Here is a 126,773-nt window from a genome sequence, read left to right as displayed (position 1 = left end):
TGATGAGCCTCGCCCTGGGAAAACCACCTGCATGATCATGCTGTCTCCCCTGCCAGGTAAGTATGACTCACATGCACCGCACCACGCACCCGCACACACATACACAACACGGACACCGAACACAAACCCACGCGCCAAACGCCACCACTCCGCCTCACGCGCCCCACCATCTGCCGCCGCGCAGTCCCACGCAGCCCCCGCGCACACCCGTGGCCGGCACCGTCGTGGCGCGCTGGGCTCCCGTCATCCCGCGCGGCGTCTGATCTGCATGGACACGCCCCCGACCCGCCCCCGCCCCGCCCCTGCCGGCTCGCAGCGCCTCCGCCGGCAGCGCCCGCGCTCTGCATGGCCACGCCCCCGCCGACAGGCCCCGCCCCTTCCCGGCCCGGGGGCTCAGGGCCCGGCCCTCTCCAGCCGCTGCCCGGCCCCGGGCGGTGCCGCTGTCCCGCCGACCCCCGTGCTGCCCGGGGAGCGGTCCCGCGGTGCTGTGCCGTGGCTGCCCCTCTGTCACAGAACTCCTGGAAAGACGGGGTCAAAAACGAGTGAAAAAGATGGAGAGAATGGAAAGAAGCTGCTTCGTAACAAGTGCACCTGGTATTTACAGGTATTACGGATAAAAACTGTCTGCACTAACTCTCCGCTAACTAGCAATAACGATTAACGCACGGAGGAATTTTAGAAAAATAGAAGGAGCGCCAAACTAGTGCCCTAGAGTTGACCTGCCTCATTGTCATCTCATTATCATGGGAAAACCACCCCTGCCAGCTAGAAAACACCCCCAGCCCGACCAAGCCCCCTGCTCTCCAGGCATGCCTGGTGAATTGAACGAGAACTGTAGCCTTAAGATGAAGTAAGAACGGTATTAACCAGCAGTAAATTCAGGGGTAGGACCAGGAGGCGTAACTTTGTTAACTGTGGTAAATACCTGCCATGATTTTAACCCGGTGCGCGTGTCGGGAGGAGAAATCCCCCCGTGCACCCGGTGCTGCCATAAACCACTGTCGCCTTTCTCAACTCTCATTTCCTTTGGAGAGTTTTCTTGGTTACAATTTTTGGTAACGCCTCAGTCAGTGCCGCGGCGAGCTCCACTCCCGGCCGCCATCCCCGCGCCTGGCCGGGGGCTGCGCCTGCGGCTTCCGCCCCTCCGTCCCCGTCCATACGCTACACTGACCCGCGCAGGCCGTGGGCCGGCTGGCACGCGGCTGTCCCCGTCCCCCAGGCACCCGCCACGGAGGTGATGCTCCCCCGCGGGCCTCGCAGGCCCCGGCACCGCTGCCGGCCTCGGCTGCTCCGGTGCGGGGCCGGCGCATGTGGCACGGGGCGACGATGGCTTCCTGCCGCCCATGGGCCGCTCTGCCGTCACCGTGCCGATCACGGGGCCCCCGAGCGCGGCTCGCGAGGGCTGCTCCCCGCCCGATCCCAGGGCAGGCCTGGTGCGTCCCATCGGGCCCAGGGCCCCGCGTCCGTCCAGGCTGCCGCGGCCTTCCCGGCCCTGCTCCCCGTCCGGGCGGGCCTCGTCCCTGCTCCAGCCTTTCCCCGGGCGCTGGGACCCCCCGAGCCCGGGGTGACGCAGGCACCCAGCGCCTCCGCCTCTCCGCCCGCCCGCGTCACCGGGTCCCCCGTGTGCAGCACCCTGCCCGTGCCCCCCGGCCCCCCGGTTCCGCGGGGCTCCACCTCGCCCGGCCTCATCCCCGGGGGCTGCGGCGCGCCTGCCCCGCGCCACCTGCCCGGCTACGCGCTGCCCGCGCTCTCCGAGCTTCGCCGGCGGCTCCCTGCGCGCCCCGCGGGGCTCCCGGCGCTGCGGCCCGGTTACAGGGGCGACCCCCGAGCGCTGTCGCGACTATCGCCCGCGCGGCGGGCGCGGGAGGGCGGGGCGGGGCGGGGGAGGGCTCCGCCAGGGGGCTCCGCCCTGCGCGCGTCACCTGGGGCGGGGCATTGCGGACGGGGGCGTGGCTATGTAGAGCGCGGCGCTGCCGGCGGAGGCGCTGCGAGCCGGCAGGGGCGGGGCGGGGCGGTCGGGGGCGTGTCCATGCAGATCAGACGCCGCGCGGGATGACGGGAGCCCAACGCGCCACGACGGCGCCGGCCACGGGTGTGCGCGGGGGCTGCGTGGGTCTTCGTGGCGGCAGATGGTGGAGCGCGTGAGGCGGAGTGGTGGTGTTTGGCGCGTGGCGTTGTTGTTCGGTGTCCGTGTTGTGTGTGTGTGTGCGGGTGCGTGGTGCGGTGCGGGCGCGGGTGTGAGTCATACTTACCTGGCAGGGGAGACACCATGATCATGCAGGTGGTTTTCCCAGGGCGAGGCTCATCCCCTGCACTCCGGGTGTGCTGACCCCTGCGATTTCCCCAAATGCGGGAAACTCGACTGCATAATTTGTGGTAGTGGGGGACTGCGTTCGCGCTCTCCCCTGGCTCGGCGGTGCCAAAGACAGAGCTGATTGGTAGTGGTTGGGGCGGTGGGACCGGTGGCTGTGGTGGTTCACGGGTGTGTGGGGCGGGCGGGTGGGGAAGGGGCGGTTTCGCGTCCGCGGGTCCGGTCGGCCGCGGCCCCGCCGGCGGGCGGAGCGGGAAGGGGGCGGGCAGCGGAGCCCGCCCGGGCGATGCGCGGAGGAGCGTCTCTGGGCTTTTGTATCTCAGCTCCAGGAACGAAATTCCGAGTGAGTTCTCGGGCGAAGATGAAACAGGCGCCCCCCCCCCCCCCACCGCAGCAGCTCTTCAATGTCCCACCCCCGAGCGGGGGCTCCTGAACCGGCCCGGCCCAGGGATCCCCCCGCACCCCCGCGGGCCCGGCCCCTGCGACGCTCCGCTGCCCCCTCCCCGGTCATGCCCCGGCACGGAGACATCGGGGTGCAGCTCCCCGCACACTGCCGGTAGCCCCACCACCTCCCGCAGCACCGGGGCTGTGCGCAGGGCCCGGAGCCAGGCCAGAGACGGGCGGGACAACGTTTTACCACACGAGTTTATTTTAAATAAAACTTAACACAGATGCAGGCTTCGCAACCGGGGTGACGGACCAGACAAGCGATGCAACGGGGAGAGGATGGCCAGGGCAGGCGCTGCGTGCCGCTCTCGGCAAACCCACCCCAGCGCCCCGTGGGGCGGGAGACCCGGACCCGGACGTCCTCGGTGGCCATGGGCGAGAGGAGGGGGTCCCACAGCGGGGAGAGGGGCGCTGCCAGCCCCACAGTGGGGACAGGCTCCCGCTCCGGGCTACTCTGTCCCGGCCCATGGTGGCCAGGGCCGCCCCCCACCCCGCTGCCTGCATCTGCCCGAGCAGGCGGGCGGCCGTGGTGTCAGCCGGGCTGCGGTTTCTTTTTCGTCTTCCCGGGAACCTGAAGCAACACCTCCCTCCTCCCAGCTGCGTCCTCCCCGCAGGCTGCCGGGCGGGCACCGACCCCCGTGCAGTGGTCCCAGGGCCACCGGCTCCAGCCCCCGTCCCCGGGCGGCGGGGCTGGCAGGGCGCAGGCGGCGCGTGCCACTCCAAGGACTCACTCTTTCCCTCTCGCTCTCACACCGCAGGGCAGGCGGGGATACCGGGGCGGCTGCGGCACTCGCACCGGAGGGGACAACGGAAATAAATATGGGGTGGGGGTGGCGAGGGCCGAGCCCCGGGCACGGTGGCCAGAGCCCGTCCCCACCCCCCCAAGCCCCCGGCGTAGGCACAGCCGTGCTCCTCCGTGGATGGACATCTATTTATTATGGAGACAGTGGCTTCCCACCGGAGCTGCTGGACGCCGAGGCCGTGGGCTCGGCTGCCGGAGACCGTGATGGCGTGTGACAGTGCAGGGCGAGGCGCACAGGCTCAGACCTCGAATGTCTATGGTGGGGGAACGGCGCGGGGCGGCGCGGGGCGCGGGAGCGTGCCGGGGCTAGTACTCATCCTGGTCCTCTGGCTGCTGCTCCTCCAGCTCGTCATCCTCCGGCGGGGCGAAGCCCTCCTGGCAGGGGGGCACGGCCGGCCATCAGCACAGGGATCGTGTAGGGTGGGCGCTCCCGCTCCCGCCTCATCCCCACGGCCCCTCCCGGCACGGTGCAAGGGCCTTGGCAAAGCCCAAACCGCCCCCCCCAGGCACCCCAGGGAGCAAACGAGGCCGGGGGCAGCCGTGGGGAAGGGGGGGTCTCATCCCAGGGAAGCCCAGAGAGAGCAGGCGAGGGTCTGGGGGCACCGGCAGCAGGGTCCCGGCAGTGGTGCCCAGCCCTCACCTCCGTGGCGTAGAGGACGCTGACGATGCCGGTGATGATGGGGCTGTTCTCGTTCTCGTGCTCCTGGCAGATCAGCTCGATGTCCCGCAGTTTGCTGAAGTAGAAATCCCGCTCCTTCTCCAGCCCGTCCACCGTCAGCTTCAGGTCCATCAGCTGCGGGGGGGCCAGAGCCTTCAGCCCCAGGCCGGGAGGGAGCCGCTCCCCGGCACCCGGGGGGGGCTCGGCACCATCCCCTCCCTCCCGCGCCGGGGCGTCCCCCGGCTCTGCCGACAGCCGGGCGCTGGCCGGGGCCCTGCCTACCTGCTGGTTCAGCTCCAGGATCTGCGCATCGGCCTCGGTGCCCCCGTTGCGGGCCGCGGGGGAGTTTTTCCGGAGGATGCTGCTGGGGACGTTGCTGAGGCGGGCCGGGTTCGGCGTGTTCTTGGGGCCGGTGGGAGAGGTCCTCTGGGGGACTTGACAGCAGACGGGGACCAACGGGTTAATGCCGGCCCGGGGGGGCTGCCGGTGGGGACCCCCCCCTGCATCGTGCGGGGCGGCAGGGGCCAGGAGGCAGCAGCAGGCAGCAAGGGCAGGCAGAGCGCTTGGGGCTGAGCCGCGACTCCGGGCTGTCCTGCCCTCAGCCTCCCCCCCTGCCTCAGTTTCCCCTGGCAGATCTCGCCCCCAGCCCGCCTCGAGGGGTGCTCGCGGCCCGGCCGGGCTTTGCCGCAGGATGGGGGGGGTTCAGCCTTTGAGACGCTCCGGTGGGGCCGGCACAGGGAGCCCACCATGCCCACGGAGCATCACCGGCGGCCGGGAGCAGCCTGGCTGCACGGCGGCACTCGGGCACCGCGGCGGCAGGGCACAGGGTGGCTGGCAGCCATGGGGGGGGGCCTGGGGGGGCCAAACCGCCCCCGGACCCGTGGAGGCAGCCGAGCCCTGCCCCGCTCCCCGCGGGTCCCTCCGTCGCCCCCTCGGCCCTGGGTGTCCCTGCAGACCCGCTCGGCCCCCCCGGTCGCAGGCAGGCAGGCAGCAGAGCGGGGCGCAGGCAGGGGCGGTGGGGCGCGGGGGGACGCCTGGCCGCGGCCAGAGCGACGTGGGGCGCGGGAGGCCGGGCGGGGGGGCGGGGGGCAGACATTACCTGCAGTGCCAATGGGTTTCTTGGGTTTGTTGAAGATGTGATCACCTGGGTTTGGGGGGGGCGCGACGTCCTGGCCCTGCCGCGCCAGCAGCGGGTTGTACTCCTTCCCGTCGTAGTTGGCGTCGAAGAACTTCTTAAACCACTGGATGAACTCGAAGTTGTCCTGGAACTTGCCCTTCACCAGCCTCTCCACCGCGATGATCTGGGGGGGACACACAGAGGGGCTGGCGGGGCTGCCCTCCCGGCACGGCCCCCGTCCCGCCGCGGCCTCCGTCCCGCCGCGGCCCCCCCGCCCATGGACCTACTTTGTCCACTCCCATCTTCTTGAAGGCGGCCTGCAGCACCTTGAAGTTGTGGATGTACTCGTGCTCCAGCTTGGCCTGGAACTTCACCTTCCGCAGGTGGACGCAGCCGGGGAACAGCATGTCCATGAACTGGCAGTAGGCAGCCCCTGCGCCGGGCCCACACCGCGGCGTCAGGGGGGGCCGGCGGCACCCCGCCGCCCTCCCTGTCCCCCCGCCCCAGGCTGGGGACCCGCGCCCCACCTGAGCAGAGCTGCTCGATCTTGGTGTAGTTGAGCTGGAGGGAGTCGTTGACCCAGGCGAGCATGTCGTGGCGGCTCAGGTTCTCGCTGGTCACCGACGTCGAGTACACATTGACGGCCATGCCCCAGCTGCCGAGAGACGGGCGTCACGCCGGCGCCGCCACCCCGGTGTGCCCCCCGCCCCGGTGCTGCGCCCCCCCCAGCCCAGCCCCGCTCCATGCTGGGGGCAGCAGGACTCAGGGTGCCCGTCCCACCCGGACTCCGGCACCGGGGGACGCCGGGGCCAGGCTGCCACGGTGCAGCCCACGAGACCCCCCTCGGCTGCGCCCCCCGGTATGGGGGGTGGCATGAGGGTCCCTGGCAGCCCCGTGGTGTCCCACCCGGCCAGGCAGACCCCAGCCCCGAGCAGGGGCACCCCGGTGGGGGCCACAGGGTCACGGGGTGCTGCTGGGAGCGGGGCCCACTGCAGGAGACGGATGTGGCGCAGGATGCGGCTCACGGGCAGGGGGTCCCGGGGGGATGCCGGCACTGCCCCTGCGCCGGGCCGCAGCTCCTTCCCTGCGTGTGGCCACGGGGCTCCCGGGGGCTGCCGCCGGCCCATAAGCAGCTTGTGGCCCCCCCTTCCAGCCCTCGCTGGCTGCCTAATCTGCCGGGGCCGGGATCGGGGTCCATTAGAGCAGGGCTTAGAGGGGCAACATCTGCCGGCCGGCACGGCCGCAAACCCGCGCCCAGATGGTGGAGGGCTCTGCCCTGGCACTGCGGGAGCGGAGACCCCGCAGCCGCGGCACGGCGAAGCGCCAGGGAACCGTGCCACAGAGCTGGGGGGGGGGCACTGAGACACCGTCCCGCCGGCTCCCACCGAACGCTTTGGAGAAGGGACCATCCCCGCTGCAAGAGTGGGGTCTCTGTCCTGTTGCCCCCTCCCCGAGAGCAGGGGGCCCCATCCCACCCCGCTGCCCCAGCGCCTCCCCCCGTGCCCCCCCGCAGAGCGGCAGCGTTAATCCGCTTCCCCTCTCCCCGGGGCTCAGGCCCAGCTGCCAGCCGGGGGCTCGGGGGGGCCCCCAGCATCGCGTGGGGCTGGCGAGGGGGGGCATTGCCTGCACCCTGGGCCTGGGGGGGGAACCGTGCAGGACCCCCTGTCCCCCAGCAGATGGGGGCCCTGGGTGCAACGGTGGGGTGGCCGTGGGGTGCTGCACCCCGGGGTGCTGCCACCTCCCAGGGTGCCCACTTGCGAGGTGGCCACAGCCCCCCCAACTCGCAGCCTCGGTGCTGCCGTGACTCAGCACCGGCGATGCTGGCCCCGGTGCAGCCACGCGCCCCGTCCGGTTGAACCGCCCCCGGCAGCCGAGCCAGCCTGTCCCCCGGCTGGAGCCGGGACCCCCAGCACCCCGTCCCATCCCACCCTGCACAGTGCCATGTCGTCGGCACGCAGCGGGGGTGTCGGTATTTTTAGCCGCCGGAGCAGCTGGAAACGAGGCCCCTGCGGCCACCGCCAGCCCCCGAGCCCCCAGCAGCCCCTGGCATGGCGTGGTGGGCACCGTCCCACTCTCCGGCGGCCGGCGAGGACCGAAGCCACCCATCGTGCCGGCCGCAGCACCTGTCCAAACAGCCTAATGCCGCCCGGCGCTGGCTGGGGTGCGGGCAGGGGTCCCCTCCCTCCAGCAGCGCCGAGCTGAGTCATGCGCGGCGCAGAGCCAGAGCCACGCGCACTGCGGTGCAGCCGCCGCGGTGCAGCCGGGAAAGCAGCGGCACTTGCCCGCTGCCGGGGTGGGCAGGGGGCCGGCAGGCACGGGGGGCTGCTGCGGGGTGGGGGGCTGCCTGCCCGCCCCGGCGAGGAGCCGGCGGCCAGCTGACCCCCCCATCGCTGCCCTTGCCCGAAATAGCCGGGAGCAGCTGCCAGCACCCTGCGCACACGGCAGAGCCGGAGCGGGGCTGGGCTGGGTGCCGGAGCCTTCCTGGCAGGATCCAGCCGCCACACCGAGCCACGGGGGCCAGGTCTCACCCCGCTCAAGTCGAGGGGGATGCACGGCACCCAGACCCGGCACGCGGCTCTCCTGCCTCTCCCGGCACACCGCCCATGGGGAGCACGCCATGGGGAGCACGCCGTGGGATGGGGTGCAAGATGCAGTATGGGGCACGCGCTGCAGTATGGGGCACGCACTGCTGGCACCGGGGTGGGGGCACAGACCCACAAGCGAGCCCCCCCAGCCCCTACCACAGCCCCGCACGTGGGTGCGGGATGCTCTGCACCGTCGGGTCTGCAGGGACCCTTCCCGCACCGCAGCCGGGGGGGCTGGGTGGGCAGCCCCCCGCCAGGGACGCTCCCCGGCAGGCGAGGCAGTGCAGAGCGCACCCCCTGAGTGGGGCTGGCCCGAGGACGCCCTCCCCGCGCGGCTCCGGGCGCGGTGCCGCCCCCAACGCTGTCCCAGCGCCGTCACCAGCGGGGTGCAGCCCCGGCAGAAACCTCGGCTGCTCCCGGGCGAGGGCTGGGCCCGGCACCTTCCTCATCACCTCGCCCCACGCGGCTCCCCACGGGCAGGCGACACACCCGCGCCCCCACCCCTCGCCACCCGGGATTTCCACACGCTTCCCGGCAAGCTGCCAGGCGTTGGTGCCTCGCACCTGTGTGCGGCCCCGGCTTCCCCTTTGCCAAAGCAAGCCGAGGCCCGTGCCGGCAGCCGCAGGGATGGGTTTCACAGCGGGATGAATTCAGGTGTCACCGTGCCAGCCACTCCCTGGCGTGCCGCCGCCAGCCGCACCCTGACTCCTGCGCATGCCACCGCATAGGCAAGCCCGGCGGGGAGCACCCTGACCCCGCTCCGGCACGCGGCACTGCCAAGTACCGGCAGGCCCTGGCCCCAAGCAGCTGGTGGTGAGGCGGGGCAGCCGGAGATGCTGGCACTGCAAGGGGACGCTCACCGGGGCGTGCGGTGCCACCCAGCTCATTTCCACCCTCTGAAATGCCACGCCGGGCTTCAAAGCCCTCCTCCGCAGCGCCGAGCACGCCCCGGCATAATGACAGGGAAGCCCCGCTGCCCGCCCCAGCCCCGACGCCGGGTGACGGACGCACCCCAGGCAGAGAGCCTCCGGCCCAGCCGGTTGACACGCTGCCTCTGCCCCAGCTCTTGCAAAAAAAGAAGAAAAAAAAAAAAGAATTTAGCCCCAATTCCCAGCAAGCCCTGGGGAGAGGAGCTGTTCCGGCGCAGGGCTCGGCACATGGCTGCCTCGGCGCTGGGCAAGTGCCGTCCCGGCTCTGCAGGCACTGGGTCCCCAGGGAGCAGCGGCTGGCTTGGCAGCGCGGCTCCCGCCGGCTGCCCTTGATGCTGGCCGTGCTTCCGCCGTGCAGGCAGGCTGCAGGCAGCGGCAGTGCGGGGGCATGCGGGGTCCGGGGCGCAGCCCCCGCCATGCACGGCAGCCCCCCCGCCGCCTGCGCAGGGTGCCTGGGGCTGCGCCCGGCCAGCCGCGCTGACGGGGCAGGAGGGACGCTTACCGCTGCATTTTAATTGTCCGGCCGCCGAGCTGCTAATCAAGGCCCAACGGCGAACAAAACACTCGGGCGCGTGTCTCTGCCCCGTCCTGCCGGCACTGCCGGGGCGCGGAGAGGTCGTCCAGCCCGGCTCCTCGCGCCGATGGCAGGCACCTGCGTCCCACGCCGCAGCCCTCGCCAGGCTGGGGCCGGCGCGCTCTGGCCAAACAAAGCGGGAGGAGAATGAGGCCGGCGGCTGTGCCGGACGTGTTTGCTCAGCACCGGGGCGGCGGTGCCAGTGCCGGCTGCCAAGGCCAGGCACCGACTGTGCGCCACTGCGGCTGCCCGGGAGCTGGACAGGCAGTGCTGCCCGCCGAGGCCGCGGGTCGGTGCCGGCCCCTTGCTGCCTGCACCGGCCCGGCAGCACCGCCACGCCGGGGCGAGCTGGGCTGCTGCGACTCGCGGCTTCTATTTTGGGAGCCGTACCGGTGGCTTCTCAAGTGACAAATAGGCGAGGGGGGTGGCAGACAACCCAGCGTGGGCTGAGCGCGGCGCGGAGCCGCTGCGGTGCTGGCCGGCTGATCTGGCAGCTGGCAGGCAGCTCCTGGCAGCGGGCAGGGTCGCCCAGGTGCTGGCAGGGGTGGCCACTCGCCCCCGTCCCCCCGGCCACTGCAGACGTCTCCCCCATCGCTGACCCTGAGGAGAGTCCCCGTGCCGTGCCATGCCACGGCGGAGCCCATGTGTGGCAGATGGTTTTGCCCGGGCGCAGGCAGCACCCAGCTCCTCACTGGGTCCGTCCCCCGGCACCTTTCCCGTTTTCCTGGCTCTTTAGCAGGCAGCAGCGCCTGTCCCAGCCCGCGGTGAGAGAACCCGGCCGCTCGCACGCTGGAGCTCGTGGCACGTGATGGTGGCACTCGATGTAGCCGTGGCACCCGGTGCCGGGCCGATGGGGACACGGGTGAGCACGGGCAGGGTGCCTCGGCCTCACGGGTGCCCCGCCTGCCTCGCTCTCGCTAACCTAAATAACTTGAAATAGCAGCGGCAGGAGCATGTGCAGAGTGCGGTGCCGCCGGCAGCGCCTCCCACCGCGCCTGCTCCCCCCTCGCCGGCATCCTTATCCTGCACAGCATCCCTGAAATATTAATGCCGAGTGCCTTTTGATGATTCAAATTGGGTGGTTGTCAGCGCCGGTGCGGGGAGAGCCGCTCATCGGCACCCCCCGGCACGGGTAGGGGCAGGGGATGTCCTGTTGTCCACCCGTGCCGGCAGGCCCGTGCCGCGGCAGTGTCCCCCGGCCAGGCAGCCCCTCGAGGGGAGGCCCAACATGCTCCGGCCACGCCAGCGCACCCGCGCTGCTCACCGGGGAGAGCTGTCCCTCGCCCCGTCCCCACGCGCGTGACGGGAAGGAGCCACCGTGGCGGCACCCGACGTCCCCGGGGAGCCCCAGCCCGGCGTCCCTCGGCTCCCAGTCACACCGTGGGACCGGAGGTCTCAGGGTGGCACCGGGGTCTGCGCACCCCACACCGCGGCTTTGGGGACCTGCTCTTCCCCATGGGGTGAGAAGGTCGTCGGCCGGAGACGGGGCTGGGTGTCCCCCGGGGACGGCGGAGGGGAGCACCGGGAAGGGCACCGTTCCCCCCATCCCGACACGCACCGGAGCGGGCACCGTTCGCTGCTTGCGCTGCCGTCCCGCCCGTGAAGGGCTCCCTGCGCCCCGCCGGGCCCCGCCGTGGCACCGTGCCGCCGCCGTCGCTGCCACGAGGACGAGGGAGGAGAGCGTGTCGCGCTTCGGCAGGTCACGGCCGCGGCCGCCCCGCCGTCCTGGGCCGCTCCGGCCAAGCCGGTGCCACCCAACCTCTGCCCGCCCGTCCCGGGAGCATCGCCCCGCACCGGCACCCCGCTGCCCGCGGGACGGGACCGGCAGCACCGGCCCTGCCTGACCATCGCCAAGCCCGCAGCCGGCGGCCACCGGGGCCCGGCGGAGCCGCTGGGCCCGGGGGTCTCCCCGGCTGACGCCCAGGCGCTGGTGATGCCCGGTAACGGGCGCTGACACCCGGTGATGCCCGGTAACCGGCGCGGATGCCCGGTAACCGGCGCTGACGCCCGGTGATGCCCCGTAACGGGCCCCGACGGCCGGTAACCGGCGTTGCGCGGTGCCGGGCAGCCCCACCGGGGCCGGGACTACAGCTCCCGGCGTGCCGTGCCGTGCCGTGCCGTGCCGTGCCGTGCCGTGCCGTGCCGGGGCCCTGCGGGAGACGCAGCCGGGGCGCAGGGGCGGCCGCCGCTGAGTCAGGCCGGACCCCGCCGCCACCGGCACGGGCCTGCGGCCCCGGTGCCGTTCCCCCCCCGCGGGCGCTCCATCCCCGCGCCCCCCCACCTGTCACGGCCGCTCCGTCCCCGGGGGCCGCGGGCGGACACCCCCCCCCCCGCCCGGCCGCGGCCGCTCCATCAGCCGAGGCCCCGGCGGCCCCCCCCGGCCCGGTCCCGGGGGGCGGCGCCGGCCGGTGCCGGGATGCGGGCGATGGCGGCGGCGCGGGGCCGTCCGGTCCCTCCCCGCCCCTCCCCGCGGTGCCGGCCCGCACTCACCGCGCTCGGGCCGCGGCCGCTGCGGCCGCCGCTCCGCTCCCTCCGCACCGCGCCGGGCTCGCCGGGACCGGGCCGGGACCGCACGGGCCGCCCGCGCATGCGCCGCCGCCGCCGCCGCCGCCGCCGCCGCCGCCTCCCCTCCCCGCGGGCGGGACCGGCCCCTGCTCCGCCCCGCCCTCCGCCGCCATGGCAACCGGGCGGGGGACACGCCCCCTCCCGGCGCCCTGGCAACGCCGGCCGCGGCCCCGCCTCCCCCACAGCGCCCCCTGGGGGCGGGCGGCGGCGGCCTCCGCACCGCCGGGAGCCCGGGACCCCCCCGGGACCCCCCCGGGACCGCCCCCCGGAGCCCCCGAGCCCGAGAGTCCCCTGCGACGTTCGGGACCCTCCCTGTAGCCCGGGGGCCCGCTGAGCCCCCCGGACCCCCGTGACACCCCTAAGAGACCCCCGCGGCTCCCAGGACCCCCCCGGGACCCCCCGGGACCCCTGAGATGATGGGACCGGTGCAGCGTCCCCCCCTCCCCGGACCCTGCGCGTCCCCCTCTTCCCCACACCCCTCGCACCCCCCCTGCGCCCCATCCCTGTCCTACAGCCCCCCAAAATCCCACCGCCGCCCCATCCCCGCCTTGCAGCCCCCCTGCACCCATGGGTGCGTTCCTGCAACCGAGCGGCACACGCGGCCACACGCGTGTGCCCTCGCCCTCCCGCTGCGGAGGTGCGTGACCGGCATGGCCGCCTGCGGCGGTGCTGCCGGGGTGCCCTGGGCCGGCTCCGTGTCCCCATGCGTCCCCACGTCCCCGCGGCATGGCCGTGGACGCTCCCAGCATCCTCCTGGGTCCCGCTCGCCCCCGGTGCCGCAGCCGTGGGGACACGGCCCGGTGGCCGCAGGCCGGATCCGGTGCCGCCGTGGCGGCCCGCGTGCCAGCGGCTCAGCCCCGGGGCATCCCACAGGGATTGGGGCTGAGCCGACACGTCTGTGCCCGCACACGTGTGCCCTCGCACACGCGTGTCCGCGCACCTGCCCCCCAGCACCCAGCCGCGCTCGGGGGGGGGTGTGAGCCCCCCGCCCTGGGAGCCCTGCCCCGGCCGGGGACACCCTCCCGAGGGGCAGCGCGGTGGGGGGCTGACGGCCGGCCGGACCCCCCCCCAGCCCGGACCCCCCGCCATCCCCCCCCAAGCAGGCGTCGAGGCCGAGCGCTGTGAGAACGGTCTTTAATGAGCAAACAGAAACGTACCGCGGGTTCCTAAAACGGCCAATATGCAACTACCCGGGGGCGGGCAGGGCCCCCGCGCCGGGCTGCGCCCCCCCGGCCCCCCCACACCTACAGGGACCACCTAGGGGACAAGTGCACAAGGAACAACTCATCACATCTGACACGACCCCGGGGGACGGCGGGGGGGGAGCGAGGGGCGCCCGCCGCGTAGCACCAGTGCGTGGCTGGGGGGCGGGGGGACGGGGACCCCGCTCTGCCGGGGCCACGCGCACCCGGACCCGCACCCCACCGGCTCCCGCCGCGGGCGCAGGAGCATCGCCGTCAGCCCTCGCGGCGGGGCAGGGGCGAGGGGTGCTCCCGGCGGGGCGTGAAAGAGGCGGCCGCCGTCGCGCGGGCGCATGCACGGGTGCAGACACCTGCGAGGGGTTCGCGGCTGCACGCGCGTGTGCGGCGAACGTCTCGCTGGGACCACGCGCGGCGCAACGTGTGCCTGCCGGCACCGTGCATGGAGGGGTGTGCGCCGGCGTGCACGCGCGTGCCGTGGGCACCTCGCTGAGACCACGCGGGGTGCGACGCATGCGTGTGCGCACACGCGGGGCGGTGAGGAGCCTGCCGGCACTTCGCACGGAGAGATGCACGCCTGCGTGCCGGCGGGCGGCTGCCGTCGCCGCGCTCGTGTGTGCGACACCGCTCGCCGCCGGGGCGTGGGAAGGGCTGACGCGTCCCGTGTGGGGCCGGGGCGGGAGAGGAGGGGGGGCGGGAGGGGGAGCAGGGGTGGGGGGCAGCCCGGGGGTGGGAAGGGCGGAGGGGGTGGGGGTCCCTGCTTCTCCCCTAACGCTAGTGACACAAACCACTTCGGAGTATTTCCACGTGATGCACAAACAAGTCAAAAATTCACTGATCCAAACCCAACGTGCAAACAGAAAAGGGGGGGGCAGGCCCACCCGCTGCCCCCGTCCCCTCCCGCCGGCCAGGCCGCGGCCCCCCGGCCCCCGCGCACGGCTGCCGGCTGACGCCGCCGGCACGGCCCCGCGGGCGAGCCGGGGGCCAGGCAGGGCCCCCCCGCTGCGAGGGGAGCCCCGCCGGAGCCGGGGTCCCGGGGGGGACGGCGTGGGGCCGGCGCCTGGTCCTCAGTTGGGGGACAGGTCCCCGGCTCTACCAAATGCCGCTCGACCGGCCTCCGGGGGGAGCGAGAATCCGGGCCGAAGCTCGCTTTGGAACGTGGTCATCGATCTGAGAACCTGCCGGACAGAGGGACGGACAGGCGTCAGGGCCACCGGCGCTGGGGCGAGAGCCCGACGGCCACCCCGGCACCCCCAGCCCTCCGCCGGCACCCTGGGGACAGCGGGTGCTCCGTGTCCCCCCGGCTCCCCCACAGTCCCGTTGCCACTGCGGCTGTGCCACACGCGCGCCGGAGCGCCGGTGCCTCGTGCAGCACCGGCTGCGCTGGGACTGACGCTCGCAACCCCCCAGGCCCCAGCGTCCCACGCCGGGGGTCAGAGTGGCCGTGGCCCCGCCGGGAGCACCGAGCGGGGTGCCGGCAGGGAGCATCGCCCGAGGCTGCCAACCCCGGCACGGCCAGCACTGAGCCACGGCGCGCACAGGCAGCACGGAGCATCGTGGCTGAGGGAGCAGGATGCGACCGGCCCCACTCCCGCCCGAGCACACCACGCGCCTCCGTCCTGTCTGGCACAGGGCAGCGCCGTGGCAGCTGCGGGAAGCGACGGCGCGTGCCCACCGAAGCCGTGGGGATGCTCCCCATCCCTCCGGTCCCACTCCCGGGGACAAAGGCTCTCGCCGGGGCCAAACACAACGCATGCGCCGGTTCAGTCCTGCCCGCCCCGGCCCCACGGCCGCCCCCTGCCCGGCACGGACCCCCACCAGGCGCAGCCACGCGACGGACGGTGCATGGAGGGACGGGCGAGGGCCGGCGGGGCTGTGGGGCTGGGGAAGGGGTCGGCTCCCTAATCTGCTGCGGGAGCACCGGGGCAGTGCGGCCGCCTGCCCGGGAGAAGGGGGGGGCACCCTGGGGTGGTGAGCGCCCGGCCGGTGCCGGAGAGCTGCCGGGTACGGGGCTGCCGGCGAGCCCCAGGCGGGGCTGCATGCGGGGCGGGGGCTGCCGGGACCCTCGCTGCGGCCCCGCTCTTACCGGACAGGCTGAAGCTGGACTCGTGGAGGTCCCTCATGCCCCCGTGTCGCGTGGCGGGCCGGGTGGGCGTATCGGCCAGGGGTGTCCCCGTCTCTTTTTTCCCGGCATGCACAACCACGGCCACGTCCCCCAGGTACGGGGTGCGATCCACACCCCGCAGCTTTAAACTCTGCCGAAGGGAAAGAAAAGCAGAGAGAGCATCAGCCCGGGCGGCACCGCGCCGCGGCGGGCGGGGGGCTGCGGCCGGGGCCTGGGGGGAGCGCGGGGGTGCCCTGCGGTGCGAGCGGGGTTAGGGGTGCCACTGCCTTACAGCGGGATGTGGATCAGCAGGGTGCGGGGGGGAAGGAAGGGGGCCAGGGCATGCTGCGGCTGGGGAGGGGGCTGCGGTGTGGGGAGGGGGACAGCCGGGGAGGAGAGGCACCGAGCGGGATGCTGGCCCGGCTGCGGGGCTCCCGGTGCAGGAGGTGCCGGGGCAGAGCGAGGCGGGTGACCCCGGCGGCGCAGCCCCTCGCCCCCGTCCCCTGGGTGATGCCAAGCGACCCCCCCGCAGCGAGGCGCAGGCGAGCGCTCAGAGCAGCCAGAGCAGGCAGGCGATGCCCCGTGCAGACGCAGCGGCAGGACCCTGTCCCGCAGCCCCCCGGCCGCACACGGCTCCAGCCGGGCATCCCGGCGCTGGGCAGCGGCTCCCAGCTCCCCGGGACGGTGCCGGGGCCCCCCGTCCGGCCCCTTCCCTCGCAGCATCGGCACCATGTCGAGCCCCCCAGCGCATCCCCCACGGCCGGGCAGGGGCTGGCGAAAGGCGCGGAGGGCACGGAGGGGTCCCCGGTGCCAGGGTCTGCCAGAGCTCCTGGGTGCCGTGCCGGGACAGCCCTGGGGACCCGCGAGGGCAGAGGGGGACGGCGGGGTGGTGGCCGTGCCCCTCGCCACAGCGGGTCAGCAATGGGGTGCCGGGCCAGCGCCGCAGGACGGTGGCACCGGGGGGGGGGCAGAGAGGAGGAGAGGGGCTTCTGCAGCCCCACATGGGCGAGAGCTGCCCTGCGGCCCAGGGGGGCACATGCCCCGGGGTCCCCTCCTGTCCCAGCCACGCGTCCCGGCCCCGGCGCACGTGGGGTCACCGTCAGCTGTGAGGCCGCCTCGGGGGGCTGCAGAGGGGGGACCCGGCCAAGGGCAGGGAGCCCGGGACGGCGGGACGCAGGGGGCCCCGACGCTTGGCACGCGCTCGCACACGTGTCAGGACGACTGCCAGCCACAGCAGTGCGACCGTCCCCAAACCCTCCGCACCGCCGGCAACCGGGTAAGGGCCCAGGGAAGGGCAGGAGCTGGGGGGGTCCTCCATCGTGTGCCCACCCGCAGGGACCCCACCACCGGCGCTTGCCCCCGGCCAGGCGCTGCTGCTGCCATCCTCCCCCGTCCCCGGCACGAGGCACGCTGCGCTCCCGCCGCGCGATGCTCCAGGGTGGTACCGACCGCGGCACGGTGTGGCACCGGGGCAGCATGGCACTAGGCGGCACAGATCTGTCCTCCCAGCACCGGCAGCTTTGACCCACACTGCTGGCACCACCGCGGCCACTGTCTCCCTTGCCCCCTCCAGCAGCCGGGAGCCAGACACGGCGCAGCCCTGGCCCACACCGCGGCACAGCACCGGCGCGGCGCCCGCCACCCCCGTACCTTCTCCCGCTGCACCAGCTTCTTGTAGACGGAGTCTGGGAAGGAGCGGAGTGGGCAGAACTTGCCGGTGCCCTCGGCGCACATGAAGACACCGTTCTCGTAGACCACGCGCCCGCGGCTGATGGTGACCAGGGGCACCCCGTGGCACCGCATGTTCTCGTACAGGTTGATGTCCCCCCCCTGCACCTGGGTGCTGGCCGAGATGGTCCTGGGTGGGGGGACGGGGCGGTGAGCGGGCACCCAGCGGCACGGGAAGCCCCCTCCCTTGCCCCCCTCCGGCTGCACCTACTTGGTGGCTTCGGGGTCCCAGACCACGACGTCGGCATCAGCCCCGGGGATGATCCGTCCCTTGCGGGGGTACAGGTTGTGGATCTTGGCGGCGTTGGAGCTGGTCACGGCCACGAAGCGGTTCTCATCCATCTTGCCCCCGACCTGCCGCCGGAGCCGGGGGTCGAGGATGTGCCGGGCTGCATCCCGCCCCAGCCCCACAGCGCTGCCCAGCTGCCTGCACCCCGTCCCTCGCGCCCTGTGCTGCCCCCCCAAACCCCCCCAACACCGCGGGGGTGCTGCTGGGGCTGTGCCCCTTGCTGGCACCCACCGGGTTGCACCGGGAAGCACCTCGCCCGCCCCCATGCCGAAGGGCAAACCCCCTCACGGGACGTCCCGTGGGACCCGGGGAAAGCGCCCTCCCGCCCCAAAGCTGGGGCCAGCTCTCCCGGGGGTGCCTGTGGGCAGGGGAGGGGTGCGGGACCCCGTACCACGCCTCGCTCCCAGATGATGTTCATGCGGTCCTGCACGCCGCTGACGCCGTGGGGGATCTTGGTGAAGTCCTCCTTGCCCATGGCTTTCTGCTTGGTGCTGAAGGGCCGGTGGTCGGAGGCCACGATGTTCAGCGTGTCGCTGCGGGAGGACGGGGCAGCGCTGCTGATGGCACGGCCGGGGCGGCTCGGCCACAGGGACGGGTGCCTGGGGACCTCAGCGCCCATGCAGTGGGGTGCCCAGGGAGCTCAGCACCCAGGGAGCAGGGTGCCTGGGGAGCGGGGCATCCACGCAGCGGGGTGCCCGAGGAGCTCAGTGCCTCGAGAGCGGGGTGCCCGGGGAGCAGAGTGCCCAGGGAATGGGGCATCCATGCAGTGGGGAGCTCGGGGAGCTCGGCGCTTGGGGAGCTCGGTGCCTGGGGAGTGGGACACCCACACAGTGGGGTACCCGGGGAGCTCAGCGCCCGGGGAGCTCAGCGCCAAGAGGGACAGTGTGTCCAGGGAACGGAGCACCCATGCAGTGAGGTGCCCAGGGAGCTCGGCACCTAGGGAGCAGGGGTGCCCAGGGAGTGGGGCACCTGTGCAGTGGGGTGCCTGGGGAGTGGGGCACCCAGCATCCCAGGTGCTCAGCGAGTGCTCGGAAAGCGCAGCACCCACAGAGCGAGGCCCCGAGGGAGCACAGTGTCTGGGAAGTGAGGCGCCCAGAGAGCCCGGTGCTCAAGAAGTGAGGTGCAGGGGACTTGGGGTGCCTGGGGGCTAGCCCAAGGAGGGGGGTGCCCAAAGGATGGGGTGTCTGGAGAGCACAGCACCAGGGGAGCAGGGTGCCTGGGGAGCAGGGTGCCAGGAACGCCTGGTGCTGGGGTGACAGGGCGGCCGGATGGCGTGGCACCCGGGAGCAGGACGCCTGGGCATGCCGGACACCAGGGATGCCGAGAGAGAACCGGCAAGCGTGGCAGCTGGGAAGGGGGTGCCCGGCCCGCAGGGAGGGGTGCCCAGGGCGCGGGGTGCCTGGGGTGCCTCACTTGGCGAGCAGGCTCATGAGGTAGGCAGAGGTGTTGGTGTCCAGGCGCAGCGGCGGCACGGTGACGTAGGCGGCGGCGTGGAACCAGTCCTGGTGGTAGTAGTGCAGCCCGGTGAGTGTGGCATGCGCCGTGGTCGTCTCCGCGTACACCACCTTCCCTGCCGGGGCAGAGGCACACGCGTGGGGCTGGGGGCAGCGGGGTGGGTGTGCAAGGGAGGGGTGTGCACGGGCAAGTGTGCAAGGGGCATGCGTGTGCCTCCGTCTGGGCATGAGCCCCGTGTCCACACGTGTGCCCCTGTGTGCATGTGTGCTCACGCCTGTGTCCCGTGTCTGTGCGAACAGAGATGCGGGTGCCCGGTGGCTGTGGGCCCACCTGTGTCACGCATGTCCGAGGGCACGTCCCCACATGCACACACGTGCTCCTGTGCCCGTGTGTCTGTTCCTGCCTGCATCCCTGTCCACGCAAGAGCCCACGTGTCTCTGCACGTCCACAGCCCCGTGCCTCCCATGCCGTGCACGTCCACGCCTCTGCACGTGACACGGCCCTGCACGCACCCGTGTCCGTGTCCCTTCAAGCCCATGACCTTCCCCGGCGCCCACATTCACCCTGCGTATGGCCCGTGTCTGCGGGTGTGTCCGTGTCCACGCGTGTGCCCCTGTCCACGCGTGTTGTGTCGGTGCGTGCCCCGTCCCTCTCCGTCCCCCATGTCTGCGGCCCCGCACGGGCTCACGCCTGCGTGTACACACCCCTCCGCGTGTGCCCCGGCGCCTCTGCCCATGTCCCTGCGTGTCCCCGTGTCCCTTCGTGCCCCCGTGTCCCTGCGTGTGCCCACGCGTGTAGGAGCCTCCCGTGCAGAGACAGTCCGCACCGCAGGGGGCGGAGCTACGGAGTAAGGGGGCGGAGCTACGGAGTAAGGGGGCGGAGCCGGGGTACCAAGAGCAGGGGCGGCGCTAGAGGCAGGGGCGGAGCTAAGGGCTATTCTACTGTAGGGGGCGGAGCTACAAGGCAGGAGAGCCAGGGGCTCCCGCTGCAGAGGGCGTGGCCAGCGGACAGGGGCGTGGCCAGCGGAAGGGTGGGCGGGGCCAGCGGAAGGGTGGGCGGGGCCAGCGGAAGGGTGGGCGGGGCCAGAGGGCTCCCACCACATGGCCACGATCCTGGGGTGGGGGGAGATGGAGGCTTTGCCCCAGTGGGGCCAGACCCCCCCCCTGCCCCACACCGAGTCCGGGCCCCACGGGGGTCCACGTCCCAGCCCGGGGCGGGGGGCCACGTCCTGCCCCGGGTCGGGGGGCCCACCCGAGCCCCCTACCTTGCATCTTGGCAGCGGCGACGACGTCCCCTGCGGACATGCTGGAGACGTTCACCAGATAGACGGGGCAGTGGGTCTGCGGAGAGGGGGTCAGTGTCACCGTCCCCGCAGCGCCCCGGCTCCACAGGGGGGTCCCCGCGCCCCTACCGGGGCGCGGGGACCCCCCCGTGGAACCGGGGCGCCCAGCCCCAGATGCAGCAAGGGGGGATGCCCAGCGCGGTCCGGCACGGCCATGTGCCGCACGCCCAGCTTGCTCGGGGGGACCCTGGCACGGACCCTCAGCCGCTCGGCTCAGGACCACTCACCCTGTTGGCAATGGTGATGACGCGGTGCGTGGCCTCGGCTTCCAGCTGCGGAGAGAGCGGGCAGTGAGACGCGTGGCATGGCACGGCAAAACGCCCCGGCCGGGGCACAGTGCGGGGTGAGGCCCGGTGGCACCCATGGGTGGGTGGGTGGTGCAAGGATGGGCGTGCAGATGGGTGCATGGATGGCACAGATTGGTGCACAGGTGGGTGCCCCGGAGCATCCCGGCCGCATCCCGGGCCACCGCCTGTGCGGTGACGCGGGGACGCCAGCAGTCACCTACCTCTTCAGGCCGGCTGATCTCAATGCCCTCTGGCCCCGTGATGCCCAGGTCCAGCGCTTCTTTCGCTCCCTGGGGAATGGGAGGGGGTCTGTCAGGGTGGGGGTGACACAGGGAAGGGGGGGGCTCTGCCTGCCCCGATGCATGTGCATGATGCCCATCGCTGCCGGGCACCCCCCGTCCCCAGCGCTCACCTCGGCCACCAGCTCGCCGTTCTCGGCGTGGACCCGGGCGATGGCCCCGATGTCGCGGCAGGCCCGGAAGACCTGGTAGAGCTCGCTGTCCCGCAGCATGTACAGGTCCTTGTAGGTCATGAACATCTGGAAGGAGTTCACCCCCTTCTCCCGCACCAGCGTCTCCATCTCCGCCTTCACCTGTGCCAGGACAGGGGGTCAGCGCGGTGTGGGGGGACACGGCAGCTCCGGGGTGTGCAGGCAGCCAGGGGACCCGCTCCTCCCCTCCCGCGTCGGGGCAGGCGTGGGGCAAGGTGTCCCCTACCATGGGGCAGGGACTGACACTCCCCCCCAGAGCTGTGAGATACAGGATTTGTGCGTGCTCCCCAGGGTGATCTGGGGAGCGACAGATGCTGGGGGGGAGCAGGGGGGATTTTGCTCGCCGTGCCGTGATCTGGCCCCGGGCTGGCCGGATCCCTGGTGTGCCGGTGCTGGGATGTACCCCAGGGGGTACCCGCTCCATCCCCATCCATCCCCTGCTCTGCCTGGGGAGGGTCTGGCCGGGGCACGGGGTACACAGGGGCCGGGGTCTCCCTGCAGCGCGGCCGGGAGCAGTCCGGCTCCAGCCCGGCCTGATCCTGCTCTGGCAGCTTTGGCGGGGATTGCAGGGGCTGAGCGTGCCGTGGGGTGGGGTCCGGGCGCCGAGCGGGGCCAGACCCCATGGGGGTTGTGCCGCAGGAGGGGGTCCCCCCAGGCTGTGACCACCGTGCCCGGGTGCCGCGGTCCCCTCCGTGGAGCGGCAGCACCTTCCCCGTCCCGGCAAGGGGCTCAGCCCCGCGGGGACCCCCTGCCCCACTGAGCCCGGATCAAGGCAGCTCAAAAGGCAGCCTGGGGGCTCAGCCCAGCCCACCCCAGCAAGCAGCTAATGGGATCAGCGGGGCCGGGAATTAGCCCTGGCCACAGCAGCTGCTCCCGGGCACTCGCTGTGCCGGGGGCCGGAGCCACGCTGTGCCGGTGTGGCCGGACTCACCTTGGGCGCCCACCAAGTGATGCCCATGTGCAGGGCGTAGTCGCAGCAGACCTTGGGGTCGGCCAGGCTGCGGCACTTCTCGTAGGCGTCCAGCAGCGAGGTCTCCTTGTCGGGCAGGACGTGGCCGATGATCATCGTCGTCCCTCCCACCAGGGCTGCCTGCGGGTGACAGGGACAGCGGCGGTGGGGGACAGGACTTGCCCCACCGGGGAACGGCCCCCCGGGGCCCGTGGTGCTGCGGCACTAATCCTGCTACAAGCAGGGCTGATCCCCAGGCAGCTGGGCTGGGACAGCCACATGCGGGGCACGGCGTTGCCCACAGGCAGGTGGGGGCCCTGGGCTGCGCCCTGCTGCAGGCAGGGATCCCCCTGCATCACCCTGGGGTGCAACCACCCTCCGCAGCACCCTGGCCCTGCCCGCGGCTGCCTGGTTGCAGCAGCACATCTGGGCACACAACACATCTGGAGGGCCCCATCCTGCCACCTGCCGGGGCACTGACGGTCCCCCCCCAGCACCAACCGCTGGATTTGGGGTGCCGGGGGGATGCCCTGCCTGGGTTGCCCGCAGGCCTGGGCACTGCAGCCCCCTGAGCCCCCCCCAGGCGCACCCCCGGCACGGAGCCCGATCCAGGACGGGGCTGCCCAGCCCAGCCCTGGCAGCACAGGGGCCGCGGGGAGAGCCCCCCCGCTGCGGCAGGCGTGGGCAGCAGGGCGGGTGCCGTCGCACCCGGCGGCGTCCCCGGCTCACCCGACCCGGGTAATCCCCAAAGCTCCTTTACCAATTGGCCCTCGCTGGCTGGCGCGGGCCGGTGGCGCCGGCACGGTGCTACGAGGCAGCCTGCCGGGATGGGGACGGGGAGCAGGCGTGGCACGGGGTGCCCGCAGTCGCCGCACCAGCCCCCTGCCCTCCGGCACATCGCCGTGCCCCTCCGGGTCCCTCACTGTGCCACGGCACGGGGTCTGCCCCGTCCCCCCCAGCCCCTTGGCTGCAGCCATGGCAGAGCTGAGCCCCCCGCCGAGGGATGCTGGGCACCCCAGGGCCAGGCACAGCCAGCGCCGGCCCAGCACAATGGCTGCTCTGTGTGGGGCGCTGGAGACGTCCGGCCCCGGCACTGCCCAGGACAAGCCTGCGCCGGGGCCCCTCGACACCCCCAGGCAGCGGCACCCGGTGCACGGCACCGCCGGCCCACGGCAGAGCCCTGCAGCACAGGGAGGGCCCCGAGCCGGGCTGGCACCGTGCAGCGTCCCCATGGCAGCCCCGCTGCCATAGGTGCCTTCCGCCGCTTGCCATGCCCTGGTCCGGAGCCAGGCGAGCATCCCCACCCCGGCAGCGTCTGCGGGGCACCGAGGGGTCCCGGCGCGGGAGAGAGCGCCTTTGCTGCGGGCAGGGGGGCTGCACTCCGTGGGGACCGTGCCTGCCGGTGTGCCCACCCCTCTGCTCGCCCTCCCGGGGCTGGCAGTGACCGTGGCCGGGCAGGGGAGCCAGGCTCCCGGGGCGGTGGGCTCATCCCCTGGAAAGCGGCATCCTTCACTCATTGCCCCGTGCCCGCAGCACCGGCTTGCGGGGGGCACAGCCAGCGGCACGTGGGGAGCTGTGGGAGCAGAGGGGCCCCATGCCAGCGCAGGGTGCTGCGGCCCCAGCGAGGGAGGGGGATGCTCACAGCAAGGGGACCTGATGGATGGGGACGTGGGCACCGGCGGTGCCATGCCAGTCTGCCGGGGAGCCGATGCAGCTGGCTGCCCGCAGCGCCGGGGCGGTCCCCGCCGGTGGGGCCCGGCCACCGAACGCTCTCGCCTGCCTGGCATCCCCCTCGGCCACGGACGCTCCACGCCGACCCCCTGCAGCACCCGACAGCACCCCGGGGACCAGGGAGCCCTCCCCGCGCTGGGAGCAAACCCACCCGCCGGGTGCTCGGGCAGAGCGTGCAGGCAGCACGCCCGGGGGGTGCGGGGGGGGCCACGGCCGGGCAGTACCTTGGTGCCGTGGTAGAAGTCATCCACGCAGGTGGCATTCATGAAGGTCTGGTGGAAGTGGGTGCTGGTGTCGATGCCGCCGGGGATGACGAGCTTGCCGGTGGCGTCGATGACCTTGGCCCCGCCGGGGATCATCAGCTCGCGGCCCACTTGCTGGATGATGCCGTTCTCAATGTAGACGTCCGCCTCCAGCGTGCAGTCGTCGTTCACCACCTTCCCCCCCTTGATGAGGATCCGCATGGTGGCCGCGTTGGCAAGCATGGCGCTGCAAGGGCAGGCGTCAGCCCCGGGGTGGCTGCCGGGTGCCCCCGTCCCGCGCAGCCCGCCGGGGCCGGGGGGGGCTCACCCCCATTGCCCGCCCCTGGGGGTCCCGGGCTGGCACGGTGCTGCAGCCGCGGGGGCTAGTCCCCCTTCTCGGCACGGGGATCCGGTGCGGGCAGGCAGGGCTCCGGGCAGCCCGGCGGCTGCGCATCCGCCATGCCCGTCCCCGCCCTGGGCCATGTCAACACTGGATTATCCCGGGAAATCCGCGGAGAGGGGGGGCCCCGGGTGCCGAGTCAGGGGCTGCCGCCCTGCCGAGCCCTCCTGCTCTGGCGAGGTGAGCCTGCACCCCGGCCAGCGCTCCCAGCACCCGGGGTTGGCCACGGAGCGGGGCTGCCGGACCCCCACCCCTTCCAGCCCCACGTGCTGTCCCCCCTCGCGGGCAGGGACCTCGGGGTGAGGGGGCCAAGCCCCGGCTGCTGGTGCCGCACGTGCCGAGGGGGCATTTCTCCCTGGGGCTGGTGCCGCACGTGCCGAGGGGGCATTTCTCCCTGGGGCGTGAGCACCCACGCTTGGGGCAGGCTGTCCGCCCTGCCCCGGCGGCACAGTAGGGTGGCCAGGGCCGGCGTGGAGAGCGCCGGGGCTGGCACCGCTTGCCAGGGCCTCTGCCCCACAGCCCGCACCGTGCCAGCTCTGCCGGAGCCCCCCGCGCTGCCCCAGCGCCGCCTTCGCCCCCCCCGGCAGCGAGGGGCATCCCCAGACGTGATCTGTAATTCATCTGGTAGATGAAGGTCAAACGCTATCGACCCGCCTGAGCAGGGACGGCACGCGACGGCTGCGCGGGCACCCCGGAACACGTCCTGCCCTGGGGGCACGAGGTGGGCTGGGGTCCGGCTGCCGTGGGGCAAGCAGCACCCACCCCAGTGCCCCCAGGCCCCTGGACAGGGATGGGGCACGCTGTCCCTGCTGCGACGCTGGGGCCGGCACCGGGCTATGGGGCAGAGGACGCTGCTGGCGGGGGGGCACGGACCCTCGTGGCAAGGGGCTGGCCCAGTGCCCCCACCGCCCTGCCGCTACTCCGTGTGGGTGCTGGGGCCGGGGCACCGCTCCAAAGAGACCGTCCTGAGCGTGTGCCAGCGATTCCCAGCCGCCCAGCGAAACGCCGGCTCGGCAGCAAATGGCTTCCCCGGGCGCTGGACCTGGCGGAGAGCCGCGGTGGCCGGTGGGGCTCAGCGGGGCCCTGCCAGCAGCTGAGCATTCCCGGCGCTGCGGGCAGGAGCAGCTGCCCGGGGAGGGCGAGCGGCTGTGCCCACCGCAGGGCCACAACCGCGCTGGGGCTGGGGGGCACCGGGAGCCCTTCCCGGGATGGCTCCTGCCCCCAGGCTCCGCCATGGCAGTGCCAGCCCTACTGTGGGCAAGCCCGCTGCCAGTCCGTGCCTCGTCCTGCTGCTCTCACCCCGGCACGGGACCGCAGCGAGCACCTGCCGGGGTCCCGCCGGCAGCCCCCCTGCCACGGGGAACGCTCCTGGGAAAGGCGGCTCCCTCCCTGCCAGGAATGCCGCCGCCGTGCACAGCTGCGCCGGCTGCCGAGGGGCGGCAGAGGAAAACGGGTCCCAGAGGGGCCAAGGTGGGACAGCAGCGACCTTGCTGCAGGCAGCAGCTCTTCATGCAGCATGCCGGGCCACCGCGGCACACCGGGCACCGGCACCCCAGCCCGGCTGGTGCCGGGGTAGCCGCTACCTGTTCCTGCCCCACCCCGGCCCCAGGCTCTGCCTCAGGCACCCCAGGAAGCTGCTGCCCCATGCAAGGGCTGTGCTGGGGGGCACCCAGACCCCCGGCGGCACTGCCGGCCCCAGAGGGACAAGGGGGACGAGGGGGACAGCCCCAGCCGGAGACCCGCAGAGCCCCCGCGCCAGCAGCAGCCGGGACGGGGCGAGATGTCGGGGCAGAGACCGACCTTGGTGGGGTGAGGGACCACGGAAGACGCGGTGGTGCCCGCTGCCCCCCCAAACCCTCCCCGGCCCCCAGGGCAGGGGTGGGCCAGGCAGGACGGTGCTCGCACAGTGCAGGAATGGGGGTGTGGGAGGAAAGTGGTGCATGGCACCCCGAGATGAAAGCGGGTTGCTGTGACAGACAGATCTGGAGCGCGGCGGCGCGCGGGGAGGCAGCCTGTGCCGGCTCCCAGCGGTGCCGCAGCACCCCACAGCCGTACGGCACGGGCAGGGCCCTCCGGCACAGGTGGGATGGGGGGAGAGGGCATCCGCTGTGCCCCCACGGTGCCAGATGGGGACGGGACCTGACCCACCCCAGGGTCTGGCACAGCCCGGCTTGCCCTGGGGCTGTGCGGGCAGGACCGCGCTGCCGGACACGGCCCAGCTGCCGGCTGGATCCGGGAGGTCCGGCGCGGGTGGGCTCGCGGGCCCCAGCCCCACGGGGGAGGTGGGGGAGAGGGTGGCTGCCATGGGTGTGCTGGAAGCGGGGGAGTGTGGCAGAGCGTGGCAGAGCGTGGCGGGCTGGCAAGGCACCGGCTGTGGAGACGGAGCATCTCCTGAGGACACAGGCGAGGGCGAGCGTGGCGTGGGCTGGACACGATGGACAGACAAGGGCTGGCAGCTCCACACGCTGCCTGTGGCCTTGGCCACCACGGAGCCACCCACGCCACTGCCACCGCGCTCCTCCCCACTCCACTGTGCCGGGCCCCCTTCCTGCCCCCTCCTCGGGGACCTGGCCGGCCACCCGCTGCACCCAGCCCTGGGAGAGCCCTGCCGCCCCGGCACCGCACCCCCAGGACCAGGCTTCGCCGCCCCCCGCCTCCTGTGCCGCCAGCTCCAGCTGTCACACCGGTCCCCGTGCCCAGCCCAGGCTGCCCACCGCGGAACGCTTGGCACGCCAGTCCCCCCCAGCTCACACCCGGTCCCCCCCAGCTCATGCCGAGCATTCCCAGGGACTCTGTCCCTCTGTCCCCCAGCCCGTGCTGTGGTGCCAGCGCGGCACAGCCCTCCCCAGGAGCGCTAAGGCTCTTGCCCGTGCCCCGGCGAGCCGCTGCGGCACGGTGGCACAGCCGGAATCGGGCGGCGGCGGCTGCTCGATGAGGCGGCAGGCAGGAGGGTTCTGCAAGACAACAGGTTCCCCGGGCAGGGCAGAAACACGGCGTCAGCACTGGGGGGGCCACGAGCATCCTCGGGGAACCGCCGCAACCGGCACCCCCACACCGCAGGCCCCTGCCTCGGCTGGACACTGCCGGCAGCCTGGCCGAGCCCCGGGAGGCGGGGGGCCGCGGCGGCGCTTCCCGGCATACAAAGCAGCGCGGCCATCTCGGGGGGCTCGCAGCCCCCCCAGCGCCCACCGGCTGCTCCGCCGGCCCTGTGCCGCGGGGGCTGACGAGGCGGGGGCACGGGGACAGCTGTGACCCCGGCAGGACAAAGGGACCCCTGCCCCGGCGGGGGCTGCCGGGGGGGCACCTGTTGGGGCCGGGGCGGCTGCTGGGCCCAGCCTTTGTGCCGGGACGGTGGGGATGCGGCGCGGCCGCACACAGAGCCGCATTGTGCGGCGAGGCGAGGCGAGGGGCTGCTCCCACGCCTGGCCTGCCGCGGCCCCTCCGCCGCTCCCCGCTTTTGTCTGTGCCGGTGAGCCCCCGGCACCCACCCTGCCCAGCACCCACCCTCCTGGCCGGGGGTCCCCCGCCTGGGCCCTGGCCGGGACCCTCCTTTGTCGGGGCCGGACCCGGTGACCGTCCCCTCCTGGGCAGGATCAGCCCCACCGGTGACACCAAACCGTGACCACCGCCTGTCCCTGGCCGGTGGCGGCAGCCGGGTGGGCATCGTCCCCCGCCCCGGAGATGCCTCCTGGGGGTCTGCGGCTGCTGTGCCCCCCAGCCCTGCCCCGGCTCCCTTTCGGACACAGCCAGGCCGGAAGGCCGTGTCCCGCTCCGGTGCGGCGCGAGGGGCCTGGGCTGCCCTGCCCCGCTTTGGGGGGCCCACCGACCGCCGCCCGGGCCGGGCCGAGCTCCGGTGCCGGGGTGACCGAGCCCCCGCCCTGGGAGGGACGGGGAGACCCCAGCTGCCCCGCGGTGACCGGGGGACCCTGACCCACGGCCAAAGGGCCGGGGATGCTCCGGCAGAGCCCGCCGCCCGGGACGCCGCGGGCACCTTGGCACGGCACGGCACGGCACGGCACGGCACGGCACGGCCACGCCCGATCGCGCGTGGGGCGCGCTGCCCCCCGGCCCCGTGTCCCCGCCGCGCCCCGGGGCCGCGTCGCCGCCGGCACTGCGGCAGGAGCGGGGGGGCGGCGAGCCCGGGGGTGCCGCCAGCGCTCGGGGGGGCCCGGCCGGGGCCGCGGGGGGGGGGTCCGGGCGCAGGGCGGGGCGCAGCCCCGGAGCGGGGCCGGTCCCGGGCGCGGCGCGGGGGGGGGGGGGGCACCGGGGCGAGGGGCGGCGGCGGCGGGCACCGGTGCGCGGCTCCCGGGGGCGCGGCCCCGCCAGCCCCGGGGCGGCCCCGCAGACAAAGCCCGGTGCCGCCCAGCACAAAGGATGCTCCGAGCCGGGGCGGGGCCGCCCGGGAGCCCCCGCGGAACAATGGGCCGGGCCCGGCGGGACCCCCGCCCGCCCCGCCGCCGCCCCCCCCCCCCCGCGCCCCCGCGCACCTGCTGCTCCGCGCCCGGTCGCGACACGGCGCCGGCGGGGAACCGGGCCCGCTCGGGCGGGGCGCGCCCGCCGCCACACCCCGGCAAGGCGAGCCCCCCCCGCGCCGTCGCGACGCCATCGCCCTGTCGCGACAGGTGACCCGGCGGGCGGGGGCCACACAGGAGCTCTCCGCCCCGCGAGGCGCCCCATGCGGGGGGGGGGAACCCCCCCTCCCCGCCTGTCGCGACAGCCCCGCCTGTCGCAACACACGCACCTGTCGCGATTGTCCCACCCGTCGCGATACAGCCGCGACAAGTCAGGTCCCGCGGGTGCTGGAACGTGCGGGAACATCCCATCCCACCCCATCCCACCCCACCCCATCCCATCCCATCCCATCCCATCCCGGCCCCGCCAGTACCTCCCGCTCCCGCTCCGCTGCGCTCCCGCTCCGGCTGCGCCCGCCGCGCTCCCCGTCCGCGATCGCCTCTCACCCAAACCCGCGCGGCGGAGGCGGGGCACTGCCCGCCACCTCAGCCAATCGCGGCTCGTCTTCCCCGCTGGGGGCGGGGCCGGGACCCCAGCAGGGTGGGCTGCGCGCCGTCTGACTGACGGGCGGAGGGGGCGGGGCCGGCGCACAGGACCCCGCCCAGCGGCGGCCACCTGCCCGCGCCGTTGCCGTGGTGACGGGAGCCGGCACAAAGGCGCGCGGGGGCGGCCCCGAGTAACCCCGGCGCCCGCGACCCCCCCTGACCCCCAGGGCCCCCCCGACCCCCAGGGCCCCCCCGGCCCTCCCCAGGGCCACCCTGACCCCCAGGCCCCCCCCGGCCCCACACCAGGGGCCCCCCGGCCCTCCCCAGGGCCCCCCTGGCACCCAGGGCCCCCCCGACCCTCAGGGCACCCCCGGCCCTCCCCATGGCCCCCCCGACCCCCAGGGCCCCCCGAGCCCTCCCCAGGGCCACCCTGACCCCCAGGCCCCCCCCGGCCCCACACCAGGGCCCCCCCGGCCCCCAGGGCCCCCCCTGACCCCCAGGGCCCCCCCGACCCCCAGGGCCCCCCCGGCCCTCCCCATGGCCCCCCCGACCCCCAGGGCCCCCCGAGCCCTCCCCAGGGCCACCCTGACCCCCAGGCCCCCCCCGGCCCCACACCAGGGCCCCCCCGGCCCCCAGGGCCCCCCGGCCCTCCCCAGGGCCCCCCTGGCACCCAGGGCCCCCCCGACCCTCAGGGCCCCCCCGGCCCTCCCCATGGCCCCCCCGACCCCCAGGGCCCCCCGGCCCTCCCCAGGGCCCCCCTGGCACCCAGGGCCCCCCCGACCCTCAGGGCCCCCCCGGCCCTCCCCATGGCCCCCCCTGACCCCCAGGGACCCCCGACCCCCAGGGCCCCCCCGGCCCTCCCCAGGGCCACCCTGACCCCCAGGCCCCCCCCGGCCCCACACCAGGGGCCCCCCGGCCCTCCCCAGGGCCCCCCTGGCACCCAGGGCCCCCCCGACCCTCAGGGCACCCCCGGCCCTCCCCATGGCCCCCCCGACCCCCAGGGCCCCCCGAGCCCTCCCCAGGGCCACCCTGACCCCCAGGCCCCCCCCGGCCCCACACCAGGGCCCCCCCGGCCCCCAGGGCCCCCCGGCCCTCCCCAGGGCTCCCCTGGCACCCAGGGCCCCCCCGACCCTCAGGGCCCCCCCGGCCCTCCCCATGGCCCCCCTGGCACCCAGGGCCCCTTCATGCACCACCCCATGGCCGCCCTGACCCCCAGGACCCCCCGACCCCCCCCGGCCCCTCTCCATGGCCCCTTCAGGCACGGCCCCATGGACCCCTAGGCCCCCCCCCGCCCCACCCCAGGGCCCCCCCGATCCCCAGGGCCCCTCCGACCCCTCCCCAGGGCTCCCCTGGCACCCAGGACCCCTTCAGGCCCCTCCCCATGGCCCCCCTGACCCCCAGGGCCCCCCATGGCACCCCCAGGCACTCCCTATGCCCGCCCATGGCACCTTCCCATGGCACCCCTACGGCCCCACACCATAGCCCCTTCTGCCAACAACCCATTTCCCCCCCCATGGCACCCATGGCCCTCCCCATAGCATCACATTGCTCCCCCAAGGCCACCGATGATATTCCATAAGCCCCTCCCAGTAGAGCCCAGAACCACCCAGTAGAGCCCAATACCACCCAGTAGTGCCCAGTACCACCCAGCAGTGCCCAGCACAGCCCGGCAGATCCCGTGTCGCTGCCGGGGCTCTGCCTGCCCGGGGCTGGGCTGGGCGTTTGCCCTCGTAAGGTCCCCACTGGCCCCTTCCTCCTGCCCGGCTCGCTGCCGCCAGCTCTGCCCTCCAGCCCGTAGTGACGGTCCCCGCAGCCCCGGGCGTCACAGTCGCAGATTTGGGCTGGAAGGGACATTTCCAGGGGATCTGGTCCAGCCCCCTGCCATGAGCAGGGACATCTCCAACCAGACCAGGTTGCTCAGAGCCCCCTCCAACCTGACCTGGAATGTTTCCAGGGATGGGGCATCTACCACCTCTCTGGGCAACCTGGGCCAGGGTTTCACCACCCTCAGCGTGAACAATTTCTTCCTTCCATCTAGTCTGAATCTCCCCTCTTTTAGCTTAAAACCATTCCCCCTTGTCCTGTTGCTACAGGTCCTACCAAAAAGTCTCTCCCCATCTTTCCTACAAGCCCCTTTAAGTACTGAAAGGCCGCAGGAAGGTCTCCCCGGAGCCTTCTCTTCTCCAGGCTGAGCAACCCCATCTCTCCCAGCCTGTCCTCACAGCAGAGCTGTTCCAGCCCTCTGACCATCTCCGTGGCCTCCTCTGGACCCGCTCCAACAGGTCCATGTCTTCCCTGTGCTGGGGACCCCAGAGCTGGACGCAGTGCTCCAGGGGGGTCTCACCAGAGCGGCGTCGAGGGGCAGAATCCCCTCCCTCGACCTGCTGGCCACGCTGCTGGGGATGCAGCCCAGGATGCGGTTGGCTTTCTGGGCTGCGAGTGCTCATTGCCGGCTCACGTCCAGCTTTTCATCCACCAGTACCCCCAAGTCCTTCTCCGCAGGGCTGCTCTCCATCCCTTCACCCCCAGCCCGGACTGGTACCGGGGGTTGCCCTGACCCCGGAGCAGAACCTTGCCCTTGGCCCTGTTGAACCTCCGGAGGTTCACACGTGCCCCCCCGCAGCCTGCCCAGCTCCCAGGGGTGCCAGCCCCCCCCCCCACCTATCGACTGCCAGCGTGTCACCCCCAAACCCCGGGGAGTGCTGTCCGTCCGCCCCGAGAGCCCGGGGACCCCGGTGCCACACCCTGCAGCACCCGCTCACCGCCAGCCCCCGGCAGAGCACGGCTCCCCGAGACACCCACCGCACCCCCCGCTCGCCCGCCCGTGTCCACCCGCCAGACCCCGCGTCCCAGCGCGGGCACAGGCGCTCAGCATCCGCCGTCCGGGGATGCGGCACTTGCCTTTCTCCACCCCTCAGGGATGTCCCTCTGTCCCCGTCACCTTCTGCAGGTGACCGAGAGGGGCTCCGAAGGACCTCAGCAGCCCCTGGGCACCCCTGGGTGCAGCCCCTGGGGGGGTCAGGGTGTCTCAGGAGAACCCCAGCCTGGTTCCCCTCCATTTCGGGCAGTTTTCCTCCTCCAGCCCCGTCTCCAGGCACCCACCACCTCGGGGTCTGGCATAGGGACTGGGGGTGTCCCCAGGGGGGGTCCCCAGGAGTCCCACCACCCACCCGGCACTGCCCAGCTGGGGGAAACTGAGGCAGGAGCCGCACAGGGCAGTCTCCGGACCCAGCAGCTCATGGGGCAGAAAAGTGGGGCCCCATTTTGCTGGGGGCTCTGCACCCCCACGCCCCAGTGCTGCACGAGCAAAGCCCCCAGTGCTCTGTCCCGGAGCTGGGCTCAGCCTGTGGCTCCCCGCACCCGGGACTGGGACCCCACCGTCACCAGGACCCCACTGTCACTGGGACCCCAGCATCCACCAGGACTGCACCCTTCCTTAGATCCCACCACCCACTGGGACCCCACAACCTGCACTGGGACCCCACTGCCCACCGGGACACCACTGCCCACAGGGGACCCCGCTGGGACCCCACAACCTGCACTGGGACCCCACTGCCCACTGGGACCCCTCCATCACCTGGACCCCACTGCCCACTGGGACCCCAGCACCCACTGGGACCCCATCATCTCTGGGACCCCACCAACTGCTGGAACCCCACTGGGACCCCATCATTCCTGGGACCCCTCTTCACACCGGGACCCCTCCATCACCTGGACCCCACTGCCCACACTGGGATCCCACCACCCACCGGGACCACATCATCACTGGGACCCCACTGCCCACCAGGACCCCTCCATCACCTGGACCCCACTGCCCACTGGGACCCCAGCACCCACTGGGACCCCATCATCACTGGGACCCCACCAACTGCTGGAACCCCACTGGGACCCCATCATCGCTGGGACCCCACTGCCCACCAGGACCCCCCACCACCCACCAGGACCCCACTGCCCCCCAGGACCCCTCCATCACCTGGACCCCACTGCCCACACTGGGATCCCCCCACCCACCGGGACCCCATCATCACTGGGACCCCAGTGCCCACCAGGACCCCTCCATCACCTGGACCCCACTGCCCACACTGGGATCCCACCACCCACAGGGATCACATCATCACTGGGACCCCATCATCGCTGGGACCCCACTGCCCACCAGGACCCCACCACCCACTGGGACCCCACTGCCCCCCAGGACCCCTCCATCACCTGGACCCCACTGCCCACTGGGACCCCAGCACCCACTGGGACCCCATCATCACTGGGACCCCACCAACTGCTGGAACCCCACTGGGACCCCATCATCGCTGGGACCCCACTGCCCCCCAGGACCCCTCCATCACCTGGACCCCACTGCCCACACTGGGATCCCACCACCCACCGGGACCCCATCATCACTGGGACCCCATCATCGCTGGGACCCCACTGCCCACCAGGACCCCACCACCCACTGGGACCCCACTGCCCACCGGGACCCCACTGCCCACAGGGGACCCCGCTGGGACCCCACTGCCCCCCAGGACCCCTCCATCACCTGGATCCCACTGCCCACACTGGGATCCCCCCACCCACCGGGACCCCATCATCATGGGACCCCATCATCATGGGACCCCAGTGCCCACCAGGACCCCACCACCCACTGGGACCCGACCGGCTGTGCCAGGACCCCGCCACCCGCCCACCCGGACCCCTCTGCCCGCCGGGACGCCACAGAGCACAGGAGCGCAGGGAGCGTGGTTTTTTTTTTCTCTTTTTTTTTTTCCTCTTTTTTTCCTTTTTTTTTTTGCACAAAAACAGTACATTTATTCAAGTGTTCTCCAGCACAAGTACATTAGAAAGGAGCTCGTCTGTATTACACTCTTCTGGGCACCAAAGAAAAAAAAAAGGAGGATGGGATGGAAGCGGAACGGACAGACTTTCTACATCTGCTGCACGCATTGACCTTTAATTAGTTCAGAACAGCTATGTCACGAGCAATACTTACACAGATACAACAGAGTGCCGGGCAAGCCCCGCGGGCCAGAACCATACGGTGAAATGCACAGTATTCAGCGGCAATAAATAGAGAAGCGACCCTAAAAAAACAAACCAACAAAAAACAAAAGGAACGAACCGAGAGAGAGAAAAGTAGAAAATAAAAGGGGGGCGGGGGGAAGAGCAGCTGGGGACGCTGGGCCGGGGCGGCCGCGGCGGTGCCGCCGGCGCTGCCAGGAATGTGGCGGTCGGGCGCGGGCTGAGCCAAATCATAGGAGAGGAGGGTACCGAACTCTACGCGTTTATTCCTCGGTATGAGTACATGATTCCCCACAAATAGTTAAGCGTCAGCTACTTCAATGTCTAGGCTAAAACACATGAAATCTCGTTTAGTTTTCAAGTACAAAGTTAAAATGCCTTTTTGTTTTTTGTTTTTTTTTTAATAATAATATATAAGAGTAAAATAATAGTGCTCTTTGAAACTCCACTACAAGAAAACAAAACAAACAGTCATTGTCCAGACAGCAGACTTAATTTAACAATATATATTTTTAATAAAATGTTTTAGCACCGTGTTTGTCACCTACTCCCTCGGCGGATCTTAAGGAATTTAGGCTTTGTTTTTGTTTTCACTCTTTCATCTAGGGCTGTGCAACAAAATTCGTCTGTTTGTTTTAAAAAAAGATGTGAGTCGGGTACGTTAAAAACTGAACTCTTTCCCCAGGCGTCCCCACGGTCCCCACCACCGCCGGCGGCTGCCGCGGAGCTGCCGACGTGCCCCCAGCACCACCGAGCCGAGCCCGGCGCCGCTCCGGCGCCTGTCCAGTTGTGCCGCGACGGGAACCTGCTTCCCGCCGGCACCGGCTCCGGCACCGGCTCCGGCACCGGCCCAGGCATCCCAGCTGCGGGCGCCCGGGGCGGGTGCAGGAGCCGCCTGGCACGCGCCAACGCCGCACCGGGCCGGCACCCTGCGCTGCAGAGCCGGCGGGGACCCGGCTCGCGAAAGGCGCCGCAGGGCCGAGAGGGTCCCAGGGAAGCGCTGCAGGGCTGCGCCGGGCCGGTGCGGCACGGCGGGGCCTGCCGGGACCCCCAAACCCTGCTGCGGGGCCGTGCAGGACCTGCAAACGTCGCTGCAGGGCCGTGCAAGGCTCGCCAATGACGCGGCAGGGCCACGCAGGACTTGCACCCGGCGCTGCAGGGCCGTGCAGGACCTGCAGACGGTGCTGCAGGGCTTTGGCAAGGCTCGCTCCCAGAGCTGCGGGGCCGTGCAGCACTTGCACCCAGTGCTGCAGGGCCATGCAGGGCTCGCAAATGGTGCTGCAGGATTGTGCAGCACTAGCACCCAGCACTGCAGGGCCATGTAGCACTTGCACCCAGTGCTGTGGGCCGTGCAGGACCAGCACCCAGCACTGCAGGGCCACAGCAGACTTGCACCTGGTGCTGCTGCAGCGGCACCTGCAGACAGTGCTGCAGGGCCGTGCGAGACTCGCCAACAGTGCTGCAGGGCCATGCGGGATTCGCACTTAGCGCTGCAGGGCCACGTAGCACTTGCACCCGGTGCTGCAGAGCCATGCAGGACCTGCAGGCAGTGCTGCAGGGCCGTGCAAGACTCGCCTGCGAAGCTGCAGGGCTATGCAGGACCTGCTAACAGCGCTGCAGGGCCACGCAGCAATTGCGCCCGGTGCTGTGGGCCGTGCAGGACCTGCAGACAGTGCTGCAGGGCGGTGCAGGACCCACAGCTGCTGCCGCAGAGCCGTGCAGGACCTGCAAGTGGTGCTGCAGGGCCGTGCAAGACTCGCATGCAATGCTGCAGGGCCACATAAGATTCGCATGCGATGCTGCAGGGCCGTGCAGGACCCGCAGACAGCGCAGCAGGGCCACGTAGCTCCTGCACCCGGTGCTGTGGGCCGTGCAGGACCTGCAGACAGCGCTGCAGGGCCGTGCAAGGCTCACACCTGGCGCTGCTGCGGCAGGCGGGACCCGCGCGCGGTGCAGCAGCCCTGTGCCAGACTCGCCCCAGCGCTGCAGGGCAGCGCGGGATCCGGCCCCGGGACCAAGCCAGAGCCCACAGCGCCGGCTCAGCGCCCGGGGCCGGGGGGGCCGCGTCCCGCCTCGCCTCCTTTACCACCCGGCAAAGCTGGGCCCCGCGGTGCCCCCCACCGCAGCCGCCCCGCGCCAGCTCAGCTCCCCGCGCCGCCCACACCGACAGAGGGGCCTCCGAACCCCCGGTAGCACCAGGCGCAGTGGGGAGGTGTGGGGGGCCCCGGGGCCGCCCCCCGCCTGCCCCCGCCGCCGTCGGTCCCGGCACCTCTCAGCACCCCGGGGCCGCCGGCGCGGCTCGCTGCCAATTAGCCAGCACCCCGCACCGAGCAGCCGGCGGCCCCCGCCCGCCCGCGGGACCCCCGGCACCTTTCACAGTTAGAGAAGAGACGGCGACGGGCCGGAGACCCTCCGGGAGCCTCCCCCGCGCCATAGCACCAGTCCTTGCCCCCGCCGGAGCCCCTCCGCTCCAGCGCCGGGCACAGGATCCGGCCACCCCAGCGGGCACCGGGGATGTGGGGCAACGCCCCTGCACCGAGCCGGACCCACCGACCTCCCGCAGCACCCACAGCTGCCAGACAAGTAGCACCATCCACAGCAATGCCAGCACCTGCCCGTGTCCTGCCTGCACCCTGCCTGCACGCACCACAGCTCCCCTCCGCACCGTCAACGCCGTCACGGCTCCCGGCCCCCTGCGGCCGGGGCTGCCTGCCCTCGACACCGACACCGACACCTCAGCTCACGCGGCATCCCCGCGCCCACCAAGCACCTCGCAGGCACCCATCACCCCAGCAAGGGGGCACGGGGCCACCCCCGGCACAGGGCACCGATGGGGCACAGCTGCTCCAAAACCACGCTCGGACAGAGGAGCGATGCCCCGAGCCGCCCGGTGCACGAGGCGACGCCGCGGGCAGCACCGGGCTCCCGTCCCGACTCACCGGGGCATCGCCCTCCTGCCGACCAGCCCGGCCCCGCGGATGTAGCACCAGGGTCCGGGGACCCGCAGACGTCCCTGTCCCGCGCCGGAAGCGCCCCAGCCACGCTCCAGCACCGCTCCGTCCCGCGCTTGCTCCCCGCCTGCCTTCCGCCCTGCCCGCGCGGCACCGCCACAGCTTTCGGCAAGAGCCTGATTCAGAGCACCCGTGCCCCGCGCCGCCCCGGCAGGCAGCACCTGCAGGCAGGAGCAGGCAGGAGCACCCCGCTGCTGCTGCCGGGTCGGGGGGGGGACAACCAGCACCGGCCCGGCCGGGGACGCCACGTACGCAGAAGAGCACCAGTACGTTTGTGCGCGTCGCGGGCAGGGCGGGCAGCACGGGCAGGGCCGGGCAGGGCAGGGCGGCCACCGCCGCCGTTGCCGCCGCCGAGGGAGGCGCTTCCTTTTAGGACAGAAAAAGGTTATTGCATGACTCGGGATGGAGACGCTTCCCGCCCGGCCGCCGCCCCGGCCCCCTCCCGCGCCGCTCGCTCGGAAAGGCCCGGCACGTAAGGCAACATGGAAGCTGATGTCTCGACTCACCCCGCTGTTTAAAAGCACCATTATGAAGTCAGGTTGTACAGTAGTAACAGTACCTTTTATATATATATATATCTATATCTCATATCTATCATATATATATAAACTGTAAACAAGAGGTAACAGCGGCTTCTAAGATTTGCTTTCTTCAAGGTTTCCTGTGTGGTAGGCACCCAAAATACTGTAGAAAAGGTGTGTGTTGTGGTGTGTGTGTTCTCGGCTTCCCTGCCAGTTGGGTTGGCTCCATATCACCAGTGAACGGTGCTGGTGGAAAAGAGTGAGGCTCAGTTGCTGGGCGTTGCGGAGCCGGCCGAGCGCCTCCCTGCCGCTTCGCGCTCCCCCCACGCTCGCCGGGCCGGCGGCCGGGCCCCGAGCTCGGCGCGCGCTCGGCGCAGACGGAGCGGGTCTCCTTCGCCTCCGCCTCTCCCGGCTGGGGTTTCCCGCTGCCGTTTCCCCTCCTCCGAGAGCAGAGCTGGCGACGGCGTCTCGTCTCGCCCGCTGCTCCGAGAAGCAGAAACCAAACCAACAGAAAAACCCAGCCAGAAAAGAGCGGAAAATTAAAAGGTTACCCAAAAAAAAAATGGTTTTGGTTTTTTGTTTGTTTTTTTTTGTTTCGTTTTTGTTTTTTTTTTCGTTTTCGTTGGTTTTTTTTTGTGGTTTTTTTTTTTTAAATAGGCTAAAAGCTGAACATTGGAAATTCAGGAGAGGACACCGAACCCTTTCGCTCGGGGAGACGTGTGCCGGGTTCCCGACGGGCTGCGAAATCCCGTCTCTCTTCTGGGTGCTGACTCTTCTCTCATTCCGTGTTTTCAATCCTCTTGGCATGGATGGTTTTGTTTCTGACTTGCTCTGTGTCACCAGTTCCTGTCTGTCTCTCTTAAACGCAGGCAAAGTATTCCTTCAGGGGAGCAAAGAGGTGGCGGATCACCGGCACGCTCCAGGATCTGCCGAGCAGTCTCTGCCGGGCCAGGCGGCTCATGTTGGACACGTCTGTGTAATGCACCGGGAAGCCGAAGACCCTGCGGGCACACGGGGCGGGGGGACAACGGGGAGCGGGGTCAGGGGGGTGCCGGCCCCGAGGGACGCGGCGCTGCCGGCCGCCCCCGGCGCGTGCGCAGCCCCGCGGTGAGCCCTCGGCCAGCCGCGGTACCTCTCCATCTCCGTGCACCACAGGATGTCCTCCTTCTCGTTCATGAAGACGGGGAAGTGCTGGTCCTTGCCCTGCTTGATGGAGTTGGAGCGAGTGGTGATAGTTCGCACTTTGCTGAACTGCAAGAGGCACAGGCTCGTCACGCTGGGGGGGGCGGGATGAAGCCCCCCGGCACGCCGGCCGGGCTGGCCGCAGGCAGGCAGGGCGACCGCGGGCGGGCAGGCTGGCTGTGGGCCGGCGGTGCTGCCCAGCGCCAAATCTCGAGACTCCCCATCCCGGGGTGCCGGTGCCACCGCCACGTCCCTCCTGCACCCTCACGGGACCCCTCCCCTGCAGCCCAAGGGGTGTGGGACCACTGGGGGCGGCCGCGGGACCCCACCGCCCCCTCGGCCGCGCTGTCCCCGGTCCCGCCGGCCGCGTCCCGTGCGCTGGGGCTGACCTTTGCTATCCTGCCGTGCTCCAGGCACTCCTGCAGCTCCAGCTTATCGTTGACTGTGGACGCGAGTGGCCTGGGGGAGAGAGTCAGGGTGGACGCGGGGTGGCAGCGCCACGTCCCCGTGTCCCCATGCCAGCACCTGCGTGGGCGCAGGGCAGCTCTCCAGCCAGGGTTTGCGGGGGGCACTGGGCGGCCGAGGCTGTTTTGGGGGGCTGCGGCAGGCGATGGCGAGAAGCAGCCCATCCCGGTGGGAGCCTGCCCGCGGCCACCAGCTGCGTGCCTCCACGGCCCCCATCCAGGAGGGGCACGGAGGGGACGCACGGAGGGGACGGAGGGCCCACCAGCACAAGGGAGCAAGGACAGGACCAGCCCCCTCTGCGGGGTGCACTGCTCTGGGCTTTTGGGGTGTGCTGTCACCCAGTGCCACCTTGTGAGCCAGCCCCCCCTGCTCTCGCGCAGCACCAGCCGGGGCAGGGGACCCCCAGAGCCACACCGGGGCCCGGGAATGACCCATGGGCCCGTCCCTTTCTGCAGCCCCCAGCAGCGCCCTCCCGCCCGGTGCCGGAGCCGGGGCCGCCGGCCGCCCCAGCCCCGCAGCAGGCAGGGCGACAGGCAGGCAGGCACCGCAGGCAGGCGAGCGGCTCAGCTCCGGGGCGCTCTCACCAACCTGTTCATCCCGGGAAGGTTCCCCCAGAAGTACCGTGCCCTGTGTGCTGCAGACACTTCTTTGGCATCAATCATGACGGGGTTGGACTGCAAGAAGGGAGAAGGGGAGAAGTCAGCGGGGCTCAGCAGCCCGCGGCGGGGGCAGGACCCTTGGGGTCCCTGGGGCCAGGTCCGGAGGGCGGCGACACCCTGGCACTCACCTCCAGGAAGCGCGAGATGTCCCTCTTGTCGCTCACCCCCATGGCCACCACGTTCTCGAAGAGCCAGAAGAAGGGCCGGTCGTCGCCCTCCTTGGGCCGGGCTTCGTGGAGCAGGCGGTAAAACTCGAAGAAGAGCCGCCCGGTGCCCTCTGGGCAGGAGAGAGCGAGAGGGGCTGGTGTCAGTGGTGGGGGGCCAGCGGCAGCAGCGGGGGGCCGGTGGTGGGGGCCAGCCCCAGCCCGGTGCGGAGACACCTACCGTAGAGCCCCTTCCTGGCCGGGTTGACGATGGAGAGGTCGTTGCAGGGGCTCCCCCCGATCACCAGGTCGAAGGGGCCCCACTCCTGTATCTGCAAGAGGGAGAGTACCCGGTGAGCCGGGCGCCGGTGCCGGATGCTGCCGCCTGCTCAGGGGACAGTGTGCCTGCCGGGGGGGACGCCTGGACACACGGCAGGGGTGGATGGTGGCCGAGCTCCCCGGCGGGGTGGTGAGGCCATGCTGGCGAAGCCCAGCGCACGGGGAGATGCAGGACAAGGGACCGGACCCATCTCGGGGACCCAGGGCTGAGCACTGGGACGCTTTGGGGGCACCCTGCAGGGAGGGGGGAGGCGCGGGGGGCCGGCGGGCAGGACGTACGTGTTTCTGGGTGACATTTCGGACGTCCCCGACGTACATGATCTTGCCCTGGTGCCTCACCATGCCCACGGTGATGGAGTCCTCGCACACCTCGGAGGCGATGTAGCGGTCCACCTGGATGCCCAGGTCCTTCAGCACCAGCAGGCCTGCGGGGAGCGGGGCCGGGGTGGGCGGCACGCGGACAACGGGCCCCCACCCGTCCTATCCTGTCCGTCCCCGGCAGCACCACCATCCCCGTGCCATCCCCCTCCCCTGTCAGCATGGACCCCCCAGGGCCTGGGGCAGAGGAGACGGTGGGTGCTGCCCACGGGAACACCCGGCCGGGGATCCCGCAGCCGGCGCAGGTCTGTCCGTGCACCGCTGACACCCCGATGGGTGCAGGACCACCCTGCCCCGAGGCTGGACGGTTGTGGGGTGCAGGCAGGCTGCTCGCCCCACTCCCTTCTGCCCCCCACACCGGTCCCAAACACGCCCCAGGGAGGGTCCCTATGGGGGCTGCCGGGCCAGGGACCCCCACCCACCTGTGGCGATGCCGTCGAAGAGCGAGAGCACCCGGATGGGCTTCCTCTTCTCGGCCGGCACCGGTGGGTACACCTTCGGTGGGTCCTGAAAGCCACGGGCGGGTGTCAGGCAGGGAGGGGGGACATGGGGCAGCGGGGAGGGGGGACGGGGGGGTCTTTCCACAGGGACACTCACAAACTCCTGGTCGTGGTTGTTGGCGAAGAACATCTGGAGGCGCGAGGGCCAGTCCTCCCGCCGCCGCAGCAGCCCGTAGACGCCCTTATGGCCGCACATGTAGCAGTTCCAGGGGTCCTCCTTGATGGCCGCCTGGGCCGCCCCCGGGCCCACCAGCAGGTCCACGCACTCCACGCAGAAGCACCTGGGAGAGCCGGGAGCCGGTGTGAGCGGCGGGGCTGGGTCCGGCGCCCCGGGCAGCATCCCCGCCACGGGATGCTGGGGACTCAGCGCATGTGGTGGCAGGGGACGGTGCCCCCGGCACGGCCACGCTGCCTGTGCTGCCCCAGTGGGACTATGGCCAGGCTGCGGCTGTGCCCCTCGAAGACTGGCAGCTGGGACCTGCGGCGTCACCGAAACCTCCCAGCCCCACACCAGAACTGGCATCACCAAAACCTCCCCAGCGCCAAGCCAGGACTGTGGTATCACCAAAACTTCCCAGCCCCATGCTGGGACTGGGGCATTGCCAAACCTCCCTCAGCCCCACGCCAGGACCAGGGCATCACCAAGACCTCCCCAGCCTCACGCCAGGACTGGGGCATCACCAAAATGACACAGTGGGACTGTGGCACCACCAAAACCTCCCAGACCCGTACTGAGACTGTGGCATCACCAAAATGTCCCAGCCCCACCCCAGGACTGGCATCACCGAAACCCCACGACATGACTGTGGCATCACCAAAACCTCCGCAGTCCCATGCCAGGGCTGTGGCACCACCGAAACCTCCTCAGCCCCATGCTGGGACTGCAGCCTCCCCAAAACCTCCCTAGCCCCATCCCACGACTGTGGCATCACCGAAACCTCTCCAGCCCCACACCAGAACTGGCATCACCAAGACCTCCCCAGCCTCACGCCAGGACTGGGGCATCACCAAAATGACACAGTGGGACTGTGGCACCACCAAAACCTCCCAGACCCGTACTGAGACTGTGGCATCACCAAAATGTCCCAGCCCCACCCCAGGACTGGCATCACCGAAACCCCACGACACGACTGTGGCATCACCAAAACCTCTGCAGTCCCATGCCAGGGCTGTGGCACCACCGAAACCTCCTCAGCCCCATGCTGGGACTGCAGCCTCCCCAAAACCTCCCTAGCCCCATGCCGGGACTGTGGCATGACCGAAACTTCCCAGCCCCACACCAGGACAGTGGCATCACCGAAACCTCTCCAGCCCCATGCCAAGACTGTGGCGTCACCGAAATCTCCCCAGCCCTACGCTAGGACTGTGGCTTCACCGAAACCTCTCCAGCCCCATGCCAGGACTGTGGCTTCACCGAAACCTCCCCAGCCCCATGCCAGGATGGCAGCCCCGGACCTGCAGCAGTTGTTGTTGCCGCACATGAGCACCTCGCGGCCGCCGCAGCAGATGGTGCAGTAGGACTGGTAGCCGTCATCATCGTACTGGTACGCGCACTCCAAGAAGCAGTTCTGGGGGAGAGCCAAGGCGTGAGCGCGGTGCGGCCCGAGCCCTGTGCTGGGATGCTGCTGCGAGGCCGGGCACCCTGCGAGGGCACCGGGGCAGCTCCTGGCAGAGGGGCCTGGCAGGGAGACCTCCGGGACAGGGTGTCTGGGGGGACCCGGCCGTGCCCACTCGCCTGGCGCTGGGGCTGCCTGTGCCATGCCGTACCTTGCAGTTTTGGCACATTCCTCCGATAAATAGAGGGTGCTCCAGGGTCACGTTGAGGCTCCCGCAGGAGATGCAGATGTCTGGGGGGCAGGAGGGGAGACGTTACCCACAGAATCTGCCACCCCCCAGCACCGGGGCAAGCCCAGCATGTGGGGAGCAGCCCGACCCCGAGCCACGTCCTGCTGCCACCCCCGGCAAACGCTCACGCCCCACATCTGGCTCACACCGGCTTCGCCCCCTTAGCTGGGGAGTGGCAAAATCCTCCCCGAGCCCCAAACTGCCGGCACAACCGGGACAGCCACCACAGTGCGATGGGGACCAAGCCAGGGGACAGCGGGGCAGGACTCCCACCGCCTCCCCGGCCCCCAACAGCCCCCCCTGCCCTGCCTTGCTCCATGCCCAGTGCTGGTGACCCCAGCCTCGGGCAGTGTCCCAGGGGTCCCCGCCACCGTCCAGGGCAGCCCACCATCATGGCTGCCGCTGTCCCTGCTCCCAGCCAGGCTGAGGGATGGGACAAGCCCGTCCCCTGGCCCCCTGGGCCCCCCCTGCCCCTCTGAGCCCCCTCTGCCTTCCGGGTCTGCAGCCAGAATTGTTGTCCGGCTGGGGAGGGACCCTCCACCCCAGCCCCAGCCCCAGGGGCAGGATGCGCCCCAGCCCCAGAGCCGGGCATTGCCCCACACTCACCTTCGATGTTCCTGCATTTCTGCCGGACCTCGTAAACAAGCCGCTCTGGGGAGGGAGAGAGGTGTCAGGGTGGGGGGGTCCTGCCCGATGCCAGCCCTGCCCCAGCCAGGTCCCCTCCGCGCAGCCCCGCGGGGGGGCGAAGGGAGGGGACCCCAGGAAGGTCCCCGATGGAGAAGGGGGGACCTCGCCCAGAGCAGCTTTCGCCCCCCCTGGCCCCCCGTGGTGACCATGGCCCTCCCGGCACTGGGACCGAGCCCTGGCAGGGTCACGGCCAAGCAAACCCCCGCGGAGGGGGGTGTGTGGGGCCACCCCCAGCCTGTACCTCGGGTGCGCTCATCGATGATCTCCTTGACCTTGGGCTTCTCCGTTGTGCTTTTCCTGGGTTTTTTGGCGGGTGGGGGCGGTGCGTAGGCGGCCGCTTCCGGCTCTACCCACATCTCCGTGTAAACTTCTTTGTAGGGGTTTCGCTCCTCTGCAAGGGGTGCGCAGGGTCCCGTCAGCGGGGAGCCCCCCAGGACCCGCCAGCCCCACGGCGCTTCCTCTGTCCAAGCCCACGCTGCCGCGGGGACGCCACAGCCAATGGCTGGCGGTCCCCGGGGGACACTCGCCAGGGCCACCGAGGGGGTCCCCATCCCGCGAGCAGGGCCCCGCGCCTCCCCCCACTCACCTTCGGGGGGCTCCAGGCCCTTGGGGCCGGAGGGCTGGAAGCCGCCCAGAGCCCACTCAATCATCTGCTTGTTCTGGATCTCCACCACCTTGGAGGTGTCCGTCTCGTCGTTCTCGGGGCACGCCGGGAAGATCTTCCCTGCTCTGCTGCTCGCCACCTGCCAGGGAGCCGCGGGCCCGGCCGTCACCCACCCGCCCACCCTGCTGAGGGGGTCCCCATCCTCAGCCCCCCGCTCCAGGCTGCTCCAGACGCTGCCCGCGTTGCCCAGCCAGGCAGCCCCCAGCCCCAAAGGGACCTACACGGTCAGACTCCCCCACACTGCCCCAGGAGAAACCCCCAACACCTCCCAGCACTGCCAAGAGACCCCCAGAAAGCCAAGACCCCCCCCAGCATCACCCCACAGGGACTTCAGCAACTCCCCAGAGACCCCAACCTCCCCCCCAGCTTCCCCAACAGACCTCCAGACACCCCTGGCTGGGACAGGAGATTCCCAGACACCCCCAAAATCTCCTGAAGGAGTCCCCCAGGTCCCCCACCCTGTGCTCTCCAGGACGCTGCTGGGTGCAGGAGGCGAGGCAGGGCCGGACCTGCTCGGGCACCAATGTCCCCCCCCCCAACCTCGGGGGGCCGGGGGGCCGGTGCCAGCCCGCAGCTGGTGCCGCTCACCTGCAGCACCTCGTAGATGGCTTTGCGGTACATGGGCTGCTTGTTGTAGGTGGCCTGGTGGAAGGCGCTGGCGAAGGAGCTGAGCGGCAGGAGCTTCTCCACGCAGACCTGGGAGACGGGACGCGGCCGTGAGCTGGGGGGGATGCCCGGGGACGGGGGGGCTGCCCGGACCCCCACCCTACGGGTGCCACTTACCACCGAGAACTTGCCGTCCCCAAACCACATCACCCAGCGGGTGCCCTCGGCCGCCCGGCTCCGTCCCGTCATCCACCAGGAGACGATGCGCCCGGGCCACCAGGAGAAGCCGCGCAGCTTGCCCCACACCAGCTCGCCGATGCCGAAGCCCCGGCCGTCCTGTGCCGCGAGGAGACGGGGGGGAAGGTCAGAGGCCAGTGGGGAAGGGGTGCTCGTGTCCCCGGGGGGCAGCGGCCCCGCAAACCCCCCCTGCCCCGGCTGGTCCTGCCCTCACCTCGTACTCGGGCTCGTCGTCAGCCGACTTGGAGGTGTTCTTGTCGACGGCGTCGGCCACCACTGGCTCAGGCGTGGTGGCCACGTTGGGCGAGGCGGGGTCGGTGGGCTGCTGCGAGGCGGGGGGGCTGGCCTCCTCCTCCTTCTGGGGCTCTGCCCGCGGCGTCTCCTCCACCACGTTCATCACGGCGATCACCTTCGCCTTCTTCTCCGCCTGGCGGGGGGAACTCCGGTCAGGGCTGCGGGGCATCGCTCGCCCGGCGCCCCGAGATGCGGGCAGGGTGCCCTGGGCCAGCCCGGCTGGGGGGGCTGCACTCTGGCACAGCCCTGGCAGCCCCCAGGGCAGACCCCCCCCATGTGTCTCCGGGCACATGGGGAGACCGTGTGTGGCCTGGGGTGCTCCCCTTAGCTCCCGTGCCTCAGTTTCCCTCCGAGGCTGGGAGGGGACGGCTCGCGGTGTTTGCAAAGCTGCCGGGGGCGGCTCTGGGGGAAAGAGGGGGCAGCCGCCCCCCCCCCCCCAAAGGGCTGCCCCTGCTCTGCCCCCCGGGGGGCTGTCCCCGCTCCCGGCCGGGGGACCCCCAGGACGCGGCCCCTGGCCCCCAGCCAGGCCAGAGGGGCCATGGCACCAGGCCCGGAGCCCCGCCGCCCCCCAGCCCTCCCCGCCCCGTTCCCGGCCCCCCCGAGCCCCTTCCCCTTCCCGGGCAGAGCCCGGCCCGCAGCCCCCCCGGCCCCTCGCAGCCCTGGAGCCCCCCCCCGGCAGCCAGGGCCCCCCCGGCACCCCCCGGCCCTGGCCCGGGACCCCCCCCGGACCCCTGTCAGCCTCTCCGGGCCGCCCGGTGCCCCCCTCGGGCCCGCCCCGCCCGGGCGCCCGCTGTCCCCGGGCCGAGTGTGCTGAACTGCGCCGGCCGGGCCGGGAGACGCTGAGCTGGGCCGGGCCCCGGGGCCCAGCCGGGACACCGAGCTCCGCCGGGCGGGGACCGGCCTTGCGCCGCGGCGGGGAAGTGCCGGGCTCAGCCGAGCGGGGCCGGGCCGGGCCGGGCCGCTCTCCCCGCGGTGGCCACCTACCCATGCGGGCTGGGCGCCGCGGCGGGCCGGGCCGAACCGAGCCGAGCTGAGGCGAGCCGGACTGGGCCGAGCCGGGCCGGACTGGGCCGAGCGGAGCCGAGCCGAGCCGAGCCGGACTGAGCCGAGCCGGACTGAGCCGAGCCGGACTGAGCCGAGCCGAGCCGAGCCGGGCCGGACTGGGCCGAGCGGAGCCGAGCCGAGCCGAGCCGAGCCGGGCCGAGCCGGACTGAGCCGAGCCGAGCCGAGCCGAGCCGAGCCGGGCCGAGCCGAGCCGAGCCGGGCCGAGCCGGGCCGAGCCGAGCCGGGCCGAGCCGGACTGAGCCGAGCCGAGCCGGGCCGAGCCGGGCCGAGCCGAGCCGAGCCGAGCCGGACTGAGCCGAGCCGGGCCGAGCCGAGCCGAGCCGAGCCGAGCCGGGCCGAGCCGAGCCGAGCCGAGCCGGTCCGGGCCGCGGGGGCAGCCCCGGCGGTTCTTTGTCTGGGATCCCCCGGTCACATGGTGCCTCCCGGCCCGGCTGGTTGGCTGCGCCGGGGAGGGGCCGCGCGGCGCGGAGGGGACAGCCCGGCCCGGCCCCCCCCGCCCGGGCCTCGGCGCGGCTCGGCTCCGCTCGGCAACTCGGGTCGGCTCGGCTCCGCTCGGCTCGGCTCGGCTCGGCTCGGCTCGGCTCCGCTCGGCAACTCGGCTCGGCTCCGCTCGGCAACTCGGGTCGGCTCCGCTCGGCAACTCGGCTCGGCTCGGCTCGGCTCGGCCCCGCTCGGCCCCGCTCGGCTCTCTCACCGTGGCTCGGTCCCGTCCGTCTCGGCTCCGGTGCCTCCCGCGCTCCGGTCCCGTGCACTCCTGCTCGGCTCAGCTCGGCTCCGGCCCGGCGCCCCCCGGCACTCCCCAGGCCCGGCCCCGGGGCCGAGGTCGGGCGGCAGCACGGCGCTGGGGGGGTCCCGGTCCCCCGGGCCGGACCCCGCGGAACTCACCGGCCCGGCGGCAGCGATCCCGTCCGGGCTGGGCTGGGCTGGGGCGGCCTCCCCGCCGCGGGGCCGCTCCGCGCCGCCTTTTGTCCCGGGGCCGCGGCCCCCCCCGGCCCCTTTGTGCGGCAGCGCGGCGGGACGGGGCGGGGGGGCGGCGGCGGCGCCCCGGGGGGCCTCGCCCCGGCACGGCAGGAATCCGCCCGGGGGGCGGGGGGCCCGCCGCCCCCCCGGCCCGGCCCGGCCCGGCCCGCCGCGCTGGCACCGGGCGGGACCCGCGGCCCAGTGGGCCCCGGTTGGGGCCGGGCCGGGTGCTGCGGGCTGGCACCGGCCCCGCCGCACCGGTTCAGCCCGTGACGGGCGCTGCTCGGGGAGCAGGCGGCCCAGCTCGGCCCGGCGGCACTGCGCTGGGAGCGCATCACCCAGTTCGGCCCAGACCCCCACGGCACTGGTCTGGGAGCGCATCACCCAGTTCAGCCCAGACCCCCACGGCACTGGTCTGGGACCACATCACCCAGTTCAGCCCAGACCCCCACGGCACTGGTCTGGGACCACATCACCCAGTTCAGCCCAGACCCCCACGGCACTGGTCTGGGACCACATCACCCAGTTCGGCCCACTGGTGTGCACCCACATGGCACTGGTCTGGGACCACATCACCCAGTTCGGCCCAGACCCCCACGGCACTGGTCTGGGACCTCATCACCCAGTTCAGCCCAGACCCCCACGGCACTGGTCTGGGACCACATCACCCAGTTCAGCCCAGACCCCCACGGCACTGGTCTGGGAGCAAATCACCCAGTTCGGCCCAGATCCCCATGGCAGTGGTCTGGGACCACATCACCCAGTTCAGCCCAGACCCCCACGGCACTGGTCTGGGACCACATCACCCAGTTCGGCCCAGATCCCCATGGCACTGGTCTGGGACCACATCACCCAGTTCAGCCCAGACCCCCACGGCACTGGTCTGGGACCACATCACCCAGTTCAGCCCAGACCCCCACGGCACTGGTCTGGGACCACATCACCCAGTTCAGCCCAGACCCCCATGGCACTGGTCTGGGAGCGCATCACCCAGTTCAGCCCAGACCCCCACGGCACTGGTCTGGGAGCGCATCACCCCGTTCGGCCCAGACCCCCACGGCACTGGTCTGGGACCTCATCACCCCGTTCGGCCCAGACCCCCACGGCACTGGTCTGGGACCTCATCACCCAGTTCAGCCCAGACCCCCACGGCACTGGTCTGGGAGCAAATCACCCAGTTCAGCCCAGACCCCCACGGCACTGGTCTGGGAGCAAATCACCCAGTTCGGCCCACTGGTGTGCACCCACATGGCACTGGTCTGGGACCACATCACCCAGTTCAGCCCAGACCCCCACGGCACTGGTCTGGGAGCAAATCACCCAGTTCGGCCCACTGGTGTGCACCCACATGGCACTGGTCTGGGACCACATCACCCAGTTCAGCCCAGACCCCCACGGCACTGGTCTGGGAGCACATCACCCAGTTCGGCCCAGACCCCCACGGCACTGGTCTGGGACCACATCACCCAGTTCGGCCCAGACCCCCACGGCACTGGTCTGGGACCACATCACCCAGTTCGGCCCAGATCCCCACGGCACTGGTCTGGGACCTCATCACCCACTTCAGCCCAGACCCCCACGGCACTGGTCTGGGACCACATCACCCAGTTCGGCCCAGACCCCCACGGCACTGGTCTGGGACCTCATCACCCAGTTCAGCCCAGACCCCCACGGCACTGGTCTGGGAGCAAATCACCCAGTTCAGCCCAGACCCCCACGGCACTGGTCTGGGAGCAAATCACCCAGTTCGGCCCACTGGTGTGCACCCACATGGCACTGGTCTGGGACCACATCACCCAGTTCAGCCCAGACCCCCACGGCACTGGTCTGGGAGCAAATCACCCAGTTCGGCCCACTGGTGTGCACCCACATGGCACTGGTCTGGGACCACATCACCCAGTTCAGCCCAGACCCCCACGGCACTGGTCTGGGAGCACATCACCCAGTTCGGCCCAGACCCCCACGGCACTGGTCTGGGACCACATCACCCAGTTCGGCCCAGACCCCCACGGCACTGGTCTGGGACCACATCACCCAGTTCGGCCCAGATCCCCACGGCACTGGTCTGGGACCTCATCACCCAGTTCAGCCCAGACCCCCATGGCACTGGTCTGGGAGCGCATCACCCAGTTCAGCCCAGACCCCCACGGCACTGGTCTGGGAGCAAATCACCCAGTTCGGCCCAGACCCCCACGGCACTGGTCTGGGACCACATCACCCAGTTCAGCCCAGACACCCACGGCACTGGTCTGGGAGCAAATCACCCAGTTCGGCCCAGACCCCCACGGCACTGGTCTGGGACCACATCACCCAGTTCAGCCCAGACCCCCACGGCACTGGTCTGGGACCACATCACCCAGTTCAGCCCAGACCCCCACAGCACTGGTCTGGGACCACATCACCCAGTTCAGCCCAGACCCCCATGGCACTGGTCTGGGAGCGCATCACCCCGTTCGGCCCAGACCCCCACGGCACTGGTCTGGGACCACATCACCCAGTTCAGCCCAGACCCCCATGGCACTGGTCTGGGAGCGCATCACCCCGTTCGGCCCAGACCCCCACGGCGCTGGTCTGGGACCACATCACCCAGTTCGGCCCACTGGTGTGCACCCACACGGCACTGGTCTGGGACCACATCACCCAGTTCAGCCCAGACCCCCACGGCGCTGGTCTGGGAGCGCATCACCCAGTTCAGCCCAGACCCCCACGGCACTGGTCTGGGAGCAAATCACCCAGTTCGGCCCACTGGTGTGCACCCACATGGCACTGGTCTGGGACCACATCACCCAGTTCAGCCCAGACCCCCACGGCACTGGTCTGGGACCACATCACCCAGTTCAGCCCAGATCCCCATGGCACTGGTCTGGGAGCGCATCACCCAGTTCGGCCCAGACCCCCACGGCACTGGTCTGGGACCTCATCACCCAGTTCAGCCCAGACCCCCACGGCACTGGTCTGGGACCACATCACCCAGTTCGGCCCAGATCCCCACGGCACTGGTCTGGGAGCAAATCACCCAGTTCGGCCCAGACCCCCCACGGCACTGCTCTGGGACCACATCACCCAGTTCAGCCCAGACCCCCACGGCACTGGTCTGGGACCACATCACCCAGTTCAGCCCAGACCCCCACGGCACTGGTCTGGGACCACATCACCCAGTTCGGCCCAGACCCCCACGGCACTGGTCTGGGACCACATCACCCAGTTCAGCCCAGACCCCCACGGCACTGGTCTGGGACCACATCACCCAGTTCAGCCCAGACCCCCACGGCACTGGTCTGGGACCACATCACCCAGTTCGGCCCACTGGTGTGCACCCACACGGCACTGGTCTGGGACCTCATCACCCAGTTCAGCCCAGACCCCCACGGCACTGGTCTGGGACCACATCACCCAGTTCAGCCCAGACCCCCACGGCACTGGTCTGGGAGCAAATCACCCAGTTCGGCCCACTGGTGTGCACCCACATGGCACTGGTCTGGGACCACATCACCCAGTTCAGCCCAGACCCCCACGGCACTGGTCTGGGAGCAAATCACCCAGTTCGGCCCACTGGTGTGCACCCACATGGCACTGGTCTGGGACCACATCACCCAGTTCAGCCCAGACCCCCACGGCACTGGTCTGGGAGCACATCACCCAGTTCGGCCCAGACCCCCACGGCACTGGTCTGGGACCACATCACCCAGTTCGGCCCAGACCCCCACGGCACTGGTCTGGGACCACATCACCCAGTTCGGCCCAGATCCCCACGGCACTGGTCTGGGACCTCATCACCCACTTCAGCCCAGACCCCCACGGCACTGGTCTGGGACCACATCACCCAGTTCGGCCCAGACCCCCACGGCACTGGTCTGGGAGCACATCACCCAGTTCGGCCCAGACCCCCACGGCACTGGTCTGGGACCACATCACCCAGTTCAGCCCAGACCCCCACGGCACTGCTCTGGGACCACATCACCCAGTTCGGCCCACTGGTGTGCACCCACACGGCACTGGTCTGGGACCTCATCACCCAGTTCAGCCCAGACCCCCACGGCACTGGTCTGGGACCACATCACCCAGTTCAGCCCAGACCCCCACGGCACTGGTCTGGGAGCAAATCACCCAGTTCGGCCCACTGGTGTGCACCCACATGGCACTGGTCTGGGACCACATCACCCAGTTCAGCCCAGACCCCCACGGCACTGGTCTGGGAGCAAATCACCCAGTTCGGCCCACTGGTGTGCACCCACATGGCACTGGTCTGGGACCACATCACCCAGTTCAGCCCAGACCCCCACGGCACTGCTCTGGGACCACATCACCCAGTTTGGCCCAGACCCCCACGGCACTGGTCTGGGACCACATCACCCAGTTCAGCCCAGACCCCCACGGCACTGGTCTGGGAGCACATCACCCAGTTCAGCCCAGATCCCCACGGCACTGGTCTGGGACCACATCACCCAGTTCGGCCCAGACCCCCGCGGCACTGGTCTGGGAGCAAATTACCCAGTTCGGCCCAGACCCCCACGGCACTGGTCTGGGACCTCATCACCCAGTTCAGCCCAGACCCCCGCGGCACTGGTCTGGGAGCAAATTACCCAGTTCGGCCCACTGGTGTGCACCCACATGGCACTGGTCTGGGACCACATCACCCAGTTCAGCCCAGACCCCCACGGCACTGGTCTGGGACCACATCACCCAGTTCAGCCCAGACCCCCACGGCACTGGTCTGGGACCACATCACCCAGTTCAGCCCAGACCCCCACGGCACTGGTCTGGGAGCAAATCACCCAGTTCGGCCCACTGGTGTGCACCCACACGGCACTGGTCTGGGACCACATCACCCAGTTCAGCCCAGACCCCCACGGCGCTGGTCTGGGAGCGCATCACCCAGTTCAGCCCAGACCCCCGCGGCACTGGTCTGGGAGCAAATTACCCAGTTCGGCCCACTGGTGTGCACCCACATGGCACTGGTCTGGGACCACATCACCCAGTTCAGCCCAGACCCCCACGGCACTGGTCTGGGACCACATCACCCAGTTCAGCCCAGACCCCCACGGCACTGGTCTGGGACCACATCACCCAGTTCAGCCCAGACCCCCACGGCACTGGTCTGGGAGCAAATCACCCAGTTCGGCCCACTGGTGTGCACCCACATGGCACTGGTCTGGGACCACATCACCCAGTTCAGCCCAGACCCCCACGGCACTGGTCTGGGACCACATCACCCAGTTCAGCCCAGATCCCCACAGCACTGGTCTGGGACCTCATCACCCAGTTGAGCCCAGACCCCCACGGCACTGGTCTGGGAGCAAATCACCCAGTTCGGCCCACTGGTGTGCACCCACATGGCACTGGTCTGGGACCACATCACCCAGTTCAGCCCAGACCCCCACGGCACTGGTCTGGGACCACATCACCCAGTTCAGCCCAGATCCCCATGGCACTGGTCTGGGAGCGCATCACCCAGTTCGGCCCAGACCCCCACGGCACTGGTCTGGGAGCACATCACCCAGTTCAGCCCAGACCCCCACGGCACTGGTCTGGGACCACATCACCCAGTTCGGCCCAGACCCCCACGGCACTGGTCTGGGACCTCATCACCCAGTTCAGCCCAGACCCCCACGGCACTGGTCTGGGACCACATCACCCAGTTCGGCCCAGATCCCCACGGCACTGGTCTGGGAGCAAATCACCCAGTTCGGCCCAGACCCCCCACGGCACTGCTCTGGGACCACATCACCCAGTTCAGCCCAGACCCCCACGGCACTGGTCTGGGACCACATCACCCAGTTCAGCCCAGACCCCCACGGCACTGGTCTGGGACCACATCACCCAGTTCGGCCCAGACCCCCACGGCACTGGTCTGGGACCACATCACCCAGTTCAGCCCAGACCCCCACGGCACTGGTCTGGGACCACATCACCCAGTTCGGCCCACTGGTGTGCACCCACACGGCACTGGTCTGGGACCTCATCACCCAGTTCAGCCCAGACCCCCACGGCACTGGTCTGGGACCACATCACCCAGTTCAGCCCAGACCCCCACGGCACTGGTCTGGGAGCAAATCACCCAGTTCGGCCCACTGGTGTGCACCCACATGGCACTGGTCTGGGACCACATCACCCAGTTCAGCCCAGACCCCCACGGCACTGGTCTGGGACCACATCACCCAGTTTGGCCCAGACCCCCACGGCACTGGTCTGGGACCACATCACCCAGTTCGGCCCAGACCCCCACGGCGCTGGTCTGGGAGCGCATCACCCAGTTCAGCCCAGATCCCCACGGCACTGGTCTGGGAGCAAATTACCCAGTTCGGCCCACTGGTGTGCACCCACATGGCACTGGTCTGGGACCACATCACCCAGTTCAGCCCAGATCCCCACGGCACTGGTCTGGGAGCACATGACCCAGTCCAGCCCAGACCCCCACGGCACTGGTCTGGGAGCACATCACCCAGTTTGGCCCAGACCCCCACAGCACTGGTCTGGGAGCGCATCACCCAGTTCAGCCCAGACCCCCACGGCACTGGTCTGGGAGCACATCACCCAGTTCAGCCCAGACCCCCACGGCACTGGTCTGGGACCACATCACCCAGTTCGGCCCACTGGTGTGCACCCACACGGCACTGGTCTGGGACCACATCACCCAGTTCAGCCCAGACCCCCACGGCACTGGTCTGGGACCACATCACCCAGTTCGGCCCAGACCCCCACGGCACTGGTCTGGGACCACATCACCCAGTTCGGCCCAGACCCCCATGGCACTGGTCTGGGACCACATCACCCAGTTCGGCCCAGACCCCCACAGCACTGGTCTGGGACCACATCACCCAGTTCGGCCCAGACCCCCACGGCACTGGTCTGGGACCACATCACCCAGTTCAGCCCAGACCCCCACGGCACTGGTCTGGGACCACATCACCCAGTTCGGCCCAGACCCCCACGGCACTGGTCTGGGAGCACATCACCCAGTTCAGCTCACTGGTGTGCACCCACACGGCACTGGTCTGGGACCACATCACCCAGTTCAGCCCAGACCCCCACAGCACTGGTCTGGGACCACATCACCCAGTTCGGCCCAGATCCCCACGGCACTGGTCTGGGAGCAAATCACCCAGTTCAGCCCAGACCCCCACAGCACTGGTTTGGGACCACATCACCCAGTTCAGCCCACTGGTCTGCACCCCCACGGCACTGGTCTGGGACCACATCACCCAGTTCAGCCCAGATACCCACAGCACTGGTCTGGGAGCAAATCACCCAGTTCAGCCCACTGGTCTGCACCCCCACGGCACTGGTTTGGGACCACATCACCCAGTTCATCCCATTGGTGTTCACCCCCACGGCACTGGTCTGGGACCACATCACCCAGTTCAGCCCAGACCCCCACGGCACTGGTCTGGGAGCAAATCACCCAGTTCAGCCCAGACCCCCACAGCACTGGTCTGGGACCACATCACCCAGTTCGGCCCAGACCCCCACGGCACTGGTCTGGGAGCACATCACCCAGTTCAGCCCAGACCCCCACGGCACTGGTCTGGGACCACATCACCCAGTTTGGCCCAGACCCCCACGGCACTGGTCTGGGACCACATCACCCAGTTCGGCCCAGACCCCCACGGCACTGGTCTGGGACCACATCACCCAGTTCAGCCCAGACCCCCATGGCACTGGTCTGGGAGCACATCACCCAGTTCAGCTCACTGGTGTGCACCCACATGGCACTGGTCTGGGACCACATCACCCAGTTCGGCCCAGACCCCCACGGCACTGGTCTGGGACCACATCACCCAGTTCAGCCCACTGGTCTGCACCCCCACGGCACTGGTCTGGGACCACATCACCCAGTTCAGCCCAGACCCCCACGGCACTGGTCTGGGACCACATCACCCAGTTCAGCCCAGACCCCCACGGCACTGGTCTGGGACCACATCACCCAGTTCAGCCCAGACCCCCACGGCACTGGTCTGGGACCACATCACCCAGTTCGGCCCAGACCCCCACGGCACTGGTCTGGGACCACATCACCCAGTTCGGCCCAGACCCCCACGGCACTGGTCTGGGACCACATCACCCAGTTCGGCCCAGACCCCCACAGCACTGGTCTGGGACCACATCACCCAGTTCGGCCCAGACCCCCACGGCACTGGTCTGGGACCACATCACCCAGTTCAGCCCAGACCCCCACGGCACTGGTCTGGGACCACATCACCCAGTTCGGCCCAGACCCCCACGGCACTGGTCTGGGAGCACATCACCCAGTTCAGCTCACTGGTGTGCACCCACACGGCACTGGTCTGGGACCACATCACCCAGTTCAGCCCAGACCCCCACAGCACTGGTCTGGGACCACATCACCCAGTTCGGCCCAGATCCCCACGGCACTGGTCTGGGACCTCATCACCCAGTTCAGCTCACTGGTGTGCACCCACACGGCACTGGTCTGGGACCACATCACCCAGTTCGGCCCAGACCCCCACGGCACTGGTCTGGGAGCACATCACCCAGTTCGGCCCAGACCCCCACAGCACTGGTCTGGGACCACATCACCCAGTTCGGCCCAGACCCCCATGGCACTGGTCTGGGAGCACATCACCCAGTTCAGCCCACGGGCACGCACCCCCATGGCACTGGTCTGGGACCACATCACCCAGTTCAGCCCAGATCCCCACGGCACTGGTCTGGGAGCAAATCACCCAGTTCAGCCCAGACCCCCACAGCACTGGTTTGGGACCACATCACCCAGTTCAGCCCACTGGTCTGCACCCCCACGGCACTGGTCTGGGACCACATCACCCAGTTCAGCCCAGATACCCACAGCACTGGTCTGGGAGCAAATCACCCAGTTCAGCCCACTGGTCTGCACCCCCACGGCACTGGTTTGGGACCACATCACCCAGTTCATCCCATTGGTGTTCACCCCCACGGCACTGGTCTGGGACCACATCACCCAGTTCAGCCCAGACCCCCACGGCACTGGTCTGGGAGCAAATCACCCAGTTCAGCCCAGACCCCCACAGCACTGGTCTGGGACCACATCACCCAGTTCGGCCCAGACCCCCACGGCACTGGTCTGGGAGCACATCACCCAGTTCAGCCCAGACCCCCACGGCACTGGTCTGGGACCACATCACCCAGTTTGGCCCAGACCCCCACGGCACTGGTCTGGGACCACATCACCCAGTTCGGCCCAGACCCCCACGGCACTGGTCTGGGACCACATCACCCAGTTCAGCCCAGACCCCCATGGCACTGGTCTGGGAGCACATCACCCAGTTCAGCTCACTGGTGTGCACCCACATGGCACTGGTCTGGGACCACATCACCCAGTTCGGCCCAGACCCCCACGGCACTGGTCTGGGACCACGTCACCCAGTTCAGCCTACTGGCACGCACCCACACGGCACTGGTTTGGGACCACACCACCCAGTTCAGCCCCTCTGCGCACAGTGGCACCAGTACTGGCCTGGTCTGGACTCGGCTCTCCCAGCCCGGGGTCGCGGCAGACCCGCACCAGGACGGTGGGTCACCGGACGGCCGCCCCGCCAGCGGCTGCCGAGGCGGATGGGGCGCAGCCCTGTCCCCGTCACCCCGGCCCCGCGGAGGAGCTGCACCCAAGGGGAGAGCCGGACACCCCAACACACGTCCCCTCGCCACTGCGCGCCCCGGGCCCGTCCCCCCGCAGCCGGCCCTCCCGCGTGTCCCCCGAGAGCCAGACGTCCCGCACACCGGAGCCCAGGCACCCCAAGGGCCGTCCCCCCCCGACCCCCAGGCGCAGCCCCGAAGAGCCAGACCCCCCCCGCCGCCGGGGCAGGGGACCCCCGCACCCCGGGACGGAGGCTGCCGGCACCCCCCAGGCTATTCCCCGCCGCCCGGGTGGGGGTCCCCGAGGGCCCCCCGGCAGGAGGGGACCCGCCGAGCGGTGCCTCCCGCGCCGCGGGACCCCTTTGTCTTGCAGAGCGGAGGGACAAAGGGGCGGATGGCCGCCCCCCCCCGGGGGGCCGTGGGGCTGGCACGGGGGCTGCCAGCAGAGCCCTCCCCCCCTGGAGCCCCCACCCTGCCCGGGGGGTGCCCGGGCCGTGGGGCAGCACCTTGGCCACCCCGCCTGGCCCAAGGCAGCCCCCCAGGGCCCCCCAGGGCCAGCAGCAGCACGGCTGCACCCCAATGCCAGGCGAGCGGCCCCCCCCGCCCCGTCCCCCCCCAGCACCCCCCCGGTGCTCCGGCTTTGCCCTGGGGAGAGGGGGAGTCGGGGAGGGGGAGGAAATCCCCCATCCACCGCTCGTTAGAGCGGAGATAAGGAGATCTCCGGGGGGTGGGCACATCCAGACAACCGACCCAAGCCGCCCTCCTGCCCGCGGGCCACCGGCAGCTCAGCTCAGCCCCTGCCCCATCCCCATTCCCACCCCCATCCCCACTCCCTGTCCCTGTCCTTGTCTTTGCCCCATCCCCATCTCCACCTTCATCCCATCCCCATTCCCTGTCCCTGCCACATCCCCATCTTCATCTCCACCTTCATCCCATCCCCATCTCCACCTTCATCCCATCCCCATCTCCACCTTCATCCTATCCCCATCCCCATCTCCACCTTCATTCCGTCCCCATTCCCTGTCCCTGCCACATCCCCATCTCCATCTCCACCTTCATCCCATCCCCATCTCCACCTTCATCCTATCCCCATCCCCATCTCCACCTTCATTCCGTCCCCATTCCCTGTCCCTGCCACATCCCCATCTCCATCTCCACCTTCATCCCATCCCCATCTCCACCTTCATCCTATCCCCATCCCCATCCCCATCTTCATCCCATCCCCATCCCCCGTCCCTGCCACATCCCCATCTCCATCTCCACCTTCATCCCATCCCCATCTCCACCTTCATCCTATCCCCATCCCCATCTTCATCCCATCCCCATCCCCTGTCCCTGCCACATCCCCATCTCCATCTCCACCTTCATCCCATCCCCATCTCCACCTTCATCCTATCCCCATCCCCATCTCCACCTTCATCCCATCCCCATCCCCATCTCCATCTTCATCCCATCTCCATCCCCATCTCCATCTTCATCCCATCTCCATCCTCTGCCCCTGCCGCATCCCCATGCCCTGTCCCTGCCACATCCCCATCTCCATCTCCACCTTCATCCTATCCCCATCTCCATCTTCATCCCATTCCCATCCCCTGTCCCTGCCACATCACCATCTCCACCTTCATCCCATCCCCATCTCCACCTTCATCCCATCCCCATTCCCTGTCCCTGCCACATCCCCATCTCCATCTCCACCTTCATCCCATCCCCATCTCCACCTTCATCCTATCCCCATCCCCATCTCCATCTTCATCCCATTCCCATCCCCTGTCCCTGCCACATCACCATCTCCACCTTCATCCCATCCCCATCTCCACCTTCATCCTATCCCCATCCCCATCTTCATCCCATCCCCATCCCCTGTCCCTGCCACATCCCCATCTCCATCTCCACCTTCATCCCATCCCTATCCCATCCCCATCTCCACCTCCATCTTCATCCCACCCCCATCTCCATCTTCATCTTCATCCCATCTCCGTCCTCTGCCCCTGCCCCATCCCCACCCCTATTCCCTGCCCCAACCCCATCTCCATCTTCATCCCATCTCCATCCTCTGCCTCCTCATCCCCATCCCTATTCCCTGCCCCAGCCCCATCCCTGCCCCACGGCTGGCACAGGGTTAGGGGTGCACAGCCAACACCGGGGCCCAGCTGAGGGTGTCCCAGCACGGACGGGCAAGGGCCGGTGCCCGGACCTGCACGTTCCTGCTCCGGCTGCAGCCCTGGGGCTGGCGAGCGGCAGTGACAGCCCTCGGAGGCTGTGCGGGGTGAGGAAGAGGAGGGAAGGCTGGAGGGGGGCAGGCCGTCCCTCTGCCCGCCACAGCAGGGCTGGTGACCCCAGCTGAGCTGCTGGGACCCTGCCAGGCACCCTCTGCCCCCCAAACAGCGCTGGCATGCTGGGGCACGGGCGCTGGGTGTCCCTGTCACGGTGCTGTGCCCGGCACACGGCGCGGGAAGCTCCGGCACCGTCCGGGGATGGGGAGCAGCCGTGCCTGGCCGACCAGACACCGCCAGCCCGCTCTGCTTGCCAAAAATATGCCCCAGAGGTGACTGATTATGGGTTTGGGGACCTCCCCAGAGAGGAAATAGCCGGTGCTGAAAGGCTCCAGTTTGGAGAGACGAGGCAGGGCTGGCGCCGGCGCCAGGCAGGTTTGCCGGGCACGGGGGGCTGTGCCGTGGGGGCCCCTTCCCGGGAGGGCTTCCTGTCTCCAGCCCTCTGGGTCCCTGGCACCCCCAAAGGCGCAAACCCTCTCGGGGCACAGCTCCGTATCGGAGCACGGCCAGCACCGGGTCCGGCACAGGGAGCTCACCGGAGGGAGGGAAAGGGCAAGGATCCCGCCGCAGTGGAGCCACACAGGCGGTGGCACGTCCCCCGTCCCTGGGGACCGCGTCGCTGACACCACCAGCAAGTGACAATTGGTGCTGGGCATGCAGCTCGCGGGCGGCTGTCAGCCGAGATCGGGGAAAAGGGCCGATCCAGCCTGAAAACGTTTCAGGCTTTCTCCCCGTAATGAAAAGAAAACACTTATTCTTATTAGAAAAATAAAAGAATTAAACGCGGCTAAATTCAGCATTGTTTGAGAATGAGAGACTCCTCAGAAGAAGTATTTTGATTTTTTTTTAGCATTTTTTCCCAATTATTTTTGGCTGATGAGCAACATTGGCTGACCTGAATCTGCATTTGTTTTGGCGAGTGAACCGTGTGTTGGAAAATTGTCACTCGGCGGCTGCAACCACCAACCTCCACGGCTGTGCCGAGCTGCGGTTTGCCCTGCATGCGCGGCACGGCGCGGCTGGCAGCTACCTGCACTGGCCAGCACGCAGCGCGGGCAGGGGGCTGTGAGGCCGGGCGCTGCCAGGGCAGCTGCCACCAGCCCCCGGCCGGAGCCCCCGGCGCAGAGGTCCGTCCGTGGCCCCGCCGACGGCAGCTGCAGTGCTGCTGGCAGCCAGAGCGCGGCTGCACCAGGGGCTGCGCCGCTCTGCGTCTGCAGGCAAGCGCCTGCATTGCTGGTGCCCCCCGCGCCGGGCAGGGGCAGCAACCCCCAACCACGCTTTTGGCAACCCCCCTCCAGGCACGCAGCCCGCCTGTGCCCGGGGGTGCCCACCCCGGCTGGGACACCCTCCAGGACAACCCCGGCTCCACCAGCCCACCCTGTGCCAGGCTACACCTCTGCCCGCGGGCAGCAGCCGCACACAGACCCCAGGTCCCGCAGCCATCCCCACATCCCCGGCTGCCAGCCCCCCCCGGGGCGGTGGGACCCCCTGTGTCCGTGCCAGCCACGCCGGGAGGAGCCGATCCACCATATCCCTTGGCACAGCCACCCCGGCCGTGCCAGCCATGCCCGGTGCCCCACGGGGGCACTGCGGCTGTGCCAGCTGTGCCCTGTGCCCCACGGAGATGGCCCGGCCGTGCCAGCCATGCCCTTTTGGGACAGTCTGGCCGTGCCAGCCTCCCGCCATCCCTGCGTGGCGCCAGCGTGATGGCGCCCGGCAGCGCGGGGCTATAAATAGTGCCGGGGATGGCGGTGGCGTGAGGGGACCTGTTGCCAGGGAGACCCGCTGGCAGCGGGGGACGATGCAGAGAACGGGACGAGGGGGGAGCGGTGGGGATGCCGGTGGGGACAGGACCCCTGGGGCGCCCATGGAGCCTCTGCCCCACGGCACCCCCCGAGCGGCTGTCGGCACCGTGGCCTGCCCGCAGCCCTGCGCCTGCGCCACGGCCGGGGCTCCCGCCGCCCCCCAGCCTCCCGCCGCTGCCCTCGGCTGCGCTGATTTCGGCTGCGTCACGGCGCGTGCTGGTTCCCCAGGAAACCGGCAGGAACGGCACATCCCAGCACATCCCTCGGCACATCCCGCGGGAGAAGGAAGGGCTACGCGCTGCCTGCACCGGCAGGCCCCTGGCACCAGTGGCTGCGCACACCGGGCCCCTGGCCCCCGGCTTACGGTGGTGCCCGGAGGGGGCACAGGTGCGAGAAGCGAAGCTGCCCACCCTGGCCACGGCGCAAAACCCGGGTGCAGGCAGGGCAGCGGCACCGCCGCAGCGGTCCCACGGGGAGTGCCCGCTCCACCGCCAGTCCCACGGCTCGGCACAAGCCGGGGTGCCCTGCAGTGGGGCTGCCCACCCAAGCCCCCACCCTGCGCTGGCCACCACTCACGCAGCCGGTCACCCCAGCAGTGCTGGCACCTGGCAGAGTGCTCTGCGCGTGCCGTATTTTGCCGGAGCTCTGCCTGCCATCATTAGCGATGCCGCAATTAGCCGTGGGAGCCTTGGAGACAGCTAGACACCGCGGGGCTTGGGGTGCTCGGACCACACAGCGCCATGCAGCCCGTCCCGTCCCAGCATCACCACTGCACCGTGGTGCCCGGTGCTCCCCCTCCCCGCCCGCTCCGGCACCGTCCGGCTCCTTACCTCCCTCTTCCAGCGGGCCAGCCACTCGTCCCGCTTCCTCTTGCTGATGTAGTAGGGGTCCCCGGCCTGGAAGGTGTGCCGCTGCATGGGCCGCTGCCGCAGGCTCGATTCCCAGCCCAGCCCGCCGCGCAGCCGCCCGCGGGAGCCCTGCCGCCGGAGCGAGAGAGAGGAGGTTGAAGGCTGCGGCTCCAGAGCTGCTGTGGGCACCGGGAACGGCAGCGTGGCAGGAGCCGTGGCCTGGGGCAGGCAGGGCTCTGGGGGCAGTGGGGGGGACGGAGCAGAGCTGCTCGGGGGGGCTGGAGGTGGGCACCCCGCTTGTGCACGCTGGGGCCAGCCGGGGGAGACGGGTGGGGGGCACTGCCTGCCTGGGTGCACACACACGTGCTCTGGCCCACATCTGCGCCACGACCTGGATGCACCAGGGCTGGGCACAACACCGTGGCTGGCTGCACCGCGATGGGCACCGCCGGCACTGTCCTGGGCACGGATTTGCCCCAGGCCAACACGCTCTGCCCGGGCACGGGGGGGCAGTGGGGTCAGCCCCGGGAAGCACCGTCCCACGGGCAAGGCTGGATGGAGAGGGGTTCACCGGCCTGGCCACGGCTCGGTGCCATCTGGTCCCCAGCACAAAGGCAGGTGATGCCGGTGCCGGGCTGTGTCGGGGCGCAGGAGCCCAGGACCCTTGTCCTGCTGGGGACCCCGTCCCGGCAGCTCGCCCATGGCCGCTGGCGCTGAGGGACCGGAGGGTGCCGGTTCCCACGGGCACGTGGAGTGCTGCGCTGGCTGGCGGGCTGCGGGGCCGTGCCCGGCTCCTGCGGACGCCTCGGTGCAGCCCCTGGCGGGGGCCCGGCCCCGCGACATACTTGCCTCCATTTTCAGGGTGTCGAAATTGTTTTCCTCCTTCTCTTCCTTGCCTGCACACAGAACAAAGAGGAGCCATCAGGCGGGGGGTCAGCTCGGTGCTATGGGGCACGGCACCCCGGCCCCCGCAGGGGAGAAGGGGGCCCACCTGGGACCCCCCAGCCTGGCCAGGGGCTGGCCCTGGGCCCGGGAAGGGCACCCATCGCCGCCGTGCGAGGCCTGGGCCGTGCTCCCAGGGGATGCCGGCTGCTGGGACGGGAGCTGGCTGCTGGCGCGCCCCCTCCCCGCACACCGGCCAGGGGGTCTGGGGGGTCCGGGGGGGCGGCCCCCGCTGGGGCCGGGGCGAGCAGGGGAAGCGCGCGGAACCCCGCCGGCTTCCTGTGCTATCGGCACATCTCGCGCGCTGCAGGTACGCGCCGAGCTGCTGCCGGGAAAGCGGCTAAAAATAACCCCGACCGTTTCTGGGGCTGCAAACCTCCCCACACCCCAAGCTGCCGGGGGCCGGGGCCGAGCGCGGGCAGGCGGGTCGGAGCGTGGGGTGCGCCGGCGTGCGCATGCGGGGGCACCCACCCACTTGTGACTCCCCACGGGCAGTGCTGGGGCCGGTGGGTCCCTGCGCCGGGGAGGGCACTTCACTCCTGGGCACCGGCGTCCCTCCACGCTTCGCCCCGGCTGCCCTGGCACAGGCCTGGGCTGCAGCGGAGGGGCTCGGCCGGGACCCCCGGTGCCCCCTCGCCGGCTGAACACACGCCCTGTTTTGCTGCAGGGCACAGTGTCCCCCGGGTCCTCGGGCTGTGCTGCAGCCACAGCCCCCCCGGACACCCACCCAGCCCTGCGTGACACCCGGACAGTCCCTCGCAGCCGGCACATGGGGACCTGACCCCTCCGTGGCAGCCAGCCCCCCCCCAGAAGCAGCGAGCCCCAAGCAGGAGAGCACAAGAGCCCTGCTCTGAGTGCCGGGGGACGGCGGGGGACACTGGGGGACACTGGGGGTCACTGAGGGACATGAGCTTTCTGGCTCTGTGCTGGAGGTAGGAGTGGGTGCGTTTCCGCGGATGCCCATGCGACCCGTCCTCCCAGTCCGGCCCGCAGGTGTGGGGATCTCAGAAGGGGAAACTGAGGCACAGGAGAGGAATGTTCTGAGATGCTTGTCGCCTCCATCACTGGGTCCAGCAACCCAGGCACTGGGACTGGCCAAACTGGGGGACACCAACCAAACGGGGGGCATGTGGCTGGCATCCCCCCTGGCTCTGCTGCCCTGTGCGGCTGGTGGGGCAGAGCCCAGCACCAGGCTGTTACTGGTGCCAGGGCTGCCGCAGCGCCTTCCTGCGATGGGCCATGGCGGCCCTGCGGCTGCAGCTCCCTGCCTGAGCATCCCGCACATGCCCGGCACGGCCGGGGCTCGGCAAAGCCCCCGGCCCCGGCTCCTGCCCATCCCAGCGTCCCGCGGCAGCGCCGTGCCTCATGCTCTCTGCCATCTCTGTGCTGATGGGCCAGGATGAAGAGTTACCGACCGACGGCAGGATCCTGCCCGAGACCTTCCCACGCCGGGGATTTCGGCAGGGATGGGACCAGGGGGGAACAGCGAAGGGGTGCAGAGCTGATGGGGTGGCTGGTAAATCGTGCTTGGGCAGCGCTGGAAGAGCAGGTCCTCGGCCCCGTGCTGGGTCAGAGGGGCAGCAAGAGGTGAAAAGCCAGTGGGGAAGGAGGAGGAACCAGCGCTGGAGGAGGAGCGCTGGAGGAGGGACGCCTGCGAGAGGCCTCTGGCCAGCCGGGCACGAGGCAGCAGGAGCAGAAGGACCAAGGAGCAGACGAGGGTCTGGCAGGAGCCAAGCCTGTTGCTGGAAGGTGCCGCCGCTAACCTCGGCGCAGACGTGGCCGAAGCGCTGGAAATGGCTTCTAGGGAAGGGAGCGAGCTCCCGGCGCCTGGCATGGCTCCCCCAGAGAGTCTCTGGGTACCGCCGGGTACCACTTCGACACCATCACCCGGGCACTCGCCCCAAGGCCGACGGAGGAGCCCACGGCCGCAGCCAGACACTGGCTCTGTTTGCAGGAAAGCGCTGGAGAAGAGAGGAGGGCAGGGAAGAGCCTCCGGATGATTGGGAAGCGCCTGCGCGGCAGGAATGCAGGCAGCTGCCGTACTGCGTGCGCAGTGAGAGGAGCAGGAGGAAGATGAGCACCGTGCGCAAGGGCCCCGCGGGCAGGTCATGCCGGGGGAGGACGGGCTCTGTCACGCTGAGGGAAGCCTGAGGCTGGAAGGGGAAGCCTGACCTGCTCACAGCACCCACGTTCATGGTACCCACGCTCACGCACCGTGCTCGTGGCAGTATGCTCGTGTTCCCGCCGGCGCCTGCTGCTGCCGGCCTCTGAATCCAGAGCTCTGCCACACATGGGAGCCAGCGGCAGGGCACCCCCAGGGCTGTCTCCACCCCACTCCACACTGGTCCCCACATCAGGGTGTGCTGCTCTGACCCACACTGGCTCAGCCCATCTGGTCCAGCTCCCCTCGGCCGCCGCCGTCAGCCTGGCACCGGGGCTGCACCATGACCCACGCCTGACCACGGCATGCCCAGCCCAGCAAGCTCCCCCCGACCATCTGTACCGTGCTGCCAGCTACGGCTTCTCCGCTCCCTCAGCTGCCTGCTCTGTGCCTCGTGACTGCAGCAGCATCTGCAGCGCCCGTCTCCATCCCAGCCCTGCCTCATCAGTCTCCATCCCAGCGCTGCCTCTTCCCTCTCCATCCCAGCCCTGCCTCATCAGTCTCCATCCCAGCCCTGCCTCTCCCAGCTCCATCCCAGCCCTGCTTCTTCCCTCTCCATCCCAGCCCTGCCTCTCCCAGCTCCATCCCAGCCCAGCCTCTTCCCTCTCCATCCCAGCTCTACCTCTCCCAGCTCCATCCCAGCATCTGCCTCTCCCACCTCCATCCCAGCCCTGCCTCTCCTCTCTCCATCCCAGCCCTGCCTCTTCCCTCTCCATCCCAGCCCTTCCTCGCCCGTCTCCACCCCTCGTTCAGCATGGCTGGCAGTAGCTCTCTGCGCTGATCTGGGTCGAGAAGCCCCCGACAGCCAGAGCCTGATGCCCCGCCTCGTCTCACCCCGTTTCTGCTCCGCAGTGCCCCGTGGTGCCAGCGCTGTGGCACCCCAGCTCCATGTCCCCTCCCAGCCAGCTGTGCCCCGCTCTGGGGAGAACACGGCCCCCGTCCCGGCTCACGGCTGGTCCGAGCTGCCCCGTCCCACCGCCCGGCACCTCCTGGCCAAGAGGGATGGTGGCAGCGGGGCCACAGGCAGGCATGTCCCTGGGGGCAGCTGGGGCCAGTGCTGGTCTCCCCTGTGGCCTGGGCCGGCGCTGGGCACCCCGCTCCGGCTGCGGAGAGCGGAGCTGCTCCCGCCTGTGAGCAGCCGCAGCCAGGGAAGCTGCGGGGGGAAAAACCCTGTCCCCGGTGGGTGGCAGCTCTGCCGGGGCCTGGAGCCAGCGACAGACACTGTGCAGCCCTGGGGAGCCTGGTCCCCGTGGGAGTCCCGGCAGGCAGCACGCCAGCGTGCCATGCCCACGGCACTGCGGTGGCTCGCCCCTGCCCAGACAGGAGCATGGGCACGGCTGGGCAGTGCACAGAGCTGGCACGAGCCAGGGAGCGGGTGCCCAGTGTCCACAGTGTTGGGGTCCGCAGGGGAGCCGTGGGTCTTGGAGCAGACAGGGGAGGGCAGGGCTGGGAGCCCTCCCCGAGCTGCACACATGCATCTGCACCCGCACTCACGGATATGGCACACCCACGGACCGGTGGAGGCCGGGCCCCGCCGGGGTCCCTCCGGGGCAACCCCCCTGCTCCGGCTGGGCCACCCGGAGCCGCTGCCCAGGAGCACGACCGGAGTCTCCCGGGACGGAGACCCCACCAGCGCCCTGGGCAGCCTGTGCCTGCGTCACCCCTGCGCTGAGGAGCGTGTCCGGTGCTCAGGGGGACCCCCCGGGGTCCAGTCTGTGCCCGTCGCCCCTGGTCCCGGCACCGGGCACCACTGGGAAGAGCCGGGCTCCGTCCTCTTGGCACCCTCCCTGCAGGTATTTACAGACATGGCTCAATCCCCCCGAGCCCTCTCTGCTCCCGGCGGAGCAGTGCCAGCTCCCTCAGCCTCTCCTCGCAGCAGAGATGCTCCAGTCCCTTCCCCATCTTGGTGGCCCCAAGACTGGACTCTCTCCAGTCTGCCCATGTCTCTCTTGTACTGGGGAGCCCAGCACTGCACCCAGCACTCCCACTGTGGCCTCCTCAACCAGTGGGCAATGCTCCTAACGCAGCCCACGACACCATTTGCCTTCATTGCACGAGGACCCGCTGCTGGCTCATGCTCGGCTTGGCGTCCACCGGGACCCCCAGGGCCTCCTCTGCCTCGCTGCTTCCCAGCTGGGTGCTCCCAGCACGTGCTGGTGCCTGGGGCTGATCCTCAGCGCGGCACTGAGCCCACTGCCTCGCGTGCTCCCTGCACCGTCCGGAACAGCACCGGCACCAGAGCTGGCACCTCCTCAGCACCGGGGCAGCGCAGCACCAGGACCGCACCGTGCACGCGCCTCCCGCTCTGCCCCCGGCACATGCAGGGCTGCCATGCAAAGCGACCCAAGCGCCGGCGGTGGCTGGCACGCTCCGGGGCAGGCTTGCGTGCAGGCAGGGGCACGCCTGTGCCACGGGGTACCTGCACCGGCTGTGCCGGCGGGACGAGGACCAACCTCCCCTCCTGCCCACCCTGTTCCTGCCAGGGGGAGCGGAACCCCCCGCTCTGATCTGCTGCCCCAACCCCAAATCCCACACGGCGCGGAGGGGCTCAGCCCTTCCTCCTCCTCCTCCTCCTCCTCCGGCAGTGCTCCCCAGCCCAGGAGCTGGTGCCTGGACCCCTCCTGGGGACGGCACGGCGGGCAGGGCGGTGGGGGCCGGGGGTCCCCGGAGGGGCGCAGCGGGCGCTGGCAGGACCGCGGGCAGAGCCGCAGTCCCGTAGCGGGGAGCCCTCAACGCTAAGGTCTTACTTTTCTCTGCGGCCTCCAGGAGTTTCCTCCTCCCGCGTTTCTTCTGGGGGTCGGAAGGGGCCAGCTCACCCTCATCGGCCGGGGCGTCCAGGCCCTCCTTGGGGGTGCAGCGGCCGTTCTCCAGCGCCCGGCCCGTCTCGCCGTCCGGCAGGCTCTCCGTCTCGTCCTCCTCGGGGCGCCCGCCCTTGGGGCTCACGCCGCCCTCCTCTGCGCCCTTCCACTGGGCACCGTCCCCTTCCACGTCCCCGTTGGGCAGCGGCTCGGCAGGGCTGGCCTCCGGGCAGGGCGGGGGGCACTTGGGGACAGCTGCGATGTCTTTGGGGGTGTCACTGCTTTCCACCTGCCAAGAAGGAGAGGGAAAGGAGCTGCGATGGATGCTTACGGGGGGGGCACGGCCCCGCCTCCGCTCCCACCCATGCCCCCAGCCCGCACCCCGCCGGCCACCAACACCAGACCCCACGGTGGGAGCCCCTGCACCACCTCGGGGTGGCTGGCCCCATTCGGACCCTGTCCCCGTCCCCCTGCCCTGACCCTAATTCCCCACTGCAGATGTCACAGCACGAAGGGTATCTCTGGGACCACCGCCCACACCCCCAAAGACGCAGCTCCATGACGCAGTGATAACCTGGGGACAAATGCGCATTATGCCAAAAAGACCAAGTTTCACCTCCTGCATCTCAGACATGCCGGGCTGCCGATGCCCGCAGGGGCTGGCAGGGTGCTCTGGGGCAGGACGGGGCTACAACGGCACCCTCAGGACCAGGACATGTGGCCATGGAACCCCCAGAGCATGGACATGCTGTCATGATGCCATGAGGACCACCACAAAATGCCATGGCACCTGCAGGACCAGGATATATGGACGTGACATCATCAGGAACAGGACATGCTGCTGTGACAACCCTCAGGATGAGGACATGCTGCCACGGCACTGTCAGGACCAGGACACACTGCCATGGGACAAGAGGAGCAGACCATGCTGCCATGGCACCCTCAGAACCAGGACACACGGACATGACACCCTCAGGACCATGACACACTGCCATGGCACCCTCAGGACCAGGACACACGGACATGACACCCTCAGGACCATGACACACTGCCATGGCACCCTCAGGACCAGGACACACGGACATGACACCCTCAGGACCAGGACACACAGCCATGGCACCCCCAGGACCACGACGTTCTGCCATGGATGCCTCAGGACCAGGACAGAAGGCCATGGCACCATCAAGGCCCAAGACATGCTGTCATGACACCCTCAGGACCATGACACGCTGCTGTGACTCCCTCAGGACCAGGACACACGGCCATGACACCTTCAGCACTAGGACACACTGCCGTGGCACTCTGAGGACCAGGGGACACTGCCACAACATCCTCAGGAGCAGGACACACTGCAGTGACACCCTCAGGACAAGGACACATGGATGTGACGTATTCAGGACCAGAAGGCAATGCCACAGCACTCTCAGGATGAAGACACATGGACGTGACATCATCAGTACCGGGACATGCTGCCATGGCACTGCCAGGACCAGGACACACAGCCATGGCACACTCAGAACCAGGACACACAGTCATGGCACACTCAGGACCAGGACACACAGTCATGACACCCTCAGGACCAGGACACACAGCCATGGCACACTCAGAACCAGGACACACAGCCACGGTACCTTCAGGACCAGGACGCACAGCCATGGCACACTCAGGACCAGGACACACAGCCATAGCACCTTCAGGTCCAGGACACAAAGCCATGAAACCCTCAGGTGGCACAAGTGGTCATGACACCTTCAGGACGAGGACAAATGGCCAAGGCACCCTCAGGACCAGGACATGGTGTCATGACACCTTCAGGACCAGGGCCTGGTGGCACAACGCCCTTAGGGTCAGAACATGATGCCATGGTACCCCCAGGACTTGGATACATTGCCGTGACACCCTCAAGACCAGGACACAAGGCCACGGCACCCTCCGGTGCAGGACATGCTGACTGGACACCCCCAGGACAAGGACACACAGCCAGGCACGCCCTCAGGACTCGGACACGGTGCCATGAAATCCTTAGGATCAGGAAAAACTGCCAGGCACCCTCAGAACCTGGATGCAGCGTCACTACACCTGCCGGGCCAGGACCCACTGCCGTGACACACTCAGGACTAGGACACAACGGCATGGCACCCATGACGAGGACGCACAGCCATGGCACCTTCAGGATGAGGACACACTGCAATGACAAAGGTGAAAACAGGACACGGAGCCATGGCCTCCTCAGGACCAGGACACAGCCACGGCACCCTCAGGACCGAGATACGCAACCACGATGCCCTCAGGACCAGGCCACCGCGCCGTGCCCCACAACCAGGCAGCTCACCCCAACTAACCAGTGCCACAGTCCTGTCAGCACTTCAAGGGGGCTGATAAGAAAGATGGGGATGGACTTTTTGGTAGGGCCTGTAGCAATAGGACAAGGGGGAATGGTTTTAAGCTAAAAGAGGGGAGATTCAGACCAGATATAAGGAAGAAATTCTTTACAATAAGGGTGGTGAAACCCTGGCCCAGGTTGCCCAGAGAGGTGGTAGCTGCCCCATCCCTGGAAACATTCCAGGTCAGGTTGGACGGGGCTCTGAGCAACCTGGTCTGGTTGGAGATGTCCCTGCTCATGGCAGGGGGTTGGACCAGATCCCCTGGAAAGGTCCCTTCCAGCCCAAACCATCCGTGATTCTATAGTACTGCACCCCATGTAACGTCCCGATCAGCAATAAAAAGGGAGCGGAGGGGGTCTGGGTAAGTTAGACATCTTTTCCTCAGGAACTGGCTGCTCTGCCCATGGGTGGTGAGTGATGGCCTTTGCACCACTTGGTTTGTTCTGTCTTCTTTCCCTCTTCTGCCACTTCTTCTCTTATTTAAAAACCCTCATCTCGACCCACGCGTTTTCTTGCTTTTACTCTTCCTTTCCTCTTCCCCCGTCCCACTGGGGGTGGGTGGGGGGAGCGAGCGAGTGAGCGGCTGTGTGGTGCTTAGCTGCCTGCCGGGGATAACCAGGACACACAGCCATGACACCCTCAGGACCAGGACACGCAACTATGGCATCCTCAGGACCCGGACACATGGACATGACACCCTCAGGACCAAGACAAATGGAGGTGACACCATGAGGACCAGGACACGGAGCCACGGCACACTCGGGACCGGGACACAATGCCATGGTATCCTCAGAACAACACATCGACATGACACCAACAGGAGGTGGACACAGGGATGTGACACCCTCAGGACCAGGGCAAAATGCCATTGCACCCTCAGTGCCAGGACACAATGTCATGACACACTCAGGAGCAGGACACACCACCGTAACACCTTCAGGACCAAGACACACTTCCAAGGCAGCCTCAGGAGCAGGACACATGGACATGGCACCCTCAGGACCAGGACACTGAGCCACGGCACCCTCAGGACCTGGACCCACTACCATGAAATCCTCAGGATCAAGACAATCTGCCATGGCACCTGCAGGACCTGGACACACGGACATCACAGAATCACGGAATGGTTTGGGCTGGAAGGGACCTTCAAAGACCATCTAGCCCAGCCCCATCTTTCACAAGACCAGGTGGCTCAAAGCTCCATCCAGCCTGGCCTTGAACGCTTCCAGGGCCATCCTGTGCCAGCGCCTCACCACCCTCGGCGTAAAACATTTCTTCCCCACGCCCAATCTAACCCTACCCCCTTTCAGTTTAAAACTGTCGCCCCTTGTTCTGTCGCTATAAGCTCTGGTAAAACGCCTTTCTCCGTCTTTCTTATTAAGCCGCCTTTATATATTGAAAGGTCGCAACAAGGTCTCCCCAGAAACAGGGGATACAATGCCATGGCACCCTCAGGACAAGGCGCAAGGATGTGACACTACGAAGACCTGGATACACTGCCAAGACACCTTCAGGACCAGGACACACTGCCGTGACACCCTCAGGGCCAGGACATGGTGCCACGGCATCCTCAGGACCAGCGGACACAGACACGACACCCTCAGGACAAGGACACAATGGCATAGCACCCTCAGGACAAGGACACATAGTCATGGCACCTTCAGGACCAGGACACAATGCCGTGTCACCCACAAAAAAAGGACATGGAGCCATGGCCTCCTCAGGACCAGGACAAGCAGCCACAGCACCCTCAGGACCAAGATACACAACCATGACACCCTCAGGACCAAGACACAACGCCACGAAACCCTCAGGAGCCGGACATGCTGTCATGACACCCTCAGGACAAGGACACACATCCATGGCATCCTCAGGATGAAGACGCAAGGATGAGACACCATAAGGACCCGGACACAATGCCGGTGCACCTTCAGGACCAGGACAAACTGCCATGACACGCTGATGACCAAGACAACATGGAGATGACACCACGAGGACCAGGACATGGAGCCACGGCACTCTCAGGATCAGAACACGAGGCCATGGTGCCCTCAGGACCAGGACACGCTGCGTGGCAGCTTTAGGTCCAGGACAAGTGGTCAAAACACCCTCAGGACCAAGATGCAACACCGTGGCACCCTCAGAACCAAGACACAAGGGATGACCAAGACGTGGGGACCTGGATACGCTGCCATGACACCTTCAGGACCAGGACAAGTGCCCATGAAACCCTCAGAACCAGGACACAAGGCCAGGACACCCGCTGGAGCATGACACATGGCCATGACACCCTCAGGACCAGCACACGGTGCCATGGTACCCTCAGGACAAGGACACACGGGGATGTCACCCGGCTGCTCCCGTTGCCACGTCAGTGAGGACAGCCCCGGTGCAGAGGCGACACTCGCGCTGGCTGTCCTGCCCGGCTCGCCTGCGCTGTGACATCGCAGTGCGGGGCCAGCGTTGGGTCCCCCTCCCTCCTGCCTGTCCCCATCAGCGCTGGGGACATGGGGCCACCCTCCCCAGGACGGCGGTGCGTGTGTGTGCACGACAAGCAGAGCCAGCCACCGAGGCGTGTGACAGGAAGGGACGAGGCGTGTGACAACCACGCGCGCGTGCGTGTGCATGGCAGCAGGGACAGCCTGCGTGGGTGTTCCTACGTGTGTGTGCACAGCGGGCAGAGCTGGGGACCGTGACGTGTGTGTGTGTACAGGTGACAGGCAGAGCCAGGCCCTGTGACAACCCCTCGCGTGCACATGTGTGCGAGTGTGACACACAACTGTGGCCCATGGTGCGTGCGAGTGTGAGGGAGAAACAGCGTGACAGGCATGGCCGGGGCCGGTGACGTGCACGCGCGAGTGTGTGACGGGCAACACCAACACCCGCGGATGGGTGTGCACGCGTGACAGGCGGTGCCAGCGTGCGCGACAGGCGGGTGTGCGTGCGGGACAGGAGGTGCCGGCGCCTGCAGGAAATGTGCAGCCGGCCCCGGCTCGCGAGTGCAGGGACAGAGCGGCGAGCGTGTGCGAGCGTGAGACACGGCGGAGGACTGTCTGCGCTGGCACTCACCGGCACGCTGGGCCCGAGCGCGCGCCCGCGTGACAGACAGTGCCGATGTGAGCGCGGCAGACGGCGGTGCCGAGCGCGCGAGCAAGGCCGCAGGGCTGGGGATGGCATCGCAGGTCCCCCACCATGCTGCCAGCCCCGGGGGAGCTGCACGGCACGGCACGGCACAGCATGGGCCGGTGGCGATGGGAGCGGAGTCAGAACGAGAGGAGCAGCCTGGCTCGGCGGTTTCCGTGGCAAAGGAGAGTGAAAGTGCTGCTGCGTCACTGCGACAGCCAGTGCCGGACGCGCGGCACAGCCGCAGCGGCCCCCGGTCGGCCCTGCTGCCACAGTGCCGGGGAGCACTCAGTCCCCTCCCAGGTGTGCTCCTGGGGGGTGCAGGGTCCATCCCTGGGGCTTGGCGCTTGCCGGCACGGCACAGCGGAGCCATTCGGGCACCAGCACCATCCTTCCTGGAGACCCTGTACCCTGCCCACGGGTGTGGGGTGCCCATCCCAGCCTCACCCCTGCTCCCCCAGCGTCAGTGGCCAAGCACCCTAATGACAGACACCTGCGGGCGCTGCCGGTGCCTCCCGGTGCTGCCGGGGCTGGGAGCTGAGGAGGTGGCACCCAGCCCCATTTCCTGTGCCCCGCGCTCGCCTCTGTGAGCTCGTGCACCCCCGAGCCCTGCGCTCGCCTACCCCCCGCCCCACGCTCGCCTCCCCATCCCTGTCACCCCCGGGACCTGCGGCAGAGGCTCTGCAAGAAGCAGGGAGCATCGGGGGCTTTGCGGGATCCCGGGGACGGAGGGAGAGGCCCCAGGTTTGCTCCCAGCCCGGCCGTGCCCAGCCCTGCCTGGCCATGCCGGCATGCATGGGGGGGCAGCAGGCAAGCCCTGCCTGCCGCCCTGCCTGGGCTGCAGCAGGGCCCCCATCTCTGCGGCAGCAATGTCAGGAAATGCGGCCGCACTGTGGGGACAGGCAGCCCACCGGCACCTTCCCTGTGCCGCCACCGCCATCTCCGCCCCGGCACTCCTGGCTCCCCGTGGCGCAGGAGGGCTGGGGTGCCGGGGGCTGCGGCGTGGGGCTGCGCAGTGCCAGGGCGGCACAGAGGGGAGCCGGCTGCAGGGACCCTCCTGCCCCTCCCCAGCAAACTACATGTCCCAGGATGCACCGTACGGTGGCAAGGTGCCAGGGAGCAAATGCCGAGCTGCCAGCCAGGCTTGGCGTGAGCCGGGGTGCCCGCGGTGCTGCCGGAATGCCTGTGGTGCTGCCCACCCTCCCCTGCTCGGGGGCCGCCGGGAAGGGGGCCGGGGAGGGGACGCCGAGGCGAGGGGCAGGAGCTCTGGGGGGGGGCGGCAGATGGGGGGGGAGCCTTTCCTCTCCAGAGCTCCCCGGATTTGCACCGCCGCCACCGCCGCCCACTCCCCCGCGGGGCGCAGGAGCCCCCTGCCCAGGCGTGCCCGGTGGGCGGGGGGGGCCGTGTGCCGCTTACCATGGTGCATCCCCTCCGGCTGGTGCGCAGACCCCCGTCCGGCTGCTGCCCGCCCGTGCGCAGGCGCCTCCTCCCCGTGCTGGCGGCAGCAGCCCCGCGGCGGCGGGCGCTTCCTGCTCGGCTCGGCCGCCCCGGCTCGCTGGCAGAGTCACTTCCTCCACTCGCTTGCTCGCTCGCTGGCCTCAGCTCCGGCGTGCGGGGGGCCGGGGGCTGTCGTGCCGAGGGGCCGTGAACGGAGCCGGGAAGGATACAACAGGACGTCCCGCAACCTGCGGCGGGGAAGGGGCTGGCGAGGCAGGAGGGGGTGTTGGGGTCCGGGGGGGACCCTCACAGGGTGTCCGGCAGCACTGGCGGGAAGCCACGGCCATGCCATTGCAACGCCTGGCTGCCTGCGGGGATGCAGAGAATCGCCCTCACGCTGTGCCGAGCTTGCACCGCGCAGCCCCCGCCGCAGCGCCAGCCGGAGCCGGGCTGGCCCCACTCCCGCCCAGGGACAGCACGGTGGTGTCACTCGTGCCGGGGATGTGCATGCACCAGGGTGGGGGCCACCGCACACCCACGCGCCGGGGACACGCGAGCCACCGCCGACAGTCCCAGGGGTGCCTGGCAGCCTCTCCCTGTGCTGGACGGCCTCCCGGCTGGGGCCGGTGGCAAAGCCCGGTCCCCAGGGAGGGCATGACTCAACCAAGCAGACACCGTTGCCATCGGGAGGGTGGAGGTGTCGTGCCAGGCTGCCGCACAGGAGCTCCCGGCCGTGAGCGAGGGTGCGCGCGGGGCAATGGAGGCTGAAGGACACACCTCGGCGTGCCCAGCCAACTGATGCCGCAGTGCCGGGAGGCCTGGACACCAACCGCAGTGGTGGGACAGGCTGTGGGGACGCCGTGGTGTGCCTGGATGCGGCCCTAGAGCAGCGGAGGGAGCTGGCACTGGTGGTGACATGGACGCCGGAGAGCAAAGTCCCCGGCTGGCGGAGGGGAGGGAGCCACCAGCGCCGCCATGCCGGCGCCCGGGCCTCACACCGGCTCTGGAAGCGATTGTGCGGCGCACGCTCCGCCTGCGTCCCCCCACACCCGCACACTGCCGGCACCCCAACCACCCCCACTCAGCGCGGCCGGGGGGCTCAGTGCAGCCCCGGGGCTCAGGGCAGCAGGAGCTGCCGGAGGGGCCGGAGCTGGCTTGGAAGGGGACGGGGCAGCCTGGACCACGGAGGGAGACTTGGGGCAAACCGAAGCGGGGCTCGTGGGCTGCACCCCAGACCTGCACCCAGCAGTCCCTGTGAGGGGCTGTAGCTGGAGGGACAAGCGGGGGTCCTGTCCCGCATCGCTCATGGGAACAGGCTGGGGGTCTCTGTCCCCGCAGTGGGGCCCATGGCGAGCGGGAAGGGACTTGTTTCCTGCTGTGCACCCCCATTCCCTGCATGCCAGGGTCCCCCAGCACCCCGAGCCGTGGCAGGAGCTGCCCTCCCCTGGGGTCTCCGGTTGCCGTTCCCCCAGGGTGGTGCCGGGGCCGGCTGCAGCTTGTGGCGGGGGCCCAGCCGCCCCCAGCCCCGCTCCCGTCTCTTGCTCCGAGCCGCATCCTGGACAGCGTGCCGAAAACAATCGCAGGGGCTGCGTGAGCTTCCCGGGAGGAAACGGGAAGGCCAGCAATGTGCTCCGGATTAGGCGGCTTCGGGGGCTGGCGGAGGCGCGGCTGCGGGGGGCTCGGCCCGCTCCCCCGGCGGGACGGGGCCCAGGGGGTCACGCAGGTGTGGGGGCGGCAGGAACACGGTGGCACACGCTCCCCTCGGGGCTGCGAGGCCGCAGCGGTGGCACCGGGATTAACTCTCACCGCTGGCCCCTGGGCCGGGGAGTGCCACCTTGCCGAGACCACACACCCCTTGCTGGGAGCCGTGCCACCCCTTTCCCGCACAGGGCTGCAGCCGAGCGGAGCAAATGGGGCTGCCGTGCCGCGTGCCGCCCCGGCGCCATGGCCCCGCTCCGGCCCCACCCTTGGCATCCCCTTCCCGCCACGCGGCAGCCCCTCCCGCCAGCACGGCAGACCCCAGCCCGCCACGCTTTCATGAAACAGGCGTCACTGCGCATCTGCCGTGGCCCCCACCGGCACGGCACCCACTCAGCCCCGGCTCCCTGCCCGTGGCAGAGGGCTCCCCGGGCCCTGCGGTACTGCCGGACAATGCCAGGAAGCCGCGCTGGGCAGGCGGGTCCCTCCGTGTCGTGGTGGGACGGGGGCATGCGGGAGGTCAACCCCAGGACAGGACAGGCACCGCATCCCCGTGCGTGACGGGGCCACGAAGCCCCCCCGGCACCGCAGCTGGCACGCCCCAGCACGGCACCATTCAAAACCAGCGTCCCCACACCCTCACGCCTCCAGCCCCACAAGAGCCCAGTGCCGCCCCAGCCAAACCTGGCGCCCCGGCTCTGGCCCTGCTGCCGCTTCCCTACCTGGGTGAGGACCGGACCCCGGTTCACCGGGCCCCTTGTGCTGCCGGCATGTCCTGGTGCTGCTGCTCCTCGGACACCGCCGCCGGGCCGGGGAGGCGCAGGGGAAGGGGAGGCCGGGACCCACCCCGCGGCCCTGCCCCTCCCCGACTGCCCCGGCGCCCGTCCCGGTCCCCGAGGAGGGCCCGGCGGCGGGTCTGCCTTCCTGCCCACCCACCCGCTTCCTCCGCGCCCGCCGGGCCCTGGGAACAAGCGCTGCCTTTCTCCCGCTCCCCTCCCCTCCGCTGGGCCCCCGCCAAGGACGCTGCTCCGCCGGGAGCCCGCCGGGCTGGCCAGCCCCGCCGCCTCGCTCGCTGCCGGGGGGACACCGGCGGGGCCTCGGCCGCGGGGCCGGGGCTGGCTGTGCCGGGGACGTGTGCTGACGCTGGGGATCGGTCCCCGCAGAGGGACGGGGGACAGCCCCGATGCACCGCAGCCCTCGGGGAGCCTCGTGCCGACCCCAGTCCCAGAGCACCGGTGGCAGCTCCGAACCCTCAGGGCCCCTGCCCGACCCTGGGGAGGTGCCAGGCGGGGACACACGGGACAGGGCAGCCCCCGGGCCATGCCCCCTCTGCCAGGGGGATGGTGCCAGGGGAGCCGCTGCCATCCATGGCACCATCTGCAGAGCCACTGGCAGAGAGGGCGTCCCACTGCTGAGCCCCTGCCCGGACCGGCTGGGGTTGGGGGTGCTGGTCTTGGAGCCACAGCATGGCTTGGCACCGCGTGGCACGGCATGGCTCAACACGGCACGGCATGGTTCAGCACGGCACGGCATGGCTTGGAACCGCATGGCTCAACACGGCACGGCATGGTTCAGCATGACACGGCACGGCACGGCTTAACACGGCACGGCGCACCATAGCACAGCACGGTATGGCCCGGCATGGCTCGGCTTGGCATGGCTCACTGATACGCTGTGACACCCGTCCCCGCAGGGCTGTCCCCAGCCAGACCCCCTGGCTGCCCCCTCGCAGGACGGGGGGCCGGGGGGGGTCACTCGCCTCGGCCCCACAGGAGCAGCGGGCTGGGGCAGCGCCGCCCCAGGGCCTGCACAGCCCGGGCAAAATACCTCTGACCCCTGGGAAAACAGAGGGGCCGGTGACCGCCGCCGGGCAGGGCTCCCCCCACCCTGCCCGCTCCGCCAGGCAGCTGCCAGCTCCTGCCAGGGTCCGTCTCTGCCCGTCCCCGCGGCCGCTCCTCAGCACCGCTGCCCCCAGCTCTGGCACGGGCAGGCTTGCCTGCAGCAGGCGTCGGCATCTCCTCCTCCTGCCTCACTGCCAGCTCCTGCCCGTCCTCCGCACCTCGCTGAGCCCCCTGCGGAGAGCCGGCCCTGATGGGGGTCCCAGGGCTGAGCTCCCTGCCCCACGGATGCACTGGGAGGGGAAGGCGGCAGCAGCACGGGTCCTCGGTGCCCAGACCCCCTGCCAGTCCCGTGTCAAGCCCCCCGTGCCGGCGAGCTCCGTCCCCAAGCAGGGCTCGTGTCCCTGCCCAGGCGCGGGCCAAGGTGGGCGCTCAGCACCCTCCTGTCATGCATCTGCCTGCTGGGTCCCTGTCAGCGGGGTCCTGGGGACCCTCGGCCGCTCCCCAAGGAGCCAGCCCGCTTACCCAGGTCCCCATGCCGTGCGCCGGCTCCCCTCCACCCCGGGCTGGAGCCCCCAGCCAGGGGCCGCTGCTGCAGGCGCCGGCACCGTGGGCCTCTCCAGCGGGGAGGATATTTTTAGCAGCTCACACCCGGCCGGGGCTTTCCCCGGCCTCCTGGCAGTGCCCACGGGGCCGCGGGGCTTGCCAGCTCCGCTCGCTTGGCAGCGGGAGCCACCGGCCGGTCCGGCGCAGTGCACGGGGCAGGTGCGGCACGTGGGAGCACGCAGCAAGCGCACGCGGGACGGGCACCCGCCGCAAACTGGCTGGCTCTTCTGCAGGAGGCACCGGGAGATGCCTGGCATCGTGGCACCGCCGCCATCCTGCTCTGGACCCACCATGCCGGAGGGGGCTCTTGGGGCCGCCTGCTCCGATGGCCAGAGACCTCCTGGTTCCCAGGCTCCGTCTGTTCCTGACGACTTTCCCCATTTGTTCCCGTGCCAGCATTGTTCTTCCACCGAAATGGCTCCCCCCGCCCCGGCACGTACCTCCCGCCCCACCAGACTTACAGCCAGCGCTCGGAGCCTGGCCACCCGCTCCCCTGCCGGCTTCCGGCCCCATCGTGCCCCATCGCACCTTCGCCTGCCCCAGGCGACGCCGGCTTCCCTGGCCCCACTGCCACGACAGCAGGGATCGATGGGGACAGGCAGCACGGATCTGGACACGTCCACGCGCAGGATTAACCCTTTCTGCAGCCAGAAACCTTTGTAAAAAGGTTTTGCGACCTTCTAGCAGCGAAAGCGTCCCGGCCCCGCTCGTCTCCCCCCCCGGGGAGCTCTGCCCCTCCGTCCCCTCCCGCGGGGCCAAGGGACGGGGACGCTGCCCGAGCCCTCCCTGCCTGCACCCGCGCCCGGGGTGACGACGTGCACTTTCCCTCCGGGGCTTCAGCATCAAGAGGAACCTCTGCTCCTCCTCTGAACACAGCATTCATGGTGGCACCAGCAGCCGGCGGCATGACATCCGGCCAGCCAACAGGGAGGAAGCCACCGTGGCTCCCCAGCCGGCACCATGACACACCACGGCTCGGGAGGGCCGAGCCACCGCCTCCACGAGTCCCCCCCCCGGCCCTGGGTGCCCTGTCCCGGTGCCCTACCAGAACCGGCTGCCGCCCAAAGCCCTGAGCACCCATGGTCACCCCGCAGCCCTTGCCGTGGGCACGGCAGCCTGTGAGCTCCGCGGCGCTCTCCTGCGCCTGCCCCTTGGCCAGCGGCACCGCCGGGGCCCCACGAGGTGCTCCCCGGGATGAGCTGTTTCAGCTGCTTTGGCACACGGCAGGGTGTGATGCCGGCCGGCTGGGCTAGCGAGCCGGGAGCTCGCCGAGCCCTGCACACTTAACAGTGGGCATCGCCTGCGTGGCAAGAGCTAGGGAAGCTGGCGGGGGCTCGGCCCCGCGCACTCACATCTGCCTGCTTATTGCAGTTGCTGGCACGAGCCCGAAAGTGTGCATCATCGCCGGGGGAGCCGGGGGCTCCGCTCCCCACGCCCAACCGGCCCCGGCAGCCGGAGGAGGGCTGTGTGGCTTCGTAGTGGCAGGGGGGACAGGGGTACCAGCCTCCCAGATAGGGAGCAAATGCATGGTGGGGCCTTGACCGAAGCTGCACCGAGCAGAGCGCTGCTGCTGCCGGGCACAGGAGGGACTTGCCGGGGGCTGCGGGGAGGCGGCAGCACTGGGGGCCGGCGGGGGGGACGCTCCCCTCCTGCCGCTCCACTGCCCTTGGGCTCTCCTCCCAGCCAGAGGCTACTGGGGCAGCGAGCGAGCGGCTGCATGCCCCGGCACGCAGGGGAGGCGGGCCGGCCCGCGGCACGCCGGGAGCTGTAGCCTCCCGCCAGCACGGCGCATCCGCCGGGCGGCGGGGGCAGGATGGCCCCGCAGGGGGATGCCCTGCCGCCCCCCACCTGGCCCCCGCGCCCGGCGCCCGCTGGCTCACCTGGGCATGCTTGCGCTTCCGCCCGGGCCGCCCGGCTTTCCTCATGGGCGTCCCCGGCTCCTGCTTCTCCTCCTTGCTCTGGTTCTCCTCGGGCTCCTCTTCCCCCTGCGAGCCGGAGACAGAGAGGACGGTTACGCCGCCGGCCCCGGGGCCGGGCAGCCTGAGGTCCTGGGCATGGCTCCGCTAACGCTCGGCGCTGGGAGTGTTGGCACCATGGGTGCACCGCAGAGGATGGCCAGGCGCCTGGCCGGCGAGGCAGGAGCGCTGCCGGCATCACCAGGCCAGCGGCCCCTGGGGCACCATTAGAAGGGCAATTGCGGCTCCTGCCAGGGCTTGGGCTGCGGTGCGAGCTGCCGTGGGGCTGGGCGCCTTCACCGGGTGAGCCCTCCGGCACCGTGCCCCTGTGCCGCAGCCAGCTTGGGGGTACATGCCCACTCCCACAATCCACCGGAGCCCTGTGCATGAGGTGCTGGGGGCTTCTGCACCACAGCATGCAGAAAGGCCTGCGTGGACCCCATGGCACGGCACGGCACGGCACGGCACAGCAGGCCTGCAGGGAGCCGCGCAGCTCCCTGGGGACAAGGGCAGGCAGCAGGAGCCAGGGTGCCCTCGGCGCAGGCAGGCAGCCGCCTGCTTCACCGCGCCGCCCCCAGCGCAGGCGCTTCACGGGGCCACGCACCCCTCTCCACGCTCTGCCCTGGAGCAGCTGCCAGCGCCCCAGCGCCCTGTCCCCCCTCCCCGGCACCGTGCCCCAGCCCCGGGCGCTGGCAGGGCGCACGCGCCGGCATGGGCGGTGGAGCAGGAACGCGGCCCTGGGAAATGAACCTGCTCCCTGTGCTGGGGCCGCAGCAGCCGCCCGAGGATGGTGGCGTGCCGGGGGCCCCGCTCCCCGCTCGGGGGGCCCACACCCGGCGCCGCGGCACGGCAGGGGGACGTGCATGTGGGGCGAGGGCTGCGCGGGGCCCCCGGTGCATCCCGCGGCGGTGGCGGGGCCGGGTTCACCTGAGCCCCAGAAGATCCCCGCGGCAGGAGCCAAGGCAGGAAGAGGCCGCGGAGGGGGGAGCAGGGGAAGGAGGAGAGGCCGGCGGGGGGCTGGCGAGGGAGAGGCCGGGGAGGGGATGGGGCTGGCAGCCAGACAGCGCCGACATCCAGCTGCACTCCCGCAGCCCCGCAGCCGTGGCAGGCGCCAGCCCCGGCCGCATTCCTGCCCACCGCTGCCCTGCGCTGGGGCGGTCGCAGGCAGCGCTGCCCGCAGCACCGCCGGGCCGCAGCCGGCACATCGCTGCTGGGGTCCAGCCCAAAGGTCCTGCGGGATCGGGACATGCTGTGCCCCATGGCTGTGGTGCCCCACAGCTGCAGTGCCCCACGGCCGCGGTCCCCCAGACCAGGTCCCTCTGGGCCACCCACCGCCCCCCCCCCCCCCCCAAGCCCAGCCCATGCCCCTCTGTGCCCCTCGCCACCCATCTCCCCCCCACCGTGGGCTGTGCACGTGGGGTGGCACGGGAGCCACGTGCCGCCTCATCCCCAGCCGCCATCGCGGCCTGCCAGGACCGCGCTCGCCCCAGCCCCATCGCTGCGTGCCACTCGACTGCGCATGGGACAGGGCAGCCCCCGGCCCCCTGCGCTGACCCCACACCCCGCCAGCCCCGCAATGACCGTGCCCAGCCCTAGCACCCACCGGCACCGTGCCACAGGCCAGGAAGCCAGGGCTGAGCAGGGAGAGGCGGCACCGCGGCACCCAGGGGCTCAGCCCCGGGCCGAGCCCCACTCCCCACATGGCCCTGGGCGGAAAGTTTTGGGACGGGTCCAAGGACGACGTCAGGATCGCGGTTCCAGCTCTGTCCTGGTGCAGGAGCCAAACAGGGTCCCCGGGGGGGATTCCCGGGGGTCCCTCCCTCACAGGCCCACTGCACCTCGCCGTGCAGCAGAGCCGTCCGGCAGCTCGCGGCCAGGGCGGGCAGAGCAGAGCCCCCCCGGCTGCAGCCACAGGGACCCGCCTCGCCAAACCGTGCGGCACTGCACTTTGTCCCAGCTGGAGCCGCCCCCAGTCCTGCAGTGCCGGGATGGCCCTGCAGCCTGTTCCCTCGGTGAGGCCGTGCTTCACCCAGCCCCACTGGGAAACGAGCAGCTCCTGCCACCGCCGCCAGCGCCGGGGCACCCGGCAGCGCCGAGGAACCTGGGGGGGGCCCAGCCCAGCTCCGCTCCCAGCAGTGGGAGTGCCATGGCAAAGGCGAGCCCCCCGACATCCGTCCCTCTGCCCCCGGTGCTGCCCCAGCTGCCAGCACACGGCTCCAGCCAGCTGCCCCCGCCACGCGCCGACTTCGGCCGGGCCCCAGCGGTGTTTACCCTGGATGTAAAGGAAAGGTACGGCGGGGCGTCAAGTGTGTGGCACTGGCACACGGGCCATGCCGGGCAGCCAGCCCTCCCGCAGCCGGGGGAAGATGCGGCCGGACAGCACCCAGTGGGTGCTGGCGAGGTGAGGGGGGCTCCGGGAGGGGCTCTGCAGGGTTCCAGGCAATGCCCTCTCCCCGGGGGGGGCTGCAGTCCCCCTGGGGGGTCTCTGTGCTGCCCCAGCCCTGTCTCGCTGCCTGGGCGGCAGCAGTAGGCACTGCTGCGATTCTTCCCACGGCCTGGGCCCGGCCCGGCCCTGCCCTGTGCCGGTGAGGCGGTGCTGGGCACAGCACCCCGCCTGCCAAAGCAGCGGCTGGCTCCTCCCGCGGTGTGCGGACCCCCCGGCACTGCCCCCGGCACAGGCCTCCCTGGGTTGGTGCTCAGGGCTCCATTCTGCCCCCCACACCGCTGCACGTGCCCGGCACGTGAAATGCCGGTGGGGCAGCCGGCTCGAGGGACGGCACAGCGGGGGGGGCAGTGTGGGGGTAGCGGGGGTCCCCACTGGAGAGACAGGGGAGTGCCCCCAGCACGGCCGGGGACAAGGCGAGCTCCCCGCGAGCCGTCCCCACTGCCGCAAAGACGGGGCAGCCCCACCGCGGGGCTCAGCAGGGTCCCCGCGTCACCGAGCTGGGGGATGCGGGGGCCAGGGCAGCACCAGGGACCGCTGGGGCACGGCTGGCACCCCAAAAGTGGGGCAGGCGCCTGAGAGGCAGGGATGCAGCCTGGGCAAGAGCAGCGCTGGCGCAAAGGGCTGCGAGGGGGATCCACTCCCCCCGGCCTGGTGCAGGGGTGCCGGTGCCGCAGCCCCTCGTCGCCTGCAGCCCGCTCGGAGCTGAGTCATGTCCCCGTAAATCACCCCGCTCCCCTTCTCCCCGGGGCTCGGCCAGGCGCGGGGCTGCATGGCGCGTCCCCGATGCGCCGCGCTCCTGTGCCGCTGCCAAGCAACAACCCAGAGGGAAACCACCGCCGAGGAGGAGAGCTGCTGCATGACGCAGTGCTGGTTCCACGGCCACAGCGCCGGGTCCCAGCTCCCGGCTGCACCGGGCCGGCAGTGGGGCGGGAGAAGGGAGCCCTTGGCAGTGGGGGGAAACCAGGCTGGGGGGGCAGGAGAAGGCGGGTGCAGAGACCCCCCCTTGCACGGGAGCTGGAGCGCAGCCCTGCCGGGTCGGCGCCAAGGGCAGCTGGCACTGGTGCGACCCACGGTGCCGCAGGCGTCGGGGGACAGCCTCGTCCTCCTGGCCCCGCAGGCAGTGCGCATCCCTTCAGCAGAGGTGACCTCCGCGCGTGGCCGCGGGGGAGGCGATGCCGCGTCCCGGTGGGGTCAGGCCAGGACAGCACTCAGCCGGGCGCGCTCTCGGCGCACTTGCTGCCAGCCCACGTGGGTCGCTGGCACCCCAGGGACCGGCACTGGTCCTGCTTTCGAGGGCGAGCCAGGCTGCACCGCAGGCACCCGTTTCTCCCACGGCTCTTCCACACAGCCCCTCCTTGTGCCACGGACCTGCGCCCCGCTCTCCAAGTCGGCTCTGCCGCGCACCTCCAGAACCACACCAAAACACTCCACGTCCGCCTCCCGGGGGCCGCCCGGCCGTCTCGCTCACGCTCCTGGTGCCAGCGACCTGTGCAGGCGGGCTCGGCCGCGCACACCCGCTCCACCATAACCCACCGCGAGGGAAAGCACAGGACTGACCGACCGACCCCTGGTCTACTCGTTCCCCGCAGCCATACCAAGAACGCGCCGGGCACTTCCCAACGGACACACGGGTTGGGCCCTCCAGCAGCCAGGAGCGATGGCCGGAGGACAGGGAGCACCGGCGCGGGGACCAGCAGGGCCTGATCCAGTGAGGGAGGCACGGCGCGGCCGCTGCGGCCGAGCCAGCCTGGAGGAACTCAGATGACCCCGACCCCGCACTGCCCGCAGCGGGACGGCGTCCAGCTGGCTGCCGGCCCTGATCCCCACGCCTTGACCAGGGCAGGCCTGGCGCTGCACCCGCCGGGACGCTTCTCCTCTCCGCAGGAAGAGCGATGCCTTTGCCAGCACCGGCAGCAGGACCGGCTGCACCGGCCTGGCACGACCTTGTCCGGTGGGGACACCACGGAGCACCAAGGATGCGGTCAGAGCCTGCCACCCGCCCGGCTCAGGCGTCCCCGAACCCAGCACAGCCCCTCGCCCTGCCCTGCCCTACAGCCACACCGCGCCGCCAGCCCCCCACCCGGCCCCTGCTCAGCCCTGCTCTGTCCCGCCGCAGGCAGGGCGGTTTGGGGGGCAGCCCTCCCCACAGAGCTGGGGAGGCAGGGGGGACACGTCCCGGGGATGGGGGTCCATCGGCCGGGGCCGTGAGCCCCTCGCACGGTGCAGCGATGAGAAGGCGAGCGTGCACCGTGTGCCGCCTGGCGCGGGAGGGGTTCACCCCCCCGGGCCTGAGCATCGCAGGTGGGGAGGCAGGAGGAGGCGCAGGGACCCCTGAGCCCCCGCAGCAGGCGGGACCCCCCGAGGGGGGAGCAGGACCGGCTTGACCCTGGCAGTGACGAGGCTGGGGGCCACCTCTCGGCGCACACCCCACGCCCCCCTCCCACCGCCCCGGACACGTGCGCACCGCCACCCACCCAGCCCCAGAGCTGGGGCAGCCCCCAGCCTGGGGGACACCCCCACCCCGCCGTTGGGGCAGCCCCCTCCCCGCAGCCGGGCTTGCCGTGGATGTGGCCACTGCTGGGAGGTGACAGCAGGTCTCTGCTTTCCCGTCCCCTCCCCACACTCCCGCACCGCCAGGAATAGCTCAATCCGCGCTAATCCTGGCCGCGGCTCAGGGCTCCCCGCTCCCGGCTCCGCGCTCCCCACCTCGGGGAGGAGGGAGAGGGGCTGGCGCGCGGCGGAGGGGACCCCACACCCCCTTTTCCCTGCATACCTGCCAGCCAGCGCTGGCCAGGAGCGAGCCGGACCCCCGGAGCCCGCTGCCGCCCCAGCAGGAGCAGTGCCGAGCCCAGTGATGGGGACGGCCACGGTGTGAGCAGGGACCCCCTGCCAGCCCCCCACTCTGCCAAGAGCCGGCAGAGCCGCGGCGGGACCCTACCTTGTGCGTGTCGAGCGCCTCGCGGTCCGGAGCGGGGCTGCTGGCGTCGAGGGTCCCGCTGGACGGCATGGTGAGGAGCGAGGGCGGGCGCCTGGGACCGTCGCCTCTTCAGCACCAAAGCGGACCCTGCCGCGCCGCGCTCCGGCTCTCTGCGCCGAGGAGGGGGTCCGGGAGCCGTCACCCGCCGCAGCGGCCAGCCCCTGCGTCCCGCCGCCCGCCTGGATCCTCCTGCCCCTGCGGGAAGCAGAGAGGGCCGGGGTGAGGGGGGAGCGCCAACCCCGCCGCCCCCCGCACCGCGCCCCGGCCCCCGGCAATTATTAACACGCCACAACCTTGACTCAGTGGGGCTGGGCTGGGCCGTTGTCCCCGGCATCGCCCCTGGCAGGCAACCGACTCCCGGCCCGTGCCGGGTGCGCGGCGTGGGGTGCAGGGTGCATGGCACAGGGTGCACGGTGCTGGCTGCAGCAGCGCGGGGTGCATGGTGCGGTGTGGGGTGCGCGGTGCGTGATGCACGGCGTGGGACGCGGGGTGCCCAGCGCACTGTGTGAGCCGCGCGGTGCAGGGTGCGCGGTGCAGAGCGCGGGGTGCAAGGCGCAGGGCGCGTGTTGCACAGCGCGGGGTGCGCAGAGCGGGGGGCACGTGGCGCCGGGTGTGCGGTGCACAGGCTGCGCAGGGTGGGGTGGACGGCGCAGGGTGCAGAGCGGGGGGTGCAGGGCGGGGGGGTGCGGGGTGCATGCCGGGGGGCGCGGGGTGCCGGGCGCGGGGTGCAGGCAGGGCCCCGCGGGGCTGCGGAGGAGGCGTCAGCCCCAGCACCTGTTGCTATGGCAAACGCTGCCTGCATTAGCCATGGCCGAGGCTGCTGTTGCCTTTGGCACCGGAGCTGCAATTTGTTTCTAGAGCTTTCCAGCCGCAGCCCGTTCCCAGCCGGCGGGGTGGGGGGCTGCCGGGCGGGCAGGGCCGCTGCTGCTCGGAACAGAAACTCAAAACCCAACACGTTCCTCCCGTCCCCACGGCTGCCTGCAGCGTGGGGCTGCCGGCGGGGCTGCCGGGGGGGCGAGGGTGGCCCCCGCCGGGGCTGCAGCCTCCCCCGGCCCCCGCAGCAGCACCGCCGCAGGCACGGGGACCCCCGGGGGCTCTGGGTGCCGGGCCGGGAGCCGGAGGGTGGGAGATGGGTGGGAGCTCGGCCGTCCCTGCCCCGGCTCCCCCAGCACAGCCCCTCTCGCGGGCAGGGCTGGGGGGGGACGTGGGCAGGGGGTGCGGGCGGGGGGGTGGGCTGGCGGTGCGGGGTGGGGGGTGCGGGTGCAGGATGCAGGTGCAGGATGCGGGCTGGGGGTGCTGGGTGCAGGCTGGGGGTGCAGAATGGGGGTGGGAGATGCGGGCTGGGGTTGCAGGGTGCAGGCTGGGGGTGCAGGATGGGACCTGGGGGTGCAGGACAGGGGTGTGGGATGGGGGTGCAGGACACAGGATGGGGATGTGGGGTGCAGGCTGGGGGGCAGGCTGCCCCCCCGCCACACACAGCCCCGTGCCAGCCGGGGAAGGGCTTCCCTGTCCCCCTCCTTCGCCGGGTTGGGGAGCCCCCGGGGGGACGCCCCATCCCTGGCCCCGTCTCAGGCGCTGTCCCCGCCAGCCCTCTGCCACGCAGGGCCTGCCTGTGCCTGTTCCCCGCGGAGCCCCTTCGCCCCCAGCCCGGCACGCCTGGCCCCTGCCACTGCCGGCTCTGCCCTGCGCCGACACCCTGGGCACCGCGGTGCCCCTCGGTGCGGGGCCAGGGCCTGCACCGAGCACCCCGAGCACCCACACGCCGCCGCTTTGCGCACCCATCTCACAGTTGTGCCACCAGCACCATGGCACACAGTTCGGCACAGCACGGCACGCTGTTCGGCGTGGCACGGTATGACACCTCAGCCCCCCGTCCCTCCCTGCGAGCTGCCTCCCCGGCCCTGCCCGTGCCCCCCGGAGCCCCCACCCCGGCTCCCGCCACGCTGTGCCTCGGCAAAGCCCCGGCTGCGGGCACGGGAGGACACGTGCCACCGGGAAGCGCCTGGGGACACCCCAGCTGCACCCAGGCACCTCTGCGGCAGGGGGGCCCCAGCTCCCCCGGCGGGGCCCCCCGGGCCCCAAAGGCACTGGGTGGTGCTGGTGTCCCCGGTGTCCCCGGCTCGTCCCTACCTGCACAGCCCTGCGGCGCTGCCGCCAGCGCCTGCCTGCACGTCCCCGCAGCCCTAGAAAATGGCTCGGCCGCCCCCGGCCCCCCAGCCCGGCCCCACCACACCGGGGTCCCTCCGGTAGCCCCGGGGGGCAGGCGGGTCCCTCCGGCATCCCCGGTGCCTGGGAAGCGCGCGGCCGCGAGCCGCCCCGCTTGGCGCTGCCGAAGGGCCAGCTCGCGGGCTTTGATTCGCTTCCAGCAAACATGGTCTCCAAACGCACTAAAAATAGTTGGGCTGCGTACAAACCCCGCGGCAGCCCCGGGCCGGCGGCCGCCGAACAAAGACGGGGAGAAGCCGGCAGCACCGGCTGCCTCCCGCTCCCCCAGCCCCACCACCGGCACCGTGGGATGAGCGTGGCCCTGCCGGGAGGGTACGTGCGGGTACCGCCGCGGCCCCCGGCACCAGCCCCGCTCCCCCGCGCTCTTACCCGGCCGAGGCTCGCCCACCGCGGCGGGATGGGACGGGACGGGGGGCTGCGGTGCTCTGCCCCCGTGCTAGGCCACTGAGACCCTCCTCCGGCAGCACCGGGGCATCCCCTCGCCGATGCGGTGGCTCGGCGGCGGCGGCGGCGGTGGGGGGGACAGACCCTCGTCTGGCTGGCGCTCGCCGCCGAAGCGCGGGGAGGGACTCGCCGCGTTCCCTCCTGCCTCCCTATTTAACTGCTCGGGCTGACCTTACGGCTGACGGCGAGCGGGGGAACCGGCAGCCCCAACCCGCGCCGTGCCGCTCCCGCACGGCAGGGCCCCGGCGAGTCACGCTCGCCGCGCGGCAGAGGCGTTTCAAAGTAGGTTACCTGCGATGGATGGATGAGACACGCGGCGCTGGCAAAAAAATAAAAAAACCCGCCTTTTTTATATTTAGGGACCTCGCCGGCGCCTGCCGTTGCCGTGCCGCAGCCGGGAACCTGCAGAAACCCAAACGGCCATTTTAGGTGACGGCAAGCGGGGTCCCCGACAGCCCCCCATGCCGGTGGCGGGTGACACCCTCACCGCAGTCCCCCCCCTCCTGTCCTAACGTGACCCGGCGTGCAGCATCCCCCGGCGCGGTGACACCCACCAGGTTTGGACGGGGTCCCTCATGCGTCCCCACCGCCTTTGGCGGGGACGCGCGAGGGACCCCGTCCAAACGCCTCTCCCGTGACAAGTGCCGCAGCGTATTATTATTGTTGTTGTCACTTTGAGTCACCGCCACCCCCGGGCAGCCGCGCTCCTCCTCCTCCTCCTCCTCCTCCTCCCTCCCAGCGCTGGGGAAGAAGTTCAGGATTGACTCAGAGGGGACGGGAGCCGTGGTCGTGAGTCACCCCCCGCCCCCTGCGCCCCCCACCCCTGACTCACGGCAGGGCGCTCCCCCCCACCCACAGCCCCCCCGCGGCGTGGGTGCTGCTGGCAGGGGCAACTGGGGACGGGGTGGGTGTCCCCGGGGGCCCAAAATTCAGCCGAGCGGCGGCAGCTCCCCTGCGATCGCCTCCGACAGATGGTTGCGCCGAAACCACCGTCGTGGGCAAAGCGTTGACCTCATCCCCCGTAATTATAACTTACGAGCAAAATATTTGGCCACGCTGCTCGGGGGTGCACGTGGCGGGCAGGGAAGCGGCCGCCCGCCCGGCCACACGTGTGGCGGCTCCTGCCCTCGCCTCAGCCGCCCGGGAACCGCTGCCGGGTCCTGCCGGGATGAGGCGCCGGCAGCAGGCGCCCTCCGCTCCCAAAAATAGACCAGGCACAGAGGGGGGACCCCAGGTTGGTTGGCACCACCGAACCGGCCGCACGCTGCACCCCGGGAGGCGATGCGCTGCCCTGCGCTGCTAAGCCACGCCACGAGCACACCAAAACACGGGCTGCAGCCCCAAACAGAGCCAGATCCTGCAAAGCGGAAGCACTAACAAGAAACAAAACTGCCTGTGGGATGGGATGGGATGGGATGGGATGGGATGGGATGGGATGGGATGGGATGGGATGGGATGGGATGGGATGGGATGGGACGGGACGGGACGGGACGGGACGGGACGGGACGGTCATGTGCGTGGGAGACCCCAGCACTGGGACGTGGTGCCGTTTTGCAGGTGGGACGGTGCAAACCCAGCAGGACTCATGAAGGAGCCACGGCCGAGCTCCCGGAGCAACGGGAACGCCTCGCCGCGGAGAGCCGAGGAGCGCGACATGCTCAGCTTATCAGGGAAAAAAAAGGCCGAGAGATGATGTGATTACGGTGAGCAAGTGCCGCTGCGGGCAGAGCCCCGGGCACCACGGAAACCCTCCAGCTGGCAGGGGAGCAGGGCCGGGAGCTGCGCCGGGGAGCCGGGGCGATTCAAACTGGCAATCAGGTACGGGCTTTGAACTGGGAAGGGCGGTTAACCGCGGGAACAGGCCCAACCGGCGGCGGTGTGTTCCCGCGCGTGCCGAGCCCTGTGGCGGGAGCACGGTGGGGAAGCGGGACGGCGGCTCGGCCCGACACCCCTCCTGGCCCCGGCTGCCAGCTTAGGCGAGTTTGCCAGGTGCAGCCCCGCGAGTCCCTGCCCCACGCCGCGGCACCAGCACCGGTCGGGGTTCGGATGGCATTAAAAACCCAAACCAAACCGCGTCCTCAAGGGTGAACGGGTCCCAGAGCAAACTGGAGAGCAGACGACACCTCCGACCCCGCCAAACCGCACGCCCAAACACCGCTGGCTCCTCCCGCGGAGCCGCTGAGGCACGTGTGTACCTGGCACACGTATGTCCTGGGCACACGCACACGCGTGCCGGCAGTTACCTGGCAAGCCCACGCGCTTTCCCCTCCGGGCGCTGCAGGGTGCCGCACGCTCGCTACTGGCCCAGCCTGCCCGGGGCAGGCAGGCAGGCAGCGGTGCAGGCAGGGCAGAGCCGTGGGAAGGCGTCGGGCAGAGAGGCGCAGATGTGCAGTCCTAAAAATACCCGTACGCAAACCACCACCTGAAGGTCCCCCAGTGGCTGCCCCGGCATGGCCCGGCAGCTCCGCGACGGCCCCGGCATGGCCCGGCAGCTCCGCGACGGCCCCGGCGGCAAAGCGGGGGGGAAGCAGCGGCCGCCACTGGACTTCAGGCACGGACATCGCCGGTACCCGGCAGCTCGGCGGTCACGCGGGCAGCCGGGGAAACGCCCGGGCAGCGGCCTCGCCAGCCGGCGAGCGGCACGGGCACCGGCATCCCACCTTTCCTCGAGAGGCGGCAAGCGCTGCGTGTCACGAAAAGAGGCTCCGCTAGGAAGTTTCGAGCTGACTCAGCACGAAAGGCCAGTGCAGGCGCGGGAGCTGCCGGGAGCAGCCGCCGGGTACGACAACATCCTCTCCCCTCCGGCTCCCCGCGGCCGCCGGCGTCGAGGGGTTCGCTCGGGGCTGGTCCGGGTCTCCCTGTCCGGGTGTCCCCATCGGGGCGGGCGAGCGGCAGCCCCCGGCACGGCCGGGCTGGAGGCGTGCGGCCACCGTGGCGGCCGTCTCCTGCCACCGCTCGCTCGGTGCAGCAATGCGAGCACCGAACGCCAATCCCGTGGTGACACCGTCTACGTCACACAAAGGGGAGAAATAAAGAAAGAGGAACTGAGCGAAGAGGAAAATTTCATTTGCCCACAGGTTCGCGCACACGAACGCCCGAGAACGAGGGGGGAGAGAAAAAATAAGAGCCGGAGGGCAGCGGGCAGCCCGCACCCCCGCCAGGCCTCTGCCCCGCGCCGCCGCCTCCCGCCCCGGGCCGCGGCTCTGCCGCCCGCGGGGGCTCCCCGGGCCGCGGGGGACGGAACTTCCCGCTGCCGCCGCCCGAGGGAGGGCAGCGCCGGCCCGGGGGGCCGCCCCGCCGGGGGTCCCGCCCCGGGACGGGGCCGGGGGGGGGGGGGGGACACACACACGGCGGCGACACCGGCACCGCCCGGCGGGCCCGCAGCGGGGAGCGGGCCGGGGCCCCGCGCTGCCCTTCAGCCGCCCGGCGCGGCGCTCAAGGACACGGCGGCGGCGCCGCGGGGGACGGGCCCGCCGGGCCGCGCTGCCGCCGCCCCCCCCTCCCCGCCCGCCGAGCGGGGCCGGGCCGGGAGCGGGGGCGGCCGCGGGGGGCCGGGGGGGGGGGGGCGAGGCGGGCCCGGCCCGGCGGGTGGCGGCCCGGCCGCTGCCATGTTTTCCTGCTCGGCGCTGCGCCCCCCCGGCCCGGCCCGGCCCCGCCGCAGCCCCCGCCCGCCGCCGCGACGCCCCCGGGCCGGGGGGGGACGGGGGACCGGGGCGGGGGTGTCCGCGGGGGGTGCGGGCCGCCCGCCGGACCCCGCGGGCCGCGGCGGGCCGAGCCGAGCGGAAACGAACCGAGCCGAACCGAGCCGAACCGAGCCGAACCGAGCCGAGTCCTGCCGAACCGAGCCGAGCCGAGCCGAGCCGAGTCCCGCCGAACCGAGCCGAGCCGAGCCGAGCCGAGGCGGGGGGTGCCGAGCGGGGGCTGCCCCGTCCCGGGGGTCCGCGGGGGCCACCCGTGTCCGCGCCGCCGCGGGGCCGTTACCTGGGCCGGTGCGGGCCCGGCGCGCCGTGCCGAGCCGTGCCGAGCCGTGCCGAGCCGCCGCCGCCGCTGCGCTGCCCGGCGAGGCCTCCTCCCGCAGCGCCGCCGCCTCCACTGCAGCACCGAGCCGCGCCGCCCGCCGCCCGCCCGCCGCGCGGTCCTAGCGCCCGCCGGGCCGCGCCGAGCGCAGGCCAGCCCCGCCGGGCCGCGCCGAGCCGGGCCGGGACCAAACCGCTGCAGGCGGTGCCGGGCTGGGCCGGGCCAGGGTGCTCGGGGCGCTGCTGGGCTGGGCCGGCCGGGGCAGTGCTGGGCCTTGCTGAGCCCAGCTAAGCCGCGCCGTGCCGTGCCGTGCCAAGCCGTGCCGTGCCAAGCCGTGCCGTGCCAAGCCAGACCGTGCCGGACCAAGCCAAGCCAGGCTGGGCCAAGCCAAGCATCGTCAAGGGCTGTGCAGTGTCAAGCCAAGCCGGGCTGGACTGGGCCAAGCTGAGCCAAGCCAAGCCGGGCCGGGCGATGCCGTGCCAAGCCGAGCAGAGCTGGGCCAGGCTGGGTCGAGCCAGTGCAGGTCATGCAGTGCCGAGCCAACCCACGTGGGACCAGGCCAAGCCAAGCCAAACTGAGCTGCACCGTGTCGTGCCAGGCTAAGCCGGGCTGGGCCAAGCCGGGCCAAGCTGAGCCAAGCCCGGCAGTCCCGTGCAGTGCTGGGCCAAAGCCACCCTGAGCCGGGCTGAGCCCAGCACCACTGAACCATGCTGGGCGGTACGGGGCGGATCCAAGCAGTGCCAGCCCGTGCCGAGCACTGCCGTGCCACGCCAAGCAGTGCCAGGCCACGCAGTGCCGAGCCAAGCAGTGCCATGCCCAGCCGAGGAGCACCAGGCCGTGCCAAGCCAAGCCGTGCCGTGCAGTGCCAGGCTGTGCAGTGCCGAGCTGGGCCATGCAGACTGGCCAGGGCGGCCAGTGCCGAGCCGTGCGTGCCAAGCTGAGCCATGCCATGCCGTGCCACGCTGTAAAGACCATTGCCGAGCCAAGTGGTTTCATGCCCTATGGGGCTGTGCCAGGCCGTGCTGGGCCACGCCGTGGCGTGCAGTGCCAAGCTGCGCGGTGCTGTGCAGTACCAAGCCAAGCAGTGCCATGCACTGCCGTACAGGGTCGAGCCACGCAGTACTGTGCTGTGCCAAGCAGTGCCAAGCAGTGCCAAGCCAAGCAGGGCCGTGCAGTGCTGTGCCATGCAGTGTGGCATTGAGCTGTGCCACGCAGGGCTAAGCCATGTTGAGCCGTGTAGAGCCAAACTCTGCAGTGTAGCACCACGCAGTGCAGGTCTGAGCCGTGCTGAGCCATGCCATGCGGCGTGGTGTGTCTACCTGTGCTGAGCTGCGCACTGCCATGCTGAGCCGTGCCATGCTGAGCTGTGCCCATGGTTAGGAACCATGCTGAGCGGTGCAGCGCCATGCCAAAGCAAGTCATGCTGGGCAGTGGTGTGCTGTGCCATGCAGTGCCAAGCTGTGCCGTGCAGCACCAAGCTGAGTTGTGCAGCGCCGTCACGCGCTGCTGTGCCGAGCCACGCCAGCTCTGTGCCGCAATGCTGAGCCGAGCCGTGCAGTGTGGAGCCAGCCATGCGGTGCTGAGGCATGCTGTGTTGTGCCATGCCAAGCTGTGCCGTGCAGAGCCGAGCCGTGCTGCGCAGTGCTGTGGGGGCCTGCCCTATGCCTTCGATTGTGCGTCCTGCAGTGCTCAGCCACAGGGACCACCCCACAGTGATCCACGGTGCTGCCCCACGGCGGGGACCCACCCTGGGCCCTCCCGCGGTGCCCCCGTGGCAAGCCCAGTGCTCCCCCCCAGGGCTGGTCCCACATCCCTCTGCCCAGCCCGGGGCACCCCCTCGCCCCAAACCTCGCTCCATCCCTTCTCCCCACGCTCCTGCCGGCTGTGTTCCCCCCGGCGCCAGCAAGCCCTGACCCACCAGAGGCACTGCCGGGCACCGCCGGGATGTGTCCGGGAGCTTCTGCTCGCTGGGTACCCCAGCACCCCACGCCAGCCCCATCCTGGGGGACTGGATGGAGACCCCCCAGTTCCTATCCCGGCCAGAGGCTGCCAGAGGGATGCCGGGGCCGAGCGGGGACCAGAGCATCCTCAGGGCACCTTCCCCTGCCAGGCGCTTGCGTGGCAATGCCTTGAGAGGCTGAAAGCCGGATGATGGCACGGAGGCACCGCGAAGGCTGGAAGGCTCGGGAAGCAGCCTGATGAATCAAAGGAGTCAGCAATTAGGATGCCTTTGAGTCTCCTGATTTGTAAACACACCTGAGGTTTCCCGGGGGCTGATTGAGGTTCCTGCGGTGCCGTGGGTGCCAAGGAGGGACTGGAGAGCCGGGCGCCACCGGGACCAACCCACCGGCCGGCAGCAGCCGTGGAGGGGAGACGGGCTCTGCTCTGTGCCGGTGGGGAAGCGCCCGGAGGTCGGGGGCTTAGGGCTGGGCTGCGGGGAGCACTGGAGACCCCAGAAGAGCGTGAGCCAGCGTTGGAGGAGGGGGGACCTGGGGGGCTGCGGGGAGTTGGGGGGGAGGTTGCTGGGTCCCTCCAGCTGCGGCGGGCGCCGGGGAATGCTTGCATTGCTGCCACCAACACCGCGCACACTGGGCACGGACTGCACCGCCAAAAATGGTGCTTGACCGGAGCCATGTGCCACATTCAGCACCGGCGGGCGCTGAGGCTGAGGTGACCTCGGGGTGGGGGGCAGCCTGCCCCAGGGAGCATCCCAGAACCGCCTGGATGGGTGCCCGCGGTCCCAGGCTGGCGTCAATGGACCCCCCAGGGGACCCCCCCCAGCAGCGCCCGGCCACGTTTCTGCAGCCCCACTCCTGCCCCGGCTGTGCCATGCCGCTGTGCCCGGCTGCAGCCCCAAGAGGAACCCTTCCAGGCAGGGACCCCAGCTCGCCTTCAGTGCTGGAAGGCACCTAGTGCACATGGGGGCACTGTAAAATAAGACATTAATTAATAATAGTAATTAATGTTGCATTCCCCTGACTGAATAGGGCCGCCTCCTTCGCTGCTGCAGGGGAAGGCTGCTCCCTCCCTCCCGCTCCCATGCGTCTCTTGCGAGGAGCCCTTCAGCGGGTGCCGGTGTTCCAGCCGGAAAGGAGCAGGTGCCCACCGGCCCAGAGCCGCGGGCGAGGCTGCCTGCCCTGCCGGTACCTCCCCGCGCACAGCCCGCGGCAGCACCCGCGGTGCCGCCCTGCGCCGGCAGCAGCAGACCCGGCTCGTGCATTTGAGCCAGCATCCAGTTGCTTGCTGGGCTGGGGCTGGGATCAACCCCACCAAACCACACGGGCAGGGTGCCGCTGGGTTGGCAGCAGCGCCGGCTGGCAATGACCGTGTCCATGATGGCGAGGGCCCGGCGCTGCATTGGGAATCGCCCTGCGGTGCTTCCAGAGCAAGGCTCGGGTGCAGCGAGCAGCGGCGTGGCATCACCCAAGCATGTGAGATAAGGGATCTGCTCCAGCCCCCCGACGTGCCGGTGAAGCCGGGGCCTGGCGGTGGCACGGCATGCGGGACCCCCAGGGCGAGCAGCCCCAGCTCGCTGGCATGGTAAGCCTGGCTGGCTGAGCCTTGGCTCCAGGGCTGTGCCAGGACACTGTCATCGGCTGATTAAACCCCAGCACCCCGGCTGCCCCCGGCCCCGGGACGCAGGTGAAAAGCCTCGCCGCGCTCTCCCTGCGCTCTCCCGGTGAACGCTGCCGCAGCTCAGCCCCAGCAAAACCCATTTCTCCAGTTGCTTAATGCGCCCCAGGCTGCTCTGCTATTCGGCGGTGATCTTGCCGGAGCAGCATGTGCCGCGGTGATGGCAGCTGCCGTCACTCCCTCCCAGCAGGTCTGCTCCGGCGCACCGTGTCGAGCCACAGAGCCTTCGTTCCCCGCAGCCGGAGTGGCTGCGTCCCGGTGCCCCGAGCCACTGCGCCCTGGCGTTGTGTGAGACGGCTCTCCCCAGCCGCACCGTGCAAGCTGCTATTTCGGGATGCTGGCACAGGTGGTGGCTGCGGTCACCGCGTGCCTGCAGCTGAACTCGGGCAGGCTGACCCTGGCCGTGCCCCCCTGCGTCCCCTCCTCGAGCTCTCTGTGGCCCCGCTGTCCCTCCCCAGCTGTGCCACCGGCTGTGCCGGGGCTGGCAGGACATTCCCAGCCGTCTCCTGCGGCCGCAGCGAGGGGCGTTGGCGATGCCAGCGGTAGCACCCTGCTTGGGTTTGCTGCAGCTGCTGCACGTGTGCTCCTGCTCCTGGCTCCGTGCTGCAGGAATTTTTTTCCATATCCCAAAGCCCCAGCCTAACTGCAGCGCTGCTTGGCACAGCCGCCCTCGCACTCCGGCACAGCCGCCCTCGTGCCCTGGCACAGCCGTACCAGCACCCTGGCACACCGCGGCTCACCGTGCCTTGTGCTGCAGCACCGCAGGTGACTGTGCCTGCGGTGCTGGCTGACAGCCAGCCCGGCAGCAGCCCCGGCACGTACCGCTCCCGTGCAGCGCACGCTGCCCGCACTGCTCTAACAGGCAGCTTTGCCTATGGCACGGAGCATGGGCAGCTCTGCCGCAGAGCCCTGCCGCAGCACCGGCGCGGCAGGTAGACCTGCAGGAAGGTCCCTCATCGCATAAGGGATAGCTGCGTGGAGGAATGGCTCCATGTTGGTGTATATGCGCGTAGGTATATCTACGTGTAGTTATGGCTCTCTAGCGGTATATCATCACGTTGGCTCCACGTAGGTGTATCTGCACACAAGTAGAGCTTGATGTAGGTACATCTGCAGGTAGGTATGTCTGCCTGTAGCTATGTCTGTATGTAGGTATGGCTCCACGTAGGAATATCTGCATGTAGGTATAGCTGGAGGTACGTATATCTGCACATGGGGGCATGCGGGTACACCTGCGGGTACATATGGCTGCAGGTAGGTATGGCTGCAGGTACGTATGGCTGCAGGTACATATAGCTGCAGGTACGTATGGCTGCAGGTGGGAATGGCTGCAGGTACATATGGCTGTGGGTATATGGCTGTGGGTATGTATGGCTGTGGGTACATATGGCTGTGGGTACGTATGGCTGTGGGTACATATGGCTGTGGGTATGTATGGCTGTGGGTACATATGGCTGTGGGTACGTATGGCTGTGGGTACGTATGGCTGTGGGTATGTATGGCTGTGGGTACATATGGCTGTGGGTACGTATGGCTGTGGGTACGTATGGCTGTGAGTACATACGGCTGCGGGTACGTATGGCTGTGGGTACATATGGCTGTGGGTACGTATGGCTGTGGGTACATATGGCTGTGAGTACATATGGCTGTGGGCATGTATGGCTGTGGGTACATATGGCTGTGGGTACATATGGCTGTGGGTACGTATGGCTGCGGGTGGGTTCACGGCTGCCCCCGGGTCCAGCACGGCCGTCCTCCCTCTCCCTGCCGGAGCAGCCCAGGGCCCCGGCTCAGCAGCGGGTGCTGCCCTGCGGGGACACCCAGCCGGGGACGTCCTGGGGACGCCGGCGAATCCCCGGGGCCGTGCTGCTCCCCAGGGAGCATCCGCAGGGGACCAACATGCGACAGGCGCAGCGAAGCCGGGGTGGGAAGCGCCGCGCATGGGGTGGCACGCGGCACCGGCTGCACCGTGGCACCAGCTCTCCTGCGCCCGCTGCCCAGGCAGGGCTGTCCCACCACGGTTCACCAAGGGCATCACGAAGGGAGCTTCGTTAAATGCTCGATTAATGACCTGCTTCGTTTTACATTTTTGACTTGTTTCCTTAAAGAAAAACCGCCCCATAACCAGGGGGGCCCTTCACCGCTGCCAGGCCTGGCTCTGTGGTGAGCCCGGCCCTTCCTCTGGCTGAGCGGAGGACCCGTCGCCGCTTACGCCGGTGTTAATTATTGCTAGAAACACGCCCGAGCCGCGCTCCTGGCTGGGGCGGAGGGAAGGGGCGGGCAGGTTTCTCCCTCCGGACCCTTATCCCTGTTTTTCCGTGGCTCCCGCTGCGGTGGGTGCGGAGCCGGGGGGGAGCGGTGGTGCCACATCTGGGCTGCAGGTGATGCGGGGTCGCTCCCCCGGCCGTCTGTCTGTCCGTCTGGCAGGGGTGGTGGGATGCTTCTCATCACAGCGCTTCCTGCGCCTCTCCTCTCGCCCATCAGGAGGCTTCGCCCTTGTCTCTGCTCTTGCTGACAGCTTTCGGGATGGAAAACATTACTCTCTCCAAGAGCAGAACCTTTTTTTCCCCCTTTTCCTTTGAAACCCCCATTGAAAAGGAAAAGTCGATACGAAGAGCATTGACTGGTTTTTGTCTCCGCTTCCCACTGACCGGGGACGGGCACGGGCGTGGGTAGGGCTGTGCGTGGGCTCCCACGTGGCCTCTGCCGGCGGCACCCCGAGTCTCCCCACTGTCTTGTCCCAGTGCTTCCAGCGCTGTCCCCTCTGTTGCCCCCATTGCTCCCTGTGCTGTCCCCATTGCTCCCAGTGCTGCCCTCATTGCTCCCAGTCCTGTGCCCATTGCTCCCTGTGCTGTCCCCATTGCTCCCAGTGCTGTCCCCATCGCTCCTGGTGTTATGCCCTGTGCTATTCCCATTGCTCCTGGCGTTATCCCCCATCTCATCCCCATTGCTCCCGGTGTTATCCCCCACATTATCCCCATTGCTCCTGGCATTATCCCCCATGTTGTCCCCACTGCTCCTGACGTTACCTCCGGTGCTCCCAGCACTACCTCCCACGTTATCCCCATTGCTCCCAGCGTTATCCCCGTCGTTCCCAGCGTTATCCCTGTTGCTCCCAGCATTACGCCCCGTGCTCTCCCCATCGCTCCTGGCATTATTCCCTGTGTTGTCCCCATTGCTGCTGGCACTATCCCCCACGCTGCTCCCAGTACACTCCCCGCGTTATCCCCCATGCTGGGGGACGCGTGCCAGGGAGGGGCTTTGCACCCCCCTCCCGCAGACCCCCATGCTCGACTCCGCTGCGGCAATGCCCACCGTGCTGGCCAGGTGCCGTGTGCCGGTGCCACATGCCGACGCTCCTCTCTGGTGGGGCATCACCAAGCCGGCTCCGCCACCATTTGGGTGTTTGCCGAGCCTCGCTCTCGGCGATGGGAAAGCTCTGGCGACGAGCACCCGAGCGTGCCGCCTCTCACGGCAGGGCTGCCGGTGGGGCCGTGGCACACACATCCTGTTATCGCCGCTCAGGCGCCGCACCCGGCAGGAGGAAGCCGTGGCTGACCGCCGGGAAGGAGGAAACGGCCAGGGCTGGCACAGGGCACCGGGGACGGGCAGCCCGTGGGGGACTGGCCGGCTCCCGGCCGCACGCGCAGACCAAACCCAGGCACCTTCCCCGGTGCTTCTCGGTCACCAAAAAGCAGCGGGTTCACTGTTGGGGAGGAAGGTGGTTTTAGCGGCGGGGCAGCCGGCGGTGGTGCTCAGTGGAAGCGGCGTTTGCCGGTGGGAGAGGGAGGCTGTGCGCCGGCGCTGGCTGGGGTCGGCTGAGTTAAATGAGGAGCTGCAAAAGCTGGACAGAAAATTGATGAGGGGTGCTGGCAACTCAAGGAAAGGCTCTGGGCAGCGGCGAGGGGGACGGTAAAGGGAATTTAAGCATACGGGGAATGAACGAAATCCTGGCAGAGATGGGGGACCATCCCTGGGTAACGCCACTGGCAGGGGAGATGCGGCTGGTGAGCTCTTCTGCTTCGGTGAGGGGCTGGCGGTGGGCTCAGCAAAGGAGGAGGAGGATGGCCACGGGTTGTCCCATCTTCCCATGCCGTGTCTCGGCATGTCCGCGCTCCAAGACGGCCATCCTGCTCTGTGGTCCTTGCCGCTGGGGGAGCTGGCAACTCCGGTCCCCTCCCTGCTTTGCACCTCTGGGAAGTTTTTGCAAACCCCAAAGTCCCTTTGAATGCCCGGGAGCCCTGTGGCCGGGGCGGCCGGTCAGGCTGTGCCCCTTGCCGTGCCGAGAAACGCCCGCGTCCCTTGGAGCTGCTCGGCTGCTGGTGTTCGGCCTTTTCAGCCGGCTTGCCATTTCCCACCGCCGGCAGCAGTGCCCGGCATGGTCCCCGCTGCCCCTCTCCGCGGGGGCTCAGCCGGCAGCTGCGGCCATGCCGGAGAGCGCGGTGTGCTGCCCGCTCGCCTGCCCGCTCTCCTGCCCCGCCGGCTCCTCCGACAGCCGCTCCTCCACCGGCAGCTTCATTTTGGCTAATAGGTGCAATTATCACTGGCTTAAATCTCTGTGTGACAGGGAGGTCAGGGCGGCTGGAGGAGGGCAGCAGCTCCCGGCAAGGCGTTTCCGACCGGCCGTAAATCTCCCGTCCCGTGGACGGTGCAGCACCAGGGGCCAGCCGGGCCCTGACCCGCTGCCTGCTCCTCCGCCTGCCGGGCTTATTACGGCTGGAAGCGATGCCCACCGGGCTCAGCCTCTGCTCCAGCCGCGCTCCGGCTGTCGTGCGGGGCACCGGCCGCCCGTCCTGCAGCCCCCGGCGGAGGTGGGGGTCCCTGGGGTCCCCTGCGCGGAGCAGACGCTGGCCCCTGGGAGCTCAGCCTCGTCACCGAGAGGAGCGGTGGCACCATGTCCCGGTGACAGTTGCCAATTTGGAAGGCAGCTCCCTCCGGGGCCTCGGGCGCGGGGATTGGATTAATTAATCTCGCCGAGAGGGCGGGCACCAAATTAAGCCGGTGACACACGGTCAGCCGGTTAGTCAGCGCTGCTGCGGAGGGAGCAGCAGCTGATCCTGCCTCGGCGCGGGGGGAGACTGCGTCACATGCCGGGCAGTGGTGCGGCGTGCCGGGCTGGTGCACGGTGTGCCGGGCTGGCACGCGGCCTCGCCAGGGTGGGGGGCATCCCTCCCACGGGCACCTTTGCCAGGCCCCCGGGATGCGGGGCGTGAGGAGCATGGCACGCCGCTCCGGCAGTGCTCACCGCGGGCTGTGGTGGGCTGCGTGGGGGTGACGTGGGGGTAACGAGGGCAGCAGCGGTGGTGCCGGCAGGGAGGCTCCCCCCGGGAAGAGGCAGAGGCGCTGCGGTGGGGCCCCGCGTTTGCCCCCCGCTCCCTGGCGATGCCGCCAGCTCGGCCACCACCGCGCTGGGGGTGGCTGCCTGCGCCACACAGGTCCCCCCACCTGCACAATTTGCTCTGCTTCGGAGTCCCGCTGTCCGGGTCCGAGCAACACCCAAGAGCCCCGCTCCAGGCATGGGGCCCACCCCACTGCTCCAGCCCCACGGCAGCTGTGGGGATGCAGCCATGATGCTGCCATGGCTCGAGGGACCCCCGTTGCTGAGCAGGGCCGGTGTGCTGTGCCGTGTCCCAGTGCCATTCCTGGTGTGCGGCTCCCGCAGCGCTGCTCCCGCTGCCGCAGCCTGGGAAGGGGGAGCAGCCGCCGGCTGGTCCTTCCCGCTCCCTCCCGCTTCCCCGCGCCGCCGCCGCCCTCCCGCCTGACCTTGTCTTCAGGACCGATGGCTCCTCGTTATGTAATTGCTGCCGAATTTCTGCACAAGCCTGCAGGAATGGCCGATGGTGCCGGTGTCCCGAGGCATGGCAGGGGGTGGCCAGGACGGACCCCACGTTCCCTGGCCCCTTGCCTGGATGTCCCCAGCCCGGCGTCGCGCCTGCAGGAGAAGGATGCTGGAAGGGGCTCAGAGACATCCCGCGAGGCTGCAGTGGGGCCGTGTCCCCTGCAAGTGCTACCGGGGCTTGTGCCACCCTCCGGCACCCCACAGCCCCTGCCAGGGCAGGGCAGCAGGCGTGGGGCACGGGGAGCCGGGGTGCAGGCGCTGCCGGGGGGGACTGCGGGGCGTTGTGGGAGCACTGGTGGCACTGGGAGCACGTGGCGGTGGCCTGTCCCCGGGGGGACACAGCGTGCGTTGCATGGGGGTGCGTGTGCGCAGGGCACGCGTGCGGAGGGAGCCGAGTGCGTCCACGTGCCACCGGCGGGCGCGAGGGCGGGTGGGTGCGGTGAGGACCGGGACCCCCGGGGAGGGCCGGCAGCCCCCGGCGGAGCCAGGGCAGGCAGCGAGCCGGGCTCCCTGGCACCTGTGGCCGCACCCTCCGCGTCCCGCCCCGGCGTGGTGTTTGCCCTGCGATTGCCCACCGATAACCGCGCTCGGCGCTCCCCTTCCTCCCCCATAAATCATGGGTGGGGGTGTGGGGCAGGGAGGAGGAGGAGGGCAGGGGAGGAAGGGCAGGGGAAGGGCACGGGTCACACCAACAGCTTGTAGCGGAGGGCAGGAATCAATCCCCCGGTGATGGATGGAGCGGGAGCAGCCGGTGCAGCCCAGGGCGGCCGTTAAATGGTGCGAACGAGGAGCAGCCCCAGCCCTGGGGTCAGGCGATGACATGGAGGCCCCTGACCCCGCACGGGGAGGAGGCCGGGTGCCCCCAGCCCTGCCCCACATCCCGGGGGGCCACAGCAGGGCTGTCCTGGGGGAGGGGGCTGCGGGTCTCTGAGCCGTGCGGACGCGGGGCTGGCCATAGCTGGCCTTGCCCCCCAAAACTGGGGCAGCGGCCCCCCAGCTCCGGCCCCCGTGGGACCCCCTGCCCACCCCGTGCTCCAGGCGGGAGGGGAAGGAGGGGGATGGAGAGGGGACCATTGCACGCCCTGCTGCCGTGCCCCCCGCCCCCCCGAGCAGGGCCCAGAGGGGGTCCCGTCCGTGGGGACGGGTGCACGGACCCCAGTCCTGGCCTTGCATGCTGCAGGGTGCTGGGTGCCCGTGAGCACCGTCCAGGACGTGGGGCCATGGCTGGGTGGGGGCCCATGGGCTGTGCTGCAGTGGGGTGGGCACCGCGGGTGGCCGGCTGGGGCCTTTCCCGGTGCCGGCTGGGGGGAGCCTGGCAAGGGGCACCCAGGTCTGAGCCCGGCTGTGGGGCTCACGGGGTTCCCTGGGATCTCCCTGGGGCACACGGGGTCTGTCAGGTCTCCTTGGGGTGCACAGAGACCCTGGGGTCTCCATGGGGCACATGGGGTCCTTGGGGTCTCTGTGGGGTGCATGGGGTCCCTGGGGTCTCCATGGGGCACATGGGGTCCTTGGGGTCTCTGTGGGGTGCGTGGGGTCCCTCAGGTCTCCATGGGGCACACAGAGACCCTGGGGTCTCTTTGGAGTGCACAGGGTCCCTGGGGTCTCCATGGGGCACATGGGGTCCTTGGGGTCTCTGTGGGGTGCATGGGGTCCCTCAGGTCTCCATGGGGCACACAGGGTCCTTGGGGTCTCTGTGGGGTGCGTGGGGTCCCTGGGGTCTCCATGGGGCACACAGGGTCCCTGGGGTCTCTGTGGGGTGCACAGTGTCCCTGGGTTCTCCGTGGGGCTGAGCCCCTCTGCTGCCCCACGCTGAGCGGGAGCTGACCCCCCTCCTGGGGCTGGGGGCATTTGGGTTTAAATATGGCACTAAGGAGGGGTGAGCACGTTACCCCCCGTAGAATGCACACAGGGGCAGGCTCGGGGACGGGGACATAGGTGCCGCTGGACAGGCACCCTGGCTGCAGCCTGCAAACGGGTCTCGTCCCCACACACAGCACCCACATCCCACCCACGTGCCCCTCGGCACAGCACCCAGATGACACACAGCACCCACACCCTCCTTGGGAAGGGGTGCAGGGCAGGTGGGGGACCCTCCCCGCCCTCGGGGACGTGGTCTTGGGGCTGCGTCTGGGAGCAGCTCAGTGCACGCGGAGACCCCACCAGCCACAGCTGGGACCTGGGTGCTGCCCCACAGCTCCCGTCGGTGGGTCCCCCTGTGCCCTCCCGTCCGGTGTCGAGGCAGCTACCGGGAGCAGTGGGGAAGGACCGACGCGGTGGCTCGCTGTCCCCAAGGGCTGGCTGGCAGGGTGCGTGGCCAGGACAGGGTGGATGGGGCCGGGTACCTGGGGGTGCCCAGGGATGCCGGGGACATGGGGCACACAGGAGGCACGGAGGACCCTGCCCACAAGTGCCCGTGGGGTGTGGAACTGTGCACGCACAAGAGCAAGCCGTGAGCGCGCACATGCCTGAAAGCACGGGTGAGCGTGCACACGGTGTGTGGGTGAGTGTGCACGGGCACACAGTGTGCGCACACGGGCACGCAGACGAGCAAGCAGGAGGTGCCCGGGGCAGCGTGCACGCATGGTGGGGTCCCCGGGGATGGGGTTGGGGGACAGAGCACCCACTGCTCCCTCCCCAAGCACATGCTCGGCCGGGGGATGCAGGATAGGGAGCAGAGCCACCCCAGGGATGTGGGATGGGGAGCAGAGCTGCCCCGGGGATGTGGTACAGGGACCACAGCCATCCCAGGGATGCGGGACGGGGAGCAGGGACACCCCGGGGATGCAGTACAGGGAGCACAGCCACCCTGAGGATGCAGGATGGGGAGCAGAGCCACACCAGGGTTGCGGTACAGGGAGCAGGGCCACCCTGGGGATGCAGGGTGGGGAGCACAGCCATCCCAGGGATGCGGGATGGGGAGCACAGCCACCCCGGGGATGCGGGATGGGGAGCACAGCCACCCCGGGGATGCAGGATGGGGAGCACAGCCATCCCAGGGATGCGGGATGGGGAGCAGAGCCGCCCCAGGGATACGGGACGTAGGATGGGGAGCAGAGCCGCCCCAGGGATACGGGATGTGGGATGGGGAGCAGAGCCGCCCCAGGGATACGGGACGGGGAGCAGAGCCCAGCAGTGCCGGTAACACCCGTGCCACCTCCTCTGCCGCACTTGGCAAATGCCTGGTTCCCACGGAAGGAGGTCGGTGCTGCTGCCTGGCATGGCCCAGGGAGGTGGTGGCCACGGCCGGGCAGGACCCCTGCCAGGGACAATGCCCGTGCCGTGGTGGCAGAGCCCGGTAGTGTGCCGGTGCCGCGGCGGCAGAGCTGGCCATGCAGCAGCGCTCGGTGCGTACCCCTGCGAAGCCGGGCTTGGCTGTCCAGGGGTTTCTCGCTCTTGCTCTTGCCTTGCGCCGGGCTGAGAGGAGCACGAAGCCGCCCCAGGCCCGGCAGCAGCCGAGAGCCCCCCCGGCTATGGGAAGGGGCCGTGTCTTTCCCATCAAGGCACCTAATCCCCAACACAAATGAGTGCCTGGAGCCGGGCAGCACCATGCCAAATCGGGGCCGGGAAGTGGAGGGGATGCATCTGCACCCATGAAGCCATGGATTCCGGGGGCTAAGGTTTCCTCTCCGTGAGTGAAGCCTGGCCCCCACCGCCGGCAGCTCTACCAGGGGTCTGTGGGAGCCGGGGGATCCCTCGGCAGCGGTTGCAGGAGGGTCTGGGAGTGGGCACGAGGCATCGCCACCGGGTCTGGCAGTGGGAGCCTGGACATTCCCATGGGAGACCCTGTGCGGACCCCGAGCCACCACCAACCCGGCACACCGGGGTGGGATGGGGTACGAGCCTCCCTCCATCACTGCCTCTGCGTCTGGGGGGACCAGCGGAGACAACGGCCCCATCGTTGCAGGGGCCTTTGCTGGGGGATCTGGCACCCGCCACCCAAAGCCCAGCTCCCCCCAGACAGTTTTTAACGCTGCGTTGGGAGGGGACGGGGGTTCCAGTGCGGATGCCCCCACCTCGGTGCCTGCCCGCCCTGCAAGCCCAGCCCTCGCCCTTTTTGCCGCCACCAGATGTGCTGGGCAGTGCATGGTTTGCAGTGGGGGGGAACATCTGGCAGGGTGGGGGCAGCCGAGCCGGGGTGCCGGCGCCGTGCCGATGGCACAGATGCGGCGGGCGCCGTGGCCCCGAACACAGGCAGCTCTGTCTGCTCCCAGTGACCTGCAGCCATGACAAATGCGGGTAATCTCCTGGCTCTGCCGCTCCGTACGGACCCACGGCAAAGTGCCGGCAGCTGCTCTCATACTGCGCGCTGCTTTGGAGCAGTCGTTTCCTACAAAACCGATTTTTTTCTGCTTTTTCATGAACACCTCTGCTTTTTTCACATGGTGAAGGGACAAGACACCCCTTAGGGATGAGATGAATTTATTAAATATTTGGCAGATGACAGAACATGGCTTCCAGTTTACAGGTTTCTGTTGGAGACATTCCCCACACTTAGAGCACCGGCTCCAGCGTGGGTTTGCCAACCGCTCCCAGAGACGCTCCTGCACGCTCCCGCTCAGTCCCACACTCACCCGGGCCCGTGGCCGCGCTCATGCGGTGCCAGAGATAGGGAATGGTGTGAAGGCTTGGTGCGGTCCCTGACCCCCAGCTGCTGGGCTCTGCTGCGGGGACACCGCGTTTGCATGGGCACGGCCGGGGCTCGGGGGGCCGGGGAGCCTCCGAGCACGCATGTGCCGAGGGGCAGCATGGGTGGCCAAAGCTGCCGCCGTCCGTTCACACATCACCGACAGACCAGCCGGGCGTGGGACACACCGCACAGCACCCACCCCTATTCCCTACCCCATGAAAATTGGGGGTTTCCCTCTCCTGGCATTAACACCTGGCACCGGAGCACCGGCTGGGGATGCCAAGGCGGGGATGTGGGTCTGTCCAGGTAATTTCCCCAGGAGACAACATTTTTAGGTGGCATTTTGCTTTTTCGTTCAGGTGGGTTTTGCCCCAGGGAAATTGCAAAGTTTCATTGCAATCCGAATTTGATGGGTGCTGCCGGCCCGCTCTGCCCGGAGGGAGGAGGCGCCGTGAGCCCCATGGCTCTGCCCCAGCCCGTGCTCAGCCCAAGTGGGAATTAAAAAGAGGCGTAATTACAGCCGCTGTGGCTATGCCGCAGCGCTGGCATGCCTTCCCGTCACTGCCGAGGCACTGGGTCTGCGCTGGGGACCAGCCATCCCCTTGGAGCGGGGCAGCGTCCCAGGAAAACCAGGGAGACCCGGGTGCGGCAGCGGTGCCAAACCCAGCGGTTTTGCAGGCTGCCGGGGCGACAGCGGGGAGTTCAGTCAGTATTGGCGAGGGAATTACAGTGGAGACGGGGCAAAGACACTGGAGAGCAATCAGCAACTATTCCTCTATGTCTGTCTCAACGCACTGTCCCCAGGACTCGGCAGCAACGCCCGACGCATCGGCCCCTGCCCTGCCCGCTGCCTGCACCTGCACGGCTCCGGCAGTGCCGTGCCTGGCTGGGCTCTGCACGGGGCCCTGCCGTCCTCCCCGGGCTCCGGATCCGGCCCCGCTCTTTGCTGGTGACTCCCATTACTGGCTCCTGACAAAAAAAAGACCATCCGGTTGCGTAAAGTAAACCCCCAAATTTGAAAGGAAAGAACCGTACCTGTGGTTATTTATTTTTTACCGGCACCCTCAGGGGTGTGGGCAGACGCTGGGCAGTGGAGATGGGCAGGGAGGCACCGGCCGGCACACTCGGATCCAGCGGATCTCCCGAGGACAGCACCGGCACGCCACACGCTGCCTGCAGTGCACGCGGGTGCTTACACACGCATGTGCACACGCACATGACTCCGACCCCGGTGCCGGTGCTGCTGCAGCTCTGCGGAGGTCTCCGGTGCCGCGGAGCAGATCTCCCTGGCAGCCTCTGGGATGCTGCATCCCGGGTGCTGAGCGAGGACTTGGGCGAGCAACCGGGGCGAGCCCGGTCCCCCCGGCATGGTGCCACTGGCATTGGGGACCCCCACACGTGCTGGGGCTGGGGTGCGGTAACGCCGGAGTGGGGCACAGCCTGGGGACATGTATTAAAGCTCGTCCTGAACTGTTCCTCCCGGGGGGTTTAAGGCGATTATTCCAAAGGCAAACAATAGTTCATAAGCAGGTTTCAAAGGTAACCGTAAGCAAGCTGGGCTGGTGGGTGGTTTTCCCCTACACCATGTCCCAGCATATCACCGGGAAGGTGCCTGGTGTCACCGGGGTGCAAAATGGTCCCGGGCATCCTGCCTGCCGCAGGAACCCCCTCGACAGCCACGGCACAGCTCAGACCCCAGCATCCGCACTTGTCCCGGTGTTTCCCAGGCTCCGCTGGACCAGTCCGTGCCCCAAGCCCTGCTTTGAGCCCACGCTGCCTACCCCAGTGCCAGACTGGTGCGTGGGGCAGCGGCTGGGCGAGGGCAGACCCCGGGGCAGCCGGACAGCCTGCACCGGCTGTGCTTCACCAACAGGGTCTGGGGACCCGTGGTGGCCTCCCGAAATGACACCCTTGGGTGACACATCGCGACAGCCTGCCCAGGGCACCGCCGAGCCACGCTCTCCTCGGCATCACCGTGCGCCGCAGGGGAAGGCTGGGGGGACCTTGTGGCATCGTTCCCGTCACCTCTGAGCTGATGGCGGAGGGAAGCTATCAGCAGCAGGCTGACGAGGACAAGTGCAATTAAGCTCAGGCCTTGGTGGTCTGACGCACGGACCCGGCAAGCAGCCGCCCTCGCTCTCCATCGCTCCCAGCGCCTGGTTGCTCTTGCTGGCTGCAGGGTGCACGTTACCGGAGCCGTGCCCGCAGGACGGTGGCCTTTCCAGGACCCTCTAGATTGGGGCGGCACAGATTCCTCCCTCTCCGGCGGCAGCTTGCTGGGCGAACGCCGTCCTCCCGGCAGCAGCCAGCGCGGCGGCAGCAGCCAGCACCAACCTGCAGCCACAGCCTTGCGCTAATATAAAGCATCTGTTAAAACACTTTGCCAGCTAAAATAAATGGCACTGTGGGTGAGGTGATACAGAGCCGCGGCACGCAGGGTCACATTTAACACACACCGACGATATCCCGGCTGCACCTGTACAAAACCCCGTTGATCCCACCAGGTTTTCCAAAGAAAGCCCTGCTCCCCCGCTGTCACTATCCCTGCGACCGGCAGCGCTGGCTGCAAGAGCCCTGCATGGGGCGGGGGGAGTCTCCCCAACGTCTCCCTTCCGAGCGCCGGGGCAGCCGGAGCGGCAGTGGCCGGTGGCGGCGGGTCCCGGCGGTGCCACCTGCACCTCCTCCAGCTGCGGCCGGACCGCAGGCTCGGAGAGATGCCCGTGGATGCCCGTGGCCGAGGTGGCGGCTGCGGCAGGAGGCTTTGCCTCCTGGCAGTTGTGGTAGCAAAAGCGAGAAGGGAAAGTCGCAGGGTGAGTAATAACAGGAAAAAAGCAGCAAACGTGACGCTCCCCTGTGATCCAGGCTTGGTGCGTGACATGCTTCCCTGACGGCTACGGGAGATGTGTATTCATCCCTTCCTTCCCCTTCTGCGCCACGTTTTGGGCCCTGGCACCTCTGAGGAGGTGACGACTTCCACCCCACCATCCCACACGCTGCCAGGGGCTCTCCCATCACCGCCCCGGGCTGCCCCGCGGCGCAGCCCCCCGCCTCCGGCACTGCCGCCGGTGCAGGCGCCCAGTCCCTGGAGGATGCTGGCGGCTCTGACGCTGGACCAGGGGGGCTCAGCTGGGAACCCCCAGGCTCTCGCCCGCACGAGGTGCCGGGAGGTCCCGCCGGTGCGATGCAAACTCCCTGGCCACTCGTGCCTCTGGTCCCGCTCCTCGGGGAGACGGTGAAGGGACGCGATCGGGGGCCGCGGTGACAGCAGGAGGAAGACAGCGATGCTCGCACAGCCGTAACGCCTCCCGCTGCCGACGGCCTTCACCACCCCAGCAGGTCCCTGAGCACGGCCATCAGCAAAACATTCCTATTTTCGGTGCTCGGACCCGCCGGTAGCTGCAGCCAAAGCCACTGCTGGTCCTAATTCAGCCGAAAGCGCGCAAAGACAACCACGAAACCTTCCCCGTCCCCGCGAGCGCACTCTGTTTGGCAGGCTAAAGCTAACATGCTGCACCAGGTTATCATCACTTTCCTTTCCTTCTTGACAGCTCATTCACAATATTTATATTCAACTAAATCTGTGGCCACCACGTATGTTTATTTTCTCTCTCCCCAAGGGCTGTAGGTACCCAACGAGCACTTTCCACCGAGAACCGAGGCCGCGTATCGGTTCAGGCAGGAAGAAAAGCTGAGGGCTGGTTTCAGGGTTTATCACTCCTTTCCATTCATCACCCTTGATAAATATTTATAGATGCATTAGGGCACTCAGCTCCTTCCACTAAAAATAACATTCCTAAGCACCAAGGAAAAAAAAATCGCAAGTGATTGGAACTGATTACAATGTTTTCTAAGCAGCTACGGAAGAAAAGCCTAGCAAGGATCAGAGGTGGGTGAGCTGCCAGCCTCAGACTGCACAACTCGTTATTTCTCTTAATTTTAAACAAAACGGAACCCGACTCCTGAAAATGAATGCAGAGATGCTAATCTAAGCCTAGCAATGGTCGTCCCTGAATTCCCTGCTTGCAAAGGGAAATTTTTTAACAGTCGGAAGAGAAGCAGAGCCAGGAAGGCCGGGAGGCAGGTGGCTGGTGGCCCATCGCTGCCGCCGCCGCCGCCGCTCCGCTGGTTGTGCGTCCCCCCACCCGTGACGGGCCCTGCCGTTCGCTCCCAGGATGACACGCGACATCACGCACGATGGCAACCGGACACTGACAGACAGCGCGGTGTTTTGAGACGGTGGGTTTTTTGAGGGCAGAATCCCCCTTCGTGTCACACGCAAGGGGACCCCGGAGGCTCTACACCCATTTTGTCATGCATACGGAGGGGCAGAAGGCAAGAGGAAATAACCAGCGTGTGACACGATGATGACACCATTTGGGAGGCAGTCAAAAAAGATCAGTACGCTTAGCAGGAGCAGGGAGTATCAGCTTTCCATTTGTGGTTTTTTTTTTTTTAAACCTCCCATAAATTGCTGAGTTTGATGGGGCGTTGTCTGATCATTGTTAGTAAACACATGGAGGAAAATAGTACATGCAATGACCTAAGAGGCAAGTGCCCACGGGGAAAGCCCTCCGGGTGGTTCGGAGAAAGCCGCTTTCGTCAGCAGGTGGTTGAGATCGGTCACAGTTGCACGATGGTGAATGTATCAGCTGAAACGTGCCTCCTCCAAAGGACGGGGAGACGTCTCTCGATCGTAAGCGTAACCCTCCGTGCCTGCGTCATGGGAAACACACAACGCGCCGTCAGCATCTGCAGAGAGCAGAGCTCGAGCCTGACTGTTCACGGTTCTGGAGACCAGCTCCCATGCGGTCGCAGGGCAGGAGCCAAGCTCCTCTGTTGGGACCTCCCGAACCTTCTTGTTGGGGCTGTGCATCTCTGGGGCCACCCCTGGCAAGCTCTGAGCGGACCAAACGTGCACCATGACCATCAAGGTCCCACAGCTCCTCACCTTGGACCCCAGACAACCTGGGAAGCAGAGGAAACCGAGCTCCTGGCTCAATGACACCCGGAGACCAGGAGCATGGTGCTGTGGCAGCGAGCGAGGGGCCATGAGCTGACACACTTGACTTTGCAAGCCAAGGAGAGGCTGGTGCTGGGCGTTTTTCCCCCAGAATAGCCGAGATCTGCTAACAGAAAGCCCCTGATGGTGCTGCCCATCCCAGCCCGCTCCATCGTCAGTGAGCAACCGGAGCCGAAGGGCAGCCAGAGCCACCGGTTCGGCTTGGCTGGACACCACCACCACCACCAGCAAGGTTCAGGAGGACCCATCAGAGGTCCCGGCACCACAAATGGGAACGTGAGGAAGTTGAAGAAGGACCACCACAGTTTGAAGGATTTTTTTCTTTCACGGACTTGTCTTTTTCCATTCTTTCTGGAGGATAAAGAAACCTGAGAGTAGTTTCTCTCTCTTATTTCTTCAGTTGTCTCTAATTTAGTGCTCATCAGCGCCGGTCCTTGGTGTTGTTGGGGGCACTGCTGGGCTTCTCAGGGAACAGGGAGCTTCTCATCTCCGGGCCAGTGGCTAAGGGGTGACCAGGGTCAAAGCCATCCTTTCCTCCAAAGCCATTAGAGTTAAAGGGACATTAAGAAAAAGCCACACACAGCCAGTATAAGCAGCTCTCCATTGCTGGCTTCCTCTCTAATGGCATAATTTCACTCCTTCTTGAGTTACCAGATTGTTTCCCAGATGAGGCAGGACTTGAATTTCTAATGTAAAAACTATCAGAAAAACTCTCAAGCCACTTTCGGGTTATCTCTATCCAGCGCTAAAATGGCAGGGAGGCAGAAAGGGCAAACCCCCTTTTTTCTCTGTTGTAAATTACCTTTAGAGTACAACTGTGGTGGTTTTATCATGCAAAATTGCGTTTCAGATCCATCCTGACTAATTCATCCGCCCCACGATCACCAGATCACCATGGTGGGCTGGGTCTGAACTGGCAAGTTAAGGGTAGAAGACTTTCTCCTGTCTGGTTTCTACAACTAACCAACCTACAGTGTAAAGGAAAAGGTCCTAGAAAGAAGGTTACCTACTGCGCCATCTCCATTCCTTCCCGGCTAATTACGTGCGTGTCCACGCTGTGTTTTTCTGCCAGGAGAACCCTCCTTCTTCCCACTGGGAATGGTGAAAGATGGGCATTGTGGCTACGGCAAACATCCAGCGAGTGTATGGGGAGTGTGGAAACCTGATCCGGTGCCCTCCTACAAGCTTTTCAGATGGGTAAAGATAAGGATCTTATTCAGGTCCTCCAGACGCATTGTCACCACGGGGCTCAGGTTTTCTCCCGTACCACTATCTCCTGCTCTCCAACCCCCTGTTTGTCTATCCACCTGTTGTGCCTTATTATAACTTGAAGCACAGGCTCTTTGAGGGTAGAGATTGTATTTTTAGTACATCTGGATAGTGTCCATCACAATAGGGTCCTATTTCCTGGCTGAGGCCTCTCAGTATAGAAGCAATACTAATAAAATAGGACATAATGCTGTTCTCACTGAGTTAATAATGTTTTCCCACTGTCTGCAGCAGGAGCAGAATTGGGTCTTAACAAGAAAAAAACTCAACGTCCCTTTGAGCGGTTGTGGAGGGATGGGCAGGCGGGGAACCTTCCTGGTGCAGAAATAGGAGCGAAAGGACAAGGGCAGGAGGTGACCAGGGACTTGGTCCTGTGCATTGCAACAGCGTGTACAGAGCAGTGCTGCTGGAGATGGGAAGAAAAAAAGATATCCATCCTTACCTGAATTACTGTACAGCCTGCGGTCGTCCGTCTAACCTGCAACACAGGGGGAAAGGCACGTTTAGAAAGTAGGTAATTTTATTTCCTGTAAAAAGAAAAAGCTACCCTCCCCATCTCTTGTTGCTCTAACTCTCCTCAGGACTGCAAACAGCTTTACAGGCATTGGGGTAAATGGCAACTCCTCTGAAATGCGAGGTAGGCAGAAAAGTGCTCCTGAACTTACCGAATCCCAGGAATCCCAGCGTCGCTGGGATCGCCCAGTCCAACCCCCCACTCAAAGCAGGGTCAGCTGCCGCAGGCTGCTCAGGACCTTGACCCATCAGCTTTTGAGTACCTCCAAGGATGGAGACCCCACAGCCTCTCTGGGCAACCTGTGCCAGTGTTCGACCAGCCTCACGGTAAAAAAGTATTTTTTATATTCAAACAGAACTTGCTGTATTTCGTTGTGTGCCCTTTGCCTCTTGTCTTTTCTCTGGGCAACACTGAGAAGACTCTGGCTCTGTTTTCTTTACTCTTTTACATCAGTTATTTATACACATTGATTTGAACCCAGCTCTCTCAGCCTCTCCTCATGTGATAGATGCTTCAATGCCTTACTCATTGCCATGGCCCCAAGACTGGACTCTCTCCAGTCTGCCCATGTCTCTCTTGCACTGGGGAGCCCAGCACTGCACCCAGCACTCCAGGGGTGGCCTCGGCAGTGCTGGGCAGAGGGGAAGGATCCCCTCCCTCGACTGGCAATGCTTCACCTAATGCAGCCCAGGATGCCATTCGCATTCGCTGCACGAGGGCACATCGCTGGCTAACAGTCAACTCGGTGTCCACCAGGACCCCTAGGTTCTTCCCTGCAAAGCCGCGTGCCGATCGCCTCCAGCCTGTGCTGGTGCCTGGGCTTGTTCCCAGCGCTTTGCGCTTCCCCTTGCTGAACTGCGCGAGGTTCCTGCCGGACCACTTCTCCAGCCTGCTGAGGTCCCTCTGGATGGCAGCAGGACCCTCGGGGGTATCAGCCGCTCCTCCCAGTTTGGTGTCATCTGCAAACCTGCCGAGGATGGCCTCTGTCCCATCCTCCAAGAACAGACGGCTGCACGGGCTACGGACTTTGATCAGTATGGACAGGTATATTTCAAACTGCATATTCTTGTCTAATAAATTTTATGGGGCTGCAAACCATGCCCTTCCTTCCAGCAGTTTGAGAGAGCAGATTACAGCACTTCAGTCCCTTTTGTAGCAGCTTGGGAGTTATAAGATCCAAATGGCCAATATACGAAGAGACCAGCTCATGGAGAGTCTCGTTTCAGGTGATGCTGTCATGGGTCCACCTCCTGGTCACCAACACGAGCATGCTGTCTTGGAGAGAGGCAGCAGGACCATGGCAAACGGTGACTGCAAGACAGCCCTAGCCGAGCGGGCGTCCGACCTGAAATAACGTCTGGCACGCGTGCAATGTATGGATACGTAACGCCAGGTTTCAAGAAGGGGTAACTCAAAGAGAGTGCTGAGGCTGGCTTAACTGCCGTGGGGTGATGTCTAACGCGACTGGATGGATGTGGCTTTGCCAGCACCCGACTGTGCTCTTCTGTGCCTGGAAACCCCTGTAGACATCTTCTTTGGAGATGCTGCTTAATTTGTAATCCTAACCACAAAAGACGCGGCCAACTTGGAGTCTTCCCGAATGATTTCATCCTGCTAAAGCCGTACCAAGCTGCTGCTATATCAAGCACATGAACGTAAGCCTCTCCAGCGGGGAAGCGAGTTCTGAGGTTGATTAATTGGGACACAGAGAAATATGAAATAACTTTGTGAAGAATCTTGTGAGGAAGCCCAAGGGTGATGCTGTCCCTAGGAAATGCATCACAGCAGCATCGTCCCTGTGAGGACCAGCGTCTCCCTTGTCTACGCCGGTGCAGAAGTTGGGGAATACACGAGCTACAAGTAATTTTAATTCTTGTCCGTTCAGGATGGGAAGAAGTAACAGGCTGATGCTGCAGCTAGGGAGAGCTTTCCCGAGATGGGGATGCACACACAGTCACTGTGCAAAGAATGAAGTCGGGGCAGGTAGAGCTCGGCGGGAGTACGGGGTCCATCAGACCCTGCATGCCTGGAGCATCCCGGCCACGGGTCCCCATAGGCAACACGGGGCAGAGAGCACATGCTTTCGTAATGCCCGTCCTCGACGCAGCCCACACAAAACCCAGAGCCGGACTCCCCGTGGCCACATGTGCTTTGGTGCCTGGAGGAGCTCCCATGGTGTACACACTCCGCAGGAGGACTGCAGTTTGTATATCGATCGTTCCTTGATTTTTCTGCCAGTTTTTTATCTCACTAACTTTGTGACATTAAGAAATCACTTACTCTCTGGCAGAGATTATATTTACATTCCACACGAAGGCTTTTGGACCAAGTTCTGCGTTTGGTTACACGTCTCTGTTGTGTCCCCCCCCCGACTCCAATGCTGCTGCAATGAGTAACAGAGCTGAATTTGTCTTACTACGTCTCCGCTACCATACATCATATTTCAACTCTTCAAAATCCCCCTTTCCCTATTTCCCATGCAAGATACAATGCACATTTGGAAAAAAGCAGAAGGGTCATCTGCTAAGCATCTAAAATATTTAACTGAAGAGGAATGTTCTAGGGCAAAGAGAGCCCTGTGATTTAGAGCCAATGCAATTCTGCTTTGAAAACTTCTGTTTTAGCTAAATTCAAACTCACTGCACTTCTTCCTACAAACTTATAATGTCTAATACTGATGCACAAACCATCAGGAAGCAGAGCGTTTCCAAACACCCGAATGCTTTGCAGAACTCGCTGGACAGGAAAACTCAGGAAAATGAGCTCTTTTGGTGAGAAACGTGAGCCCTGTCACTTCAGCTTAGCCAGAAGGAAAACGTGTGTACAACAAAAAAAGGATAAAAAGTTCCAGTTTGTTGATGCTGAAATTGGGTTTGGCTCAAGCGAGACAGAAATGCTTGGGCTGATTCAAACCTGTCCAAGTCTGCTTCTCGCGCTTTGGTTTAAAACGTGGAAAGCAAAAGTCAAGAGAGCGCTGAGCAAGGTCCCTTCCCAAGGAGGGTCTGGGAGGTGCTTCTTTGTTCGCTTGTGGAGTGCGACATGAGGAACAGATCTCCTGCAGAGCCCTCCAACTCAACCGTACGCTGCACGGTTGTTTGCAAGTCTCGGGGCTGCGTTCCGCGCCTGCGATGATCACTTCCAGCCCCGGGAATAGCTCTGCTAGCACGTGTTATGGATTCAGTCGCACCAAAGGAAGACGTGGTCTGGGGAGGATTAGTATCTAGACCTGCAATCCAGGGAGAGCAGAGATGAAAGAGATCTCCTGCGAAGCCCCGCTTAGCCGATGGCACTGCCTACACGGGGTTCCATCAGCACAGTGATTCTGAACGTTTGTCCAGCCAAGGTCACCGGAGGCAGTGGTTTGGCAGATGACGGTCCCACCGCTCAGGAACTTCACTGGTAACCAGCCCACGCTTTGCTTTTTTTCTAACGTATTCATCTGAACTGGATTTCTCGCAGGACTCAAAGCAAATCCTCCTCCTCTTGCGCATTTCAAAGATCTGTGCATGACCTTTGCTGAAAGAAAAACATTCTTGAAAGATGAACAGACGCGCTGAAGAAACCCTGGCCATGACGTCATCTCAAGCCATGGCAGATGTTGGAGAGAGCGACCTGGCAGCGTGGCGATGACGGCAGCAGGCAGATGAACCTGTGCCGTCTCTGCATGTGGCGTAACAGCAGCAGCAGCAGCAACGTGGGCTGCTTCCACCCGGAGCCGTCTGCACCCAGAGCCCTCTCCTGGGGCTCCAAACGGAGACGGCAAACTGAGCTCCTGCAGAGCAGCAAGTCAGAAAATGCTTTACAGCTCAGAGACCGTAGCTTGTCCCCTTACCTCGGTCCTTTCCGTTCTGCATTTTTTCTGTTTCTTCTTCATCTTCTTCCTCTGCTTCAAAAAAAAAAAAAAAAGAAAAAAACGCACATGAGACAAGTAGGTGAGAGAACAGATACTTGGGGAACTTCTCTGTAGCAAGGAAGAACCGGCTTATTGGGCATAGCTGACGTTGGAGGGGAAGGAGGACGTGTGTTCAGGCTCCCAAGGAGAGCCTGGCTGGAAGCATCATCATCCTTCCTACGGCCTGTTCACTGCTGGTGGCAAAAGACTCCCCACTCCATCCTGATCGGATGATGAGAGGTTGCAGAGCGCTAGTGGAAGCAGTGTCTACATGGTCCAAAAGAGTGGACTGCTAGCGGACGACGACCCGGCCCAGGTAGCATTGGGACCGAAGTCCCTTGTGCGCTCTTACTTTAGCACTCTCAGAAACAAAGAACCGCACAATATACACCATGGGAAGGAAGTCACGACTTTTAGGCTGAGGTGGAATCTAAGGAAGAAAAACGAAAATGGTTTATGGTGAGGTGAAAACCTCAGAGGGTCCCTCCTGGCGTTGCAGGGTTTGCCCACGCAGGGTGTTCAGTGACGCCGATGCTCACACCGGGGCAAAGCCACGTAACCGGTGCCAGGCGACAGGCGCTCGTTTTATGTCTGAGAGGTGGTGGTTCATTATATTTAACTCCGGTTAAGCTGAAGAGAGTTTATGGCCAGGCTTGTATTTATGTAGCAGAGAGCGGGAGCAGAAGGTCACATTCTTCTGCAGATGGTGGCTCATATCTCTCTGCACAACATTTCAATGAGACCTGTGTAAACAGGTAAGAGTTATTATGAGCTGTGATATCGCTTCTGCCTACTTCACGTGCTGCTGAGAGCAGAGAAAGGGAGAAAACCCTGCAATAAAAGGCACAGTTTGAAAAACTGAAGCATTTTGAATTGATTTGATCAAAGGGGATCTTATAAACATTTGCTCTCTTTGTCGCTTTGACAGCGGGACCGATGAGACATCTGGGAGTCACACAGTCTCTGCCTACTCAGCGATGGCTACTGACGAGTCCTTAATGCGAGTGCACAAGAGATCACTGACAAAACCAAAGGCATTTTTAATAACAAGAGAGGTGACCTGGAGCTCAGCAGCCGCTTCGGGTCCTGAACCTGCCTCTTGTTGGGCAGCGCTGCAGGGCAGGGGCTGAGCCACCTCCAGCAGCATCGCGCCCGGTCCCCGGAGATCACCGGCGTGCGGCTTTTTAAGCTCAGCTGGAGTAAAAACGATGCCGGCGTTCCCTCGGCAGCCCAGGAGCGTTAGACTGGCAGCACAGGGGAAGGGGGGCAGTCGGAGCATCTCTGGAAGCCCATTGGGAAAGGGTAACCCTGAGCAGTGTTTCCTCTCCAAAGGAATCTGTTTTCTGAGCTGGTGCGGAGGTACGGAGAGGCAAACAGAGGCGTGGGTGGTGCACGCACCAGTGGCTCACAAAACGCTCAAAACACAATGCCTGCAGCTATATCGGGCGAGCCTGGGGCTGGAGGAGGTGTCTATTCTCACAGCTTACCTCCGGGACAATATGTGTTAAATCCCACTGACTCTCATCAGCTGAGGATAACTCATGCTTTTCCTAATTTACACAAATGAAATGATTTCAGATACTTTCAAGGGAGCCTTCTTTAGTATCTGCATATCCTCAAGTAGGAGACTGTAATTAATTCCATTTTCACTCCCTTGTGAACCATAACTGCTTTGCACGATCCCTGACAAGCCTGAAAGGGCTGTCGATAGCGCAAACCCGGGCTGTTTGCATTTGCCAAACTCTCAGGGATTTCAGAGGAGGGCAGGAGAGCCGCAGGTCCAGCCGACATGTCAGCTCTGCCACCCGCCACCCCAGACCAGACCCTGAGCTCAGCCGCACCGCTGCAGAGGCGCTCTTCTATTAAAAGCAAAAAATAAATTACTGCAGACATCTGTTTTGGGCAGAGGGTTTGTTCGCTGGGTTTCGGCCTAGAGGGAAGAGAGCTGTGCATCTTGAGCATGGTGATTTATTGAAGAAACACACGGCCCTTCGCTGCAATGGCACTGGCGATGCTGCTGTCATACATGAAAGACTTTATTAACTCACAGCCGCCTTCGCAGCCGAGACACAGGGTTTAGACTGGGTGAATTTACTGCTTAGCAGTAAAATATCAACCCGCTTTATAACTGCAACTTCTCTGTTATGGGCAGTGGGAACAAAAAGCCTAACCGGTTTTAATACAGAGCTTGGTAAGTTTACGGGGGTATTACGCGATGCAACTACCGGATACAGCAAGGGGCTGGGGGAGGCGCGAAACAGAAACCGTGAGCTTCGGTCTGAATACAGAATGCTTTACTTCTTTCTTAAAAGAGAAGGCAGCCCACAAACAAGCTGCTGAAATATTAAATGATCGTACACCCCATCGCTGACAAGGCTCGAGAGCCACAGGATGCGTCCCCGGACTACAGCAGAAGCTGCTCCAGTCCAGTCAGGGTGTTTACCTCCACTGGCACAGTAAAAAGGCACAAAGGGAATAATTATCTTTTTTCCACATGGCTGTTTAATCCTTTGTTGCAATTGCCCTCACGTCCATTTACTATATATTTGTGATTACGGCATCTAATGGGGATTCATTGCAGAGGAGTCGCACCTGATGCTCAAGTATCGCCGTCACTAAGCAATAGTTCGGGGAGACTCACTCACAAACCTGCCCTGGCTTCTGACTTGCCAGCTTGCGTTGGTAAGCAGCTCTGACCTCCAGAAGTGGGACTGGGAAGTGGCACTTCTGCCTAGTAAGTGGTCCAGGACATGCCTGCAGCATACTCTGGAAAAGCTGCTTAGTGCTGTTACACGTGCACGGATCGATACGCGCAGGAGCGAGATGTGAGTCCGCTTCACGAATCGCCAACGGTGCCGTCAGCCAGGTTTGTATCCACAGAGTATTGCCTTAGCTGTCAGCGACCAAATCAAAGGAAAGCCTGCTCAGAAGGCATTTGGAGTTCTCAATGATGTTAGCTACAAAAATGATTTCTCATTTTATCATTGAAAAAACGAACACATAACCTCGCATTACGCTGTAAATTGTTTTCATAAAAAATACATCGAAGGACAAATCTCCAACTCGTGGCTTCAAGCTCTCCTTTTTCTGCTGCGCGCACGTGCCGCTAAATTGACTCTTACCTGAATGAAGTTCCTTCACCAGCGATGACATGGTGTTGGTGATGGAATCGGCTGCTACCAGCAGGTCGTTGCGGAGGTTCCTCCTCGTACCTGCGAGCAGAGCAGACACACAAACAGGAGGAATCGCACGTGCCGCACTGCCACAGCCCAACCTCCTCGCGCCACGATGCTCGGCCACACATCCCTCACCGGTCCCCACCGGGGTCCCCCCCTCGGGACAGAGCTCGGCGGCCCCGGCGTACGGCAGGGCCCCATCAAAGCCGCTCGGCTGAGCGAGAGATGGTTCTGCCTGGCTGCCAGATCGCCTGTTCGGCTAATTAGCTATCACACCGCTCTTCTCCTTGACAAGGACAGTGCTCGTGCGGCAGCTCAAGGGCAGATGCTTCTCTCCCCCAGACCCGAGTCGCTGGGTGCTGGCCGCGGCGCAGCTGATCCATGCGCTTTGTTTGTGCAGAGTCGTTATCGCTGCTGGCTTCTCTGTTGCAATCGATATCGCTGAGGTTTGAGGGGAATAAAAGATAACTGAATTCTCGCCCTCTGCAGAGCTCTCCTCTTGCGTCACTGGAGGAAGCAATCCGCTCCCTCGGTGTGCCACGCAGCCAGGGGCATGGCACCTTGCTGTCACCCACAGTGACATTGCCTAGTTCCAGTCTGCACACTCGTCTTGTGCGATCCTCTGCTCGCGGGACCCGCTCGCCCCATCAGCAACTTGAACATCTGCCACGGCTCCGCAAGAACGACCGGGATCAGCGAGGGGCCGCGATCTGCAAAGGAACCGTCAAACTGGCTGCTGCCCGTAAAAGAGATGAGCGAGGGCAGCAGGAGCTGCCGTGTGTCGGGGAGGATGCTTACTGCCTCTTGCTGACGCTGGGAAGACAAAGATCTTCTTCGCCATCTACCCTGGTTCCCCGCGCCGGTCCCTCCGGCAGAGCCAGCCGTATTCTCGCGGCAGAGCGTCCTGCCGGCCGCAGCCCAATTTTGCAGCGCCCCAGCGCCCACAGACGCTGCGGACGTGACTCCCCGTTCTCGCCGAGCCCCCTTTCCTCCGGCACCTTTCTGCGCTGCACCGTTTCGGTTTTATTTGGAGGCTTTGATGGCGTGGCGTCATGTTTTCGGCCCCGGCAGGTGGTCTGTAGCAGCAGTTTTTCAGGTTGCAGAGCCGATGGCCCCAAGCTGAAGCTTTGCTGGGAGCAGGTCCCTGTAACGGTTCATTGGCCCCACCTCAGCCGTCCCCGTGCTTTAACTGCTCACAGAAAATGGCTTTAGGCGGTCCGTTATCCCACACAGGCACCAGATGTCCGCACCGGCGCAGCCTCCGGGAGCACCGCTTTGATGCCGAGTGTCTGACACTGCTCTAGGATACCGAGGGTTGGGATCCTGCCCTGCCATTTACTCCAGCGAGGGCATGAAGACAACACATGTGGAATCGACAGAGACATTTGATGTGACATTTTGCAGCTGTACTGAACTGCAGTAACGACAACTGTACATTACACGTTTATTTTTGTTTGAAGTCGGGAGCCTCTCTCATTCCAGACGTGCTGCTTTAATCTCCCAAATGCTGTGCTGGCTTTTACTCCGTCCTTGGCTGGGGTGCTGTCAGGGTGCCTGCTTCTACATTTTACCTATAGATTTTAGTGCTGTTTGAGCGCTGCCAGGGCATGCTACCGAGCTGACGTGCTTTCCATCAGCATCCTTCTCCTCCAGGTTAGGTTGCCAACTGACCAGCATCACTCCCGAGGCAGCAGCAAAGCGCTGGGTGTTCCTGTGCATGTACGAACAGCGTGCAATTCCTGGGAAAAAATGCAGATTTTTGGCCAACAAGCCTGGGACCTGTGACTTCAGGGACTCTTCCACACCTCTTACACGATGGAGGCTACTTTATCGAGGTGTCTAGATGTCCTGAGTCCTGTCACTGCACGTGACAGTGAAGCACGGCCACCGCCCTGCCCGACATTACTTTTGGGAGAGAAAGGTTGTAAAATACCGGCCTGTCTCCCCTGTGAAACAGAGGAATAATGTTAACGAGCTTGTCTGGACATCTACATGCAGAAGCCACCCAAAGCCCTCCTGGCTGGTGGCATTCAATTATTTTATTATGTGAAAACATAGAAATTTTGTCCTGTTTCCTGTGTTCTCCACTTGCCCTGAATTTGCCTGATTTTGCGTGATTAATATGAAATAGCACTAATCGTGCAGATTGCCTTTCCGGAAGGATCATTCCAGGAAAGTTATTATGGAGTCTGTTGGCCATTTTTTTCTTGCAAGAGTTTTTCTAGTAGTTGAGAGGAACAAGCCATCACTGTGGTTATCACGAGAGGAGCTTCCACCTTCCTGCGGGCAGCAGTGGATCGTATTTGCATCTGAGAAATCCTGAGGGACTGTTTTCTTCTCTTTCAAGACGATAAACAGCAGCATTAGTTTCCTAATTAGATGGTGGTCTCTGTATCTGAATATTTCAACCGGAATACCATCAGGGCATTTTATTCTAATACTGTATTACTGTGTTCTCCCTCTGGCCAAGTGGAAGGTCAAGAGATCACCTACGGAGGAAACTCATCTAATCTTAAGACTATATGATCAAGATCACTGGGATTCAGTTCTTTAAAGGTTTTCTCCTCTAGACCTTCCCACAATGACAGGGAAGCTTGCAGATTTGTGCCCTGGGAGGAAAGACAAGACGTTGGCATTCCTGCCCGCTCCTGGGTCACGGCAGCAAGAGGTGGAACAGCACTGAGATCTTCACTCCCTCTTCCTCCTCTCTCCCACCGTGGCATTTTGTAAGAATCTGGTGGATAGGCAAAAGTTAGCAAAAATCATTTAAATGTTTTTGTGAATAAAACCCCGTAAAATAAGGGTACGGCTGGCATTGCCTATAGATTTTTTGCTTCTGAGGCATCATCACCAGCACCAAGCTGCTGTGATGTGGCCACTGCACAAGTCCTTAGCCCAGCCCCAAATAGTTTTATACAACACCTGGTTGATTGCAACGTATATTTGAGATGCTGTCAGGTGTTAAAACCTAGAAAAAACAAGTTTTCACTTTGGGCAATATCAACAGGTCCTGACGAAGACTATCCCCTTATGAACCAGTCATTCAGGTAAAGGCATGAATGAGCCCTTGATTAATTACATCAGCTTCTACTGGAGCCAGGAGTTTGAGGAAGACAGCTTTGATGACTGTAAACTGTGCAGAGAGAAGTTTGCTTGTCATGGCTTTTGCCTGTATCTCCGAAGAAAAAAGCAGATGGATAGAGAGCAAATTTGGATGCCAAAGCAATACTGTAAAACGAAAAAAACTCAAGTAGGACAGTTAATGTACTACTATAATCATGCGTTGCATTACTCCTAGCAGCAGAAAGGAGATCATTTCATCTCTTTGTGCTTTCCTAATTAAAAAAGGAAAGGGGAAAATGATGAACCAGATAGAGCAGATTTTCCCAGCAACTGGTAGGACTCATTGCGCTGCTGTTCCACTTTACGCAGCCTGGAAATAGAAAGCCAATCTGCAAAGGGGGGAAGGAGAGGGCAGCTGCCAAAGAAATCAGTTGAGAGCTCTCGGCTGTACCATCAAACTTGTTGTAGAGATGAAGAGGAGGCGACTGGACCACCACAGCAACAGATGGAGTGTTGTGCCTCTGGTATTTGGCATCTTGCCTCCCTGGAAATGCCTGCTTCTGCTGTCGTTTCTGGAAGCGTTTAGAGAGATGAGGAGCTTGTTCCTACCGATGGGATCGGAAAAAAGACATATCCTTCTCACAGATGAGCTGTAAGGATACTCGGTAGTGTTTTCAGATGGATGTCCTCCATCACCTGACCTTCACCGGCTGAAGTTCTGGAGAATGAGGAACAGCCTTTCCTCTATTGAGTATGCTGAGGGCTAAGGGCTTGCGGTCCTTGCTGTAGCACTCCGGGCATTAAATACCTATTAAAAGTATTCGCTGATACTTCCTGCTCCTCTGCTACCATTTGAAGCCTCTTTCCTCACCACCTTCTGGGCAGCAGCTTATTTAGGCAAGGAAGATTGTTCTGGAAGGATATTTCCAATGTCAGGTGATAAATGCCAATTGTTACTCAAAATCTGTTTGGTTTTGAGATATATCATCAGTTCTGGGACGTTTGTTTTCATGTTTTCTTTGCTTTGAAAAGGAGACCGTCCATCTGACAACAGTATTTGACACTAATATTCCCTACCCAGAATGAGAAAACACCACCTCCAGTTTTGTGACTCCATGTGATACAACTTGTCATCTTTTTAAGAAATAAACTTGGCCTCTGGGACAAGTCAAGGGCTCTTGTTTACGCAAGGGAGGCTGCAGCACCCTGGCAGTACAGGCTCCAAGATGACCAATACCCAGTGGGATTTCCCACGGAGCACCAAGAGGTCCATGTGAAGAGCCGCTGCCCGTTGGTCGTCTCTGCCCGCAAACAGCTGAAGCCCTTTCCAGTGCGTTAGGGAGAGGTGGATTTTCTGTCCTTCTTTCTTTTCATTGTCAGTCAGAGGATATAAAATACGAGTGGAAGTCCATCTCCAGAAACATGGGTCATGTTCAGAAACAACCTCTGTGTCTGCCAGAGGTTACCCAGGGACACCAGGTCCTGCTGTTGTTTTTCTCACAGCTCTACATCCCGGGATGCTTCCGGAATACTAAAGATTAAGAGTTCTGGACCAAATGGGCAAAAGAGAAGAAAAGAGCACATAAACCCCAAGTGACAACACGCCTGAGAAATACAGAGTATGGGCACCCGTTCCTGCTGGGAATGGCTTCCTTCACCATGAGCAGAGTTGAAGTAGGTAGGACTGAAGAATAACTCATTTCCCCCCTGCTTGCAGTGAGACGGCCCTGACGGTAAAAAAATATTTGCCAACTTTCTTGACATCAGACTGACAGTCATGTCTTTGCTTGCCGCCTTCCAACATCGCCTGATATTCAAGACTCTTCAGTATTTGAGGAAGAAGTAGTGGTCTGCATTGAGCTGAACAAGTTTCCGTTTCATCTGGTTGTCCTCAAACTTTGGAGCCCTTCTTGAGCCAACAATGGCTTTGACATGGGAAAGTTTGACTTTTTTGAAACGCGTGACTGTAAAACTTTTTTTTTTAAAAAAAGCAACAGCAGCTAAGTATAAACTCACACTACGTACAGAAGTTGGGGAATAAAAATACATATGTCAACTGTTGCCCTGATTTTCTACCAAGCACGATAAGCTGTGTTATTCACAAACAGACAGCTTACCTATTTGATCCAACCATACTGATTTTACCAAAGAACCGGAGGACAAGGTGGACAGAGAGGAACGCAGCTGAAACTACCTGATAATCCAGCACTTCTTATGTCTACCTACGGAGCAGCTGGCAGCAATGAGTTTAGGCCAGAAAGTGATATTTTTTTCAAACGCAGAAGGGGGTAACATGTAGGAAAGGTGCAAAAGCTCTGACCACTGGAGCAAGAAAAATTTCACTGCCCTGTGTGTCCTTCTGCTTCTTCGTTATGGTCTTCCTCTCTTTCTTCTCTTCTCTTCTCTTCTCTTCTCTTCTCTT

General features: G+C 67.6%; 4 protein-coding genes and 1 non-coding gene across 6 annotated transcripts in view; 1 reads left to right on the top strand and 4 right to left on the bottom strand.

Moving 5' to 3' along the window:
• The first annotated feature begins 2,244 nt into the window (after positions 1–2,244).
• On the top strand, positions 2,245–2,408 carry LOC132322017 (U1 spliceosomal RNA). Its single transcript, XR_009485002.1, has one exon. It is a non-coding gene; the product is annotated as a U1 spliceosomal RNA (small nuclear RNA).
• Positions 2,409–3,676: 1,268 nt separating this feature from the next.
• MAPRE3 (microtubule associated protein RP/EB family member 3) lies at positions 3,677–5,992 on the bottom strand. 2 transcript variants are annotated; one of them, XM_059834478.1, is made up of 6 exons: positions 5,863–5,992; positions 5,623–5,768; positions 5,318–5,519; positions 4,501–4,652; positions 4,201–4,353; positions 3,677–3,935 (listed from the first exon to the last, which is right to left on the bottom strand). In XM_059834478.1, exons 1-6 carry the CDS (start codon positions 5,981–5,983, stop codon positions 3,867–3,869), a joined length of 843 nt encoding a protein of 280 aa, XP_059690461.1. In that variant the 5' UTR covers positions 5,984–5,992; the 3' UTR covers positions 3,677–3,866. The 2 variants fall into 2 exon arrangements, with proteins under 2 accessions (XP_059690461.1, XP_059690455.1); XM_059834472.1 differs by having other exon boundaries at positions 5,363–5,519; positions 5,863–5,985.
• Positions 5,993–14,279: 8,287 nt separating this feature from the next.
• DPYSL5 (dihydropyrimidinase like 5) lies at positions 14,280–28,717 on the bottom strand. The gene is made up of 13 exons (XM_059828977.1): positions 28,692–28,717; positions 23,787–24,051; positions 21,814–21,972; positions 20,805–20,984; positions 20,614–20,682; positions 20,333–20,377; positions 20,028–20,103; positions 18,722–18,878; positions 17,700–17,841; positions 17,231–17,373; positions 16,942–17,149; positions 15,274–15,442; positions 14,280–14,365 (listed from the first exon to the last, which is right to left on the bottom strand). The coding sequence occupies exons 2-13, from the start codon at positions 24,045–24,047 to the stop codon at positions 14,280–14,282; spliced, it is 1,695 nt and encodes a 564-aa protein (XP_059684960.1). The 5' UTR covers positions 24,048–24,051; positions 28,692–28,717.
• A 9,407-nt stretch (positions 28,718–38,124) lies between these two features.
• Positions 38,125–86,680, bottom strand: DNMT3A (DNA methyltransferase 3 alpha). Its single transcript, XM_059827855.1, has 22 exons — positions 86,593–86,680; positions 81,134–81,238; positions 68,117–68,456; positions 63,116–63,162; positions 62,249–62,395; positions 45,663–45,875; positions 45,389–45,547; positions 45,194–45,301; positions 44,528–44,684; positions 44,183–44,332; positions 43,861–43,905; positions 43,177–43,256; positions 42,865–42,977; positions 41,507–41,690; positions 41,332–41,416; positions 40,811–40,956; positions 40,434–40,524; positions 40,178–40,326; positions 39,979–40,064; positions 39,315–39,384; positions 38,876–38,994; positions 38,125–38,744 (listed from the first exon to the last, which is right to left on the bottom strand). Exons 1-22 carry the CDS (start codon positions 86,659–86,661, stop codon positions 38,603–38,605), a joined length of 2,805 nt encoding a protein of 934 aa, XP_059683838.1. The 5' UTR covers positions 86,662–86,680; the 3' UTR covers positions 38,125–38,602.
• A 27,467-nt stretch (positions 86,681–114,147) lies between these two features.
• DTNB (dystrobrevin beta) overlaps positions 114,148–126,773 on the bottom strand; it is a 206,895-nt gene continuing 194,269 nt past the window's right edge. Inside the window, exons 18-20 of the mRNA XM_059835577.1 lie at positions 121,235–121,324; positions 118,053–118,106; positions 114,148–114,184 (exon numbers count right to left, since the gene is read on the bottom strand). Of these exons, the coding sequence (XP_059691560.1) occupies positions 114,180–114,184; positions 118,053–118,106; positions 121,235–121,324 (149 nt within the window). The 3' untranslated portion in view covers positions 114,148–114,179. The remainder of the gene's footprint in view (positions 114,185–118,052; positions 118,107–121,234; positions 121,325–126,773) is intronic.

The sequence above is a fragment of the Gavia stellata genome, chromosome 2 (assembly GCF_030936135.1).
Source record: "Gavia stellata isolate bGavSte3 chromosome 2, bGavSte3.hap2, whole genome shotgun sequence".
Taxonomy (NCBI): domain Eukaryota; kingdom Metazoa; phylum Chordata; class Aves; order Gaviiformes; family Gaviidae; genus Gavia; species Gavia stellata.
This window is presented reverse-complemented; position numbering and strand designations above follow the sequence as displayed.

Excerpts from the sequence above, each read along its gene's own strand:
- MAPRE3 (XM_059834478.1), bottom strand. The coding sequence starts at position 5,983 with ATGGCCGTCAATGTGTACTCGACGTCGGTGACCAGCGAGAACCTGAGC. Across the intron at positions 5,520-5,622 it reads AGAAGATGGGAGTGGACAAA|ATCATCGCGGTGGAGAGGCT; the intron begins GTAGGTCCATGG and ends TGTCCCCCCCAG. Across the intron at positions 3,936-4,200 it reads GCGTCCTCTACGCCACGGAG|GAGGGCTTCGCCCCGCCGGA; the intron begins GTGAGGGCTGGG and ends CCCCCCTGCCAG.
- DPYSL5 (XM_059828977.1), bottom strand. The coding sequence starts at position 24,047 with ATGCTTGCCAACGCGGCCACCATGCGGATCCTCATCAAGGGGGGGAAG. Across the intron at positions 20,683-20,804 it reads ACGGCGAGCTGGTGGCCGAG|GGAGCGAAAGAAGCGCTGGA; the intron begins GTGAGCGCTGGG and ends CCCATTCCCCAG. Across the intron at positions 17,150-17,230 it reads TGGGACCCCGAAGCCACCAA|GACCATCTCGGCCAGCACCC; the intron begins GTAGGTGCAGCC and ends CCCCCCACCCAG.
- DNMT3A (XM_059827855.1), bottom strand. The coding sequence starts at position 86,661 with ATGCCGTCCAGCGGGACCCTCGACGCCAGCAGCCCCGCTCCGGACCGC. Across the intron at positions 44,333-44,527 it reads GGGCCTGGAGCCCCCCGAAG|AGGAGCGAAACCCCTACAAA; the intron begins GTGAGTGGGGGG and ends CACCCCTTGCAG. Across the intron at positions 40,525-40,810 it reads GAAATGTCACCCAGAAACAC|ATACAGGAGTGGGGCCCCTT; the intron begins GTACGTCCTGCC and ends TCCCTCTTGCAG.